Consider the following 144,179-nt stretch of genomic DNA (forward strand, 5'->3'; position numbering starts at 1 on the left):
GCACTTCATTAATGAGGTCTTGGAAGACAGCCGGTGCGTTACAAAGACCAAACGGCATGACCAAATACTCGTAGTGGCCGAGTGACTATTGAATGCCGTCTTCCACTCATCCCCTTCTCTGATGCGGATGAGATTGTATGCCCCGCGGAGATCAATTTTGGTGAAGATGGTAGCACCTTTAAGTTGATCAAACAGAACCAAGATGAGAGGAAGTTGATAGGTGTTGTTTTAGTAATTTGGTTTAGACCTCTGAAATTGATACAAGGACGTAACCCACAAACCTTCTTGGAGACAAAGAAACAGTCAACTCCCACAGGAGATTTTGAAGGCCTAATAAAGCCTTTTTGTGAATTTTCCTCGACATATTCTTGCATGGCCGGAGTTTCATGCATACCCGGCTGTCAGGCGACTTGCCGAAGGCAGCGGCAGGGGAAAAACCGTCTTGTTGCCCTGGCAACGGCAGAGACTCTGGGGCCACATATGACGCCCCAACTGCCAGGACAACATCGGGATGCGGTCAGCAGCCCAAGGAAGCGAGCCATCGCGGCTAGCACAGCCACTCGTTACATAATCATAACAATGATAATAAAATTAATAATGAAAGATTTTCCCCTGGAAATCTTTTTGTAACACTGCATTCCATTACATACAACTTCTACAGTAATTAGGGACTTGTAGTTAAATACCATGAAACAACCTTACGCAATTCAAGTAAAACCTTCAACACCATAGAATTTAAGAGATTATTTGTACTCTTGGTAGACGGGTACAAACAGTTGTCCTATGTAATCCCGCGTAAGTGATATTACCTAGTGAATCGATAGACTGCATTCTGAAAATGGCTGTGTGCACTTTAAAATCATGTCCTAGTTCTAACACCTGTGGTTTTGAAACAAATCATTTTCAATTTAAATCCATTCATTTGTTTGTAAAAACATTACCGTAATATTAAAGCCTCTATTTTCAGATCGCTTTCGGTGCATTAAGTAATATCGCTTTTGATAAATGAAAAAGACAAACCAATATCACATGCTAATAGGTTATTGATCTGGAGAAATTAGTATTCCTGCTGAGAAAACACAGGTGACACATTCTCCAAGGTAAATAAGAATGTCATATTCGAATACATGCTTGGAGGGTGGTAGAAATGACTTGTAACCTGCTGACTTGACAACAGCTTGCAGAAATAGAGATGTAAGTGATGAAGCATTCTGCACAGATTATATACCTTCTTTCCATGTACATGCAATTTTTTGCTAGTTTCTGAGTTATTTTATTTTCAGATATTTTTAGCCTATAGTGCAAAATATTTTGTAGCCAGAACACATTTGTTGGTAGTTATTTTATGATGGCTGATTCATGAAGCCAATTTTCATTTAAGAAGGTTGGTTCTCTATTTTATTATATTCACCTTAATGTTTTTTATTGTCTTTCTTGCAGTCCACAAACCAGCTCCCACTCAGAGGTGTCGCTAAGGGGGGGGTTAATGGGGGAGAACTCTCCCCCTACCCCAATGTTTGGCATAGAGTTCAAGAGTTGGGAAATTTGTGTTCATAGTTGGTAAAATCCAATTGTTCACCTTATGCCAAAACGAGTTTGAAACATGCGATTGGTACGCTACGGCGTAAAAGGGTTAATTATGCACCCGCAAGTGCAAACACAGCAAATACACTTACATTCACACGTACATGTGTAAATAGTTCACTTTGATTGAATTCAATTCCTGACCCTTACTTGTTATACATTGTAAAAATGCTTGGTATAGATACAACATTTTTAACACTGGGAACCCCCTACCGATTTGTTTTTTTTCCCCCCTGGAAACCCACAAATGTTTTGCAGCGGTTCACCACAAACAACACACTGTGCTTTTGCCTGTTCTTGATGCCCAATATATATAAAACCAATTTTTATGTAATTATTGTCATGTTTTATTTTCTTGCATCTTGGTAGATTATCTTTTTGTTGTTCATAAAGATGTCTTGGAGGTAGAGTTGACAATTCAGCACATATTCAGAAGTTGATGGTGCTGAATGTTGTGTGTGTGTTTAAAGGCCATAATTTTTACTTACCTTGTTTAACCAACGATCTATTGCGGATTGCAGCCAGAAAGAGGTGATTAGCTCTCTTTATTTATATTTGTTATTGACCATACTTGCCAACTCTCCCGGAATGCCTGGGAGACTACCGAAATCCGGGTCGGTCTCCCGGGAGAGCAAGCAATTCTCACGATTCCTGGCAGGCTCTGCAAATCAAACGAAGGGGGCGGGGCTTAGAGGCACCGTGTATGCATCATTGTGGCCCATCCCTATTTTATTGGCTAAAAAAAATGATGACTGCTTTGGGGGCGGGGCTAACACAGTGATTCTTCGAGCCCCACCCTCACACTCCCACCTGCCTCCCGGACCTCAAGTTGCCAATGTTGGCAACTATATTATTGACTCGGTAGGAAACATGGTTTTATTTACTCGTTAGTGAAAGCATGCACTTCAGGAGGAGGCAGTGATCTGCCACGCTACAGCCAGAGGCATTTTAAGAACTGACTGGGCCTGTGTGCAACATTAGTCCTTGGACCTCCCACCCCTCAACAAAATGCAAATAAAGGTGCACATAGATTCAAGCTAAGCAAAAAGCTATCTAGCCCACTGAAATTGCTGCAAAGAAGAATAGACTACAATGTTACTACTGCAAAGATTCATATCTCTAGATGCTGGAGAACTACAAATACCTTGCTAGCTGTAGAAAATCTTTGGCAACCAGCAGCTCTTCAGATGGTGGAAGGCCACTCTAATCATTCTAACGCCTCCCTTCCTGGCTTCTTGGCTGGTCTTGAGATGTCACCTGACAGGAGAAACATCACATATAAATCCATCCACTTGACAATAACAAACAATAGTGCAGCCTGTACTGATTGTTTTCTGAGATCCTCCAGGGAACACTTCAAGTACCCCTAGGGGTTCCCGAAACCCTGGTTTGGAATCACTGGCATAAAGCATTTAACTCAGATTTAGTATATCATTTCTTTCTAACTTTCACATATATTTTAATTATGATTATTATGCTTGAAAAATTGGTAGAACCTTAAACAATTAGAACTGTATAAGAACAAACGATAGCTTAATTATATACATGACATATATGGTGCTGAAGCATAATTGTTTAATAAATCGATATAATTGTACCAATTAAAGTTGTATTTTACTATGACACTACATTTCTCCTTAACATAAAGAGTTAAGAAAACCTAACATTTCTATATTTAATAAAACTATAATCAATGTTCAATATCTTAATAATAAGATAAGTATTAGGTAAAAGGTTTTGAGTCTTGGGAAATGTCACTATCATATCTGTTGTTAAATCCTTTATTAATGTAAGACTAAATATGACTTCACTAATTGCAATATTTCTATTTTAGAGTTACCTGTGATTAATTGACCAAAGATCCAGATGTCAACATTGCCTGAGGGCATAAAAAAATTATTTTTGGAATTTCTGTACAACATTTTAATAATTTATGTATATTTGTAAACTAATACCATTGTTGAAATAGTATAAAAACTACTCTGTGAATTAGTAACAGAGATTTCAGTATTGAAATTTCAACACATTGGCTGCGCTGTTATTCAATTGTAAACAGACGTTTTATTAATAAATGTATTTATTTTCCCTTTAAGCAACTGGATCGGACAATCTATTTTTTTCCACTTTATTAGGTCTTCCTCTCGACACTACCTACAGATTCACAGACTTCAGCCTGATAAGAGGATGGATTATATTTTTGGTACAAAGGTAAGAACACATTTGGGAATATATTATTTTTGTAAAAAAAAAATATACAAATATTAGTAGACGGATTTCTTGATATAGTAGGTTGTGGTGTGCTGGAATAGAATCTTGGTAGGTAAGGAAAATCTGATCATATGTATATTTTATTTTTTTCTTGATTTCCAAATCTGATATAGGTTTATAGATTTTACTTTATATTTGATGTTCATAAATGTAAAATGTAAGTTACATTCATATTTGACGTTTAATAGAACAAAGTGATACATTTTGGGATATTAGCAGCGGAAAGTGATAAAATGGGAAATGTGAATGAAAAAGGTTTTTAAAATATTAGTTTAAAATAAGTGTAATATTTCATTTAGAATATTATTGTAAATACAAGGTCAACTTATTGTAATTTTGATTTAGTTACTACTGTGAAAAATACTACATTTTGCCTATATGGTATTACAGAGAAAATAATTTTTGTGCATCCTTTTTATTTATATATCGACAAAGTTTGCGACAGCGCACAAGAACAACTAGTGATAAAAGTAATTCTTAAGAACTTATAAAAATGTAACACTCAAAAGATCCATGGATAAACGATAAGATTACTAATTCAAAAATCACATATAATATACATACAAGAGCTCTTGTATAAAAACCTTCAATATAATACCATAGATTGCAAAATCTAGTTGCAGTTATACATCTACTAAGGACTGTATGCTTATTTTTATATATATTTTTTTATATAACCCTTCAACTAACTAAGAACACAGTACCATCTGAATAATTGTTGGCAACACTCCTTCACAAATCGCCTTTTAGCAGTATATGCCTTATTAATATAGCAATTGGCCATATTGCTTTTAATGGTATTATATTCAAGGTTTTTATACAAGAGTTCTTGTTATATGTATATTATGTGTGATTTGTGAATAAATATAGTAATCTTGGGCCTGATTCAATAAGGATCTTAACTTAAGAAACTTCTTATTTAAGACTCCTGGACAAAACCATGTTACAATGCAAGGGGTGCAAATTAGTTTTCTGTTTTGCACATAAGTTAAATACTGACTGTTTTTTCATGTAGCACACAAATATTTGATAGCTTATTTGTACACTGAAATTTAAAGTTAATATTTGTGTGCTACATGAAAAAACAGTCAGTATTTAACTTATGTTGAAAACAGAATACTAATTTGCACCCCTTGCATTGTAACATGGTTTTGTCCAGGAGACTTAAATAAGACGTTTCTTAAGTTAAGATCCTTAATGAATCAGGCCCCTTATCTTTTATCCATGGATCTTTTGAGTGTTACATTTTTATAAGTTCTTTAGAACCACTTTCATCACTATCTAGTGGTTCTTGTGCGCTGTTGCAAACTTTGTCTACATTTTTCAATTTCTGATTAGGGGATAACCCTAACCCCTAGCAGCCTCGACTCACTAACTACATACCCTGTGCTGAAAGGTTGTGTTATATATTTTTTATTGTACTTTTTATTTATATGCATGCTTTATAATATATCTATGTTTGAATATACAGATGAGCATTTTTAGATTAAGGTAAAATGCATGAGACAGCATGTTGTAAGTTTAACTACTCATCATTTTAAAAATGGTGTCATTAGTTCAACCACTGCATACATAAGTATGTGTATGTAAATATGTGACAAATAAAGAATGAAGGGATAGATACAAATATAAAGCTATATATTTAGTGATAAAATCAGGTGTGAAAGGTACTTTTTATTACTATCTGATTTGTTTAAACCCTGGTGCTTGTGAGTAAACCTGACAAACCGTCATATCCTTATATAACATAAACCTGAAGTGAAGGGAGGATATAGGTTTAACATCTGTGTCATGAAATTCAGAGACTGTGTTTTCAAGCCATTCAATATCTGCATCTGCATCAATATAAATATTTATTTCAGGGACTGAGATATATAAAATGTAATTATATCCTTTGCTTCATTAGTGATAAGGAATTCAGGTGCAAATCTGTAGAAAATAAAATCCACATATAACTAAGTGAGAAGTAGCTACCCACGGTTTTATAAGTGCACCAATGAAAGCCTAACCAAGAAGTGAGGGATATTGCAAGAATCAGTACTGTGAATTGTAAATTGTAAGTGTGCTATAATATTAATTAGTTAATATTTATTCTAAGTGAGGAGTGTTACTTTCAGGATAGTATAATGTAATTTAGTGTGATATGATCTATATATAGGTGTTAGACATAGTGATTTTTTTAGTGATTTAGGATTAGTTTATAAAGAGTATTTTGCAATGTATTAGAAATAGCATAATATCATAATTATCTAGATACTATAACATCCAAATTGACTAATATATCTATATTGAGTCGAATACTCAAACTGATTTAAGTGTTTATGATTTAAATTATTTATTTCATAATTGTACATCTATTTAAAACATATATTTTGAAAGTAATTTTTCTATAAAAGAACAAGCCTATCATGTGTCAACATTTTGCGAAGTGTGTGTAGTTCCAGGGGGTCCCCAAGTCACCCCTGGTGGTAATTACATCCACGTCCATACATACCCAGACTAAGATGACTTGGTGGAGGAACTGCGCATAAAAGACTTAAGTGATACACACACAGATACACCCTTTACCTGGAGTAAGGTGAGTTACAACAGAGTTAATTCAAATTTAGATAAAGTAACAAAAGAAAGACACCCTACAAAAATGTAGAGAAAGGAAATATATTTATGTTCTTTAAAACAGAAATTGTTTAGAGAGAAAAGTTAAAAATTTGAATAACGTAAAACTATCCCATTAAAGTACAAATATGTCTATGAAACATATTTTTATAGTGCTAAAACAAATTCCAATTACAATAGGCAATTTAGCTCTTATTGGGGCATTTTAACAACACAAAGACATCACTTTTCTTAGACTTTTACTTAAAGATGGTCTGAAATTAGGAAAGACATTTCTATTTGTACAGTTTCAATAATATTGAAACATACACACAATACATTGAATCCTGCCACATTGCTATCATATGTGACTCTTGAACGCACATAGGATGGGGAAGAATTCAATGTGTGCACAGAAAAACATGATTACTTAAACTGTATTTATTTTTGTTGCTGTTGTTGATCACTTGCTCTGCTGAAAAGAAGCTACACCCAATATCTCTCACTGAAGAGTCATGTGTTAGAGGATATACACATAATACATTGAATAGTATATTAGGACATATTGTATCTCTTAAAATATTGTTGTATTAATCAGTGATTATTATATTTCAGTCTCAACATATGTTTTAAATCCAATTAACTTTGAAAATGCGCCTGATCATTGACGAAGGTATTTCTAGTAGTTGATAAACTGATGAAATGTAAAATTCAGTGTACTGTATTGGTGTTTTTGTGTGTGCATATTGCTGTTCAGCTGTGAGCTGATTGTCTCATGGGTAAATTGCCATTGTCCAGCCATTTACAGTGTGACATGTGTCTGCACGTTGAAATGCACAGAGACAGGTGTATTTAGTAATTCCAGGGTGAATTACCATCACTCTTAAACATTAAGGAATGCTTGTTAAATTACAGTACCTACTAGACTTATTTACAGACAAGCTTAAATTGCAAAGTATGATCATTATTTAATGTAATTGTTTTTAATCAATATACCACAAGTGATGTTTCCCATAGGAAGTTAACCTTCTAGAATTCAGAATGGGATGACCAAGGCTCCACAAATCTATAGAAAGTTGAATATAATAAAATTAGTAGTAAATAGTGGAAGGCAGCTGGATTCTTGCTCGGGGTCCGTGGGCAGCACGGTGCCTAAGTGGTTAGCACTTCTGCCTTACAGCACTGGGGTCAGGAGTTCAATTCCCGACCATGGCCTTATCTGTGTGGAGTTTGCATGTTCTCCCCATATTTGCGTGGGTTTCCTCCGGGTGCTGTTTCCTCCCAAACTCCAAAAACATACAGGTAGGTTAATTGGTTGCTATTAAATTGACGTGTGTGTGTGTGTGTGTGTGTGTGTGTGTGTGTGTGTGTGTGTATATTAGACTGTAAGCCCCAATGGGGCAGGGACTGATGTGAGTGAGTTCTCTGTACAGCGCTGCGGAATCAGTGGTGCTATATAAATAAATGGTGATGATGATGATGATAATTCCATAAAAATGCTCAGGAACTAGCAAATGACATTAATATGCAAACTGTTCTCATGTATTTTTCCTTAGTGCATGAGTTTGTAGGTATGATAAACCTAACTGAAAGGAGAAAATGATAGAGGCATTTCTTTAGAAATGAAGTTAGAAGAATTATGATATGTGTAGGAGAATTGTTTGTGGTAACCTAGAAGTTCATACGTATTGAGCAAATGAATGTGAAAGACAAGTTTAATATAACCAGAGGTTCTTCTCTTGGCCTCATACGGTATCGGAATCACTCCCAGATTCTCTCTTAAAATTTCTCATTTTATTTGGAAAAACCTTTTGAAAGACAATCACAAGCTGTGATAAGCCCACAGGACAAATGCAAACTATAAATAATAACAACAGAAGAAGAATTTATTACATTCTGGATGGTTTTACCAGATTACTCAGAAGGAGTTTTATCAAGTGTTACCAGAGCCAACCACCACATGTTACTGAAAAAAGAGACTTAGATCCATTTTACACAGTACAAGTAAGGAAACAAAAAGATAAAGAGGTGCTCCCTAAGCTCCAGAATTTGTTCCAGGAGAACAGAGAATCGTGAAATTGATACTGAGAGTTCTATAAACGTTTTTATAAGATAACAAGCTTGGTCAATCCGGTTACTTTGCTCATAGATAAGGATTCGGTAAGCAAAAAATATAATAACGGTGCCAAGACTTAATATCTTGTATGAATGTTGTGGTCAGTCCCCAAAAAAGCATAATTGCTTGGCGGCTTAATGAACATGTAAATGACTATCAAATATGTACAAAATTAAATGCAAGTTTTTATATTGAACTAGCAGAATACCCGGCGTTGCCCGGGATTTAAAGAATGTGTTAACCCCCTCGCCACCCCCACCCTTAGGAGTGCTAGGGGTGTCTTGCCCCCACAATATTTGTTGTCAGACTGTAAGTCATATGTGTACCAGGTTTGGTGTAAATTGTTCCAGACATTCCAGAGTTATGGTCGTTTTGGATGATTTTTAGGTGTTACCCCCCTCGCCACCCCCACCCTTAGGAGTGCTAGGGGTGTCTTGCCCCCACAATATTTGTTGTCAGACTGTAAGTCATATGTGTACCAGGTTTGGTGTAAATTGTTCCAGACATTCCAGAGTTATGCTCGTTTTCGATGATTTTTAGGTGTTACCCCCCTCGCCACCCCCACCCTTAGGGGTGCTAGGGGTGTCTTGCCCCCACAATAATTGTTGTCAGACTGTAAGTCATATGTGTACCAGGTTTGGTGTAAATTGTTCCAGACATTCCAGAGTTACGGTTGTTTTCGATGATTTTTAGGTGTTACCCCCCTCGCCACCCCCACCCTTAGGAGTGCTAGGGCTGTCTTGCACCCACAATATTTGTTGTCAGACTGTAAGTCATATGTGTACCAGGTTTGGTGTAAATTGTTCCAGACATTCCAGAGTTATGGTCGTTTTGGATGATTTTTAGGTGTTACCCCCCTCGCCACCCCCACCCTTAGGAGTGCTAGGGGTGTCTTGCCCCCACAATATTTGTTGTCAGACTGTAAGTCATATGTGTACCAGGTTTGGTGTAAATTGTTTCAGACATTCCAGAGTTATGCTCGTTTTCGATGATTTTTAGGTGTTACCCCCCTCGCCACCCCCACCCTTAGGAGTGCTAGGGGTGTCTTGCCCCCACAATAATTGTTGTCAGACTGTCAGTCATATGTGTACCAGGTTTGGTGTAAATTGTTCCAGACATTCCAGAGTTACGGTCGTTTTCGATGATTTTTAGGTGTTACCCCCCTCGCCACCCCCACCCTTAGGAGTGCTAGGGGTGTCTTGCCCCCACAATATTTGTTGTCAGACTGTAAGTCATATGTGTACCAGGTTTGGTGTAAATTGTTCCAGACATTCCAGAGTTACGGTCGTTTTCGATGATTTTTAGGTGTTACCCCCCTCGCCACCCCCACCCTTAGGAGTGCTAGGGGTGTCTTGCCCCCACAATATTTGTTGTCAGACTGTAAGTCATATGTGTACCAGGTTTGGTGTAAATTGTTCCAGTCATTCCAGAGTTATGGTTGTTTTCGATGATTTTTAGGTGTTACCCCCCTTGCCACCCCCACCCCGTAATGAATTTCAATTTCAATTTTTTTTAGTTGCCTCCGTCATGTTTTAATACACTCGTATGCAAAATTTCATGATCTTCGCTTGAAAAATGTGGATTTGTATAGAAAGACAGACAGAAGGACAGAAGGACAAATTTTCTCTTTTATATATTAGATAAGATACTTTCACTTAACCCCAATGGCTGGTGTATATAGTGTTACATTAGAGTATAATCTTAGAAGGAATTGAAAATATGAACACTCACAACATCATATTACATTTTTGTATGAGCTCATAGTTTCCTAAGCTGATTGTTATTTGTCCATATGTTTTGATTCATATGTAAAGAATTTTGAAATTTCTTTAAAGCTATAGAATGTTGGTTATTTAAAAATATTAGCAGATGTAACATGGAATGGTTAAATTAATCATCTAGAAGTAAGAGGTTGTAGATGTATTCTAAGGGAACAGATAACACAGTAGAGATAACTAATTAAAGAGTGGATGTGAGTAGCCCCACTTAAAAGGATTGTGTGATAAAGTATAATGTAACTTTGAAAAAATAGATAAGTAAATACATAAAAGATTTTAAAGTCTTAAGGACAGGTTCATGGGAAAAAAGTAAATAAGGAATATATATATATATATATATATATATATATATATATATATATATATATATATATCTATCTATCTGCTTTAGACAGACTAAGGGCTAGATCTACTAAACTGTGTGGGTTTGAAAAAGTGGAGATGTTGCCTATAGCCAATCAGATTCTCGCTATAATTTATTTAGTACATTTTACAAAATGACAGCTAGAATCCGATTGGTTGCTGTAGGCAACATCTCCACTTTTTCAAACCCGCAGTTTAGTAAATATACCCACAAGTATAAGTACTGTTCCATTATTGATATGTGCAACAATATATGGTAAAATTATAGAAAGTGTTGTTTGTTTTCAAATATTGCAAGAAAGTGTTTTAAAATAAAATTGGCAAAAATAGTACAAATTAATCGTAAGAAAATATTTCATTTCTAATCGGGTCATAATTGTTTTAATTTCTGAAACTCTGTAGTTTAAAGTATGTAGATTAGCTTTGATGTAAGGGTACCGATAGTTGATAACTGTAGCTTACGAGAGTCTGTATATTTGAAGGCATGATTGTATGTTTGATGGTTTCCACCTTCTGTTACAAATGGACGTTTGTATTTTATTAATAAATGTATTTAATTTTCCTTAAAGCAACTGTATCGGACAATTTTTTTTTCCACTTAATGGGGTGAAACCTTATTAATGACCATTGTAGTATTGAATGCAAAGTTCTGCTTGCAAGATAAAGATGTTTTTATTAAGAAATTATTTTGCAAGCGAAATGCTTTCACAAAGGATGAACAAACCGCACCACGCAAATTGCGCAGTAACATAACGTACAAGGCTACTACGGAACCTTACGGCTAATTGAATCGCACCCTTACTTTGATACCAAACCTCAATGCTGTTGAACAAAGTAGTGCAGTGATTTTTTTCCCCCAATTCATTTAATACAGTTAAAGCTCTTAAGCTGCCCTCATTGCCAAACTACCAAATTGGTATCTAATATGGCAACACATATAGATGGCCAAATTGGGTAGAGCTGACTATTGATCGGTTTGGTTTAACTACCGTGTAAAGACCAATTGGTACAGAAAACTGATAACTGCAAACCTACCTATACATAGACAATTTATTTTTGCCCTGAAGGTAAAAAAATAAAATCTAATTTTTTATTTTTTCAGCTGCTGCTAAGTGGAAACCCACTTTTGTGGCAATATTAGTCTAAATCAAGTGGTGAATTTGCCATGCCTATGGTCATTTAGGTAACTAAATATTAAATATATGGTTTGAATGAGAGAATATTTTGACTCTAAGGGGTAGATTTACTAAACTGCGGGTTTGAAAAAGTGGAGATATAGCAACCAATCAGATTCTAGTTATCATTTATTTAGTACATTCTACAAAATGACAACTAGAATCTGATTGGTTGCTATAGGCAACATCTCCACTTTTTCAAACCCGCAGTTTAGTAAATCTACCCCTAAGACTCTAAAAAGCTCTTAAATTCAGTGTTAAAACCACAATCATTAATAAACAATTATTTTGATGCTTAACTGTGTGCAGTAGTATTTTAATGTATACTCTAAAAACATACTTTCATCTTTTTTTACATTTTTTAATTTTATTGAAATATTTTCAGCATAGAATAGCAGTACATTAATAATTATTACTAGGAATGAATACAGCTCCAACACTTACTGACATAGGAAAATATGAATGTCCTTCATGATGGACCAGCAGGAAGACACTATACCATTCATGTTTAGAATAGATGGCTTAAAAAATGCAGTTTAACCAAGTGTGGGATTTGTTTCTAACCCTCCTGAAAATCCCTTTTAGCATTTGGATATTTTTATTACCAGTTATGTGTGATTGCTGGCAAATCATAGCCTGTGTGGAAAAATACCAGAAATTAAAAACGTAACACCAACACCTATGGTCTAAAAAAAGCTTTTGGAAGACAACAGAATGGTGCACAATTATTCATCGAACAGGACAATAAAATGCATTCCTGTTACCTAGCATATTGACAGTATATACATTATATTCCTATCAAACTGAAAAAGATTGTTTACACAATACCAAAATGAATAGCCCCAGGGAATAAGGTCTATATGGATGTCAAAAATCCAAATAGAGAGTTATTGGACAATTGTAACTATAAAATTATTTGTTACTGAATAATTAATACTTCAATAACTCTGTTCAGCATGCTATGTTTTATTCTAATGTATTTTCAAACAGCTACTAAGGACAGTGGTGCTTCTCTATCTTTCATTCCCTGTTGCCATGTTGGAGCCAGAGACTGAGTGTTTGTTTTGCAGTTTCCCAAGTAACAGTAACAATTCTTACAAGTGACAGATTTGTTGATCCATACACAGGGGGATGACCAGCAGTATCACAGAAAGCTAAATGACATGATCTGCTTTGTTATTTGTCCTTTTTATCCTAGATCAGCACCCTATTAAATACTGTAAAAAGCTACAGGATGTGGTGTTATGTCTTTGTGATTGAGGGGTGAATATTAATTACATACACAGTTTAATTTTAACCAAGCTGCAGTATGAAGTCCAGGTCATATAATAAAATATGTTATTGGGTTTACCAGTCTTTTAACATGGCAAAGTTGAAAGTAAGCTGTGAAAAGGTCACAGATGGAATATGGTGATGTCAACGACAAGGCAACAGACATACATGAATGCATTATTGTAAAAACATATTTTTGGGGACTTGTGTAAGTTGTGTGAATTTCCCCAAATATATTTACTCATTTTTTTTTTTAAATCCTCTGTCAACGTATCTATGAATGATATATGCTTAATTGCAAGTGGAGACGAAAGAGTGGCATTTGTAGAGACACACAGGCCAATGGGAGGAGTTAAGTGCATGAAATAGGTGCAGTGCAAAAACAAGATTTAATTTTGCGGAACAAGATTATTGAAATAGGATCAAGTGGAGAGGTCGCACTTGACAGTATTTTGTCATTTTCACCACCTCGGAGCTTGGTGGAGGTTGGGTTTCATCCTACGGGCACCTGTACTCAGCCACTACATATTTAAAATTTTATGCTAATGGATGCATTTTGCTCAGTTATAAAAGTGCATTTCTAGATGCACACTGCCCGATGCAAAATATAGCTTTAAAACACTCTCATGATTAAGTTAAGACAAAAATTAAACTAAACTGAGCAGCATTTTAGTTTGCAAAAAAAAATATCTCTAAATATTTGGAAAGGAAGCATAAACTTTGAAGTACACTAGTCGGACCAGACAGGACTTTTGCGGTGCACATCCTGTGTACGTTGTTAACGAATGCCATTGTGTGTTATTTAGAAGCTCGTCTAATCTGAGAATTTCTGTGGATTGCTGGACTTTCAGGCCAGTTGGCAATCAAGGATTTTATGCAGTTTTTTTGTAGGCTGAATTTGACAAACCCCAACACGTTGCAGAGATTCTCATTGCTACCAGGAAGTGCAAAGGTGTTCCTTGTAACACATTAATTTGTGATTATTGCTGGGAGAAATCTTGAGGGCTTTCTTGAGCAGGTCCAAGTATGGTAGAAGGCACAATTGGCCTGGGGCTAGGGGCAGCAAAGGTGACCTTTTTTTATGCACGGCCTGTAAGGTAGTGTTTTCATCCTACTCTGCTAAACTCATTTCCAGCAGAGCCAGACCTTTTTGACCTTCAATGATCTGGGCTGTTCTGTGAAAATTGAGACTGCTTGTAGGTAAGGGAGAAGAATACCTGAGAAACATGATATAACTGAGCAGGGGATGACTGCTGTTGGCTGTGTCAATACATTTTGTATTAGAAAAGAAATCTCGCATAGTGTTTATATTAGAGCAGCTGTTCCCAAAGTGTGGAGCCACGGCACTGTCACATGGGTGCTGCGGCCAGGAAGAGAAAACAAAAAACAACTTACCTATCCGGCGGCACCTGGGGCCCAGCATCCTCCCTCCACACTTCTCACTGAGTGTCGGGTGTGACGTTATCACGCCCAACATTCAGTGACAGCGGCAGGAAAGAGGAGGAGGAGGATGGGTCCCGGGCGCTACCGGATTGGTAAGTTTTTGTTGTTGTTTTTTCTCTTCCTGGCCCCCGGGAAGCAGAGGGGGAAGAGTGAAGGGATGCAGAGGGGGCAGTGTGTGTGGATGCAGAGGGGGCAGTGTGTGTGGAGATGAAGGCGGGCACAGAGTGTGTGTGGAGATGAAGGAGGGCACAGAGTGTGTGTGGAGATGAAGGAGGGCACAGAGTGTGTGTGGGGATGAAGGAGGGCACAGAGTGTGTGTGGGGATGAAGGAGGGCACAGAGTGTGTGTGGGGATGAAGGAGGGCACAGAGTGAGAGGTGTGGATGAAGAGGGGACATAGTGTGCAGATGAAGGAGGGCACAGTGTGAGTTAGCTGTAAATTATACTTTGACAGAAATATAATTGAAAAAAATATATAAAAATATTCTTTTCCCTTGGATTTATGTGTATTATTTTTGCATACAACTAAATAAGTATTTCTGTCCTGACCTAAATACTTATTACATTGTTTTGACTCAACTACTTATAAAACAAGACTGCTCTGTAATTATTTTGGAGGGGTGCCTTGAAAAAATTATGGAGACTCTAAGGGTGCCGCGAACTGCAAAGGTTTGGGAACCACTGTATTAGGGCATACTTGTCTACTCTCCCAGAATTTCCAGGAGGCTCTCGAATTTCGGGGACTCCTCCTGGACGAGTGGGCATCCTCCTGGAGGTAATGGAGGCAGGGCTTAATGACGCGTCATTAAGCCCCGCCCTCTGCTATGAAATGTTGTGAATTTTGTAATTTACTAGAAGGGGGGGGGGGGTACGGTGACGCAACGGTGCAACCATGTCCCCTCCTACCCCCTGTCACATGATCTCTCCTCCCAAATCTCCCGGAGGAGAGGTTTGAAAGTGGGCAAGTATGTATTAGGGTTGTGGCTAGTGTATAGGGCATGCCTACAGGTTCCAATGAGGTAAATCTGATGTCAAGAAAACACGCTTGAAAGCAAGAAATATGTTTTTTTTCTTTTCTAGATAAATAATCAATTTATTTATGACATACTAGCTATACAGACAATAGTCTTCTAGTATGCCAGTATAACATAAAATATGTGCTTCTCGTTAGCTGTGAGAGTTACTATTCACAATTTTACTATGACCCCTGACATGGGTGTGAGCTGGAGGACCAATAAGAAGCTGCCATGTCTGTACTTGCAGATTCACTGGGGCGGCAGTGAGGGAAGCAGTGGTTTGGGTGATTTTTTTTTTTCACCCGACCCAGTAAGGTAGTTTTTATATATATTAAAGGCTGTGTATTACTGACCTGAAAAATATACATGAAATAACCAAAACACATCCACCAAGCTCTCTTTCACTCCTGTAGAACATGTTGCTGTGTTAGGAAGAAGGTACTTTGCTAAACTAAAACTAGCGACACTGAATGACAGCTAGGCAGACTTGCTTTGCAGAAATGCAACGTGCGAATTGGTGGATTCACACACAGTGGTAAAGCCAGTTAAGGCTCAGTAACTTAAATGCCATCAGAATCAGCTCTTTGACCTGCACCAACTCCTATTAGAACGCTGTCCTAAAGATGTGGGAGGGGCTTTAGTTGTCCAATGGGAGTAGCGAAGAGATACTTTACTCTTTAATAGAGATATTGTGGAATGTTAGATAAACACTGAATATCCTGTTCTTCATGGTTCATAACTGAAAATATTAATTTTGTGGCTTAGTACATCACTCCGCAGAGACTCTCTCTCCCTCTTAGGAATTACTGATTAATTACTTCCTCTTTTAGCAGTAAATAATGCCTAAAGTGCAAGTGACATAGGGTATAAATAAAAGCATACAGACAAGAAAGAAAACACAAAAGTCCAGTAACATTGCTTGCAGAACATTAATACAGTCTGCTTTCAAAACTGTACTTCAAATAAATATATTTTAACAAAGAAACAAATGACAGTTGCTCAAAACACAACCAGCGACATCAACACCATTTGCCTTGAAAAATAAAACTTTTAGTACAACCAAAATAAAGGTGTCAGATGCTCTAAAAACTAATCTAGTCACATGTATGGAATATACAAATAACTGAAATATACAGAAATATTTTAAAACAATTTGCACATTTTTGTCAATAATAACAATGTTTCTGAGGTAATTTTTTTTTTTACAATGTGCCCAAAAATTTAAACAAGGGAAAAAATATTCTGCCACCAACTTTGTTTAATCGAGAGCAAATCTTTTCTTTAAACTCCAACTTTAATGACAACTTCCATAAGCTCTGTTTTGTTACAGGGTTGTTTTACATACATACTTTTTATAGCACAAAACATAATAGACGATTTGGAATCTATGGAATCAATTTATTGTCAGTAGACGGTCAGAAGATGTCTGATTTGCTCTCTATTGCACATGTTTAATAACCTGGGCTGAAACAGTAGAATAAATGACATTGCATATTATATCAGCATAAAAGTAAGTCAGTAATTCTTTTCCTTTAGGGCTATTCATTCCTAAATGATTGTCAGGCGAAATAAACCTGAATTAAGTAGTTCCAAAGTGCCTTCTTTTAAATGTCATAAAAAAATATAACATAGACCCAAAAGGCTGGGCTCGTATATATGTGAATTAGTAAAGGTGACCATACAGGCTGCAAATTGTGGCTAATAGGTTTAAAAAAATTCTAAAAAATAAAAAAATCTGATACCAACCAACATCTGATTAATCAGCTATTGATTTAGGCATCTGGTAAATACGATTGCTCGATGAATCTATGCATCCCGTATACCTCCCAACCGTCCCGATTTGAGGGTTCCATCCCGCCATCCTTTGTCCTGATCGGTGGGAAAAGTTGGGAGGCATTCTGTTCTCTGCATATGGCAATGAAGGAGTTTGGAGGGGAGGGGAGAACGGGGTAGTCTTGCACTTCAAAAGCGCAAGGCGCGCCCCCCAGGATGTGGAAACACCCCCATCAAACCATGACCACGCCCCCTTCATGCTATGGTCACGCCCCAGTCCTGATGCTGCCTACCCAAATGTTTGGCTAGATCTTTCAGATATGGTAAGATATGTGCATGATCACATCTCCCAGACTGGCACCGTTAGTGCAACTAAAGTAAAGATTAATAATGAACTAAGGGCATTGGTTATCTAAGCCTGATGCCAACCTATCATTGCTATGAGACCTCACAGACATCTATAATTCTCAGGAATGTTTGCATAAACCCCTAGGATAGTGATGTTTAAATGTAGAACTGAACCTATGTGTACTATCCAAGCCAAGTTCAGAGAGGGTTGGATGTCATTTGTAAATTCAAATTAAGTAGATTACAACTACAACTGTGCTTTGCAAAAGGCTTTACCAACACTGACTTTTCAGAGAGAAGTACCACTAAATTACCAATAAACACTCAGAAATATAGAATATTTTTTTATTTTTTGCTGGAGACCTGGAAGAATAAATGAGCAAAAATTATCAAGACGCCTTGGGGGGCATCAGCTGACCAACTTCTCAAACGCGGCCATCCCTGCCTACATACAGATGGGTACACTAGCAGGAGTGAACCAATGTTACATCTCTTGTATACTTAAAACTTAGCTTAGTGGAATCATTTGATGGGTGAAGGTGAAAATAAACCAAACATTTTTCACAAAGTGTATTTTAAAGAGCATAATTATTACATTTCTTACAATACATCTGTGTAATTTCCACTGACATGATAGAAGGCGAAGACTGGGATGAGACTAGCCTGGATGCAAGAGGTCAACACAACATGCAATTACCTCCGAAGACTTAACGTACGAAACAAAATTCCTGAACATTGCATTAAATCAGCTGTCAGAGTCGGCAAACAAATCTATACGCAAGGTGGAAAGGCCGCTAAACTCTATTCTTGACATGACTAGCACATCTTAGCACAAATTATCAGAATAAATCTTAGGAAAATGTATATTTGTTTTATATTTTAGGCAAGACACTAGAAAAATACAGTACTACAAAATTATATTGTGAGGACTATTTCTAAATAAATTTCTAGCTTGATCGCTTTCTCAAGAAAACTAGAAAAATTTGTTTCTCTATTGTATCACAATAGTCCATATTTAATAGACAAGACACTAGCTGGTACCATGAGGCATCTCACTGTAAACTGACTAAGTTTCGTTGTAATAGGTCCCAAATCTGGTCGTCTATGAGATCCCTAGGCTTATTTTTTAAGGGGAAATAAAGTTTGTTTCTTTCATAAAAGGGAAAATAGACCATACTTTACTTCAACTTTTCTGTGAATACTAACAAAAAATATAGAGCATACTGGTTTATATATTTGTACACCGAAAATTATTGATCTTACGGTCAAGTTAAAATTAAAGTGTACTAGTTGCCCACAACAGAGGATGCAGACATTTTGTGGGCGGAACAAATTCATGGCCATGCCGTCTATAATTTCAATGGGAACAACTGAGGTCAGTGGTTCCTAGTGAACTGACATGTAATATTCTCATGAATTTTAGTACAGCTCACAAAATAACTGCCTCCAATTTGTATGACCAACGGAAACACTAAAAATGACACCCCCTGACTGCAATTAAACAACCCTTCCCCCCAGTGGGAGACTTGAAATGATAAATGGGAGTTTGCTTGGCCCTACTAATAACTTTTTAAGTAAACATCTCTTGGACATTGGACCACTCAGATTTTACGACATATATATTGTTTTCAAAATAATATTTTTTTTGTGTGCACTGCCTCTAGGCTATAAGACATGGTCCAGCTCCCCCATAGGCTACCCTTTCTGAATTGTTGTTAGGATAACTTGCAATAAGTATAGCCACTCGTTTTGCTTTAGAAATTTCGGAAAGTTGAGTACTTGTTTTCGAGAGCAGTGGGAAGGTCAGGTGATCACCTCACTGTCATTCAAAGATACTAAAGGCATCTATTTAATGTAAACAAAAAATAAATAAATTATATCCCCTTTAATAAGTTTGAGTGCAAACAAAAATTGTTAAAAAGATAAATAAATTTAGGACTATGTTATTTAGGAATCTAAATAAAATATTGTTAGTTGTTTGTGTCAGATTCTTTTTTTTTTTTTTTAAGAATTTCAGAAATCTGCCATGGACTTCAAGATACAGTAATGCAACATACATCACACTTTTATAAATGGGGAACCCTGGTTTCATTGTTTAGGGAATGCCCTTTAAACCCAAAGACAATTCAAACTGCTAATCCAATAAGATGACTATAAAGAACCAACAGAAACCAACTAAAAACTAAAATAATATTAAAAATAATTTCAGCAAGATTGATCTTCACAATTGCAATCTCTTGGCTGCATTTATATACTTTGTAACAATACAAATATTAAATAAATATCAGAAACAAAACAAAAAAATATGTGCATTTCTTTTCAAGCAAACAATGCAAAAAATGTCTAATGTATGATTATTTTACTAAATAAACAATACCAGGGCCATTCAATTCAATATTTAGCACACTAGTATTTAAGAAAAGTAAAATTTAGGTTTGGGTGTCAAGTGATACGTAGCATCTGTGTGGCATTCCCCGATATGGTGAGTCCTCTGATGCCGCTAACATTCGGTGCTGTTCTCCACTTCACCATTTCAGGTAGTGAGTGGAGTTTCAAAGAACACGAGGGGAAATACCACCGCACAAGATAATGTGATGTATAGACTGATCTCCTCAAAAGTAAATAAATGTTGCGTATCAGACCTGGGGTATACGACCCAGGGGGTGCACCCCACACAGAAATAATAGTACAAATGGAGCAGAAGAAGAAAAAAAAAAAAAGAGTGTAATGGGAGCACTTCTAGAAAATATTTAAAACTAAATAAGCCTTAATGCAATTATAGGGTCATAATAAATCCCAATAAATGAAGCTGGTGTAACTCCTGTACAGTAATAAACTGGATAAAGAAAAAATTCCTATGTTAAACCCTGCCTAAAATATCTGAGATGAGTGTAGGAGCCCTGAAAAGGCGTTTTCAGGGCTCCTACACTCATCTCCTGCACTGGTTCATTACTGGTGTATTATCCCCCTGATCGCTTCCCAGATATTTTAGGCAGGGACTTATCACAAAACCCAGCGATCAGAGGGTGATTACCTATTATTGACTTCCTTTCATCTCCCGCATGTGCCTCGTATTTACGGGGATATTTTTATTCCATATAGTGCCATTACTGCTTTGATTTTCGGCACCTCATGCAGGGTTTAACATAGGAATTTTTTCTTAATCCCGTTTATTACTGTACAGGAGTTATAGCTTTATTTATTGGGATTTATTATGACCCTATAATCGCATTAAGGCTTATTGCAGCCCTCTTGCATAGAGCTGTGTTTTTTCAATTGACCGTTGGAGCCCGTGCAACATAGTTTGCAGTTTTAAATTTGTATTGTATCACTGTATGTTTATATGTTGATTTTATATTTCGCTCATTTCTACCCCTATTTTAATGCATACCATTAAAGCTTAATTAGTTTTAAATCTTTTCTAGGAGTGCCCCCATTACACTCTCTTTTTTTGCTTCTGCTCCAGGGAGTGGAGTTGTTAATATCCTTTGTCTCTGAAATTCCACATGAATGAAAAATTCATAGTTTAGATGCATCAACAACACTACTGGCTGTTTGCAATCGGCCAGACCTTAATAGCAGAGAGAAGAGCAGCACCGGACCTTAGAGACATGAATGGACTCGCCAGACTGGAAGATCGCTGCAGTGATTTTCTGTATTCTAATGCACTGGAATCCACTCCATGTTGGTGTTCTCCTTTAATAAGATGAAAGCTATTGCACACTAATAATAAAGTTATAGGGTCAATGCCAGTTACTGCACCATGACTTCCTTTCAGTTTAGTTTTTGGTGGTATAATATTATAGTATTGTAATATATGAGATGGGTAAAACTGAACAAATGCCCCAATAACAACATTTGACCTTTACTTACTGAAAATAAACTTCAATAAATTAGTTCACTTGGCTAATTTACAGTACTGAAGAAAACATGTTTTTCTCGCTAATAAAAAAAAATTAAAAAAAATAAAACAAACTTAAACAGCCGAACAAACAATATATACAAATTATCCAATATTTAAGTACAAGAAACAAACAATCAAAAAAGTTACTAAGTGCAATTCTCACATTATTACTTCAACTAGATTTTCGACGTGTCATCACAAAGTTCATATAAGTGAAACGACTTAGTACAGCTCACACAAGTATTTCTGTTGAAAAAGGTCCTCTGTGGCTGGTGGAATGTTTATTCTTTGTTTTTTTATGGAGATGGAAGTTTCAGTATTTAGTAAATTGTATATGCTTCAGAGAGCCTATACCGCTTTATGTTACATAAAAAAAAAAATTCTGGAAGCAATATGACAGACTCTGTGGAATACCTCATTGCATAATTTTGGGCTCTGACAAAGCAATGTCCCAAGCATCTTTCAAGGTTATCGCAGAAGTGAAGACGGAAGTGGAAAGAAAAACTCTTTCTTTAGTCTGACCTGAAGATATCAGACTTCATAGATTTTGTCCTGTAAATAGCTGAATAGGGAGTCCAGGCCCTTGGGTGAGCTCCAGAGTTGTTTCAACATCTGGCACTCCCGTTCGTTGACGTCTACCAGAACCGATTTGAGGAAGCTCCTGACTAGACACTTGGATTCCTCTAATACCTGTGGGCAGAGAACACCGTTATTATCAGCGTTTATTTATAGGGCGCCACAAATTTGCGTAACGCCATACATGGTGGGGAGTACAAACAAGGTAGACACAGTTCATATAAATTAACAAAACTACATAACAATTTACAAAGCACAAACAGAACTGAAAAGTAGCAACACAAGCAGGGTAACATAGATAAGTCACATAACAATGGGAAAGTCCCTGGCATTTACAAGGATGGCATGGGTAGCCGAAGTTGACAAGGGAGTGGTAGGAAGCAAGTGGGGAGAGGGGAAAGGAGGAGGACCCTGCTTGTGAGATCTTACAATCTAAAGGAGAGGGTTTGAAGTGGAAGGAGGAGGGGGTGATACATAAAGGGGAAGGAGGAGGGGGGGCGGTATAGAGGGGTTAGTCAGCGGTCTGGTAGGATTTGCTGATTGCATTGGAGGCTGGATGAGTGTCTGATAGAGCAAGTGAGCACATTCCAGAGATGGGGTTTTAGCGCAGGAAAAAAGTTTTGGGAGCCCAGAGTGAGACATGGTAATCAGAGGGGAGGAAAATGGCACTTGTTGGCTGAGCGAAGGGGACTGGTAGGCAATGTGGTTGAAGATGTAGGTAGGAGAGATGCAGACGAAAGCTTTGTAGGTGAGGGTTAGGAGTATGAATTGGATTCTATAGGGGGTGGGGAGCCAGTGGAGAGATTAGCAGAGGGGAGAGGCAGAGAGAATCAATCTTGCCGCAGCATTTAGGAGAGGGGCAGGTAAGTGGGAGGCCAGATAGAATCACAAATCACCCTACGAGTTGAGTTATCAGAACCTGTTGTTGACGAGAGCTTCACCAATAGCAACCCCCTTTCCCATAGAACCAGATATGTTCGCCGGTACTCGGTTGTCCCCAGGACTTATTCTCGAGTAGTGATAACTCAACTCTGGTAGGTAGGCACCACAGAGGACTTGACAGTGGGATGCTGAGCAGAGATACTCCTGGACCAGATAAAGCAGGAACACTGTGTTAGTAACAGGTTGCAGTACCAACCTCCTCCAGTATAACAGATTATAATAGACTGGCAGTGTGGAGTAGAGGATGATGTAGTACCTGCTGTGGCCTGTGTGAGATGGAGCTAGCGAGCAGCACAGTGTCAGGGAAAATGCCGAGCAAGATTGAGCAGTAAATCTGTACTGAGAAACACTGCTGACACAGGTGAGTCTGATGGAGCGAAAAGCTGGCACCACGATCCTGTGGCAGGGAGGAGATCTCTGAGATGAAAAGGCAGAGTCGGAATCCAGGCAGAGGTCAGGGCCACAAGCAAACAAGCAAGGTCAGTATTCAGGCAGAGATCACAATGGGTATCAATCAGGAAAAACAGGCAGACTATTCACAGAACCAGGAGCACGGAGAAGCAAGCGTGTGAACGCTATAACCGGCAAAAGGCAGAGTGAAGCTGACAGGTAGCCAATCAGGGCAGGTGTCAGATAGAGCTGCAGGTGAGAGGAGTTCAGGTGATCACACTCAGGCTGAAAACAACACTGCAGCTGCCAAAAAGAAAACAGCAATTACCTGCTGTTCCTAACAATAGGGTGACAGATGATGAGAGGGATAAATAATCTTTTGTTGGCATCAAGGGGGAAAGGAAGGTTTGAATCCTGGCCATGTTCCAAAAATGGAAGCATCAGGAGTGGGAGAGGGATTGGCTGTGGGGAGTGAATGTGAGAGGGTGGCAGAAAGGGGGAGAGGTTAGGGGAGGACAGTTAGAGCTGTTTATCATTGGCACAGAGGTGGTACTGTAAATTGAATGAGTTGAGTAGCTCGCCAAAAGAGGAGGTGTAGAGTGAAAGCAGCAGGGTCAGGGAATGTGAGAGTGGGGGGTCGAGGTAGAGATAGAGAAGGATCGGTTCAAGAGATAAGAGGTGACCTAATAGAGGACAGTGTTGAGAAGGTCAAAGGAGTGAAAGTTGCATAGTAGAGGTTAGTCCATGGTGTTAAAGAAGGCAGAAAGGTCCCGAAGGACAGGCACAGAGAAATGATCCTTGGATTTTGCGTCAAGAAAGTCACTGGTGACTTTGGTCAGGGTAGTTTCTGTTGATTGGAGAGGGTCAAGGCGGGAGTTGTCAGAGAGGAAGGTGGCAAGGCGGTTGTTGACGTGCCCATTGAGTATTTTTGAAGTGAAGAGGAAGAGTGTGTGATGTGGAGTCAAAAGAGAGTTTTTTTGAGAATGAGGTAGATGCCTTGAGGTAGATGGGGGCATGTTTGAAGCAAAAGGGGGAAGATGCCGGTGGAGAGGGAAAGGTTGAAGAGGTGGGTGAGGTGGAACTTAACTTAATGGGCAAAGAAATTAAATATATACAGCCCCTACTGTAAATATATGATCTGTGGTATGGGCTCATGTGCACCCATGCAGTTGATGCATGGGCACACATAGCCGACACTTGTGCTAGGGCACAACTATTAAACAATCATATGTGCTACTTTTCGTTACACTATGTTTGTCATTTGCATTGTATACTTGAGCAGCCAATCAGAGCTCTGCTTAACTTCTCTGGAGTTCACAGCGCAGGCGCTACCATTAGGTGAAACTAACAAATATACCCCACAATTTTTAATACCCATGATGTGGCTAGTCATCTTTTGTTTGCTCATTACAGTCAGAATGTCTCAATAGCTGTCTCATGTGATAAAAGGAGAGAGGAGGGTTCTCCGGTGGTGCAAAGGGAACAAAGAGTGTTTACCATAGGCTAAGTTGGTGAAGGTAGCTGACTGCCCAATCCTAGGTGCTGCCTGGGTATTGTTCACCGACCATGAGCCAATTACAGTGCTGACATGGTCGGCGCTAGTATGTAGGCGGCAAAAGAGAAAAAAAAAAAATACTACCTGTGGGGACAGTGCCCATAAGCACCAATATTGCCAGTTATAAAATTTTACTGCCAGTGATGTATATGGTTTGTTATATAATAAAAATGTATAATTTACATCAACTATTTGCTCAAGTGGCAATGCCGAAATACGGTACCCACAGCTTACTACCTTAGTCCATTTTAGAGTCCACTTCTTCCCAAAGGCGCAACGGGATAGATTCAATGCCCATTGGTATTGTGAAATCAATACCTCACCATGAACAGAAGTATAGATGAAGTTACATTCTGGGCAAGTCAAAAAAGTTACCACAAAGACAAAAAGTATCTTACCATAGCACTACAGGCAGCCATCTCTTTTACTCGGAGCATAACTTCTTGACTGAACGTTGTTGGCCAAAAGACCTGTGAGACAAGCCCTCTGCTACACGCCTCTTGCGCAGTAAGCTTCCTTCCACAAAACATCATCTCATTAGCCTATAGAAGAAAAACTTTGATGGTTATTTCCAAACAATCGACATAAGCCAGAGACAAGGCCCAAATCAAACAGGCCCGTCAATTATCATGATCACAGTAGAAAGTTTAGTTGAAGAATAATGGAAAACATGAAAACATTTTAAATGATAAACAACTCACCAGAGCAACGCCAAGTATCTGAGGGAAAGTGTACGAGGAACAGCCAGCAGGAGTCAGGCGGATAGTAGCATATGGAGTCTGGAACCAAGCCTTTTCGCTTGCCCAAACAATATCACAAAGAGGTAATATTGACGCCCCTAAGCCAAGGGCTGGGCCATTGATGGCAACCACAATTGGTTTCTTAAACTGGATGAATGCCTTTACAAAATCCCTTTAAAAGAAACAATATTATTATATTTGAAAACAAGTCACACATTGGCTTAACCAATCACTTGTCATGAGCACAATGTGACAGCATCACTGTTCAATATGACAATTAATCAGATTACACTGGGAACGCTATTGGAAATTATGCTCGTTTTGGGGACACAGGCGGGTTACTCAGAGAGGGGTGGTCTGGGTAAGTTGCAGGGATTGTCCCAAACTTGAGAAACCTTTTGACAAAGTGTTAGTTATTGCAATAGTAGCACAAAAAGAACATTATTTTTTTAATGTAACACGCTGTCATCATTAGATTTGGCAGATAAACTATGTGACTTTTTCCTACAGTTTTACTTCCTTCTTCATTATTCTTATTAGTCATAATAATATAGAAACACTGCCAAGACCATAAAACTGTGCTGAAATCTACATTTGCTTTGTTAAATTTACTTATCAGTAGAATAATCAAATCTAATATCTGTTTGGTTGTGATTTATCTTATATACCCCTTATTCTAAAACAAGTTTATCTGGTTTGTTGTACTTTTTTATATCAATCGTTAAACTGAATTTTAATTCCGTCTCAATATTGTAAGGTAGAGAGAGAAAAATACTCAAATACCTTATAGCTTCTGCGATCCTTGAACTCTCCTTCCTCCTGTCTGTAGATAACCTCCCGATGAGGTATGAATAATCTAGACCGCTGCAGAATACACTCCCAACAGCACTAAGGAGCAGGAGCTTACTGTCATCAGAGGAAGCATTGCACAATGCCCGTCGGACCTCTTTCATAATCTGAGTGTAGGATACAAACATAACGTCACTGGACAGACCTCTAAATATGAGATTATTTATTATTTACACTACTACTGCCTTATAAGCTAAATCAATATGTTAGACTGCAAAAAAAGAAAAACGCAACAGTAAAGCATGACGATTTCTGCAACACCAAAACAAAATTGGAATTTTGAACGGCAAGCCATAGGGCAACTTGCTCAAGCAGCCCCAATCTTAATCTGCATCTCCCGAATCTACAGTCAACTGATTTTTGCATGGACAATAGATTCTGCTTCTTTGGCTTTCCAAGTTTCTCTTAGACCCCATAGACATAGTGTTTTGTGCTCCAGAAATTCCCATGCTTCCAGAGTGGGTTAACTCATTTGGGAACCGTAGTTGTTAACCAATCATAGGCTCGACTAGGAAGAGACATGGTGAAAAAATCCCTTACTGGACCCTACTGGCATGGCTCTGACGTGTTAGCAATTTTTGGCTCTAAGTCTTCTGGGAAGGGCTCCCAGGAAGATTTGACTTTTTTTAGGCATGGCAGGGCACCCCTTTCCATTCCAAAGAACATTAGTATTGGTTGTCATCTTAAATTTGGGATTAGATGAATATGACATGAAAATGATATTTTACATTTGAAAGTTGCTTTCCAGTGTTTCGCTCTAACCTTTTTCAAAATTGTTGATTACAGGATCACGTGATCTTTATCTTAACTCTTGACGCCATGGGTGGAATACGCTTTCTTTTTTTAAGTGGGTCCTGACCAAACGGTGTTATCTTTAAGTACATTACTGTGTTTCTTTGAATATTTACATTCAACCTTCCATCAGGCGAGGTAGGACGATGATGGATCCATAGCAGACTAAACAGAGGCACATTTATGTTCACATTATACATGTGGGACTCACCATTTTTGGCCCCAACCAAGAAAATCTGATATTTTAATTGGTTTATTTTTCCTTCTGAGGTTTCTCATCAATACCCTGAACCAGACTGGTAATTTCATTAACTAAAAACACCCCTTATTTTGGGTTAATCCATTTTGCGGATATCAATATGCAGCCTATTTACTAGAAACCAATGACATCACTAAGGAACTGCTAAATATTTACCAGACTCAACTCATAAGTTACTGACTTCCAAGTGAAGCTTCTAGTCACTGATGGTGGGTTGATGGGTCGCGTTCTGTATACAGACACTCCTCTCCTACCAACTAACATGTCAGTGAACACCACAGTTTAGGAGACCACCACCCAAGGCAGCAATGTCAATCGGTACTGTGTCAGAAACGGATACGGACACAGTGTTGCTTCGGTTTAAACCGGCCCTGGTTGCCAAATGAGGGTTCTTGACACAGTTCTGCTAGTTGGCGCGAGAGGGAATGTTAGCTAAAAAATGTATATATAGTTGGAATTATCCTTTAAAGTGCACCAGTATATAAACAAACTGCCTAGATTTCTTACTATTTGTTCATATTTGTATACAACAAAGGAACATTATTTTTATAGAAACACCCATAATGGAAATTGAAGATTTGACTAGTATCTTCTGTGATAATTGAACTTAGATCACTTTCCTTTATGTTTAGCTACTGTGTTTTTGAGGCTACAGTAATTACATTAGCAGAACAACAAAAGAAACCAGGCTTTGACAGATTGCCTAGAAATACTATGTTCCCCCTGTGATCACGACATAGATTGTTAAAGATCGTGTAAATTTCCAAGAGGGTTGGTTGTCATGGAAACTCCACTTCTCTTTCGCAGAGATCTTTCTTATAGTTAAACAATTTCCCCACGTTCTTCATTTGATCCCAGGTGGGCCTGTCCCTTTAAACCCAGTAGTATTACGCTCTATCATTACATTGCTCCTGAGGTTTGTTTCTGTAGACTTGTTACTATTTTGGGTTTGTCTATCTATTTAGAACACATCACCATGTACACCCACCAACCAAAATACATTGAAGACTTTTTTTTTACATTTCTTTGTTACAGTTGAATGTGTTATTTCTAGATTTGTGCAAACAGAACATTTATTTCAAATGGAATAATAATTACATTTAATAGGTGTCCATTTACAATTTACTGATATTAATTTAATTCCCCGGGAGCAAAAATTTTGCTTGAAAATCAAAACAACTGTGCGAGTTTCTACAAAGATCATATGCTTTAAAAACAATATTGTTCTTGTATAGCCCTTGACAAGTGTCAAGGTATGTTGATTGCAATGACACTGCATCAGTACCAATAGTTTTTCAAGCAGGTAAAAGACATAATTCAACATTAACCTGACAGTCTATGGCAGCTCTGTTAGAAAGCTACAATATTACCACAACACTCCATTATGAACAACTGAAGCTCAAGCCACATCTTAAGGACAATGTCCTAATAGCATTTGATGCTGGACAACAAGCTACAGTAATTTGAGCTGCTGTGACATCACTGGCCCTGCGATTGTTTGTGAATTTAGGAACTCACAGTGTGCATTTCTGCAAGATGTCAGTCACTGTTTGTTAAATTAGAGAAGCACATCCATCCTAACATGGCAACTTACTGCTGGAGTAAAAACAAAACAAAACAAAACAGTATGTTGGACTTTTTAAAATTCCTGTACATTATTCAGCCATTCTATATACAGGTAGTGGATAAAAAAAAGGAAAAAAGGGCTTCTATATATAGGAGTGGCTCATGCATTCATTAAGCAACTAACATTACAGCATGGTCATGAATAAAATTGGCTACAATTTATGACTGGCATGGCTGTGAGGACACCTCATTGACTTTAAAGAGGGATGATTGGTGGGGAACGTTTGTAAGGTGCTTCAGTGACCAAGACAAGTCAACTTACTAATGTTTCACAAACAATGAAGTCTAAGGCGATGTTAGTAGAGAACTCCCAAGGTAAAAGCATCATTACAAAAGGCAACACAAGTGCGACTGTGCATACTTCAGGAACGTGATAGCCGTTCATTCATTTGAAGTTAAGGTAAAACAAGGAGAGTAACTGCATCCGTTGACGACAAATTTCGAACCATGGTGAGAGCTATCGGTTTCGTAAAAAATGGTCCAAAGAGAATTCCAAAGAGCTGTCATAGTCGGGTTGCAGTGTGTAAACTGCTCAACGCACTTAGAAATTCACATGGTGTAGTCATTTTCTTAGAAGACATGGCCGATGCTAATTCAACTTAATAATGACCGATTATCTTCGATATTCTTTCCTGAAGGCAGGGACATCTTCCAAGACGATAATATCCCCATCAACAGAATACAAGAGGTTGCCCATTGACACTGATATTATCCATATCTCATGGCTTTCTCAGTCACTAGATCTTAACCCAATAGAACATTTATGGAATATTCTGGAACAACGCCTGCGAGAGTGTTTTCCAACACCATGAACCAAACACGGCAGAATGGTGCTGCATGCCTGAGGCACAATTCCAGACATTGATAGACTCATTGCCAAGGCGTACACAAGATGTACTAGCAGCCCATGTTGGCCGAATTCCCTATTAAGTTTAATTAGTGTTTCCAATTAATGTCCACTACCTGTATATAAATATCAAATACTGTTATACTTGCCATATAAATGAAATACAGTCAGATAGGCTATCATCTGTACATTTCTGCTTACATAAACATAATAAATATTCACAGGAATACATGGATTAGTAGAGTACTGGCACACATGTTTGATCTTCAAATACAGCATGGTGGCTCAGTGGTTAGCACTTCTGCCTTACAGCACTGGGGTCATGAGTTCAATTCCCGACCATATCTTTATCTGTGTGGAGTTTGCATGTTCTCCCCGTGTTTGCGTGGGTTTCCTCCGGGTGCTCCGGTTTCCTCCCACACTCCAAAAACATACTGGTAGGTTAATTGGCTGCTATCAAAATTGACCCTCGTCTGTGTCTGTCTGTGTGTGTATGTCTGTGTGTCTATGTTAGGGAATTTAGAATGTAAGCCCCAATCGGGCAGGGACTGATGTGAGCGAGTTCTCTGTACAGCGCTGCGGAATCAGTGGCGCTATATAAATAAATGGTGATGATGATGATGATGATGAAATACTGGCATTGCAATCAAAATATCTGCTTTATTTGAAGACATGTGATGGGCTATTTACCAGACCAACAGCAATTTGCACTGAAATCCAGTCTATCATCAAGGATGCAAAATATGCACATTAGTTTCAAATTGAAATTTAAACTTTGTCCCAGTTGAGCAATATTTATACTTTGTGTGGAGATTGCATTGCGTATGAGGCATGCAGAGGTTAGGGGAACTTTTTATCTTGATCTATAAATAGAATAGTAATATTCTACACACATAATATGCCAGTGAAGCCAATATATATCTATAAACTCCAGTAAATAGTATCTGTATAAAAGGTGAATTATTGTCACTGTGTATTACAAAGGAATAATGCAAAGCCAACCAGAAATTATTATGGATATCAGTAGCCAACTCTGAAATATGTGACTTGTATAAAAGTATTTGGCCTGTGAACCTTTAGATGGTCCTGGAACTCCTTGGTGACCAATAATATCCTTGTTTACAGTATGGGGTTAATTATCCTGTATAAATAATTACCAGTGTAATGAACAGGGCTGAACGATTTCCATTTAATTATTTTAGCAGGCCTGAGGATGAGGTTTTAAAGCTCCGGGATTTTGTAAAGATTATTTAGGAAAATTGGTCCACTTTACACATTGTCCACTGTTCCCAATAGAATCTCTTCTGAGCATGTACCATTAATTATTGATGTATTATCACAAGAGGCCTCTGCTCTATTGAGAACAGGCGGAGGAGAGCAGGGGCCTTGATTGTGGGGAAGACCTGCAAGCCCCATAGTCTCCGCTCCCACGATAGTTACGCCTCCTGTTAATAGCTACTTGTCGGCGGAAACCTGCAGCTCACATGTACCATAGTGAGTTTGAGCAGACAGCAGTCTAAGCTCTCATTCCACCATTTATTTCCTTATCACCTCAATAGAGAGTGACTGTCCAGGCATTTGGGAGTCATTTATTCTATTAAAGTTTATTTGACAACTGTGCGTGTTATTTTTTCTTTTACTCCTTTGGTATAACAAGCATGCATGTTAGGAACCCCTGTTCATTTTACTGGGACCACTGAGATGGCAAAGTTGCCACTCCAGGTTCTTGTTAATTACCCTGGCCCACACAAAGTCCTACGCTGATCTGTCCGGGGCCAATTGTTCATTATAGAGGGTGGCGCTGTTTGGGATGCACGCAGCCCATTGTTTTATTATTTAATTTTTATACAGTGTACATGTGGAAATGTGAAGCAAAAACAGAACTAGAATATTGTATCACTGGAATTTTGTACCTATGAAATGGACAGTTCTGCCACAAAATTTGATTCAAGCAAAATATCACCTCAAAATCATTCATCACTACTAAGTCAGAGCTACTATCATTTCATTTTCCAAATTACTATGCCAAAATAAAAAAACACTGTTGCAGCTCTCCGCAAAACAGTCAACACAAAAATGAATAACAACGTTTGCAAATCATCTTATTATAGACATGGATATGATTTAAAAAAAAAAGTCTTCTTTAAGTTAAAGCTTTAAGCTGTTTAAGACAATTTTATTTTTTATTTTTTAAAAGACTATGCACCAATAGGATAAGATGTAGAAACTAAAGAAAAATACTGAGCCATTAACAGAGAATTTATTTATACAGATCTCTAAGCTGAGCACTTAGTCCCAGTTGGTACAACAGTTTTCACTTTTTATAGAAAAGCAATTATAACATCATGAAAACTGCCATAGAAAAAAACAACAACGAAATAAATCTCAACAATTAATCTTATAAAGTATTAATTTACTGGAAAAATAGCACAATCTTGGAACAAACTTGGCAAAGTGGAATCAGATACAGCTCTATTTTGGTATTGTAAACAGAAAAATGTCCTAGTCGCTATGGCTTTGAAGCAGACATGTAATAGTAATAAAAAAATGCTGTACACCGCACTGAGTACAGTCACAGACCCTCCATATTTTTTCTAATTAGTCATCAAAGTGATATTCATGTAATTGTTATGGGGGGGAGAGGGGGGGCACATGACTACAATTCACAAGGAAGGAGAAGAGAAGGAAAATGTGTGTACAAGGGCCACTCCATTGGGGAATTCCATTGACCTCAAGGTTTTTATTTTAACACTGCGTTAATTCATTTTAAAAAGTGTTTATTTTTAGCGCAGCAGTTTTTTTTTCATCAAACGGTTCTATCGCGCTCCAGTAGAAGGTCTATTGAAAGCATAGGGTGGGTGAGAACTCGCCGCGTTAACACCTATTCAATTGTTTTTTAACGCGGTGCGTTAAACAGGTCAATATGCTGTTTTATGTAATAATGAAAAAAAAAGAAACTAAGTTTATCAGTAATTCATAACATGAAAAAAAATATTTTATTTTAAAAAAATAAATGGGAAAAAAAAAAACCCCATAAAAAAAATGACTAATTAATTATATTTATGTATGTTTTTTTGTACCAATGTGTATGTACTAATGTATGTACTAATGTGTTTTGACATGGTATAGATGATTCTATAGTAGAAAATAGCGAGAAAAAAAATATGCTAAAAGGAAAGTACTGTATGTAGATATTATCAAATAGAAAGGTTGTGTAATGCAATCTAATGTATGCAAATGTATGTAAATCCTATTTTTTTTTTTTTATACATGACTGCGTTAAACCATCCCCTTCGCGCCCCTAAAAATTCGCTAGCATCAATGATTAACGCACGGGGGCAACGTTACCTCTTTTTCAATTGAATTGCACGAGTTTTAACGCTGTGTTAACTAAAAACGGTCAGTATAGCAGTTAAAAACCCATGCGGGATTTATTTTAATTTTTAACGCTGCGGGGGAAGCAAAAAAAAAACAAAACTTGCGGCCTTGCGGTCAATTGAATTTCCCCCCATGGCTTATGAATTTTCCACATTTAAAACATGCATATCTGCTTTATTGGTATATATTAAAAATAAAATATAAAAGATTGCTATTTTTATATCTGCAATCCTGTTCGCTAGCGAAATATTAAAAAAGAATTGTAATGTATTAGTAATGTAAAGTTATTTTTTCAGTATAACACATATATTCATCTAACCAAATCCTTATGCTTTGCTATGATTTAGGTAAACAAATGTGTCTTTACATGGAGATGACCAGTCATAATGTTTCATTCTGTGTAAGCTGCTTCCTAAAAAAAAAAGCAAAGCTCAATTACAGTAATAAAAATAATTAAATGTAATTTGTTTCTGCTGTCATTTTAGCCGATCCAGAAGTAGCAATACATATCATTTAGAGAGTATCTGCTAAAGCTGCTCATACACTCAGTGATCTGACTGTTCAACGTAACAGGACACATCTGGGCCCACATTATAATTTTAGCAATCTGCAGGTAATAATTAATTGATGCATCTCTCTGCAACGCATGTACACTCATTTTAACATTCCAGCATCCTGCATGATTTCCTTATCAATGTGTGTTCCAATAAAATTAGAAATAAAAATAAAATAAAATAGTAAATAAATCAATATAAAAGTATAAATGCATATGGTTCTTACATCAGGTGTCAAGGCGTTGTTATCGGACGTCTGGCTGGACAGTAGTATATGAGTGAAACCATCTTCTTTCCTCACAACGATGTCTCGGAATCGGCAGTTGCTCTCATTTTGACGGACGCTGTATCTCAATCTCTTATCGAACACATAGTCTTTTTCCAAATCTAGTTTCCGTTTAACAGGGCTGTGTGGGCTCAATCCTCCATTTGTCAAGGACTCTCCTTCAAATATTATATAAAGAGAATTACAAACAAGACCAGAATTGTATCCCTTACAGAGAAAGAAAAATGTATAAAATGAACAAAAGGGCAGCAGCCTTTAATTTGGGGTGTTCTATTATAACTGTTAGCTTACCCACTAACTCAGCCAACGCCGGTCCTCTAGCCTTTTTAACATATCCATGCTTGACTATAGGTGACTCAATTGCCTCTGTCATTTTGATCAACCAGCTGTACTCAAGAATAGAGATCCTTAAAACCTGGACTGGGGGAGGGGGGTTGAGGACTAGAGTGGGAAACACTGCACTAACCCCTAAAACCCAATAAGGATTCAGGGGAGTGTACAGACTATGCTTTGGGGAAGTTAGAGGGGAAAATGGTTAAATATATATAGGATATCTGCAGAAAACAATCCATTACATCAAAATCATTGTAATTGAGGAGGTGGGTGAACAAAATCGATTACAATTATATGTGACAGGGCGATCCCTTACTATACTGAACTACATGTGAAATTCCATGACCCGTCTCTTCAAGTGGAAGTGAAGGCAAGTATAGCATTGACTCAACTCAAAATTGGAGTGTAAGTTACGCACATGTAAGAGAAGTCGCATTCTTACATGGCAATAACGGACTTGCGTCCATCAGGGCCCAAGTGTAAAATCAATACTGGGAACAAAGTTGTATTTAGTCCTTTTCTTGGATGCTCCTACTATACCAGGGTTGGGCAACAAAGATTTCTTCAGGAGCCTCACAAGAGACTCTTGGTCCCACAAGGGGCCCACAAATTACATGAGTTATAAAAGCATCAGATTACATTACCAGATCAGAGCATCAGCATGAACCGGAAGGGTAGATAGACAGATTGATTAGTGAGAAGATCTTTCAATCCAATCATGGGCTAACATTCGATATAGACTATGTGAATACATTGCTCACTCTGTGACATTAGATTTACTAGAAATGGTAAAGATACTTAAGTGACAAATAATGGCCTCTTCTAAGAGTCAAATGTGGCCCAGACCACAAACTGCCTTCTACTCTGCTCCTCCATCCCACTCCCACCATGATTTTTACTATAAGAGGGAGGCTGGCACAGACCATCTAGCAAAATTAATTCAAACCACTTATTTGTCCCCGCCCCAAACAGAACTGCCACAAACCACTGTCCCTAAATACCTGGCAAGAGATAATAAAATATTGTTTTCAAAACATATCCATTGTTCACTCAACCCGTAATAGTAAATTACTGTAATCTCGGTGTATACCCAACTGCAAATTCTGCAGCTGGACAATGTCAGGTACCCATGTCAAAAACAGGTGTCAAAATAAGCTATGCATTGTTTAAATTTGGGAAAGGTTTCTGGATATTAAAGGGGAATACTTCAGCTGTGTTTTGCTAAAGGTAAGATGCACTGATTACCAGTGACATAACAGTAGAGGATACAGCACTAGGAACCGCAATGGGCACAACCCTGGGCCCAATGTACTACAAGGGCATAGATCTGTTTTGTCCTTTACTTGTCTTTGTAGTCGAGGATACATGAGCATAGTCAGGAAGACTTCACAACCACAGTGGTGCTTTTATCCTATCTGAAGGTGTCCGGTTTTACACCAGAACCCAGGGGCTTTTGCTGCACCCCTGCCTTTTACACTTGTCTGATCCACCTGTCTGTACAATTGTACAAAGCAAATAGGCTCCTCCCACTCAAGTGACCCCTCTCAGTTTGAATATAAAAAGAATTGCAAAGTGAATAAGTGAAGGGAAAATACATACTGCTACAAGGGCCATCTCATAAAACATTATTTTCCACAGTTAAGATCTCCCTACCCAGAAAATCTAGAATAAACAGATTTATCAGCAATCTTAGGAGAACCTCAAAATGGGTGTTCATGGGCATGGCCTAGGTGGAAGAAAGACCATGGGCTAATGTATGCCAATTGTGTCAACAGGTATGATACAGAGGTTTGCAGAACGTAACTATCATCCAATTTTTGGGTGTTTTCCTTTTATAATATACAGATAAAAGACATCACAATATCTACAAACAAATCCGATGTAAACTAAAAATTTTAAAATAATAAAATAGTAGGATAAACATTGACAGAATGACATATGAGAATTTCCATAATGCAGTATATGTGTTCTATAAATAAAGTATTGCAAACCTATCATTCACATCACTGATCATGAGTAATGATTGTCAGCTTACTTTATAAACTGAGGTCAGAACAGTTACAGGCATAGAACAACACTGAAGCTCTTTAGACATTCTAAGCCAAATTTAAAACAACTGATATTCTAATGAGCTTACAAAGCATTGTAATTGCTGAGGATTGAGTGAGGTTGATAAACATCCCCTTCCATCCACACATCCTCAAAGCTGTAAGGGGTGATGTGATTACTAACAACAAAACTGCATTTTTTTAATTTATTTTTTATTATTTTTATTTACTATTCTTGCCTATCCTCTACATGATTTTCGATTTTTCTGGTAATACCACATCTGCTTACCCCAAAAATCAGGGTGGATACAGGGGCAAACGCAGGAATTGTAGAGGAGGGGTCTCCACACCACGCCACCAATGGGCGTGACCAGCATGCATGGGGGCGTAGCTATAATTTTAGACAGTGCTTGGCTGCTCTCCAACTCTTCCTATCCCCATAATATACATGGGCAATGCTGCGTGCACTACTGTTAGGTGCACGCAGCTCTCCCTTTTCAAGCAGAGTTGTGTGAAGCGGGAGCAGAGTCCAGCCACCTCAATTATACAGTGCCCCAGGCCTAGAGGGGGGTTTCCAGGCACTAGGTAACCCCCCTCGGTTTGCCTATGGGATATATGGCTTCCTATAAAAGTGTGTTTGACCCTGCCATCTACCCGCACAGTATCAAAGGAGCCGCATACCACTACTCTATTCTACTGGGATACCCATCTCCTTCCCCTATCTCATGGTCTGTAGCTTTCTGTGTAACTCTAATCTCCTCCCACATTATAAGACTGCTTTCACAATCAGCCCTGCTCACACAATCACATGATACTGCCTCCCACATCATTAGCAGACTAATTCCCTGAAATACTCAGTGCTTCTGTGAATGAATGGCTACAGGTTGAGCAGTAACAAATAAGGTGCTCTTGCCTTTGTTAAACACACCAAACAAATTGTCTGTGTTCGCTGTTACCTTGGTAAATATGTAATTTTTGGAAAAACCTGAATAATTAAAAAAAAACAAAAACAAATTAATTTTCAAGTTCTGGTCAAAACAGTAACCCTGTTGTTTCACAGTATGTATTTATGATTTAAAAAAAGCCTAAAATGTAGAAAGGTAGATATGTTGTCAGAAGTTATTGAAAGATGGGTTTTTGTAAGTGCAAACTTTGCTACTATTTTACTCCATAGAGGTGGAAATAGAATACAAACTTTATTTTCCGTTGTGATTTACTAGGGAAATAGTTTGATAAAAAAAAGTTTTAAACTGAAGTAGTACAGCCAAATAGTAACACCCATCAGAGATTAACATGTTTCTTTTCTAACGTCTTCTTGCCAATGTTACTACCCCTCGGGGACTGACATTTGGTTATTTTAAAACAGTTTTGCAAGTGACATTTGGTTATTTTAGAACAGGGTTTTCTCAAATCCATGCAGTTTATGCTTTTTTATGTTTAGACAATTTTGTTACTAATGCACATGTGAATTAATCAGTAATCCCACCTCTTTCCACAGAGGGAAATCCACTAAACATGACCTCTTGTGGGTAACTTGAAGACCAGACTCCAGAAATTCTAATACAGACCCTGGATGGGTATCAAATACGTATAAGGCGATATCTACCTGACGTTTCATGGTCCTACTACCAATAGCTTTCAACCCACCTAACACTCAACAACAGAAGAGAGGAGACATGTAAGGGATGTTAAAGGTCTATTAATCCTCCCCCTTCTATCCACTGGGCAGCTCCCTTGTTGGCTGAAATGTTTTTGTATAAATTTCCAGATGGGAAAGTGTGCAAGTATTGATACATTTTTTTTTTTTATTAATATAGAGGTAAGAAATCATTTTCAGTAGCAGTCCAGATGCATAATGACTAATGGATTACTAATAGCTAATTTTTTACATCTTAAACTCTTGCCCACTTGCATTATAGGACATGTAGTTTATCTTAGTGTTAAAACAGGCCCAGAACTATTATTTTTTATTAATTTTACACACCTTATTCCGTGGATCCATAGGATGGGGTCACAATAGCACACATTGTTATTGTCTGAATACTAGCAAAGAGCATCACCCACAATTTATGGAAAGACCTTTGCACAAATCAAATACTTTAAACCATCAGATTTGCAATTCAATGTATTCTGCAGAAATAATAGGTTGAAATGTTGGTGCTGGAACTTTGATGCCATTTAAAGGTAGAAATATAAGAATTTCTACAGTATTTTACTATAATACTGTGTTTTAAAGGTAATGTGCCAGTTTTATGATAATTTTTTCACATTACTTTTCGTTTCCTAGTCTTTGGGGTTTTACGAGCTGTTTGTCCAAATTAATGGCTTGTGAAGTACAAATAACTAGTGATTATTTTCAGAGTTTCCGACACGGAATCTACAAGAGCCTTTGTTATTGGAATTTCAGGTATCTTATACAAACTGCAGCATATTTTTTTTGTCTGATAACCACTTAGCAAGAATGCCTCCACTACAGAATTAAATCAAAATCACATTGTGACCAGGGAAATCGCTTTATTTTTAGTGTTTAGTCAGTAAACACAAACCCACAGTAATGCAACAGTCTCATTCTGTGGCATTCCCCAGCATTTTAAAGCTTTGTGTCAAATGTAATTGTTTCCTGAAGGCTGGTTATTTTATTTTGCAAACAGTAAAAAGGACATTTTCTAATAATGAATTTGAGACCAGGCTGGAGAACCTGCTTTCAATACCAGCTTGAGCAGCTTAGAACTGTAATACATTTCAGGATATATCTCCACTTGGACTCTTCTTCAGCTTAAAGACCAACTGTGAGGAGGAGAAATACATCAGACGTCAATGACCTAGCATGGGAATGTATGATTAATAAATTGACTTAGGGATACTCTCCAACAGTTCCAATGCTAGGGTATGGTCCAGACTGCCGGAATCTTGAAACGTATATTGGGTGCCATAAGGAGGGGAGGTGACGGCCTTGGCATGCCCAAAACCTAATGCGTTCACAATCTTCGCTTGTGTCCCTATTCCAAAATATTCAGGTGTTATTTAGAGAATCAAATGTTACCTATTTCTCCAGCTGGTTCGTAGCGCATGGGCATTCTAAATATAAAAAGTGCTCCCCCTGATTACACATTAGTTTTAATGGGGAACACTGTTACTTTCAGCGCTCGGATAGCAGAGGGCTCTCCCATGGATGGGAAACCAAGTTCCCCATTCACAGTAATGTGTATTTAGGGGAACTTTTACTGCTAGTTTAGAGTGATTAGACCAGTGGTCAGGGAACAGGGGTAAATTACCCCTGATGGGGTAAAAATGAAATTCCTGGGGGTAATGATGCCGATTCACACGCTGTCAGTTGGATTGTAGACCCCTTTAAATGTGAAATTGCTGTTGGACCACAAGAGCCTCAAGGGTTGGCAGAGGCACTTCTTGAGCTTCGATGCAATAATGAAGCACGTATTGCATTTGAAAACAAAGCAGATCTGTCATATTTTTGGATGTCAACAGCTGCAAAGGCATCAAAATTGCACGTGAGGAGGCAGTCAAAAAGTTGCTGCCTTTTGCAACAACCTACCTTTGCGAACAAGGATTTTCCACTCTAACGAACATAAAAACAAAGCCGAGAAATCGATTGGACGCTGAAGACTGTATCCAAATTGCTCTGACATCAAAATGCCCCAATATTGATGCTCTCGTATCAAAAATGAAGCAACATCATTTCTCCAAAAGCTGAAGTTTTGAAGTTGAAGCTTTCAAAGAAATTTTGAATAGATTCAATAAAATTTTGAATTCCAATAATTAATAATATATGATTTCTTTCCTTTCAAATCAAGGGGTAACGTCGGCGTATCTAAATATATTTAACTTTAAAAAAGTTCCCTGACCCCTGGATTAAATAGTGAAGCATCACCACCTTCCCCCCAAATTTTGCTAGGTGGCCCAGCGATTGAGTATTATGCCCTTCGCCTGTATCTGTGACGTTAAATAAATTATGACATAGAAGTCATGGTGATGCCCGTTGTTTATCTTACAGCTTCTTTACGCCTCTTCACTACTAAAATCACCACAATGTCCCCTCAAGTGTGTGTGTGTGTGGGGGGAGGGGGGTTGCAATGACGCAATTTGCATCCTCACAGCCCTGTCTTTGCTGTATAATGACGCAATGTGTGTCATTGAGCGTCAGAGGACAGGGAATTGATGAAGAAGTTTGATGTGAATAGCGTTATCATCATCATCATCATCACCATTTATTTATATAGCGCCACTAATTCCGCAGCGCTGTACAGAGAACTCATTCACATCAGTCCCTGCCCCATTGGAGCTTACAGTCTAAATTCCCTAACACACACAGACACACACAGACTAGGGTCAATTTTGTTAGCCGCTAATTAACCTACCAGTATGTTTTTGGAATGTGGGAGGAAACCGGAGCACCCGGAGGAAACCCACGCAAACACGGGGAGAACATACAAACTCCTCACAGATAAGGCCATGGTCGGGAATTGAACTCATGACCCCAGTGCTGTAAGGCAGAAGTGCTAACCACTGAGCCACCATGCTGCCCACATATCACACACATTAGCACACATTATCATCATAGCCGGATCCGAAAGGTTGGCCTACTTTACATGGAATCTCGGAGGACTCCGTGAAATTCGGGAGTCTCCTGGATAATCCATGAGAGTAGGTAGGTATGTGTATAACGGACATTTGAAAACCAATAGAATTGTACCACCTGTTACATGGTTATTAGAATAAAAAATAATATAATTTACTAAAAAGGACTTTTGGAACATTTAAAAAGACCTCATCAGTATTGTCACAGGAATATCATAGCACTATATTTATCTCCTCCGCAGTTTAATCATATTGCTTATGATTATAATACATGGGGCCATTTTATTGCCTGAGGCTGCAAATTAACGAGCCTCCTTCTCATTTCTTGCTACAAATTACTACAAATATATTCTAGTCATTCATAAGCATTATTAGATATACTCAACAGGTAAACACCACTAATTTGGACTTTTGCATCAAGAAAAAAAACTATATTTAAATTCATTAATTTCCTTTTGCTCCCCCCACACATTCTGCTTCCTAAGATTTCTACCTCAGCATGCCTGGTGTACCTCGCCATTCTGCGTGCTGCAGCTATACTGTAAATGACACTAATTGACTTTTGTCTCACTATTGTTTTAGACATAGCTGCCTCCGGTTGCCTAGTTACAGACCCGCCCCTGCATCTGGCCCTGCCTCCAATGTATATCTGAGCTGTCACTCAGCTCTTGGCAGATTGTGTAAGCGAAAGTGGAAAATGACATTGAATAAGTGTTTGCTTCCTCTCTCTTGTCTTTCTGACCTAGGGCTCAGCCTTTAATGACAGTTACATATTCACTGGGATTCTACTGAAGGGACCTAGGAGGGAAGATGACCAAACTTATCAATATAATGAAAACTGTATTTTTATATAGAACACAAAACTAATTTATTTTCTAGCTGTATACAACATAAAATCCAGGTTGGTTTTCTAAATAGTAGCTTTGCAGCCAAAGAGTTAAATTTCATGGCAATTTAATCCTGCATTAAAGTTCCCCAATACATAACTTAATTAAAAGCCACATTCATTTAAGGTACTTCATTCTGCATTGTGAATTCATCATATCTTTTCTGTTTATTGAATGCACAACAATTCAGACCATTGTAGGTCTGTTAAAAGCTCATCATTCCTAGAACAATGTACAACACAACGGTAGGGTACATACCTATTCCATTGACTAAAGGCGAGTCACAGACTTCCAGCCCACTTGGTAAACCTTGTCTCACTTTGTCATCCTCCAGGTCATTTTTGCCTTGCTCGGAACCATTTTCAAAGTGCTTGTCTTCTGTGTGGCTAGTGGGTTCCCCGTTCTCCAAGGGTTTGTCCAGCGGCATAATCTGAAGCCCGCTGGGAGTAGTTCTATATGTTAAAGTCTTGGTTGATCTGTCTCCAGGGGAATATTTAGCAGTACACACCTTCTTCTGTTTTTGAAATGAATGTATTTTCCGCCGTTTCTGTGCAGCTCCCCTGGCTCTCCCAGAGTCAGATGACCTGTGCGGCATTCTGTCCACTGCTGCCCCCCGCAGGAGCTTTGAAGCAACTGCCTGCTTACCCGCTTTGGCTCGCCTATCTCTGTTTAGGTGCAGTCCGTTAAATTCATCAATAAACTCCTCGCAGTGTTGCAGGTGGTGCTCAGGCTCCCAGGTGTCTTCGCTACTCCCATAACCTTTCCACCGAATTAGGTATTCCCACTTCCCTTTCTTGTTCTTCCTTTTGTCAACAATCCTTTCAACCTGGTGATAAAAACAGCACTTAATATGTATTTTATATAGTTAAATGCAAGAAAAATGTATGGCACATTTTTTTATCCAAACTCAAATAATACATCCCAATATTTTACCTAGGATCCATTGTTCTCATTTCTGCACTGGTTTATAAAGTTCTCATTTGATGTCCCTACAGTGCATTTTAAGGAAACGAAAAAAAAAAAAAAAGTACCCACATCGATATGTACCACAAATATTTAAGCACAAGGAGTAATTTGCTTAGACACCAGGTTACCTTGCTTCTGTTCTTTATCCAGTCCAATCTTTAGCTATGTAAAGTGAACCTGTCTACATACAATGAAGGCAGACATTTTGTCGACTACCATTCCCAAGACTGCTATCCATCCAATTCTCAAGTAAACAATGACACCGTTCAGGGACTGTAGTGAACGGAGAGGGTGCTGGATTTTTAGTATGTTTATGTAGAAACAAAATACCACCAAGGAAAGTGTTACTATTTTCTAGCACTTAAAGACAATTTAAAATCACTCTTTAGGTGTGTGTAATCACTTACTGGATCTATCGCTGATTGTCATCACCAGTACACACTATGGTCTGGTTTTGTTGTTTTGAGTACTTCCCATTGAAGATAATTATGGACCATTGAAACATCATTAGTTCTTGAAAGTCACAGGTAAGCAATTCTCATTTAATGCACAAAATATCATGAAATGCACTATGGTGTTTTATTTTATTTTTTCTATATCACACTGTGGAGGAACCACATCAGCCATTGGAGGGAGCAATATATTTACTGAAGACTCACCTGAACATCGTTACCAAGTGAGTTCTTATGGAACAAGATGGTGTATGCATAACAGTGGTCAAGGGAAATTTTAAAAGTGGCAGTATGGAAACTATAACTATTGGCAGAGTCAACTAGCCCCCCAAATTTTTGGGTCATTTAATCAGTTTATTTTAATGTTAGTCCTAATTTTATATGCTTTTAACAGTAGTTAGTAAATGGCAGCCATTCTATACAAATAGAAAGAGAAAGATTCATTAAGCATTGTAATAGTTTAAAAATAAACATGGCTTCTGTAAATGAGGACGTGGGGAGATGAAAGAAAATAATAACTAGGTTTAAGTAAAGCACAAAGCAATCTTTATAATTATTCTGTAATTCATAGAAATTAGATTATAAGGGATGACCATTGTATTTTGACAGTTAATATGATGATAATAATAATCTATTATTATAAAACACAATTTTAAAAATCAAAACTATAAACTAAAATATATATATTCCCCTAACAAGGATCTAATTTCCCCGTATTTTTATTTATTAAGTAGGGTCTGCCAAACGGCTCTCAGTTATATAAAACCAAAGTGCACACGTACCCTACATTTGCACTTTGGTTTTAAAGAAGTGCTGATTTGGATATACTACACTATGATATTATTCTCTTCCGAGTTCTAGCTGATTGTACCCCTGGGAATTATCTGTGGGAACTGAGAAGATTTATTCAGCCATCAAGTTTCCTCAAGAGGGACTACATTTATCAGAGAAGGCGATATTGATTTATTTTTTGGTACAAGGCCACACTGGTTATGATTGGGACCTTATTTATGGTACACTATGTGTGGAGCTTCTTTTCTCTGCAACATATATATATATATATATATATATATATATATATATATATATATATATATATATATATATATATATATACATATATACATATATATATATACACACACACACACACACACACACATATATGTATATAGCCTCTCCTAGGGCCTGATTCATTAAGGATCTTAACTTGAGAAACTTCTTATTTCAGTCTCCTGGACAACACCATATTACAATGCAAGGGGTGTAAATTAGTTTTCTGTTTTGCACATAAGTTAAATACTGACTGTTTTTTCATATAGCACACAAATATCAACTTTAAATTTCAGTGTACAAATAAGCTATAAAGTATTTGTGTGCTGCATGAAAATACAAGTCAGTATTTAACTTATGTGCAAAACAGAATACTAATTTGCACCCCTTGCATTGTAACATGGTTTTGTCCAGGAGACTGAAATAAGAAGTTTCTCAAATTAAGATCCTTAATGAATTAGGCCCCTAGTTATTGAAATTGGTAGAAGTGTATATCACACACTGGGAACCTTTTCACAGCCTTGGGCAGAGCAGAGAACAGGTTAGCCTGAAGCAATATGCATCCTACAACGCGTTTCAAAGTAACAAGACTGACACAAAAAAAGGAAGAGATTTTCCTTTTAAAAGGTAAAGATAATTAGTACTAATCAGCACTGCAGCGCACTTAATAATGCCTATTACTAATGATATCTGTATGATTAGTGCCTACAACAATTAAAATAAATAGTACACAGAAAAGTTAATTACAAATTGAGTATAACAATTAAAACAAAAACATTAATTACAAACTGAGATCAGACCTCTACAGAATAACTCCGTAAGATAACCTTTATGTAAGACGCAGAATTCATGCCATGTCAGTGTGGGGGAGCCTAACAAATTATTTATATTATTGGATATCATTATTTGGCCTCAATTAGCATAATTATTTCACACCAATTAACATCAGAAGACCAAATGTGCTACTTGTTATAGTTTACTATATCCTATGTTAATAGAACCATTGCAGCTGGAATCTACCAGTAAGTTATGCCATTATATTTGATATTGTTTAACTACTGATTATTGAACTGATTTGCAAATATAACCCCATACAAAATTATAAATGGTAAAAATTAATATATAAAAAAATAAAATAAAAAAATCCAATATCAGCATCAAAGATTCTCCATATTCAGTTCTTGACTAAATCCACAATTCTCAAATACAGACTGTATGTGTAGACAGAGAAAAATGCATTTTATGCATTAATTACTTCAGAAAAAACTTCAGGTAAAAAAATAATAACATCAGTTTAAAACAGAACAGATATTGTATCTCTAATGACATATCTATAGGACTAGCCGCCTATCAGAACTTGTAGATTAAAGAGTATTCAGCAAGTTATTTAACCAGATACAGCTGTGGAACACGATCAGCAGGAAAGATAGTCCAGTGATAGTGAGATCACAGCCTATACGGAGAATCTGTGATGTTGATATACAATTTAATTATCCGTTCTGAAGTAAGCATATTCACAAAGGGGAATTTCCACGAATGGTGTTGGAATTTGAATTGATTATTTGAAGGTGTTTTGTACATTATTGAAAAACAATCACGTTCACAAAAAGGAATCCTATGAGGAAAAGGCTATTCATATTTTGATTAATCACAAAAATGACATATGTGTCGCATCACAATACATGTTTAAACATATTACGTTATAAATGTTTTCTTTTTATGTACAATATTTGGAATTTCACTGGAGAAATATCATTCATCGAAGTGGAAGAATCACTGTGCACTACAATAAGCTATTGGACCTTTTTTTTGATTTTGTACAAGCTTTTGCAACAAATTGATGTATATGTCACATGATCAATCGTGTAGCACATGTTCATGTTATATGCTTTTTTTGTATATTTTGATGTCTATTGGTGGGGTACGGTGAACACCCCGATATATGTTGTAGGCAGCAACATTTCATATAGGATCTCTCCCAAGTTATATTAAATCCCTTTGTTAAAAATGAAGAATGTGTCCTATGTATATTTTAATAAAATAGCCAAAAAAATAGCTCATGTCCGTATTGTTAAATACATATAATTGTTGGCATTTAGTGAGCAACCATTAAACAATTTACCGGTCATGTTTTTTTATTTCATAGTACTATTGTAAATGTAGGTAACTAAAATCACTGTGCCCAATGAAATGAATAAAAAGTTATTAAAACATTAATTCCATTAGACATTATAGACAGACAAGTAAAAAGAAAAAGTAAATAAATACTTGGAGAACTTTCAGAAACTAAATTGGTAATAAGAGTTAAAACAATTAATCCTATTGTTTATGCAGGTAACTTGCTAACGTACCGAAAACATATGGTTGTCAATACAACTTGAATTTGTTGTATTTTATAAATCTATACAGTATTTTTAATTCATTATATTTTGTTACTTTACAAAGTATTGATCTGTATTAGTAAATTGATGTACCTGTTATTTAAAATCTTAACATGTTTGTATTAATGTTACAGTCAGTTAAATCAACTAGGATTCAGAAGGAAATTTTACTACCAATCACACAAATAAGGAATGAAGTTAAAATTGAAATGCAGTTAAAAATTGCCTCCCTTAGCCTTTGTAAAGTCACATTAAAAGAATAAAGAACTATTTGAAATGAAATTATGGTAAAAAAAATCATGTACAAAACCGCAAACTAATAATGCTATAAACTACTGGGTTGATTCCTGATACTTTAATTCTCTACCATAGGAAATAGGGAGTAAGCAGTTCCACTACTATAACAAATAACATATTTGGGGGTATATTTACTAAACTGCGGGTTTGAAAAAGTGGACATGTTGCCTATAGAAACCAATCAGATTCTAGTTGTCATTTTGTAGAATGCACTACATAAATGAAAGCTAGAATCTGATTGGTTACTATAGGCAACATCTCCACTTTTCCAAACCCGCAGTTTAGTGAATCTAGCCCTTGGTCTTTAATTGTCTTTTAATGCTAATTGTGGCTAAATAATTATGTCTAATATAATAATTATTTTTTTCTTTTGGGTATACACACATTGGCATAGCACAATGTTAGCTTATTACACAAATAGATTAGTTTATTCTTTAGGTGTCATATCCCCAATACATGTTTATGTGTTTTAATTGTTACACTCAATGTGTAATTAACTATTTAGTTTAATTGTTACATGCACAAATCATACAGATATCATTAGCAATAAGCATTTCTCAGTGCTTTGCTGTGCCCATTAGAGTTAATTACTTGCACCCTTCATATAGAAAATCTCGATTGCTTTCTTTATGAGCCAATCTCTGCCCCAGGGTGAAGTTGTGACACTTTAAACCGCATTGCAGGATGCATATTGTCTCAGGTTAATATGTTCTCTGCTGGACCCGGGCTGCCAAAAGGTTCACAAAGTGATAGACGTCTGCCTAACCCAATTACTTACTATCATTTGTAATTTTCTTTATCTGTGACAGTAGAATAAATACAGAGGTCACATTTAACAGAAAACCAGACATAGAACTACAGATAAACATTGTATATCAGAAATCCGATACAATGATTAAGGAAAACATACACACAATTTTGGCCAGACCAATAGGACAATTACAAAATAGAAACATTATTATCTAATATATAAAAGCCTAGTGGCGTGTGTTAGTCTGTGTGTGTGGGCGGAGTTATACACTGACCTACTAAATTCTTAGTGTGTGTGGAAAAAAAAACCTCAGAAAGGGCTGAAATTTGGTATACTTAGGGGCGTATTCAATTGTTAGCGTTAACGCTAAAAAACGAGCGCTCAAAAAATATTACCGTTTACGGTAATATTGCGCGCGAAAAGCGTTAATACGGTAGTTTACTCGCAAAATTTCAGCTCGCCGCTCAGGGGGCTGCGAGCTGAAATTCCGCGAGTAAATACCGTATTAACGGTAAGATTTTTTGAGCGCTCGTTTATCAGCGTTACCGCTAACAATTGAATACGCCCCTAAGATGTTTTTAATTTGTTAATTTAATTTGTTAATTGTTAAAAGTGTTTATAAAGATTTTAAAAAAATATATATATATTTCTTGAAGGAGAAGTGACAGTGGGGAGTGGTTGGTGGTTGCCGGGGGTGACAGTGGGGAGTAGTTGGTGGTTGCCGGGGGTGACAGTGGGGAGTGGTTGGTGGTTAAGGCCTGGGCTATGGCCCAAATGCATGACAAGAACCTTTTTAACACCTTAAGTAGCTTGATTTGACTAGAATGCATGAGTATCATGCACGGGTTAACTTGTTCTATATATGTTAACAAAAAAAAAAAAAAATGAAAAAAATCCAAAGAATAAACAGTCCTTAAAGAGACAAAGGATAAATAAAGAAGGAATTTGCTGGGTTTATTTAGCTTTTGTATAGGGAGGGAAGGAAAGGCAACGGGTGAGGTAAGAAGTTGTAAGTAAAGTACACTTAATTGTTCTAATAAAAAAATATTCTACAGATAACAATTATTTAAAAAACCAGAGCAATTAAAGACAAACCCCAGATATACAATTATTTTTTAAAGTATTTCCTATTAAAGGGGAGTTGTAATATGAATAACAGGGACCACAGTTTTTGTAAAAGAATTTAACTACGTAGACTAGAAATAGACGCTCCATAGAGGCTACCTATCAAATTCTCTTGATAACGGTGTGTCTAGTTGATGTCTTTTCTCCAATCCTGAAGTATTGGTTTGTTGGTATATTCACTAAGGGATATTATAGGTTTACATAACAACACAATAAATGAGTCAAGTGGAATTTGGACATTAGGTAATTGTGTAATTAAACTAAAAATATCATTCCAATAACTAGATATGGAGGGAAAATCCCACTAGATGTGAAATAATGTACTGGCGCTTCCTGTTTCTCCAGCACATATTAGATGACTGGGGATAAATATTGTGTATTTTAGAGGGGACCATATGCCACCTGGTGTATATTTTGTATGTATTTTCTTTTATAGCATTGTTAATTGATGCTTTGCCTATGCGTTTCATTGGCAATTTTTAAAAGGCAATAAAGCAACTTTTATTGCTGCTACACAACAGAAATGGAGGAGCTCTAGAGAAATGGTTTTATAATGCAATTCTTCATCATCATCATCACCATTTATTTATATAGCGCCACTGATTCTGCAGCGCTGTACAGAGAACTCACTCACATCAGTCCCTGCCCCATTGGAGCTTACAGTTTAAATTACCTAACATACACACACAGACTAGGGTAAATTTTTTTATTTTTTTTATAGCAGCCAATTAACCTACTAGTATGTTTTTGGAGTGTGGGAGGAAACCGGAGCACCCGGAGGAAACCCACGCAAACACGGGGAGAACATACAAACTCCTCACAGATAAAGCCATGGTCGGGAATTGAACTCATGACCCCAGTGCTGTGAGGCAGAAGTGCTAACCACTGAGCCATTGCACAGCTGTGGAGTTCTTGGAGCTCTAAAGCAAAACCACCCACAGAATATGCTCCCCCTTCCAAATTATACCCCTGTCACCATATTTAAAGTTTTTTTTGTTACTATGGAATTACGGTAATAGGTAATCAAAATCAAAGCACACCTAGATGCGATAAACGCTTTCACTGTGTGAATTATATTAGCACATAATGGTTATCCTGGAGTATAGCAAAGCTATGCTTTGTGGAAGGGTACTTGACAGGACTTATTTTAGTTTACTGACAAGTGATTGGATAAGCTATTGGAGGGTGTGGCCTTCTGTCACAGGTCATGGCAGTGCTTGCTTTGGGTAAATCCTAAATGGAGGTACATCCAGCCATCTATCTGTAATATAATAGTTATCTGTAATATATAATTACAGCTCAGATAATATTAAAGCAACTAATACACCTCTGTTCAAAAATGCGTCGCGCTCTCTCCCATTTGAGGAAAGCTAGAAGGTTTGTTGTGGTAATAATGTTGATTTTGGCATATAGAGATGGGCATGGTTAGAAGTACCATCGTGATCCAACATTTAATGCAAATAATTTTAGTTCTGATATGTTCCTGAAACGTCTCCATATACGTTTGTAAAATTATTATGAATATTGAATAATTTATGTAATTATAGTGGTAATTTGTGAGCATATGCATTATTATATTAATGTTGTTAAAGTATTGCACATTATTATCTAGTGTTGCATTCACTTTTTCACTGTGATTATAGCCTTTTTCTGATATTTATATATGACAGTATGGTCCATCTTAATAATAAAGCAAATTCTGATAAAATACACCCAAATGTCTTCCTGTGTGATATTTCCAAGACAATACTTTGGTGTTAGAAGTGGGATGTAGATTGACGAATGCAGAGGAACCAGTATATTTGATTGTTTTTAAACAGCTATTTTTCCCTGTGCTATATTGGTCTAAAGAGTGTGCAGGTTTCCTCAAATCTGTAAGACATTATGCAGCATCAGATATTGGAAATCGGGGTTGATCATATCAGTATTTGTTATGCATTCAAACTATAGTCCTTTCATATTGTTTCATCATAGAGGGATTAATTACATTATGTTCTTTGCCTAGGCAGGGCAATATGTAACATTACAGTTATGCTGGTATGATGAATGTATATTGTATAAATTGAGTAGTCCTTGTGTGTTGAGAGAGGGTGACCACAGTGATCAGGTAAGGGACTATATATAGGTTTGTCCCTGTAGAACCCAGTCACCCACAGAGGTGATTGCTACCCTTATTCTTTATCTTTCTTCCTGTGTGAAATGGCCCATAATGGTCCCTGGCCCTATTTCAGGTGCTTAAGTAAATTGAGGTTAACAGGGTTTGTCACAGGATATGGACTGTTTCGGTTTGTACATGTGAATAATAGACCATACTCTACTGCTTGACTTGACTTTTCTCTGTAACTTTCTTTTTCACTTCTCAACTATTAGACCATGAATTCTGGATTGCTAGTGAAATGTTGTTTTTTTTTACATTGAAAAATCCTAAGTTTTATGTCTCAAACGTGAACAGAGAATTGAGTATATCCACTACCCTAACCTAATTGGATACAAGGAGGACTGAATAGTGCAATAGGTAATATAATACTAGATTATGTAGTTAGGTGCATGATCTTTCTTAGTATATGTCTACAGAACCCACTCTGAGTCCCAAAATCTCTCCCCCACCACCTTTGGTTGTTTGATGTCCTGGTTCACTTGGTCATCTCCTTTTCTTAAGGGACCTCTTAATAAGTGTTCCTTGTGCCTGTGTGCCTGGTGTGAATTGAAGTTATAAAGATTTAGATAAAAGACCCAACATCTATTTCACCAGCAGGTTATGTGTACAAACTATGAAAAGGAATTTTGCTAGTATGAACAGAATATGCATGGGATTGCAAAAGGGGAAAATCAGTTTACTCCTTAAAGTATCAATTTAGAACAATTAGAAAGACTATGTGGATCATTAAATAAGGAGAGCTTTGATGAGAATTGTGCACAATGGAAATCATATTCATAATGGGAATAAGAATTGTATATTGTGTTTGAATGATATAATCCTAGCTGAGGGAATATTGATCGGTAACTGTTAAGACTCTGTATATATTGCCCTCTGCAGTACCTTTGTCTTGCCAGAGGTGCTGTTTTTGTGGACTTTTGAGATTTTGCACCTCACCTGCAGGAGATAACATTTCCTGATCATCACCTGCACCCAGGACCGGATTAACCGGAGGTCTAAATGGGCTACAGCCCAGGGGCCTTGAGCCTCCAGGGGGCCCTTCAAAGTCCTAAGAAGCATTATTGATCAGGTCTGGGGCCCCGATCAATGCTACTGAGCACTGTCACTGCAGTCATCCATCCCCGTCACTCAGTAATCTGCTTACTGAGGAGATCTTGCGAGAGTGAGACTATGAGTCTCACGCTCACAAGATCTCCTCAGTAAGGAGCTTACAGCGCACCACGGAAGGAGGACTGCAGTGACAGGAGGTGGTAAGCGCTTGGGGGGGGCCTCAAGGGGGGCCGCGGGTGGCTCACATTGGGGGCTTCACGGGGGGAGTGGAGGTCCCCTTAGCCCAGGGGCCTCCATTCCCTTAATCCAGCCCTGCCTGCACCTTCCCCACTACTTTTCATACTCATTCCAAACATTGCTGGTCATTAATTATTGTTGTTTTGATCCTGTGTGTTAATTGTCTGTTGCCAGTATCTGTTACTGTGCATCCCTGGCTCTGCCACCTATCGCCATTGCTGCAATTTCCCAGCATCAGTGATCTGCTGCCTGGTGTTTAGTCACTCACATTGTGAGTGTCTTTGGTTCCTGGATAATCAATATTAGTTTAGAGACCGTTTTCTTTCACCCAGCCACACCCGGATTGTGTTTTTTTTTTTTTAATACCTGGACTGAGTGTTTATTTCCTGCATTGTTGGATTCTATTTTGTTCGTCCTGCAATAAATTATTACATTATTCATCAGCTACTTTCTTTGCAAACACTGAGGTAATCATAACAGTAGCTGAGCGCTGCTCTTAAGAGTGAAGGTACAGATACCATTTTAATCCCAAAACGTAGATTGGTGTCATATAAATGTTTGTAAACAAAGATAAGGGGAATTATCAGCATTATATTTATTAAATGAATGGATATATTTGTTAGATATTTAGGAATCACAGATCTCAATGGACAAGCTCAGCAGGCTGTAGTTGTTTAGAAAGTCTAATTGACTACTTACACAGTTTTATGAAGGAACTCCTGTTCACTTCCACAAGGCTTTCATGTCCATTTTAAAAATGTGTGATTTTTCGTCTATACCTTTTACTAATTAGACAGTCACCGCTATGGTGTCTCAAAACTAGTCCATAGAGCACCCTTGCACACAGCTTGTCTATGTTATCACAAGCTGTACTTTTCTCCTTAGTCCAGCCATCCCAGTCAGCTTCATGGGAAAGGTTTTGTTTTGTGCAAATTAGGATGCAGTATCCATTGTTTATCAGATGAGGCTTTGGTATTGCCATAGAAAGTAAGCATGAGATTTTAGCTACACTACAAGAGATTGATAGCACCTTAAAATGTCCAGAACAAAAAGATATCTTCCAAAAGAGATCCTATCCAAAGTACCCTCTACCCTATGGTACAGATTTGTAAATGAGGTAGGACAAATCCTCACAGCCACTGCTGTCAAAGAAACTCTTGATCCTGCCAAGCCCCTTTCTAAAGAGCAGTACCACCCAGTAAAGCCAGAAGCTGAGGAGCGCATCTTTTTTGTGGTACCCAATCCTGTGACCATGTTTTCTAACATAATACTGAAAACAAAATTTTCAAAATAGTAGATCTTTGTTATGCATCTTTTTACTATAGCTATACATACTGATAGCTTGTTTCTATTTATATTTCCATATAAGATTCAACAATTTGCCTGGACCAAATTACCGCAGGGTTATGTAGAGAGTCCCGCAAGCTTTTCCCAAATCCTGAAGGAGGACCTAGATAACCATGTATTTCTGTTGTCATAAAATTTGTGGATAATTTCCTTCTGCCTTCACCTGAGGTATGTAAAACTGATTCATAATATTTATGAGCAAATCTTGCTATAAAGGGTTATAAATCAATTATATTTGCCTAAATTCCACTACCTAGTTCATGACAAAACACTTGGACATAGATATTTTTCTTGAAATAGTATTCAGGCAATATTGAGAATTCCTAGGCCAGCTACAAAATCTCATGTTATATTTTGGGCATGACTGGCTATTGCTGCTGGTGCATATTTAAATCTTTACAATTGTTAACACACCTGAATGTGTATGGACCTCTATTTTGGGACTAGTAAACTCCAGAGACCTACTCTACCATCAAAACTTACTTCACCCCAACAATGGGACCACCTGACTATTATATACCTTTTACACCTTTCTGTCATGATTGACACAAGTCACATATATTTACAAAGAAACATTGGGCTAAACACTGGCTTATAGCTTATTACAGCATATTTCTTGCTATGGTAACTCAATCTTTTTCTATATACATAAAAGCAGTAACAACTACTGTCATATTAGTGGAATTCTCTACTAATATTGCTTTAGGATACCAAATTATTGTTGCAGTACCAACATATAGTGTCTGAACTGCTACTTACAACTCAAACACAACATCTCTTAGCTGCAAGGTTCACTAAATGTTAGATGTTATTGCAATCTTCATCACATATTTTTATTAAACAATGTTCTGTACTTCACCCTGATTCTTTGCAGCCATCTCCAGGTGAATATAATTTTATTCAAGTCCCTTCTCATCTCCCTTCACCTAGAATTGAACTAAACAGACGTACCTCTACAAAACCATTGCGTTATTTTCTTGCTGGATGACTCTTGTTTAAAAAAAGAAATCTGGTATTCTTGTTTCTGGTTATGCTGTCTGTCCCCAACACAAAGTAATCAAGAGTGTTCAACTACCCTCTGTCTACTCAGTACAGGTAGCAGAGCTTCTAGTTCCAAAACTTGCATGTGTTTCAGCAAAAGGCAAGTTTATACATTTTATGTTACGGACTCTAGATATGCCTTTGGTGTTGTTCACGATTAGAGATAAATTGATTTCATACAAAAGAAAAAATGCTAAATATTAATTGGTTATTGTTTATTTGTATTCTAGATAGACTGGAATCTATCCATGTGCAAATGCTGGTACTACAATTGTAGCCAAGAAATTATTTTAAGGGTCTATCCCCAGTTAATTATTCCATTATCTTTCAATTCTTTCCAAGACTCAACTCGCAAGTCCGGAAGTTATAGAAGTATGTAGGGCTCTGGGAACACATCAAAAGCATCATTGTCATACTATCCACAGACATCAGGGTACAGTAGAAAGACACAATTAGATTCTAAAGGACACAATAGCACAAATAGGTGTGGAAACAGGATGCAAATGACCAGATACCATACCTGCTGACCTCATGCATACAAGATAATCCTCAGAAAGCAAAATTGGATTAAGGCTACACAAGATACTTATAAGAAGACCTATGAGACTGTTACCTCCTGTTCCTCTGTCTGCTTTTGATTTGCAAATGACTGTCAAATAAAGTTTTAACTATTTGAGGACGTAAATAAAATGTGTAAAGTCTGTGAGTGAGAAACACAGGGAAAGGAACCAGTTCAGCTATGACACTCAACTTAACCAAGTGATTTGGGGGTATATTTACTAAAGTGCGGGTTTGAAAAAGTGAAGATGGTGCCTATAGCAACCAATCAGATTCTAGCTGTCATTTTGTAGAATGTACTAAATAAATTATAACTAGAATCTGATTGGTTGCTATAGGCAACAATCTCCACTTTTTCAAACCCACAGTTTAGTAAATATACCCCTTGGTCTATATAAAAAGTGCACTCGGAAAAATCTTAACTTGAACCGAGGTGCCCTGGACCTTACAAACAGCTGCTAACCACAAACACAGCTGTCAAGTGTCAAGGTTAAAACATCTGAGTCCATGCATCTCAGTGCAAGAAGATTACTCCTCTGCATCCAGACAAGTTTCTTGCTCCGAGGAAGTAAAGCCATCTTGAAGAAACACATTAAATTACATTCACTCATTTAAGTGTTTGTGGTAGATCCTTCTAATGGGCTGTTTCTTTTTGTTTAACTCACTAAATTTCATTGAAAATTTTTGCAAGACATTTTTGAAAAAAAAAAATCAAAAAAATATGTAGGTTGAACAGAAAAAAGAAAGGGAGGTACTCTAAATTGACAAAAGTTTTGGGAGGAGAGGCTGAGTAATATCAAAAGTAACAATAGTCTTATTGAAAAGACAAAATTGAGCAGAATAAATTGACAACAAACAATGCAGTAAATCTCGTTAGACTGGTGTGAGGAGCACGGTGGGGCCATTTGGTTGGTGTAAAAGACATGCCGTGGATTAATCAGCAGGGAAGATGCAGATTTTGAATATTTGCAACCAATGGTTTTCATGACATAACTTCTCTGAATTATGGATATGATTTTAGAAAGAGGAGGGGAAATGGATTCTTGTAATACTGAGCTACTGCAGTTATAGTTGCAATAAATATACAAGAGCGCTGTGCAGTACTTTATAAAACATAATGGTTCAGGCTCTAAGTGTGGCTGTGATTCTAAACAATATACAGAGTTCTTCTTTATTAGGAACATAACAATACCCCTCTTTTTCTCTCCATCTATGGTTCTACAAGCCTAGAAGTGTCTTCTGCACCTATTCTGAACTCCCAACACATGCATGCAATATGGACAATAATATAGGGATGAGGATGACTACACATTACTCAAATACAAGTAGTTTGTCCAATTTCTGGATATCTGCTCATGACATTCAGAGGAAGGATTTCTCGATAGCCAATCCAGGGGCAAACGCAGGATTTGTAGAGGGGGGTTTCCACACCACGGCGCCAGTGGGCGTGACCAGCATGCATGGGGGCGTGACTATAATATTAGACAGTGCTTGGCTGTTCTCCAACTCTTCCTATCCCCATAATATACATGGGCAATGCTGCGTCCACTACTGTTCGGTGCGCACAGCTTTCCCTTTTCAAGCAGAGCCATGTGAAGCAGGGCAGGGTCCAGCCACCTCAATTATGCAGTGCCCCAGGATTGAAGGGGGTTTCTAGGCACTAGTAAACCCCCCACGGTTTGCCTATGCAATCCGTGTATCTCTAAAGAGGTACAGTGAAAAATAAAGAACAATAACTGGGCCCTGTGAATAGGATTGCTTGGGCAAACAATAGCAAGTTACTAATTACGAATACTGATCATGATTCTCTTAGTTTTTCAAATAGGACAGGTTTGCTTGTCTTAAGAGGTCTATAAATGTCGCAAGCAGCAAAAACAATTTGATCGTACAATTGCAAAATGTTCAGTTCATAATAATAGATAAATTCAGGATCTCACTGTTGATGCGCTAGAATTATTTAGCAACTCCCCATACCTCTCTTAGCCATGATGCATGCATCCTACCCTCTTAAAATGCCCATGTGTAGGATACGCTTTGCCCCATACTTTTGTGGAGAAAGTACTCAAAATCGACATGCACAGGACTGGCCAATAGACTACTATCTAAGCTATATCAGCAATGGTACATTACATATCCCTGCCTCAAGTAATGATTAGAAACACTGCAAAAAGGGATATTTTTTGAAGGTTCTTAAAGGGGTATTTCCCCATATAAAATATTCCTATGAAGGGTGTAAATAACGAGTCAAGGACTTTAGATACAAAAAAACAAACCAGTTAATAGTAAGACACTGAAACGGCTGCCCTGCTAAATTACATTACGCTTCTTGTTAGCCAGCAAAGGAATTGGGTGCCCAATAAGTCAAAAATGTTTTAATTTTATACAGATTAATTCTGCAGAAATTGAGCACTATACTAACAAAATTAAAAGGAAAGCTAGCCGAGACATACATAGTTTCCATGTTTCGAGCCCTGGGACCCAAATTCCACAGGGAATCATACTTTGTATTTGTACGATTGTATAGCTTTATGTGCTTGTAATGTTAACAAAATTCTGTATTGCAAGAAAAACAATGTGCAATGCAGATTAATGTTGTCCTTCAAATATATCAAGAAGAAAGACAATTTGAAGTGTATAAAATGATGAATGTAAGGCATAAAAGGAAGGATTGATAATTATCATTATCTTTTATTTATAATGCAACACAAAGTGTCTACTTAATTGTACATAGGGGGATGAACAGAGTGCACATTAAACATAATTAAATATACAATATATAGTTATACGATGAACAAACCGCTATGAATAAACAGAGTACATAACTGTTCTACTTTAAAATTGTAGAAAAAGAGAAAGATGTAGAATCCGTAATATAGGACTATGATTTAATGATGTAGAGTAATTATCATAATACAAGATGTATGTACACAGGTGTATATTACCGTATTATCCCAGTTGTTTTACATTAGTGGGAGAGGTTTGGCACCTTAATATTTGTCTGAACATCAAAGTCTTGCACATCATGTTCTATACAATGTTAGTTTCTTAAAGTGTCAATGGATAGCTGTCAAGGTATACAGTGAAAAAAAGTCTTGGGGCTAGATTTACTAGTTATCTAGTTATCATTTATTTAGTGCATTCTACAAAATGATAGCTAGAATCTGATTGGTTGCTATAGGCAACATCTCCACTTTTTCAAACCCAGTTTAGTAAATAAACCCCTTGGTGTTTGGAGGAGAAGGTGGTAGTCAAGGTGGGGGCCCATTTATAATGTTTGTACTGGAGCCTTATACTGCCCTCCCCAGATGGAGTTTACCCCCACCCTCCCACAATGCATATGCTCCCCTTCTCTGTCATTCAGAGTTATCAGGGCTAGTGTTGGGGGCAAGGCAAACAGTGCAACTGCCAGTGCCCCGAGCAGAACCATGTAGTTTAATTGTTTTTAATTTAAAAAAAAAAAGCTCAGCTGACAACTCAATCTCTAACACCCCAGGTACTTCTCTCTTCTGGACCAGAAAGCTGTAAGCATTGGCTGATAACTGTCTGTATTGCTGTCCTACGCTGAACTCTGATTGGCTGTCAAGAGTTCAGTGCAGGGATGTGCCAGCTGTATCAGCCAAGTTTAAGTGAAGCCCTAAGCTGAGGGCAATTAAAATTTTGTGTTATACTTCATCTGCACTGACATTAGGGGTTAAACAATTTGTGGCAGCCAGCCTATCACTCCTGGGGGAGTGGTTTTCCAAGAGGGCATAAATTACCTTCGAGCTGGGGGCTGGCTCTCTCTTAGTCCTGGATATCAGATACCTCCCTCCCGCCCGGCATAAGCTGGTTATACTAAATTTAAGTCCTTGTCTTATGACAAGGCGCAGTGGGTAGGAGAGCAACGCAGTCAGCGACTCATCGAAGGTACTACCGTTTAATTGGCCGCACGTCACTGCCCCTTTTGCAGTAACCTGACTCTTGGCCTCTGGGGCGGAGGATATCCGGTCGTATGCGACATTGTGAGTCCAGAAGGGGGCAGACACGATGACGCCAAGTTTAGTACCAACCAATCGTAAAGACTTGGGATCCATAAAGTCTTGGGACAGCGATATTGAGTTTCACCTTACGCTGTATTGGTTTAAAGTTTAGTCGTTAGCTGACTGCTTCGCTCTCGTCGCCATTCAGAGTTTTAAAATAAAATTCTTCCACTAAATAAATACGCCCCTTTTCTGCTAAACTTATATCTGGTGTCCGTGTCATTGTTTTAGATAAGAAGGTATTAAGTGTTCAACCATTAAGGTATAAGTGCAATGATAAAAGGTATTAGCACTGAACATTTTATGCCAACACCAGCTGTGGATGTAACCAACCTTTGAATGGGAAGTAAGTATTAGAGGACAGAGCAGTTGGAAATTAAATTTAGCAACAGATATGATGCCCAAGGTTTACACAAGGTGGTGTAACAACCTGTCTACAAGTCAATGTTTTACAAACTTACTGTGCTTAAGACTTAATGCACAATTGCAAGTACCATGTTTATCTCACATAATCTGCAACTGCCATGCTCATCACAGATACCACAACTGCTACCCTAATTATTAAGAAACATTTCATGACTGTACAATACTCCATTGACATCTCACATCATAAACAATATGTAAACCTTTTATAGGACACACAATGTGCTCACTAGATAATTAAACCTGACTGATATGTATGTCATCACACTGTACTATATTATCAACACACAATGACATTATTTCAAACTCTTTATTCCACAATAAACTGAAGAACAATACTCACAGCTCAGGTTACAACCTGTAGTATTTGGTGCCTAGGAATATTATACATGTAAACTGTTCATCAACATGTCAACAACATTGACTGCTGTCATTTATGCTCAACAGGCACTCGTTAACACAACGAGGAGATGTATACTGCATATATAGTTCTGCTTTCATTTGTATCCATTGCTCTTTATAGGCTTAGCTGCAATTACCTGGGAAGTCTTCTTTCACAGTTATCCTGAATACAGAGGATAAAAACTCTGTTTATATCAAAATTTTGGAGAGCTTTCTATCATATTTTGTGAATTAACTTGTCTACATCTTCTTGTCATCCTGAAAGCCATACTTGCCTACCTTTGGCAAGTTGTATCCGGGAGAGGGCGTGTCTAGAGGGCGGGAGGGGGTGGGGCACGGTCAATCACGGCATTTTGGCCCCGCCCCAAATATGCCGGTTTGATGCGGGGGCGGAGCCAAAATGACGCGATTCACCGCGAATCGTGTCATTTTAGCCTCGCAATTGTGGGATGCAGGAGATTTGCCAGCTCTCCCGGGAGTCCGTGAGACCGACCCGAATTTCGGGAGTCTCCCGGACATGGAGAGTTGGTAAGTATGCTCAAAGCACAGTGAAATGAACCAAGCCACCTTTGGAACAGTAATATGTTATGTGTCATTAACTGGACTGCTCTAATTATTTACCCTGAACAGAATTTGAGGGTAACAACTCTCCATACTCCTCCACTGGAACATATATTTTTGTCTGTGTTTTAGCAGCCACCCTATGTCCTTTAGTCTTGTTCCTCTGTTTCCCTGGATGTACGAGCAGCAGAAAATACCATCACCAACAATAAACAGACCTGGGAGGAAATACATGCTTCATCCCAACATGCTACATCCATGCAAAAATGGTTTGCAGATAGCGTCTTCTTAGACCGGTTTTGAACAAGTTGAACAATACTCGGTACATTGGGTTTGAGTAGAAATCTTGTGTTCCAGACAGACGTAAATGCGGAACCACTCAAGTATATCATCCAAACTAGCATCTTTGAAAAACCTAATTTAAAGGGTCATGGGGCCCCTCATCAATGGGAAGGGGGGGTAATTTTAGGGTCTCACCAGTGTGACTGCTTTTTTGGTTCGCAGTTGCCTTTTTTTGCTGTTGTCTGGGCCTCAACAGGTGTTCAGTCTGCTCATGTCCGATACATCCAAAAAGGTACATATTTTGTAATTATCTCTGTTCTCATTTGTATGTATGCATTAGTATTATTAACATTTTACACCCATTTTAATCATTCCCATTGAGCTTACAGTGTATCTACTTCACAGACACACTAGGGTTAGTTTAGTCAGAAGCCAATTTACCTACCAATATATATACTTCAACTTAATTAGTGGCGCTATAGAAATAGCTGATGACAACGAATATGGAAAGAAACTGGAGCACCAGGAAGAAACCAACGCACACTCCGGCAGAAAATACAAACTCTCCACAGTTTGTATGTTCTGCCCCTGAGTCTTGGTTGGAATCAAACCTATGGCCCCAGTGCTGCTAGGCAGCAATACTAAGCACTATGCCGCCATTCTGCCCCAAATGCACATTGTCTATTATCTATACCCGATCAATAATCATCAATAACTCTGTATGCAAATCCTGGGGACATCTGCATCATGTTAAACAGCTCTAAGTGACTGCTATAGTTGAAAATCACGAATATCCTGGGTCGTGTCTTGTCATCACTATTATTCATATGCTTCTTCTATACACACACACACACACACACACACACACACTCTAACACTTATACAAACAATAATGACTACTAGAAAACATTCACAAGAGTCTGATCTCACAACTCGACAGATTATTCTTCTAAACCACAAACTTCAGCTACATAACTAATATATCTACAAACAACACAACATGTAACACTGATCTACACTACAGTAATGATCAAATAATAAAATGACTACAAAATATAGGAACAGGCAATGTTATATAACGCATGTAGACTGTAATCCAATGAAAAAAATATTTTTTTTCCAGTATAAATCACTGTGATGGATTGTGCATGTTTGTATTTATTTTTCTGTACGTTTCTTCTTCAAACTACTACAAATTGCAAAGTGTCATCTTACTACCATGGCAACCACAGTCCCATGATATATGAAGAAGTGAGCAGAGAGGCTGTGGATAGCCCACTTGCCTGCATGCTTGTTTACAGAACAATATCCCTAATTTTCTATGAGAGTATGTATATTGAGGGACGGCTCCGACTTAAATCATGTTCATATATTTTAAATGTGTGCTTAAGATCTTCAATGTACAAGGATGCTTTATGTTTTGCTTTATAAGTAACATTTAATAATAACAGGTAAATTACATATATGCTAATTAAAGTTACCAGATATTACCTAATTTAATTGGATTATAAACATATTAACACTGGATGAACAAAGTGAATATAGAGATTGAGAGACTCCACTATCTTTTAAAATTCCTTGGGATTTTCACCTTTAGCAAAGTATTTTTACATGACCCAGCATAGACTTCTAAACTATGCTAACTGCAATCTCCTTAAAGGCTTTTATTTGGCAAGAGAGTTAAGTCAGGGCTTCCAATAGATTTAATGCTTAAGCTGGAAAAACTTTTGACCAGAATCAACAGTTTTCAATTTAGCCACTATAGACAAATAACTGAGTATTCTTGATTTCAAAATCGTAATAATTTAGGAAATGCCATCAATCTGCCCAAACCATGTCCTATTATGTTAATGCTCATTTTGATATATCACGTCTTTCAAAAGTTGGAAAATGGGACTGTTAATTGTTATATCTAAACCTTGTGTGCCTCTCATATGACTTGCATTAAGTGAGTATGGCCTGATTAGATAAAGAGGTTAAAATCAGTGGTAAAGATTAGCAGGAAGCAGGACACAACAAAGTACAAAAGGTAAAAATGTGTTTAAATAAGGTAGGCATAAAAGGTAAACGTTTCAGGCAGGGTATTGAATGAAAAAGTATTATAAAGTGGCAAGATGACAGTGTAAAATATACAAATAAGGAAAGAGTTGTTGGTCAATAAGTCTTGACCAACAACAGTAACTGGTGCAGGTGAACATACAAATGTAGTCTATATACTTGTTTAAAAAAAGCTAGTATAAGTATTCAAGTTATTAATATTTATGCTAGCATAAAAAAATAAAGAGGCAAAAGATTTTAACATAAAAAAACTGGTAAGAGCCCCAATAACAGGACTAAGATTGATGCTCATCATTTCAGAGGTTACTTAGAAGTGACACAAATGCAAGAAACCACAATATGCATAAAAAGGTAAAATATTGAGCAAAGTAGCTATAAGCATGGAAGCTACAAATACACCCTGACAAGAAATAAAAAAATATTAGAAATTGAAAATTAAAGTTGAGCAGGAGAGATAAAGCAAGAAGAGGTATGAGATGAGCAGCCAGGAGGGTAGAGTATTGAATTTAAAACAATAGGGCGGAGGCTCAAACCTTTCAGAGAGAAAATAGTCCCCTCAATGACCTATTATTGCTAACGTGGAAGTAGACATTAACCAGATATAAACACAGCCAGACCTTCATGCGTTAAAAGGACTTCTGTTAGTGTGAGCTGAAACTATGTGTTTTGATTTAAACAATATGGAAAAATAAAAGTTACATGTGGCTGGCCTCAGAGTATCAACGATAGAAGTTGAGATGGGAAAAGCTCAAAAGATGGAAATGTGGAAGTAGGTCTTAATAGCCAGACCTTTATGAGCAAAAGGGATTTCTATAAGCAAGTTCATAACATTGATATATGTGTCTGCAAGAACATATATATTTGTCTAGGGGATGAATCCATTACATTCAATTATGAGTAAAGAATAAAGACCAGGCCTATTATACAACCAAGAAGAAAGAAATTTGTACTTTTAAACTAATTGTTTACTCAGCTAAATTTCATTGCTTACTGAGCATGCTTTTTATCCTTTCATTGTTTCAGGTTATAAAAGTATGGTAATTCTATAAGAAAAGAAGAGAATATTCTGTAACTTGCATGGAAATTTATTCTGATGAGAATACTTAACATGCTCATTCTATTTTTATAGAACCCTCAGGATCTTTCTACCAGTTTCAAACAGGCTTTAAAAACCCAACTTTTTCTTAAAGCCTTCCAGTCTCCCACTTAACTACCTACCTTATCCTCTGCCTCTCCCCCTTCTTTCCCCTTCCCTACCTCCGTCCCTCTACTCTCCCTCTCTCCCCTGTGTTTCTCCGTCTGTCCACCCCTCCCCTTAGATTGTACGCTCCTCTGAGCAGGGCCATCTCTCCTCCTGTTTCCACCACTTCTAACTCTGCTCTCCAGCTACTTTGCCCTCCTCCTCGAGGGCCCTCCTCCCCCCTCTGGGGGTCTCCCTGTCTTCCGCGCCCTCCTTTTGGGCCCCGTCATTTGCGGATACTCCCCCCGCCCTCACTAGCTGTGCATTGAGCTGAGTTACTGTGCTTTATGTTTACTGTACTGTGCTGTCTCACCTTGTATTGTAATTTGTTTTTGTCCCTGCACGGCGCCACGGACACCTTGTGGCACCCTATAAATAAAAATGAATAATAATAATAATAATAATACCACACTGGATAGTTACAGTTATCAAGTCCTTCATTGTCAAAGTCAGGAATGTTGCAAATTATCCCCTTTTCTTCCATAGAATTGTATTTGAAATAGTACATCTTTCTAAGCTCCATGACAACCCTTAAACGTCCCAAAAGGGGACATATGGTTCTGGAACATTGCATAATTTTACCTGCATTACTTTCAGACGTTTAATCTCTTAATCTCTTCCTATCATCATCTAAAGTAGAATTGAAGTGGATGAACCATGCAAATGTTCCAATAATACTCATGAATAAATAATAATAAATAAGGGTCATGAATTAATAAAGAATATCATCCAATGAGAGAGAAAAAAAAAAAAAAAAAGGATCCGTATATAATCATCAATTCTGGATAAATGTTTTTATTTAGTTCTAATTTACCAATCAGTCACATCCTTATTATCATTACTAGATTTCTTGTAATATAGATACAATAAATTAGGTCTGGCAGATGCCCTGTTTGTTTCTGTCCAGATTGGTCAAGTGGTTTCTTTAGATGCTTATAACCATGTCACGTATCACCAACCAGTGGACTCCCAAGAGTAATGTTCCATACAACATTAGAGGAGGTTGAACATAAGGAGGAATGCAGACAATTTGGATTGTGAGGGTTGAGGTAATGCTAGAGGATACACCTTCTGCCCGTTCCTACATGCCCACTTGTGCCTTTTCTGTATCCTTATTTCTATTTACCTTATGCTGAGGATCCTTAATATAAAATGTTCTTTTTATGAGATTTGAACAGCTAATTTGTTGGCTTTGAAGTCAAGCAGCCAATGCCCTATACTGGATATCAACAAGGTTCCAAAGAGGAGTGTTTTCCCAAATAAATTACATTCCACAACAATGGGTTATTTCTGAACATGTAAAAATATGACCCATAATGTGATTTATTTTTTTTACATCAGGACCTTACTTTTGTGCAAAGACACCCGTCTTTATGAAAAGCACATGGATTTGTACATCAATAGGGTGGCAAGTTGTATAATGTTGCATCTTCTAGTGGCAGGAGCTACGCAGATCATGGTATTCCTAGTTAAATGTGTACCGGGCACATGGACGTGTCTGAAACTGCACCCTCATGCAAAACTAAGATTGCATTTTGGGGGAGGAGACTTTAAGATAGATTTAAGAGGCGGAATTGGTGCACACTCTGGGATGTTTCTTGGTATGCAGAAGACCAGAGAGCACTAAAGTAAAGTTAGAAGTCCATTCAATGTCTAAAATAAATATGTATAAAGGGTAGTATTCTTTTATGCATATACTTAACTTAAATACTATGTGAAAAATTAATTTATACTTTAGTCTTAAGGACCCCTAGTACGCCACTCTCTCAAAATATTTTGAAATGAATATCCCAATGATATTGATTTCCTCCGATAGGAATCATTTTAAACTCAGATTTAGAAAATTAGTCCGGGGGGTATATTTACTAAATGTCGGGTTTGAAAAAGTAGAGATGTTGCCTATAGCGACCCCTCAAATTCTAGTTATTTATTTAGTACATTCTACAAAATGACAGCTAGAATCTGATTGGTTGCTACAGGCAACATCTCCACTTTTTCAAACCCGCAGTTTAGTAAATATACCCCCAGGTATCCTTTTTTACATCATTGGGGACTGAAGCCTACTGTGAGGTATCCTCTAATTTCATTTAAGCCGTGCATTTGCTGTTAATGAAAAAATAAATAAATGTTTTGAGCTTATAAATCTACTATAAATGTCATAAAGAATGTTTGCTCTACTCGCCTGCTTACTCTCACAATGCAAAACACTCACTAATCAAATTGCTATTGGCAAGTAACTACATGTATAAAGGGAAAAGCAATATTCTTAAAATTAATTTCAACCTTCCAAGCATTGTCGATGGAAAAAAAAAACCAGACCACACCCCCGATCAAGCAAGGCCACACCCATAATGCCACCAAAGTCTGTTTGGCCACATCCCTCTTGTCTATTCTAAATAACTTCTGATATTAAAATTTAAAATTGAGGTGTGAAATATTTATTCTAGTTGTATAAATATATTTATGTTCTGTACTCTATACTCGCTTAACTGTATTGAATGTTGATTGCCACAGTAATTTAAATGGGCTAGGATAAAAATGCAGACACAATTGACAACATTTATGGTTTAAGATCCCACGGCTTTTTAAGCATCATTGAATCTGTTTAAAAGATCAATAGGAAAGAAAACAAATATGACTAATGCCATATGAGATATTGAGACATTAATGTCATGCTGTGCAGCTAATACACTTATCAAAAATACAAAAAAACCCTCTTTATTATTACAAGACAATAAGGACCCCAGGACAAGTGTTTGAATCAGCTGCAATTGCAGCCCTAGAACCCCGCATTACAGATCTAGACACAATGCTAGATAATACAGTTAATGCATCAATGCATGAATAAGCACAGTCTCCCGAGGGCTCTTCCATGCAAATGTTCCCCTCTCTCTCTTGTTGTTCTCTTTATTGATGTGGGGGTTCTCCCCTTCACTGGGCTTGAAGACTCCTCCCTTTTGTATATGCAGCCACAGTACTGCACACTGCGACCCCTTATTCTCTTTTGTGGTCCTCTCTTTCTTTACTCTCAGTGACTCTTTCTTAATATGGGGACTCTCCCCCTAATGTGACTCAGTCTTCCTTAGGAGGCAGTAGAGATTGTCTCCATACGGCATCTGCTGTGCACCTGCTCCCAGGCAATGCTGGAGGAGCCCTAGACCTCCTCCCCACTGTTCCTGGTCCCCAGCTGTAACATCACCTCTCCTCTCCGTGTCTTGCTCACGCTCTCCTTTTGTCCCGTTTTTCCTTCCTTAATCCTCTCTGTGACACACGCCCCTCCATCTCCTCTAGCTTTGTAGCAGGTCCGTGCCTCTTGCCAGCACAGCAAACCAGCTTGAGTTGATCTCTTAACAGACACCCCGGCTACACACTTTTTCCGAGGTCCATGCCTCAGCACCTAACTCATCCCCACGATGACTCCCGTCTGCACGCATTGAGGGCGTGGCTTACTATAACGCTGCAGGGAGCGTTACATATAATTGATCCGCACCTGCAACTTTGCTGCCCTAGGGCTGCGTCTATACTGCCTTTCTACAGATCCAGGTCTGGGTCTACTATCAGACACTCTGTGACAGAGACACTGCTGCCCTACAGTCCTGCAGATCTGTGGTATCCAATGAAAGCTGAGCTCGGGTCTGGCCTTAACACACATTTAGGGTAACGCTTAGCCATGCATGTTCCCAGTTTAATCCATCATTTATAGTACCGGACAGGTGGCACCAGGTTAAAAAAAATTGTGGACATGACTGCCAGAGCAACATATTATTTTTAGCTATAGTTTACTAATCTGTACTGTTACTTTTATTTACAGTTTATGACCTGGCTTATTTTCTGACCATCCATGACCTTCAAACTGTGCTATGAACCCTGACCTTTGGCCTGCCTCCCAGCATGTCTGCACATAGTCCCTTGAACCTTGTTTTTTATTGCGTTAGCTGCTGCCTAGTGGGCGACCTGTGAAATGCATTATGACCCTGAATGGTCCCTGGTAAAGACAAGACACTAAGTTAGACCACACTTCAGGTGAGCCATTGCCCACCAACTGTAGCCCAATGGGTCCAGTATGACGTCCCCCAGTCTGTGACAAATAGAATATATTTGGATTGGTCTTTGATAAAGTCACAGAGGTGTGGTGAAACGCGTCTGGTACGGGGTACTACTGATATATGAATGTGCGGAAATGCAGACTGGGTGGTCTATTATATTTAACCCTTGATTGATGTGGACATTTTCATGGAGTGATATACTCACATACAGAGAAGTCATTACATAGCCTTTACCTATTTGATTGATTACTGCACTCGGAAAAGATGCGCTGAATGGGAGATCTGGTGTGAGAGGCATCTATTTTATTCTGCTACCTTTTTGCATGGAGGGACGCTCAGCCCTGAAGTTAGCTGTGCACAGTGTGTGCCGAGGAAATCTTCACAAATCATCAGTGTCTTAATGTGCAACAATACACAGATGACCGTGTGTCACTCACCGGACTGTGAGTGCTACTTCTAAGGTAGCTAGGAACCGTGTCCGTCCATTATTATGAGGTACTGCGCATGTGCAGTCCCTTTTAACCTTCAGTTCTGTTCCTTTAACTTAATTGGCTGATCAGGCAACACTCCCTATATTAAGCACCTGTGGTCAATACCACGTTGCCTGATCTTGGAGTCTCATTCCTCATGAGTCTCTGAAGGTGTTCCAGTGCCTGCTTGTGTGTTCAGCTTATGCTGATTCCTGTTTGCCGTTTGTGGTTTCCAGACCACTTCTATTCCTCGTGTTCCTAGTGTCTTCAGCAGCTGATTCCTATCCGCTGCCTCCGTGTATCTACAGTTACAGATTACTGCAAACTCTCCTGTGTTTCATCGTGACTCCAGCAGCTGATTCCTATCCGCTGCCTCCGTATATCTAGTTACAGATTACTGCTAACTCTCCTGTGTTTCATCGTGACTCCAGCAGCTGATTCCTATCCGCTGCCTCAGTGTATCTACAGTTACAGATTACTACAAACTCTCCTGTGTTTCATCGTGACTCCAGCAGCTGATTCCTATTCGCTGCCTCCGTGTATCTACAGTTACAGGTTACTGCAAACTCTCCTGTGTTTCATCGTGACTCCAGCAGCTGATTCCTATCCGCTGCCTCCGTGTATCTACAGTCACAGATTACTTCAAACTCTCCTGTGTTTCATCGTGACTCCAGCAGCTGATTCCTATCCGCTGCCTCCGTGTATCTACAGTTACAGGTTACTGCAAACTCTCCTGTGTTACATCGCTACTGTTCCAGCTGATTCCTGTTCGCTACTTCAGCGTGTCTACAGAGTCTGCTCGCCTCAGCGCTCCAGTCTGCATTCTACCTGCCGTCAGCTGACCCGCTGCCTTCTGCTTCTACAGTGTGTCCATTTGTGTCAACTTGCCTGTTAGCATTGAGTCTACGCTCCTCGGCTTCCAGCTCTGCTACATCGCTTCAACTCTCCCGTGGTCTCCTGCTGTTCTATTCGATTTACTACTGCTTCCTGAGTATTTGTCGTCCTTGCTGGCCTACCTACAAGTGCGCTGCACCTACCTGCCGCTTCCATTCTGCAAGGACCTCTCATCTCGTCTGTTCCCTGCCGCTCAGGTATCCCTGCAGCTATCTCTAACAGCCTGCTCATCTGAACCACGGTATGCATACTTCTCATTGACTGTGCTGGTGTATTGCATATCCATCTGGACTGAGTTGTTCTCCTCCGGAGTTTCCATCCTCTGAGACTATTGCTATTATTGACTGTGTTTCCTTTTGCTGGACTATTTGAGTGACTTTGTTTATCTGTGCAGTGCTGTTCATTCATTATTATCATTGTGTGCAGTTCAACGTGGGATCAAGTTCTGTGTACCCGTGTAGACTCTGCATAGCATTTATCTCCTCGTGTCCTTCCTCACATATATATTCAGTGGTACAACTTGCTAGAGGCAGACCACTGACTTCCCTGTTACCTTCACCTGGATTCCATTCCTTCACTACAGACAGCGGTACAACTTGCTATACGCAGACCGCTGACTTCCACCTCCTTATTACTCCTGGACATTCTTCTCACTATAGCAGTGGTACAACTTGCCGTGCGCAGACCACTGACTACCCTCACGTGTCCTTGTCCATCCAGATCCTCGTGTTCAGTTACCTATTGTTTACCAGTGCTGCTAGTCATAGACTTTCTGAGCATTCTCTAACCATCTGCTGTTTCCAGTTCCATTATCACCCTGCCATCAGAGTATCATATACCAACTCTACTACTCTGATAAGACCATCAGCGGGTGATACTGGGTAAAGACTCCTAGTGCCCGTGACACCGTGATTGGTCCTGGCAAGTACTGTATGTCATTCAATGTTCAACTATTGGCTTGCTTTAAGGAGTTATAAGTACAGTTTGGACACCTCAGCTGCATATTTGAATTTCCAGACACGTGGATATCATACAGTTCATCACATAACAAGTGACTTAGTTAGAGGGGGGGGCGAGCTGGCCACTCGACCCTTCCAGGTACTATTTGAATTACTAACAACGTCCAGATAGGACTTGATATTAGTATATATAATATATATGTGATTTTTGCATATTTGATAATCTGGTAATTATTGCACTTACTATCTTGGACAACCCCTTCATCATATACATTTGTGTACATTTTTTATGTTATATGAATGTTAAATAAGTTTGTAGATAATAACAATATAGTCAAATACATAACTTATTTTATTAATTTTATGTTAAATGTTTTTTATGATGATCAGTAATCTGAGTGTATTCTGTCATGTCTGTTTAATTTGTATTTGATATAACCAAGGCGATTGGCGCTCCTTATTGTATTTTTTGTTTTAGGTTGAATAATATTGGAAGGAGTTGGCGCCCCCATAGGGAGCAGCCCCTCTATTTTTTTTCTTTCTTTTTAACCTAGTGCCTAGGAGATTTGTTTTTATTTCTTTGTTGGTTATATGTGGATTGGTGCCCTGACTGTGGAGCACATGGGCAGCTACATCCTAGCATGTACACCCTGCTCCACTGATACACAGCACGGTGGCTAAGTGGTTAGCACTTCTGCCTCACAGCGCAGGAGTTCAATTCCCGACCATGGTCTTACGTGTGTGGGGTTTGTATGTTCACACCGTGTTTGCGTGGGTTTCCTCCGGGTGCTCCGGTTTCCTCCCACAATCCAAAAACATACTGGTAGGTTAATTGACTGCTATCAAAATTGACCCTAGTCTCTCTCTCTCTGTCTGTGTATGTGTGTGTTAGGGAATTTAGACTGTAAGCTCCAATGGGGCAGGGACTGATGTGAATGAGTTCTCTGTACAGCTCTGCGGAATCAGTGGCGCTATATAAATAAATGGTGATGATGATGAGACAACTTCTGCTCCTTTTGTGTAAATCCCAGTAAAAATCTTTTACTTGAAACAACTCTTAGTTAACTTCATTATTAGAGAATTATTCATGTTTAAATTGGTTACGTTTAGAGAATTTAGAAACAAAATGTTCTGCTATACTAATAGCAGGTGTATATACTCAGGACTATTCATTTGCGAGGAAGTTGTGCCTCGTTTAGAATTTAAATATTTTATAGGGATGTAAAAGCAAACAAGCTGTAAAAACAGATCCAATCGCATGACGACATCTGGCTATTGGACACAGAGTCAGGTTTTTATATTTATCTCACTTTTAAACATTGCTCAGGCACACAGACCATACCTAATTATCACTAACTATTTAAATCTACATTTGAAAACAAACTGACTATATGTTAACAACACTCACTTCCTCCTGGCCCAGGTTCTTACAGTAAAAGGGAATTTCTGAACTCTTTGTTACACCAGCATTTTAAGACTAGAAGCCGAATACAGGTCTTGCGCTCCTTTAATTTTAAAAAGCTCAAGGGATCGGGCTACTGAGGTCCCTCAATATTTCAATATTTATGTGCAAGGTTAGTGACAAACTAAATAGATTATAATTTATTAGGGATGTAAATGTTTTACATTTATGCAAATGTCCACTGGTCACATTAACACAAAATAACCAGTATTTACATTAGAGATGTTCACGGACCCCCGTGTTTTGGATCTGGATTAACTCGTGTTTTGGTTTTGGCAAAACCACCCTCGTGTTTTTTGGGTTTGGATCCCTATTTTTTTCTAAGATCCCTATTTTTATTTTTTTTTGCTAAAAATCAGATAATTTGGCTCTTTTTTTGCTATTACATTATTATTAACCTCAATAACATTCATTTCCAGTCGATTTTTGTCAAGTGACAAAAACACTGCTACCCCTGTTTCTGTGTGAGCAATGGCGCTGGATCTCCTGGGGATGGAGGTACTTATGGAATCCAAAACCTGCGAGATCCGACAACGAAACAATGACGTTTTGCCTTGATTCAGATCAGAGGACGCTTGAAAGTGCCAAGCCGGCTTGCGAGCCTACTCAGATCCCCTAAGTTCCGGTGGGTTTTCAGAAAACAGAGCCCGAGCATCTCTAAATTTACATTCATTCTTTCAACACCATCAGTCCCTCCCCAATTTCGTTCTCATCACTATTAGAGAAAATAGAGGAACCACAACTACCATAGAGCAGGTGGCTGGGATGGTAGTTGATAAACTGTAGGAATCTTTCTACTACCTGCTACCAAACTCCCAATAGTGTAACAGATTAGATGGTAAAACCGGTTATGTCCTCTTTAGAGCTGAAGCTTTGTTCCATGTTTGTAGGCATCTAACCAGCCTTGTCTGCTTGTGAATTTCATCTTTTTTCCTAACACTGAACCTGTGCTGCCCGGCTGACCTCTGACCTGTCTCTGAGTATGTCTGTCTCTTCCTTTGAACCTGTGATGTCTCTTCCTTTGAACCTGTGATGTACAGGTGCGCCACCACAGGCCCTGATGAAGTGGAGACAGTAACTTAGACACTGCACCTCATATGAGCCAGCCCCAAGCATTAGCGGCACAGTGGGTCCACCCACAGTCCGATATAGCTTGCTCAGGCCATGGACCCTACAGCCTTTCTGTTGCCCACTTCAACTATTGTAAAGACTCCAAGGCGATTTCTTCGACCAGTATGAAATAAAATTGGAGCTGCATGGGCCCCATACCTTTGAGAAAGGAATGATCCTATCCTGCACAATGCTACTGTCTACATTTCAGCATTTTGGAAAGTTATTGATGAGCTTCGGCAAGTTTACTATGTCTGCATTTCATAACTTAGCTTCGGAACCTGGTGAAATAATGACATTCAAGTGGCCTCCTTTCTGGCTGTTACTTTCAAACAAAATTAAGGATGAAATTACGAGCCCCAATGTTCCAGCATTTCCTGATGAGCTGATGTAATAAAATGACAGCTTCAGGTATTCTCAGGAAAGAGAATGAACCCAAATAATGTAACATTTTTATGGGTCCAAAATTAAAACCAACAAACACCAAAAACTGGGTGGTTCCAGAGAGCCATTCTGAGCAATGTTACCAGCTCTCTAAACTACAAAATACATTTTCACAACCTGATCTCACACACGAATGTGTGTGTTCTTAAGCTTTCCTGAATTTGGGTGCTGCTGGTAAATTTTATTGAGCAAGCTCTGGTTTAAAAATAACAAATTCCTGCCATTTGTCTTGAAAACCCCCCTCTAAATTACAGCCATATATGGAGTGAGATTCCAAGGTTTACTATTCATTTCAAGACAAGTTATTTTATATGTTCCTTCTAAATCTTTAAACTCTGTCCTTCTAGTGAGATCATAGCTCTAAAAACATCCCCCAGCCATCAATTGGAAGTTTAATCAAATCCTTGATTGGATAAAAATAAACCTGTTCCATCCATTCCAGTTTTGCATCTACCACCTGCTCTTCCTCTTGAATATTAGGAATTTGCAGAAAGATTCTGTTAACACAAGGCTGAAGCCTTGATATTGACTTAAACTCCCTTCAAAAGGTCCTGTGCATCCTTATTCTGTACCCAAAACATGATAGTATACATTAGGTAGGACTTGGAAATAGGACTTATCCATAAATCCATTTCCTCTGGTCGAGCTGGGAACTTCTTGTATGAGAAAAGAGTGTTCACTAAGGCCCTGCATCAACTACAGAAAAGTAAACAATTAAATTACCATTAATTAAATCAATAACCTCCTTCCTTTCACCTCTGCGTGCTTTGATCACATTTATGGAGTATCAATGTTTTCTAAACTTGTTGTGCTTACAATTTCATCCATATTAAAGGAGACGAGTTGAAAATCAGCCACAGGACACGTGATGTCTAGAATGCAACATAATTCGGGCTGTGCAATGCCCAAGCTGTCTTTAATATTTTGCTAAAGATTTCAGGATTACCTTTATCAGTTTATGACTGTTTACTTGGAATTCTAATTTACTCATCAGACTTAGTCTGACAACACTCACATGATAAACTTGTTCTGCAACACCTGCATGAGAATGGGGTGTAAGCCAAATTAAAGAAATGTGTTTTCAAACAGTAGCAAGTTCCATTCATGGGATATACTGTTTCTGAATCCTGTTAAATTGTCCATAGGACAAGTATCAGTGCTAGATCGTTTGTAGAATTGGATCTTAATTTTGCATATTAAGTGGAACTGGTGATTGACAGCAACACCCTGAACTCTGCATCCTCATTAGAATATACACAGAGAATACACAGGTCTGATATAAAGGATATTCAAAGCACGGTGGCTCAGTGGTTAGCACTTCTGCCTCACAGCACTGGGGTCATGAGTTCAATTCCCGACCATGGCCTTTTCTGTGAGGAGTTTGTATGTTCTCCCCGTATTTGCGTGGGTTTCCTCCAGGTGCTCCGGTTTGCTCCCACATTCCAAAAACATACTGGCAGGTTAATTGGCTGCTATAAAAAATTGACCCTAGTCTCTCTCTGTCTGAGTGTGTGTGTGTATGTTAGGGGAGTTAGACTGTAAGCTCCAATGGGGCAGGGACTGATGTGAGTGAATTCTTTGTACAGCGCTGCGGAATCAGTGGCGCTATATAAATAAATGATGATGATATTGATTCATTTATGAGCGTGTACACAGAGGTAACATCGCTTCCTATGTTCGAGAGGAAATGTGCATGTTATGAATCCCACTGTGCATTCATATCCGTTTCTAGCAATTGGGTTTATTTGTATAGATCTATAATTGTGAGAAGTGTATAATTCAGTTAATAGCTGCCAAAATTAACACATATTATAGACACTTAGAATTATTATTTTGTATTCCTTTTTGTGTGCTTTGTTCCTACCCTTTGCGCCCAATCCCACACTCTCTGTTTTCCAGTTAGTAGAAGTTGGGGAGTACCAGACTCTCCCCTATCTGGGACAGTGGCAGCATCCAGTATCCCTTCCCCAACTTTTCTCTTAATCCCTCAAGGAACGCTTATGGATCATTCAATTGTATATAGTGCTATTAATATGACCACAACCCAGTGGCCTGAAAGCTAGGCAAAGTTATCTGGGGTCTGCAAACTACTATCAAATATTTATCAGTAATATTCCCCCATTAATGCTCTAATCACACTCACTAAAAAGGGGGCAAATTCTCAACTATGGCATCTACTTTTCATTTATAGACAAAAAAAGCTCTCTCTACAGCTCATCATAAGATACCCAAATATCACCCTACCTTTCTAACTAGAAGCTGATACCTCCTCAATTGGAGTGTGAGCAGACCTATTCCAGGTGCAATAAATCTGGCAAAATACCATCCAAGTGAAATCCTTGGCAGCTTTAATGAAGATGACTTATTCTATAGAAGACAGATACGTATAGAGACATCTTCTGGAAGGGGCTCTTCATCCATCTACCGTTTTCATAAAAATCCCCAGTATTTTCTGTCTGCACAGAGCTTCAATCCTTCTCAGGTTAAAATGGGCACATTTCTTTTCTCAGGTTGGACTTCAACGGTCTGGGTTAAAAAGCATTAGCCCTGATCTTCTCTCAATTCTTTGAGCCGTTTGTCCAAGAAGATCCGCAAGAACCATCACATGTCATAGATTCTTCTCGTAACTTGGCTACCTCCAGCTAGATTTCAAAAATCCCTTGAGTGAAAACATGTATTGCTGCTGGTCACCGTCCAAAACTTTTATCTTGTGCACATGACTCCAGGTTTGAAGGACACACCAGCAATAAGAAAGACCTTGCATTGATTGCTAACTCCTACCGGTGTCCCAAATTAAAGAAGCATGGGAGAAATTTTGTCTCAGGTTGCCTTATTTGGGCCCAAAATAAGCACCCACCTGAAGCTTCCACTAGTCATTTTGCCATTTTATAAAGCTCTTGTTAGATCACATCTTGAATATGGAGTACAATTTTGGGCACCTGATCTAGGAAAGATAAGAGGACTTAAGAGGGTTCAGAGATATCTTAAAAGAAATTGAAGGGTTAAATTCTTAGGAAAGACTTGACAAACTTAGGTGCTTTAAAAGGTGATCTAATTAATGTTTGCAAAAATATTAAAAGACAATACAAAGAGTTGTTTGCCAAACCTTTTAAACCCAGGTAGATGAGGAGAAGGCATGTATGGTGACTGTAGGAACAATGCTTTCACTACCAAAATAGAAAGGGACTTTTCACTCAGGGTGTAGTTAGAGACGGTTTAATTCACTGTTGATGGAAGTAGTAATGGCAGGATCAGTGGATGGAATTAAACAGGGAGTGGATAACTTGCAAGAAATTGTATCAATAATTATAATGAGAACATTAAGCAGTTTGTGCGATTGATCCATGGAATTAATCAGACTGCCATACATGGGGTTAGAAAGGAATTATCCCTTTAAATATAAATTAAATGCTGCCTATGGAGTTTTAATTGTATGCTTTTGGATCAACACACCTAAGGCCTCATTAAGTAATTGATGCATTTTGCATCCTGGATCTACAAAAATTGCAAACTTATGTGTGTATGGTATGTTAAGTCACACCCATCTACTGATCTACACAACATCTGACATACAAATGTGTATACTTATTCCAATGATAGCATATAGATGTGGCTTGATAGTGTTCGTAGAAAATGGCAAATTCACATTATCCCATTCGCACACAATATACTTTAAAGAAATCTTATTTTCATTTTCACATTGCTTACTTTTGTCTGACGACCTACTAAACAATGATCATTGCTCATTTCTTTGTGTAGTGAAATAAATCTTTTATTCATAGTTACTTTTTCAGTGTCCCTTAATTTGTCTCAGAAGACAATTTCTAGTTTCTCTTCAACTCCCAAAAGTGTTCAGTACAATATAAGGAGTGGTGATTATAAAATGCTAAAAAAATAAAGTTAGATTTCTCTTAACATTTCCTTTATTCCTTATTGGTCTTATCAAAATCTCACTAGGGGTTATTTAAAAAAAAAAAAAAAGAACGTAGAACAAGAGAGTAAAAAGCACATTTGCAAAAATACAATTGTGTCTACAGCACAGTGCACCACCAGGCGCGTGCCTCCCCCTGAGCACCGCCAGGAGCGTGCCTCCCCCTGAGCACCGCCAGGAGCGTGCCTCCCCTGCCCATGCTCATGGTCCGTTTGAGCAGATGCTGTGTATTATTTAATACACTGTACATTTATTATGCATTATTATATACATTTTACAGATTCTAGGCTGTGAATGAACCATGTATGTCTGCAAAAATAAAACATCACCTTAAAAGGATAACTAAACCTGATATCTGTCACCATCCACAGATGTTCCTCAGACAACAGCACATTGCCAGTAAGAAAAGGAGTCTGCCTTGGCAGGATCTAGGAGTCTCCGGAGGTTTGCCTCAGTCCAGCAAAACTCTACCAGCTCCTGCAGGCTTTAATACAGACTGTGTCTTGTCTATCAGCATATTCTGGATTGATGTTGACTATAGATTTCACCGAAAACTGAATTTTGCAGAATTTATCATCGCATTTAGATTCCCACTGAGTTAACTGGAACTTGTTTCTCCTAAAAAATACTATTTGTTTGACTTTCCATTATTTACTCCTGACATCTATCTATGCTTCTATTTTATTCAAGTATCTGAATTTTACATTTTTAATTACTTTATTGATGTATCAAGTGTGCTTACACTAGAAAACATTCATAGAATGTGCTAAAAGGCATCCTACTGAGAGAAATGCCTGATTACAGATTGTCAATCCCACTCTAGAATTCTTGCAGTTCATTATCCTAACTCCTCCTGCAAAAAGAAAGCTATCTTGTTACATTTGTTAACAATCAAAAAGTATGTTAGTGTGCAAGAAACTAAGTGGTTGATGCAAGGAAAATAGTTAATGTGTTGGGCCTTGTATGAGCTGCATAATGTATGAGGGCTAACCACCTCCTCCAACAATATGATTAAGAAAATTACACTCAGCAGTCCAAGTACGGTCAGGTGTGATTCCAATATAACAAACATACAAACCTTGTCTTGATGATGGATGTTATGTACCCATATGTAATGATTACCCAGGCTCAATGAGTGTGTTAGCCAGGGGCAGGCTGGGCTGGGGGGCAGGGACGAATTTGCCCCCCGCCCCCGGGCTGGTCCCATAGTGGGCTACCTTGGGCCGGGTCATTGAGCCACCTGCTTCTTTTTTTCCTTTAAAATGTTCCTAATAGGCTGCCAAGTCGAGATTTGCCTCCCTCCCCCCAGCTAAAATTTGCCAGTCCTCCCTCGTCACATTCAGTACGAGTTGCAGAACGGCAAGGAAGGTCTTGGTTGACTGCCATTTGTGCAGCAGGTTCGGTGCACCGGGGGCCCATGGAGATAATGGGGCCCGCTGCACTGGGAACTAGCGAACTGTGGGCCCCGATTCGTTCCTCCCCGCTTCCCAGCAACCGGCACCCACTGCTCGCTTGTTCCACCTCTGCATACAATATCTCTAGCACAATATAGTGATGATGTGGGATAAGTTCCAAACACAATTGCAATATGATCGTTGGTTGTGATCTCCAAAGAACCACTGATTATGTGATCAGCAGTGTCTCGCCATAAAGGTTGCTAGTGATGCCATCCGGATGAAGTTCAAAATTGTGTGCTGAGCGGATCCCTGCATGAAGTAGGGTTTTCTAATTACCTTGTTGCTAAGGAAACGCCTGTTGTAACGATGATGTTCTCCTCTGTTATATTCAGCCTCTATCTGATCTACTGCTATTCTTTTCCTGTGCAGGACCCAGCGATCTCCAATGTGCAAGTCAGCGGCTCAGAACATAAGTGTTGATAGACATGTTGAAGTACGTTCAAGCATATAGTTTATTAACCATTCAAGGTTAAACTTACATAACTTGCAGATATAACAAGCTGATGGGCTTTTTATGTCTAGCTCGGTCTGTGAGCAAACCAATGGCAGTCTCTGTTATGCGGCTGCAGTGATAGACCAGACGCGTTTCAGCCTTTCCTGGACTTTTTCAAGGAATGAATGAATGAGTGGAGTTCCCCTGTTGCTCTATAGTCCTCTGCTGATTAAAAGGGGCTTCACCTGTGCTTGATTGTGTAATCATGTGCGGAAGTCCTTGATCTAATACAAATTGGTGACTCATGGGCTCCATGTAGCTCATGAAACATAAACCATAACATAATCTTCGATGATGACTAACTTTAAGGTTTCAGCTAATAGCGGTCCTACAGATTTACTTCTCGTTCTACAGTGCTGGGATAGGAGATCCATCTGTCCAGTGTTTTTTATAGCATCATTATATAATTCAAATATACCCCATATCCTCAATGGTAATTCAAGTGTTCATGGGTATGGTACCGTGATGAAATCAGTGATAGCATGGTATTTGGATGGGTGTCCTGTCCTCTCCTGGTGAGAGGTGTCAGTGACCTACGATGATGTGAACCACAAATCCAAGCGAATTGGCATCGATGTGTCATTAATGGGGGACAATCTGACTATTATGTACAGAAACCACTATAAGCCTGAAGAAGTATAGCCGTTTTATACGTCTATTGACTGAATTTTATGCAGAAGTGTAACTACTAGTAAGCGCCCATAGACCACAAAGCACTTGTAAATTATGTCATCTTGAAACTATACACAGATGCATTTAGAAAGTGGCATACCGACTCATCTCCGTCAGTGTGTGTGTGTATATATATATATATATATATATATATATATATATATATATATATATATACATACACACACATATATATATATATATATTTTCATTCCTGTAAGTAATGTAATCTAACTATGAAACTACAATGAATGGACAAACGGATGCCTTCTCTATAAGTAAATGCACTCTGGGTCCATGGTAAAAGACCTTTGCAGTCTGTCTAACATTATATCACTGTTGCTTTTTGGTCCCTTAGAAAATTGCTACTTGGAATTTTTTTTCCACCCTTTGACCAAAAATAAATGTATATATTTGTAATAGACCAATGGCTATAATTTAGGCAGCAGTGTGCATGATTCACTGACATAAGTCAAAAGACAAACCGATTACACCCTACACCAATACCACGAGCATCTCTGTAGAGGGGAGGGCAACAGGATAGCCCCATTCATTTTTCCCTCTTTAATTCTTTCCCTTATGCCTAAACTCTCAGCTATTACCACCCTAATTCACAGTTTTTCTCCAGCCTTTCCTTGAACATGATGGAGATATTTACAAAGTACCCCTAAAATGTGTTCCTTTATACAAAGTACTTCGTAAAGTACCCATGATCTGTATACTGTTTTATTCTTTAATAATAACTCATATTAGTCTGAACTACATTTACTGAAGTACCCTTTGAAATTGAGGTACACCATGGGGTATAAGCACCATAAATCTCGAGAACCTAGACTCTAGTTTATCTAATAATAGTGTTTTTTGCCAAGTTCCAAAGCCAGTAGCTTTGTGCATCACCGCCAGTACTGTGATGCCCCCTAAAGAATGATAGTCTTATTGTATGTTGTATGCTATTGTTATAGGTTCCCCACTTTCAGGGTTATATAGACTCTTGCACCGTGTGCCTGTTGAAAAAAAAAAATTACATTTGGATTGATCTCCCCTTTTGTCATCAAGATTGAGTTTAACAATCTGCGGAGATTGCCCTCAATGTGCAATACCCAGTCTAAATACAAATACTGTATTTCCCCATGCATAAGACGCACCTTTTTCCCAAAAATTTGGGGTCTAAAAACTGGGTGCGTCTTATACAGGGTCTGCGGTATTTACCTATTTACCTCCGATCACCCAGGGATGCAGCATGACATTGCTGACAGAGACTCAGCCTCCCGCACCCTCCCTCTAGTATCTTCTCCTCTCTCAGAGCTGTCAATCACGTGACCGAGACTTCCGATGAGCGCTGATGACTTTTCCAGTTCCTCCAGTTCATCAGAATCTGGCTCCGAGGTGAGTTTTATGAATGGGTTCTACGCCAATAAATCTCTGCGAGAGTAAGCTCTTGGCACCCATGTTTGGAGTAGTTTTACATAATAGGCGTTACTAGACCTGAGTCATTTTTGGGCAGTATGCCGTTTGCTTTTGACAGACCTCTGGTAAAGTTAAAGCCACCGAAAGTAAAATGAGTTTGGGCCCCAAAATTAAGGTGAGGAGTCTTATACATGGGGAAATACAGTAGATATCTAAGCAGATGTCTTGTTTACTTATCCACATCAACTCTAAACAGAATAATGACAAAATAAATACAAAATTCCACCTGCCTGCAAACTCGAGTATAATCGTATAGTCCAGTGATGGGCAAACTACGGCCCGCGGGCTTGATCCGGCCCACTTATAGGTTCTATCCGGCCCGCCAATATTTTAAAACATTTCATATGCATACAATTATTAGGGCCGAACCTGTGTGTCAGAACCTTCTTCATTTTTATGCCTTCCCAGCTATTTCCTCCATTACACTTCATCCTCCTTCCTAAAAGGACACTTCGTATGTCAATCACTCAAACACCTGCCCGCCCCCTAATGGCTGAAAGTCATGTGAGAAGAGATGGGCTGGGCCATATACTAAGGCGGATTTCGATTGGCTGCTGTGTTGTCAGTTAGTGGTTCACCAGAAAGACGAATCTGCAACAACCTGCTGAAATAAGTGGTGTCTGTACGATCGCTGCACTTATAGAGGTAACACTGCTATATAACACCCTCCCGTCCCATTCAAAAAATTTGTATTATATATTTCCGTATTTGAGTTTTTAATAAATTATATTGGCCCGCCTAAAGTTTTTCTTTTTTATTTGGCCCGCTCCTGAAAACGTTTGCCCATCACTGGTATAGTCTATCTACCGAAAGATATAGTGGCTAGCTGCGTGTCATTAGATAGCAATCTGCCGACTAGCCCCAACATTATTCTATAGACTGCCTAGAAGGCAGCAATTGTGATATCAGGCTGCTTGTCCATACTACTAACTTTAAATCAGCATCCTATACTGTACTTAATCTCATACTATTGCCATGATGTCTAGGATTCCTATTTTGCGTGCCTGAAATTAATTTAACGATAAAGTTAGATTTCCCAGTTAATCAGTTTCCTTCTTTTGTTTTGATATTTTAGTGAGATTTTTCCTAAGAAATTTGGAGTCAAAGAGGTACAGAAAGCAAAAAGGTAGGATGGTGAGAGTAGGGGGGCACAGCTTGATCACCGGAATTCAAAATAACAACGAACAGAACAATTTGGCATGAGAGCTTACAACCAGTTGTGTAAAAGTCAGAGAACATTAAAAACATATGTCTTTCTAAATCAAAAAAAGAAAAGAAAAAGGGGGTGACGTTATGGGATGGAGCCAGCAAGTGCTAGAGAGACCAGGGAGGAAACGTACTAAGAGGTGATTTTTGCAAATCTCCAATATTCGGCGACTTTGACAGCTAGATTTAAAACGGCAATGTGTTTAAAGGCTAAAGTTGCCTTTAAACACATTGCCGTTTTAAATTTTGCCAGCAAAGTCGTCAAATATTGGAGATTTGCTTAAATCGGAGGTTAATACATTTGCCCTCAAGACTCCTGGCCCTGAAACGCATTAAAGACCATAGATTAATGGAGAAGGAGAGCCTGGATATTCCAGTCAAAGGGATCAAAACGATGAGAATTTGATCATTGAGAGAGAGATGATACAAGATTAGATATAGATTTTCCATTCTATATACAAACCAAACTCTCTCTACAATGGTAGCTAAAGACAGGGGAGTCAGGTTATTTGGCAGCATTTAGGATGTGCCATATTAGTCTCTGTGTATGCTTTGTTGTATCTGGAAGAAACTGTAGGAGCAAGGAATATGAACGGCATGCAACCGTTTGTAATATTAAATATAAGGAGGTAAACCATCTTCTAGTTAATCTTGAACACGGCCACAAGATAGGCAGCCTGCCTTCTTGTCAACACCACCTACAGTGGTTCGTTGAATATTGAAAATGTTTCTGTGTATCTGTGCTGAGACTAGGTACCAATGCAAATATACCATAATAGTATGTTACCTAATGCACTCGAAAGTGAAGGATGAAGTAACGTTCGTTCTGATGCATGTCCTTATCTCCGGATCCAGGGTCTTCCCTGTGTCACATTCTGAAGGTCATGAAAATGTGGAGTCTCAATTGAGAGAAGTTTGTCGATAAATGGAGGATAAAAAGCTCTTAGCAGTGACCACATCCAGCAGAGGGACCCGAGCATTGTCCACTAGGCAGAGGAGAACCTGATATTTATCCTTAATGCATGCAAAAAGTGGAACAACAATAGAGGAATTGAATTCCCTGCCGGATGCACAAAAAGAAGTATCTGTGCTCGAGACCAGGAGGAAAGGCCTGATTGTCCCATATTGAGTTAACCGTTAGGTATTGCGGAGACTAGCAAATTTATGGACATTCCGATACAATATTTTAATGCTACCGTTGGGTGCAAGTTAAATTCAGGACCTCTCCCCTGAAGGAAAATCCAGAGAGAAGAGGAAACGTAAATCGCATTAGTGATTGCACATTCAATTATCACAGAAACTCAAACTGAGAGAAGAGTGCAACAGAACACATTGGGCCAAATCCATGGCTGTGAAATAAAGTTTAAAGTTAGGACTCTCCCCCCGGTCCCACTTCCTTTGCCGATTTCTGAAGGGTCCGCATTTTCAGGTGTGGGATCTGCCCAAGAGAAAAATCATGAATTTGCACTGCAGGACTTCAAACTCTTCTCAATTGTAAGTGCCTGGAAAATGTATAACAGTCTTGACAGAGAATCCGTCTTGACTGCAGGTTGATCTGAGTCAATTTGCGAAATTTGAGTTTTCAGAAATACATTTTCCACACTAGATTTGGTAATCTTTTGATGTATTCAAGGTTTGCATATTTGTGATACCTTTGGAGCAGAATCTGGGTAACGCTATATTTAATTATGTATTTAATTTGATGACCCTGTCCAAGGTCATCGTAGTAAAGATCTGGACAGCAAGAGAAAACCCCCAGTTTCCAGAATTGGGTAAGCTTGGTCAATGATACAGTATGTCATGAATGGTTCACCTGCTTTATCTGCAATGGATTATGGGAGATCTTACTTTGTCATCACTTTCACCATACAGGACTTTAGAGTTCTCAGATCTTCATAAAATGAAAGACTTCATGGATTGTACTTCAGAAAAGATTCATAGTTCCAGATACTATAATTCCTAGTTCAGTTACTGAGAAAAGGGACAAAATGACTTTAATAGCTAAAATGGGTGAAGTCAGCGAGTGTGAGCCCGCACACCATGAAATGCCTGGATACATGGACAATAAAATTAACAGAGGGGCTTTCTTATAGAAGTGTGTGGTTGGCCAGCAGGATGAGAAGATGACAGAAGAATATCAGATGACAATACCACAAACAAACCAGAAAACAGACAGACTTCTTGTAGAACAAATCACTTCTATTGTCATTTAGTGACTAAGCTTTATTGGAACTAGTTATGCCATCTACCCACTATCATTTTAATACATATGCTCTATTTATGTTTGAGTTTGCATCTTTACATTTAAAGGGATGTTGTGGCACAAATCAATCTATCTACTTTCCTGGGGGAACAATTGCAATTTTTTACTAACTTATTCTTTAAATTGCAATACTTGCAGCTTCACATTTTGACTACCTTGCTTTTTTTGTGGCAGTTTCTATAAAATGTTTGTTCTTTTTGTCTGCCATAAACATTCAGTTTAGTTCTGCCATGCTTTAACTTCTAAATGTCCTCTTATGTTTTATGCGGCTCATCACACCAAGTATACAACTGAACTATTGTGTCAATGTACATGGGCATGTGAACCTCTGTGGTCATCATATGAGACTCAGTCATTAAGAAGGCTAAATTTTGCCTGGAGTACGGTTGTTCCTATGTGTGAATTAGTTATTAGATATGTAGTGGAATTATAAAATAATCATTGGAATTTATTCTATTTTATACTTTTCGCACATTTCAACCGGAGATGTTAAATTCTCTATTTTTTCTGCCATTATCTTTTACTGTGCTATATACTTATATAAAATAAAATATAATAAACGCTATAATTGTTTAAATGCATAATACAGTTTTTACAGTTCATTGACCTTGGATATATATGACACAAGAGACCAGAAGTGTCTTATCATTGGGCTATAAAAATAAACTCCGCCTCATGATATAAACGCATGGCTACAAATCAGAGGAAGCCAAAATGATAGAACAATGTAATTATCAACTGTTGCCGTAGAACAGAATGGATGAACTATACGTTTCTTCAAAACACACAAAATTAAATCAATAAAGAAGGATGTAACTCCCACTGTCGCATTTGTCATGGTTAACAACCTGGAATAGATTGCTCCTTTCATAGCTAAGAAAACAGAAATCTATCCAGTAAGTACAATCAATCAGGTGCAGGTTCTTTGATCACAAATAAAAGAAATATAACCTGACACGTTTCTCCACGGATATGTGGTTTCCTCAGACATCTGTGAGGAAATCCACATAATATCAGTGGAGAAACGCGTCAGGTTTTAATTATTTTAACTATGATCAAAGGACCTGAACCTGATTGTGCTTACTGGATGGATTGGATTTGAGACCTAATTAAATTTTGGATTCCACAATCATTATTTCCTAGTCCTCGTCACAAAGTCCTAAATGGGGTAAGATCATTGCGGTGAGCATAAAACATTTAACTGCAGAAGAGAGGCTCGATATGCAGCTCTAGCAGGAGGAGCTCCAAGCCGCTGTCAGGACTTCATGAGTCAGACGTTACAATTATATATGGACTGTTGTAGTACATGAATGATCGTGACTGTAAAAGTCATTGTGATCCACATAAGACTGTGATATTGATGTATGGATTATATAGAATATGATCGTGTTTTGGAAAGTGTGGAATGGTCCCTTGATCTTATATAATCAACAATCCAGGATTATAGCACAAAGTACCGAGATTTGTTTCCTATATGTGCAGTATAGGAGAGATTTTTACATATAATATATTATTACAACTGGTCCGGATCATTAGATTTATGAGTTATGTTTTTTTATCTATATTTTTATTTATATATGTGATATTGATTTTTAACTTGTTTTTTGTGATTAAAATAAATTTCATTATATATATCAATATACTTCAGTGGTATTGTTACCTTAGATAGGATCTAATATGCGCCTTTCTGTTTTCTTTGCTTTATCTTCTCTTAATTCCAAGTTGATACACAATAACTTCTTTGAAAAAGCAGCATTGTTGATCCTTTTCTAAGTGTGTCAATGGTATTACAATAGGTTTTGTTAATATATAACATATAAGGATTTGTATTGGTCAGCGCTAACTTTCTATGTCTAACCGTTCATAGATGTGTCACACACTGATCATTTACACATAAACCTTTCTAGCATCTCAAAGAGGAAACATCAAATGCATTAACTAACAATATATAAATATAAAAATTCTGCGGTGCCTATATGTTGTTTAGAAAAATACTCAAAAGGGATTGTAAGTCCCTCTTTCCTGAACAGCAGCTCCACCAAGCTAACAGTCACAACTTACCTATGACTCAGTGTTGTTAGTAAGTGGGCAGGTCTATAGTAGGTATATGAAGCTGTTGGGAGGAGGCAACAGAGGAATAGCAGGAGCAATTAAATGTGTACAACCAGAGGACTGATGCACAGGACAAGATTAGTGAACAATTCTAACTCTGCTCTTTAATATATGGATTATACATTTTTGGTTTTGTTGTTGTTTTGGGAGATTTCCAGTCCTTTTTTTATACCATTTAGTCTATGGACTCATGTGACTTATGCAGCAGCCCAGTTTTCAAAAATATATTTTTGGCACCATACAGAATCAACTGAAGATCTCACACTTCCAACAAATCAGATGGCATGGATTTCTTAACAAGTCACTTTTAGATGTCAACATTTGCCAACAGTTTTAGAGAACCAATGGGAGATGTATTAAATGTGGGTATTTTCCAAATACTAGTGGTAGATGAATGCATACATAAGAATTCAGTAAAAAGAAGGATCTAAAAATATAAAAAAAAAAAGAAGACACTTCTGTAGGCAAGAGGAACAATGACAAGGACTTACTGGAAGAAGAAAATATTTAAAAGAAAGAATAAATATTTGCATAAAATACTTGTACAGATGATTATCAAGCATCAATGGAATGCAATGGAAGCATCATAGTCCTAGCATAAAGCTCACAAAGAGACCTCAAGATTTGATAATAATTTGCAAGGTTACCTAGGTATGTTTAAGTGGAAAACACAAAAGAAAAACCACAAGCATAAGAAAGCCAGGAAGGCACAACAGACGAGCATTTCAGAAGCCTCAAAATCATAGTATCCCATGAGACTCAACTAATACAAGTATATGTAGCCAATGTTAACCTTCCTGAGAACTGATTAGACACATACAGTAATTTCTTAAACAATAGTGTTACCTTTATTTTTCAAAACCAGGGTTTAAATTCTTGGAAACTATACACTTTGGTACTTACCACTTGGACATGTGCCCCAGCACAATTATCAGGAAATTACCAACAGATTATAGCCCATGTTGAGACACACTTTACACTCAACAATGACCAGGGTATTATGCCCACAATAAAACGATAGCTCTCAAAATAAGACCATATCAATAAGAATTGCAGAATATAGGTCATGAGGGAAAAGATCAACAACATGGTCAAATGAGCCATGCATAACAACTGACGCATTTCTTTATAAAAGCACAATAATCACCAGCTCATCAATAGTGTAAGCCACAAGTAGTTTGCATGGGACATAATCTTGCTGGGAAGAATGAGGAGATAAAAGCTAGAGTAAGTAAGAAAGCACCAGATAGGAGTCAGCTGGTGGGTTATGACCGCAGTAGGGAGTCTGGCATGGGACCCACTGTGGCGCTACGGACAGAGGAATTCTCTTTGTGCAAATGAAGGTACGGTAGCCGGAGTAGAAGAAGTTAGTGGCGACTACAGTTAAGAATATGGGGGCTTATTGTTTGTCCTTGGATAAAGGCGGAACTGTCTGTTTATATTTAGGGGATAAGGGGGGAACTCGAGGAAATATCAGGGCCAAGGTCCTGAAAGGATCCCATCTGACGCTTTGTATTCTTATACTCCGAGGTCTTTGAAAAAGTTTGGCTGAGCTGAACAAAACGCGTCGACAGTGAGAAGGGAAGAGAAGCGTTCATTACTGGTCCTCTGAGTCTGATGCCTTATTGACAGATTTGGTCTGTTGCTGTTTATTTTCTATTACGATGGGCACCGGGCGGTGTTTAACACAAGACCTGCCGAATTACTGCGCTTGTGGATACGTGCTGGATTTAACGGATGGTGGACATCTATAAGGACATACACGGTCCACGGACACAGCTCTCTATTACCAGTATTATTCCTATGACATCGGCTTTATTCCAAGATTGTGTCCAAATCCACCAGCTATTATTGGAGGTAGAACTGCCATATATAACCATTCCAAACAGGGGATCTGCCTATTAGTCTAAGGACTGCTTATTATCTGGACTTCAAACATACTGAGACCGGTCTTCTTGGTTTTTATATTTATACCTCTCTATGGATTGTTTTAATACACGGGTTTTTTTATTTGAATTGTATATGTTATTGTTAATTTAGTATTACATTTTCAACAATTCTCAATTTTCACAAATGATTTCTGCCATATTCATTGGAACAGCCGTTTTACAGATTTTCTGACTTATTTTTATATCAAGCGCTGTTAGTCTCTTTTTCTTCTTATACTAGAGCTTTATATTTGTTGCAAGGATGGAGCGTCGGTGGCCGGTTTGGTTTTGCACAGCATACGTGACCCTCGGTGTTTGGGTAACATTCACAGTGGATATGGTCCTTTGGTGGTATGCCGCTCCCCTTAAGGTCACGGTGATTACAATAAATAAAAGGATGTGGCCATTTTATCTCCACTGTTTGGTGTTGCTTCAGTTATTATGGATGCTAAGGACGGGTGGCTGTCCTGTTTAAGGTCATGTTGCTGGAGACAAGCACAGAGATGGTCATACAAAATAAATGTGTAAGAGAATGGTAAAGGTTAGGAAAGAAGTCAAGCAAGTCAAGAGATCTAGAAATAGAATTAGCCCTGTTTATCAACAGTAAGCCAAGTCCTATGGGCATTAGGACACAGAGAAATGCACTAAAGAGAGAGGTAGATTTTGAAGAAAAATGTGAAGAAATGGAGGTTAGTTATTGAAGAGTGTGGAAAAAGTACAATGGTAATGGACAGCTGTAGCAGAGGAACAAGGAGAACACAGGGTAAAGAGTAGTTATGGAGGAGAAACGAGGGAGGTATAGATGTAGAAGAGTGATGAAGAAAATTGCTTGCAGTTGAGAGGATGTTATTGAGAAGACTGTTGTTGCATGAAGAAAGGCCCTCACTACTTCAAATCTTTGCACAAGCAAAGTTGGCATTTCATTTCTCTGCTAATGTGTCCAGAGTCTTGTTTTATTTGCCAGCTTCATCCCTTACAATTCTACATTCTCCACCCTCAAGACTTTGGCTTTGTCAAAATTCTACCTTCTCTGACCCATCAACTTCAGCTTTGTCCATCACAAACCATCCTCTCAGGACTATGTGGCTCAGCTGGTCGTTGTGTGTCTCAGATAGCTACCCCAGCCAAGTAGCTCTCTCTCATGACAGAAACCAGCACCATGACATTCTGCTTGTGTCGGCTGAGCAATTTGAGGAGCCTGTGCAGCTGGGGAGGTTTTGCTTGCTCAAGAACAAGAGAACTCACAGGCAAGAGAAGGACAGATGTCTTTATTGTGGCTGTTGAGGCCACTAGAGGAAAGAGTGTCCAGAACTGGAAACATCTGAGTCACTAGGACATTATTTTACTCACTGGAACACGAGGCAAGATCGGCGAGCATGGGGACAATTCTTCATCCACATTTTTTTTCTGCAATTTAAGATGTCCGTCACCCTCAATTTAATGGTCGAGTTAAATAAATAAGTATGTCTTTCTTCTAAAGATGGATGGAAAAACTAATACATCATGGCATATTATGTTACACCAACAAATGGGCTGTTATAGGTACAGAATATATTTTGGTAATGATTACAATGTGGGTCATACAAGTGACCTAAGAACTGAATTACGTAATTACCTGAATCTGTGAGATTATTGGATTTTTTTATTCTTATTATATGTTTTGAAACAATAGAATTTATAGATAAGTTTACTCTGTTGTTTCTCTTCGGCCACTGAAAAGTTTTAATGCATTTTTTAATTTTGTAAATCTAAGACCGCCTACCAATTTATCTAATTACACAGGTGTGCTGATGCCACCTATTTAAGACTGGAAGCACCGATTAAGTTAGCACTTTACCCTCTGAAGAATTTATACCTGGTTATAACGAAACGCGTCAGTTAATGGATATACAGTTTACTAGAGATTAATATCTACTTTATTCTGATATAGCCTCAATTGCATCTTATCATAATAAACTTTGCTTTTGGAGACACTTGATGATTATTACTAACTATCTAGGTGGATTCCAGCCTCAGTTGACTGGCAATATCCTTTGTAATCTTCTGTAGCTAACCTACTGCTGTCTTTCATATACGTTGTGGAACAAGACAAGATACTAAGAAGACGCTCTACTCCAGCATGAAGCCATTTGTCTTTCCTCTATATCAACTGAATAACCACCCTATCATAAGCCAGGCCCGCACTCGGGTCCTGGCATACTTACCTGCTCCACGCAGGGGTCCCCCTCGGCGCAGAGCACTGGAGTCCTTCTGATAGCAGCAGTCATCTTGGATTCAGTTCTGAATGTGCAGACCCGATCTTTATTTTTAAACCTCTTCTTCTTTTCTATTGGTGCTTTTTCTCATTAGCAAGATATTTAAGGCACCTGGGCTGACAGTCTGGTGCCTGTTCTTTGTATGTCAAGTAATAACTGTGAACAGACGTGGCTCCTTTTGCTCCTGCAGCTTGTGCCCGCTGTTCCAGCGATTCCTCAATTGCTGTTCAGTGCTACTAATCCACAGATATCTCCTTCTCAAGTCTGTTCACCTCTCTGCGGTTTCCTCACTGCAGGGTTTCTTCTACTCCTGTGTTCTCCATACGGGTCTTGTCTAAAGCTCTCCCTGAGGGCCGTGACCTGCAGGTCAGTGGCTGCAAAGCTCATACCTTCTTGCGGGGGTTCCTGGTGAAGACAACCTGTCCCGTTGGTACTACTCTACCCAGAGCAGCGGAGTCTAAGTTAGGCAGACCTGGGGATCCTATATTTCAGTTTCTGACTATGACAGTAAGAACAGACCAAAGTATGGATCCCACTGGGGAACCTGCAGCGAAGGATATGCTTCAACACTTGGTAGGAAGAATGGAACAACAAGAAGCGGTGCGGCGTCAGTTGCTGCAGTGTCTCTAAGCCTAGCAACACACTTAGCCACTTTACAGGCCGCACAGTTCAGCGCCGGTCTTGACTGTTCCTGAACCTAGCCCTTCGCAGGCATCTGTGTCCATTTCATCTTCGCTCCAACTTCCATCTCTTACCAAATTCGGAGAGACAAATGTCTGTCGCGGTTTCTTGAACCAATGTTCAATTCAATTCGAATTTCATCCTCAGAATTTTCCCACAGAAAGGACGAAGGTCGCTTACATAATATCTTTGTTAACTGGACTGCCCTGGCTTGGGCATCTCCTCTGTGGGAGAAGGATGACCTGTGGCACAATACGTCATTGAGTTTCACACTCCCATCAGAACTCTGCTAGAATACCACTGCTCTTGTGGCCTCCTTCTGGCGGGGGCTCTCCGACCGGGCAAAGGATGTCTTAGCCTCCCAGGAATTACCATCCACCTTGGACACCTCGATATCCTTGTACAACAGGGTAGAGCTCAGGTTCCGAGAAAAATCTGCTAAAAAAGAACCCTCTCACCGGCCCACTGTCAAATTGTCTCCCCGGTACCAGAACACCTCTCCCCCTGATAAGCCAATGCAACTTGGTCAGCCACGTTTAACCCCTAAGGAGCAAGAGAGAAGGCGTTGGAATAACCTATGTGTTTATTGCGCTGATTCTGGTCACTTCTTCAGTTCTTGTGTTGCCAATGGGACTATTCACCTACAAACTGAACCCATCAAAATTCAAATCAGAGCCCTGCACTCTTAACAAATCTCTTTTCTTGTGCTGGTCCAAACCACCACGCCACTTATCTTGGGACTACCTTGGCTCCAATTACACTCTCCGCATGTGGATTGGAACGCCTCGCAAATTCTGGCTTGGGGCTGTCTCGTCATTCACATTCTTGCTCTGGATCAAACCTATCCAAGTGTCTACTGTGTCTTCTGACCATTCATCCTCAGCTCTACCTCCTCAATACTGCTCGCTTGCTGATGTATTTGATGAAGGCCGCTCAGTGCTTCTACCACCCCATCACCCTTGGGATTGCCCGATTGACATTCTTCCAGGCAAGACTCCCCCTAGGGTGAATGTTTACTCTTTCGCTGCCAAAGAGCAAGCCATGGCTGCTTACTTCCAAGAGAACCTACAACGTGGCTTCATTCAACCTTCTGTTTCTCCTGCTGGAGCAGGTTTCTTTTTTGTAAAGAAAAAAAGATGGGTCCTTGCGGCCCTGCATTAATTACCGCAGTTTGAACACACTTACAATTAACGAATCATAAATCGCTATCTCATCCTGCTGATTACTAAGCTTTTTGATCGCAATAAAGAAGCCAAGATTTTCACCAAGTTAGACCTGCGAGGGGCTTACAGCCTAATCAGAATTCGAGCTGGTGATGAGTGGAACACCGCCTTTAACACCCGCGATGGTCACTATGAGTACCTCGTTATGCCCTTCGGACTCTGTAATGCCTCTGCTGTCTTTCAGAGTTATGTCAACGAGATCTTCAGGGATCTACTCTACTCTTGTGTAGTAGTATACCTCGATGATGTTATTTTTTCTCAAGATGTTGCCTCTCACCGTCTCCATGTGTCCGAGTTCCTTTCCAGACTCCGTGCGAACCATTTTTTCTGCAAACTGGAGAAATGTTCCTTTGAACTCCATCTATGCAATTCCCTGGTTATATTGCCTTAGCTCTAATCTTCTCAAGGTCCATTTGTAGACCAGAGCATATCTTGGGCTAGCCGCATCTATCTGGTCTGAAACCAGTCCAGTGTTTTTTGGGCTTTGCAAAATACTATAGACAGTTCATTCAGAATTATTCCACCATCGCTCCCATTTCTGCCCTTACTCGATTGGGAGCTAACATCAAGGTTTGGTACCCAGTGGCGCTGGAGGCTTTCACTTTCTATTCTCAGACAACCAGATGCTTCCCTACTTTAGCAGTTGATGCCTTCGCTGTAGGTGTGAGAGCGGAACTCTCCCAAAGATCCATCTCCAAGAAACACCTACCTTGAAATTTCTATTCCCACAAGTTCTTACCCGTAGAGTGTAACTATGCCTTGAGGGGTATGGAGCTATTGGCCATGAGGTTGGCTCTCTGGGAATGGCGTTATCTTTTTGAAAGAGCCCGATATCCAGTCAACGTCTTTACAGATCACAAAAATCTCCTGTACCTGCAGACAGTCCAGTGCCTTAATCCACGCCAGTCTCACTGGTCATTATTCTACTTTCGACCTCCGTGTAACTTACAAACCTAACCACTTGATTAAGAAGACGGATGCTCTCTACCGGGCGTTTGATTCCACCCAAGACGCCGATCAATCTTTTGAACAAACCATTTTGGATCCCAGATGTCTTCTCTCTTCATCACTCTCTTCTCATCCTACCCTATCTCCAGGCAAGACTTTTGTTCCTCCTCGCTTCCGGAAAAGGCTCCTTCACCGGTTCCATGCTTTATGCTTTTCTGGTCATGCAGACATCCTCAAGTCCGTATAAATCATATCCCGGGAATATTGATGGCCTACTCTCTGCTCTGATGTGAAAAAAGTGGTATACTACCTCGCTCAACATAAGTCGGCCCATCAACTCCCTTCTGATCCTCTCATGCCTCTGCCAGTTCCATACAGACCTTGGACACACATCAGCATGGATTTGTGACTGACCTTTCCCCCAGTTAAGGCTTCAACACTATTTGGGTCATTGTGGATTGTTTGTCTAATATGGCCCACTTTGCCCCTTTGGTCGGACTTCTTTCTTCCCCCCCGTTTTAGCACAACATTTTGTAAAGGAGATTTTCTGCCTTCACTGCTGTCCCCTTGAAACTGTATCGGACCGTGGAGTCCAATTTGTTTCCAAATTTTGCCAGGCACTATCAAGTGCTATGTAAAGCCCTCAAGATTCAATTAAATTTCTCCTCAGCCACAATTTAACGGTCAGACGGAGAGAGTTAACCAGGACCTTGAAACTTTCCTCAGAATCTTCTCCTCTGCCAACCAGGATAACTGGACCGATCTTTTATCCTTGGCGGAATTTGCCCACAATAACCTTTTTCATAAGTCCCCATCTGCAACTCCATTCTTTGTGGTTTACGGTCTACATCCTCCTCTTCCTAAATTTTCAGCCCTCCCTCCCACCCAGGTTCCTGCTGTGGACACTCTCCAGTGACTTCTACTCCAACTGGTCTCAGGTTGTAACCTGCCTCAGAAAATCTTCAGAATGTTATAAATGCTTTGCTGACAAGAGGCGCCGGGCAGTTCCGGCACTTAGGGAGGGCATTCCACCCGGAACAGACACCTTAAAGTCCCTTCCATGAAATTTGCCTCACGCTTCATCGGTCCTTATAGGATCCTGTGGGTCATTAATCCGGTTTGCTTCAGCTTCCTCCATCTCTCCGTATCTTCAGTACATTTCATGTTTCCTTAGTGACACCATTAAACATCAACAGATGTTCTTCACCTATACCTTTGCCTCTTCCACCCAATCTTCAACAAGCTTGGGTGCTCCCTTGATTGGATTATATGCTTTTCCATATTAGCAGTTGCTGACAGACCATATCAGCTTATTTTGCAAGAGGCTTGTGCTATTATTATGTAGCACAGATCTTTGCAGTTTTCCACTTAAATGTTTATGTGCAACCTTGGATGTTTTAAATGATTGTGCTTTCTGCATTAGAATAAATAATTTCTGTATTTTTATTGATGAGTGGACAGTTTTCTCTATAGATGGGAGATCCAGGCGCTATTTTCTTACCCATCTGTAACTCAATATACTATCTGGGTGCTAATGTATGTTGATTCCAGTCACTGGGAACTGATCTCATTCAGCGCCATCCACACCCCGAATAGCACTATTATCATTATATCCCTGGTTACAAAATATCAAGCCAGCTCTCAACCGGAGGGCCAAAAATATACAGGAGTGGGATGAGTCATGCCAAACCACTTGCCTACAAACCAGTGAAAGAGGCAATGGTATTTACTACTACCTAAAGACCAGAAGAACTGCCCATGGAGTACCAAGGTTTCAGCAGGGTCTTTGAGAAAACATAGGCAGAGACTTTACTACTCCACGGAGAATGATATTACCAATCAACCTGCTACCTGGCACCATACCACCAAGGGGCAATAAAAACCCGCTGGCTTAGTCAGAGGCAAGGGCTATGACCACCTATATACAGTAGAGCTTGGAGCGAGGGTTTACCATGGAGTGAAGTTCCCAGAACAGTGCAAGGTTTTTCATTGCAAAGAAAGACTGCTCTCTAAGACCCTGTATCAACTATCGCTTGCTCAACGAAACACTTTGAGTTGCTTCATCAGGCCACAGTCTTCTGACAGGAGACCTACAAGGGACCTATAACCTTATCAAAGTCTGGGAGGGGGACAAAAAGAAGAATAAATAGAAACTGATCCAGAGAACCTCTCTGTTGTGCTCAATTCGCCTTGATACCTTTGCGCACCAGCCACTCCTAGTTTACCTAGCTGGTGATGAATCTCTTCGAAAAGAAGGTGCAAGGCTGAAGGATGTCCATGCTGTTAGTCTGGGTAAGCACGGCTCATACTCTACTCTTGGATTTGTCAACTTCGAGTGCAAAAGCCCAATTAGTGTAGTGGATACCGGAGGATGGGTGCTGAAGTGAGGAGACATTTCAAGGTGTCAAACACAAAAGGCTTATGACACCTACTCACCTGACACCCACTATAATACCCATCCGCTGGTATAACTAAAAGTTAACACATCCAGGAGTAAAGCAGGAGTCGTGCTTTTTCAAATTGATAGTACGGATGCCATTCACTCTTGCACCTTTTTTTCAAAAAGGTTCAACTCCACCATGGTTAACTTCAAAGTGGGAAACTAGGAGTTCTTGGCCATCATCATGACCCTTACTGAGCGGAGGCAAATTCTGGAGGAGCCAGATTCCCGCTCCCTATCCTCACCGACCACAAGTACCTGCAGTATATTCACGGTGGGCGCTATTCCTAACCAGGTTTGATGCCCTTCTCCCGAACAATCTGTTATGGAAGGTGAAGGCATTATACCTCCAGGCTTATTTCTGGGAGCAGCCATAAATTCTGGGTTGATGGCACAGGATCCAAGTCGAAATTGTAACATGCACTGAGGTGCCATGGACCCTCACTTCCGGACCCAGGACTACATGGGTCCATAGCCCATTGCCATCCTTCCCAGCTTCCATGGCAACACCACCATCTTGCTGGTAGTAGATTGCTTTACCAAGTCCACAGCCTTTAAAAAACTGCTGTCAATATTCTAACCAATTCCTTTAGATCTTTTCCAAAGATGTCTTCCAGCTGCACAGACTACCTTTAGTAGATCATATTCAACCAAGAGGTCTAGTTCCTGGCTACGTTTCATTGGCCCTTTTGCAACTGGCTGTGAATTTCACTCCACTGCTTGTTCAGTTACCACCCCCAGTCAAACGGGCATAAGGAGTGAGCTAACCAATTCCTCAAGCAATTTCTAATGTGCTTTGTCACGGATGCCTATGAAGAAGCATGGGCAACACTCTCACGAAACAACATGTTGCAGAACTCCTCGTGGTTAACCCCTTTCTACCTTTCCACCAGTTGGTCGTCATATCTTCCCATGCACTCACTGGGGTCTGTACCTAATGCACGGGAAAAGAAATCAGATAGCTAGTTACCACTTTCCTTCTGGTGACAGCCATGTTTCAATTTGCCCTTCTAAAATTGGTGGTAAAAGATCTGTTTCCAAGACAAAATATTTTTCCTCCCATAATAGATGTAGAAGGTCACAAAGCCTAGTAGATCATTGATTCCCACAAACCTGAGAGATCTGTGTAGTACCTGGTGCACTGGTAGGGTTTTGTTCTTGAGGACCACTCTTGGATTAAGTTTACTGGCAATCACATACCTCATCAAATTCCCCAGGCTGCATCCTGCCAAGACTAGAGGGTTGCATCCGCTGTGCACTTCTAAAGTGGAACATTATGAGGATGGATCAACTGCAATTCCAGCTACAGAAGACAGGATGCAGTGCACCATCAACAATGACAACTGCACATTCCTTTTCACTTACTGCAATCAATGTTTTGATACATGTCAAGTCAATTAAGACAAAGAACCCTCATCTGTATGCAGCCTTTATAATGCTCTCACTCCTATCAATCTTTGCATTTTGAATCTCTGCTTGTACTTCCAAAGTCCTATTTTGTTGGCCTGTTTGTCGACTTTGACTTCATCCCTCATGATTCTACCCTCTCAACTCATCGACTTCAGCTTTGTTCCTCACAACTAGTCGTCTCAGGACTAAGTGGCTTGGCTGGTCATGGTGTCCATCTACCACAGCTAGGTGGATCTCTAATAGAAAATATTGTGACAATAATAAGAATGTTATACGAATGAAGACCAGAGAGAGGTGAAGGTTAGTTGTAGAAGAGGAACAAGAAGAATGAATTCAAAGAAGGAAAATTTTATATGAGGAAAAAAGGAATGCACGGGTGTAAGGGAAAGTTTTTGAGAAAGCAGAAGGAGAGTGCATGCAAATAAAAGGCAGCTGTAGCAAAGGCACAAGGAGAAGTGAGGGGAAGCTAAAGAAGAATAAGGAGAATGCATGGAAGTGATGGGTAGTTTTATAAGAGAAAGAAGGACAATACAGGAGTTGAGGGGAAATTGCAGTAGAGAAAGAAGAATGCACAGGGTGTGGAATAGTGTAGAAGAGAAAAAAAGGAAATGCATTGAGGGGAGGGTAAATTTTTGAGAAGACACAAAGAAAGAGAGAGTACATGGAGTTGGAGGGAAGTTGCATAAGTAACAAAGAAACGTTCATGAAGGAGGGGAAGCTGTAAAAATCTTTAAAGGAAGGTTGAGAATAATTCACAAATTTGAAGATGATCATTTAAAAAAAGATGCAATGGATGTAGAACATGAACAGAGGTAGAGGATGACAGCGCTCAGAGTGGTCAGAAAAAAAATGCGCTTGCCTCACTGTGATATATTATTATTGCCAGCCTCCGGCTAATTTAAAACCAAGAAAAGGAGAATTATTGCTTAAGAGAATCTGCAGAAAGAACTCTCATTGTCCCAGATACTGAGAACGTAAGAACATTATAGTCGTACAGAGAACGATGGGTAGACAAAAAATAAAAAAAAGACGCAAGATTTTGTAAGAATGTCAAAGTAGGGAAATTGACAGATCAGATACTTTACAACACTGTTTGCGTTTAAAAATATGACGAAAGACAAGAGATTCTAACACATTACACTGTCAGAGAGATCAAGGAAGTCAACCTCAAAATAGATGAAACGGAGAAGAGGAATTACCAATATGTTTCCAACATTTTCATCCAGGTCTCTTGAAGGACCACCAAATATACTCTGATCTTCTCAGCATTAGCAGGATGCCCAAAGAATAGACAAATAATCAGTTAGGTTCCATGTGCAGTTTCTTAACCCTTCACATTGTCGGCAACGAAAAAGCAACTTTGGAGTCATATTTTTCAGCAATGAATCAAGCAAGACGCCCAGGGTATAGGAACGGATTCAGGATGAGTATACTCCTAGATTTCTTTTCAGCCCTCTCAATGTCACAACCAAATCCTTTTAAATCCATCCTTCTCTCCACAGTCTATCTAGCTTTTCCCAAATGTCCAATCAATCAGAAAACCAGGGTACTTGGGAAAAAATGTTTCCTATTTCTTTCATTTCAAAAATGTTTTCCAATCTTACCACGTAAGAGACACGCGATTGGGACCACGGATATGTTGTAACAAGGTTTTATATATCAGAAGATGGGCTTTCCAAGCAGGAATTTTGCAGCATTTAGTTTTGGACACAAATTCATTAATTGTAGCAAACTGTCATCGCATGCTGTATAAAGTACAATATTTTCAGTTCCTGTTAAAATACTCAGAAATGCATTGTGCCTTGCCAAATGCAAAGTGTTGTGTAGCTCTTGCATTTATGAATATAAAACTATATTTTTTATTAGTTTTATAACCTAGAACAGTTCTCCACCATCACTTAAGACAAGAAGAAAACTGTATTTTATAAGTTTAGGCAGAATCGGAACCTCTTTTTTACAAACTGTTTTACAGTTGTGACTTTTCTGTCCATCCATTAAGGTAACAGCCTATTTTTTCCTGAAGATATGTAAATGGCAATGGAATACCTTGCTTTTCTGTTCCAAGTTTTCTAAAAAAAAATATGTGCAATACTCTGCACATGTCTAAAACTGGGGACAAACCAACCTGCAAATTTTCTTCTTTTTAATTTGGTTTCCAATGTAGCCAAAGAGAACAACAACAACAGGACCCTAGGACTAGTGAGAAATGTAAACAATTTTAATTGCCCAATTTAACCATAAACTACACCTAGCAGCTGCAGACATTTTGTAATTAATATTCATGAGAATACAGCACAAAAAGTCTCTACCAACAATCGGCATCACTATGGTATGAAGCCATTTGTACTGGAGAATCTTCCATTATTAGTCCAAATTAGAAAAAATGGCATCTGATTGGAATAATCTCTAGTGGACTATTCGCTGGGTACATTATATCCCAATACAAGCAGAGAATTAAATATTGACCGATGAGAGATTGTAATGTTATTAATGGCATTCACTGGTATCTAATGGAAAATGCCATGAGACGTACAGATGAAATTTAGTTTTCACTTCCATAACTTATATGGTAAGTAATGCAAATATACTTGGAGCTGTCAATGCAAAGATATGTTAACTATAAAAATGCATTCCTTGCAAAAATGTACTCAAATTAAAAATTGTGAAATCACAGCTAAACATTTAAATCTAAATTTGGATCAAACACTTGTACCTTAAAATGAAAGATCTGTTTGTATACTGACAAAGAAAACAAACAATAAATCAAATCATTAATGTAAAACAAGCAACTGATAAATTAAAAACAACAAATACATTACTCATGCATTAAAAATAAATATCAAAATACATGATGACCATCTACACTTAGATCATATTGTAATCATATTCTTCCGAATAACAGGACGTGTCAACAATCTACCGAAACAGCTCAGGCAGTTAACCAGTTGGAACTGTTAAACATTTGTATGATAAATTTGGTCATAGACAAATTGATTTTTCCCCAGGCTGCTATTGCATTTACTGAACATTTCAAGAATAAAAATCAATCCTGTCCTGTCCCATTGAGTTTCTAAAATATCAACAGACACACATCACCTTGTCAGTGTAATCTCTTTGTCACTGGTTCCCCATATAACATAGGAGGCTTTGGACTCATCAATATAAGAGTGATTTATCACTCCGTCAAAAGAAAAAAAAAAAACTATAACATTTACCATTTCTATACATGTACATGATTTTTGCAAGATTTTTCTTAAACAATTATTCATCAATCACGAAAAATCGACAGGAGTAGGTAGCTACAGGTCACTAGTAATAACTCTTCTGTTAGATGTTGGCTGTAAATAAAGACAATTTAGGAGAACACTAGTTATCTTACAATGTGTCAGTAGAACCGACCACTCTTCTGAGGTGTAGGGTAAGCAAAACATTTCTAGGACCGATAGTTAAATACCAATGCCCTTAAACAGTCCATTCTTAGTCACACAAGGCCAATGTGCTACATTAACTTTTTCACCACCAAACAGTTCATCAGCCAGTGCACATAGATGGTACAACCTATTAACAAGTGTCAATTTTAAATTGTCATTGAGTATTGCAACATTAAACAGCCATGGTGATAGGAATCAAATTTTTCCCAGAAATTTAAACTGAAGTGGCCACAGTATAATAACGTATTCTACTTACTGCTGAGTCACCTAGGAAGTTTTAATGAATTAGATCACCATTGGTGTTCATATGCCAAAACTATAGGATGAGTCAATGATTGCTGTATCAACTTTAATAAATATCATTCAATATCCTGCCCTCTATAGGTATGACAGACAATAATCAAGCTGCTGCAAGACCTCTTGGTTGTATTTTAAATAATGTTCCCCCGGTTTCACCAAAATATTCTGCATTGATGTGCAATTTTCAGTCCAATGGACACAGGTCTGTGGAAATGACAACTGCTGCATCACCACCTGGGAAACAAGATGTGTCAATCATAATCCTGCTTCCAGGGGCAGCAAAATGACTTAACATGTATCTAATTCACAATAAGTGGTAAAGACTTTGCTGCACCAGCAGAGGATCATATAGTGACTTTATAAAGTTGGGAAGTGATTGACAGCAATGAGCTTACAAGAGGATCTGCAGCAGTCAACAAGTCACCTGTATTATTGCCCCGGGCCAGCAGTCTGGCACACCTGCATTCTTACAGCTCTCCCTCTACCTGTACATGGATGGAAGACCACCTAGTACCCCACAGTTTCCCAACCTGTACCTTGTACACTCCAGCATTTGCAGTACCAACCACCCCGCCCCTTATAGGAACAACCTTCAGCCCGTCCTCACTTTACTAGGTTGTCTGCACCCCGTTCCCACCCAAGACCCCCCTATTAATGCAATAGGTGTTGTCCCCTCCCAAGGCCTGCACATGTAAAGTGCACTCAGCCCCCCCACCCCCCTTCCTCTGTTGGAGCCGCAGGCTTGGTGATCCCCCCCCCCACCGTTTTGCGGGCGATCATCTATGTAGAAGCTGGGGAGAGGGGGGTCTATAACATACCTCGTACAGGTCCCCAGAAGCCATGCCGGGACCCGGGGCTGTGCGCTGCGCCGGACTCGCTGTGTGCAGAATGACTGACAGTCTCCGGGTTGTCAGTGTGCGCAGAATCACACAGCGGCGGATGGCAGAACCAGCTCTGGAGCAGAGCGGAGCGGAGCAGCCACAGGGAGTCCCCCAGCTCCTGCCCTTGCTCACTAGACGAGGGGGGACAGCCACCAGAGGGCGCTCTTGGAGCGGGGCTAAACGTGGGAGGATCCGTGACATGAGAAGCTTGGGGCTGGCTGACAGCATCCTGATAGGGGGGGTTGGGGAGGAGTGAGGCATTCTTACTGGCCATGATAATAAGCCATCAGTAGTCTTCACACTTTCACTGTATATAAAAGACAGCACACAAGACCTGCGATGATAATGACAGAGCTGTGCATCCACAGAACCCCCAGGGTGCTGACAGCTGGCAATCATGCTTGTATTAAGTCTGTTCCCTATGTCTATAAAGCTCTGCAGCAGACACAGGTTTTATATAGGACAATTATATTGACAAAAAACTATGGTTGATACATCAATGTCAATATAGTTTCACAAGGGGTAGAAATAATATCACTTTTCACCTTTTGATCTTTATTGGAAATCAAAGACTTCAGACACTTGTCAAAAACCAATAGGTTATATTAAGCGATGAATCTTAACTGAATGCACTTTCCAAGAGGTTCTGCAGCAGCTCTTGAAAATATAGGTACAGAGTTACCTAGATAACATAACTGTTGGTTGAACCATAAGATAAATCCTCCTTCCATAGGAACAGTGAACTGGTAATTTAATCCACAGCACTACTGAATAAATATTATTATTATTATTATTATTATTATTTTATTTTTCATAATAAAAACCAGTATTTAGAAAGCATATACATAGGAGGACAGTACTGCACAATTGGAAGTAAGCACACATACTTTACATAAAAGTGCAAACCAAATCCAACATTAAGGATGGCCATGCTTATAAGAGCTTCCTATCTAAAGCACCCAATAGGAATCAGCGAGCAGGTCATGACCACAGCTTAAAGCCTGTCATAGGTCCAGCTGTCGTTCTGTGAGCAGGGGAAGTCTCTTTGCAGGGGGAAGCAGAAGGAATTGTTGGGAACTTTAGAAGTCTGGCATAGATGGGATAAAGAGAGGGATGGGAAACTTCACGTCAGGGTGCTATGGTAACATTTAAAATCAGATTGTGTGATCAACTGCCCCTTTTTTTCGGCAGAATACATGGAGATAGCTTTAGCCTCCGGTAGTTATGCATTAGCCTCCGGTAGATAGGTGCTGTTATACAACGCACTCTGCAATCACTGGAAAGAGAGAATGGCACAAGTATCTGAAGCAGGCAGTATTAGCTGGATCCAGAAAAAGACTATCAGAGCTGGTGGAGACTCCAGCTCACATGCTCAGGTGAGGTCAGCTGGAGAACAGGAGTGACAGCTGCCACTGCAATGGGGCCAGGTGAGTTGACAGTGGGAGCTTTACCAGTAATAGATTAGGGCATGAGTGAAGGAAGAGAATCCCCCATTCTGTATGAGATTGCACTGAACCAGTTGGTGCTGGAGTCTTGGAGCAACACAATGGAGGAAGCCCCTGGAGAGGGTAGGGATAGTTCAGCTCAAGGGATCACATCTAGGTCAAGTGTGGTTTTGGGGATATCTGATCATGGAAAAGGCAGTGAGCCCTCGAAGGCAACTAAGGGGCTAAGAAAAAGCAGGTCAGGAGCGAGGAAGAAGGCCGCACCAACTGGTTTGGGGTCCACTGTCAGGTTGAGAAGTTGACTGGCAAGAACAGCCAGGGCACCGGCAAGATGGAGTCCTGAGGGTGGGAAGGTTTCCAAGAAGCAGTCCTGATTCAACTCATTAAGGGAACAAAGTTAGCATGTTGGGGGGAGGAGAAATTAGGAGTGGGGCAGTGGAGATCCAGTTAACAGCTGGCCTATGATCCCTTCAGCAAGGTCATCACACGGCCCAAGTGAGAGTCTGCGGCCCATAACACGGTCAGGCATCTGGCACATTGCTGGCTCAGCATGGGGTCGTAGGTGAATGTGGTCAAAAACTAGTTGTACATTCGGCTATAGACACAGGACCATTAACTGGTCCAGGAAAAACAGCAGACATTCATGGGGAACCAACAAAGGTATCTTTAAATATAAACCCGATGCGGTTAATCAAGATTCCTCCTGAAGTATCCCGTTAAATGCGCTGCTTGGAGTAACACAGTTGGCGTAGGTTCACAAGAGAGGAGAAAAAGTGGTCAAACAAGGGTCTTGACAACAGATCAGTGTCTGAAGGGCCACATAGGTACATTTTGGGGCACAAGCCATAGACGAAGCAACTAACAAGGAATTTGTTGGCGGAGCAGCAGGCGTAGGTTTCTGTCTTGACGGCAGGAATTTCAGCCGCAACAAGGTGCAACAAGGGGCATTATCTCCCAAGTATGCTCACAAAACCAAGCAACGGCTGCATGGTCAGAATCTGGCGCAGTAACACCAGTAGCCCTTCCCTTCGTTCCAGAGATTTGATTGAAACAGAAATATATACAAAGAAAGAAACATAACTGACAGATTATGTCTTTTCATTTTAAATTTTTGTTTCACTTTTCACTGGGCACTTTCATTCACGGTTTTGTATTCCGCTAGGCTTAGGTATAGGTGGAAGTGCAAAGATGAACAAAAAAAATCAGATTAAAAATAATGTTAATGCACGTCAATAAAATTGTTTTTGAACATATCTAGCCTTAGATTAGGAATATTCTTTCTTGTGTTGGGTAGTTGCACCAGTAGCAAGGCACGTGCTTGACGGAGGAGTGGGTAGTGACCGGAAAGCACAGTTTCCAGGGGATAATTATAGGGAGGGTTATGTGTGATTACTCACTCGGCTTGTATCTAGCAACAGGAATAAACAAAGGCATTTGGAGAGAAAAATAAATGGAAATTGTCATGTTGTTTCCATCATTTAAAGACTTGGGGTATATTTACTAAACTGTGGGTTTGAAAAAGTGGAGATGTTGCCTATAGCAACCAATCAGATTCTAGCTGACATTTATTTAGTACATTCTGCAAAATGACAGCTAGAATCTGATTGGTTGCTATAGGCAACATCTCCACTTTTTCAAACCCGCAGTTTAGTAAATATACCCCTTGGTTTCAAAATGAGATAAGTGATGATAAAGTAGAAGAATGGGCTAGGAATCAAGTGTCAAAACTCAGCCCAAGGTAGCAATTCAACCTAATTGTCTTGACTTGCAAAAATATGAATGTCTCCAGGTCTTGGTTTACCCTCTCTGTTTTCCTGTTTGACTGTGTGTAATATGCAGTGGAAAATAACTATAACTATAGCTTGGGTATTATTGATAATGTAAGTACTTACCTGGCTTCCAATAAAGATACACGGCTACCAGGAAGGATGCAATCAGCTTATGGAGAGAATAGAGACAGAGGGATTATTAGGGAGTAGAGGTGTTGGGGACCTGGCAAATTTTGTCCCAGGGGCAAGATTCGATTCAGCAGCCTATTTTAAAGTAAAGAAAATGCAGTTGGAACAGTGACCCAACCCAAAGTAGCCCCCTATGGGACCAGTCCGGGGGCAGAGCCCCCCCCCTGCCCAGCCTGCCCCTAGTTGGGGAGTGACCTATACTGGAAACGTGTACTGGGACTCTAACTAAAAATCCTTATTTGCCTAGAATTCAAATTGGTTAGAAGCTTCAATTATCCTGATTCGTTGAAATGGAACTTTTTATAAAACATCTCACGACATTTGGCAGTTTCAAAAGAACCAAAATAAAGTGCTGTTTAGTAAATTTCTATCTTGTTGTTTTTTTATATAAACTAAAAAATGTAGTTTTGAGTTGGAAAAAAAAGCAGTACACTGCATTCCAACAAAAAACCATTACTAAATATGGAGAACGGTGGTGGAAGTATAATGTACTGGAACTAACGATAAAGGACCAATGAATTCTGGAAGATACCAGCAAAATGTATCTGGGTGATACAGGTGAATATCATGACTCATGTGGGTGTCATGGGAAAGAAGGTTTAATTGGTCAATTGAGATATATTAACCTGGAAGACTAAACGAAAACTCGCAGCTTCCCATTTAGGCACCCTTGAGTGATTTGGAAGCATTCATGTTTGGGGATTCCTGAATGAGATTGGGTACATTAAACTCTAATTTCAGGTTACAAAGATGAGAGAATGCTTGGAGGGGAAAACCCCAGGAGGGGTGCAACAAAGTTGCCCTCTCTTCAGTTGTTTTTTTCTTAATTTAAAATTAGAAGGCAAGGAAGTGGTGCACAGTGATTTTAATACAAATCCACATACAAGCTTAGGTAAATAACCTCAAAGTTCCAGAGAGACGCAACATAGAACGGTCTTGGGGGTGCTCCTACTTTGGGTATCAGTAAAAAGGCTAATGGGCAGATAAATGTGAAATCACTCAGAAAACAGTTTTTATCAGAAATCGGATCCCTGAAACCATTGAACCTCTCAGTGGAATTGTTCATGTAAGTCTCAGAAGGGCCATTTCTATACTATAATCAAGAAGTCCCCAAGCCTAAGTGTAATCATGGTATTAGCATCGTTTCCAATTGTCAAGTGATGTTGGGATGTTGGATGTAGCCTCTCGTATATCTGTAGAGTGTAAAAGAATTGTATTATGATGCTGTCCAGTGGTCAAGTTATGTTGGATATGTGTGTCAGGCGATGTCCCCGCACTGCTCATTGGTGTCGGGGATGGACACCTATCCTCTATAACGTTGTTAGGCATGGGGACGCATTTTCGGATCTCGGGTTCCACTCTCTCCTTTTCATTCTGTTGGCGGTCAGGGGCATCTGACCGCCAAAATCATCTGCCACCTATCAGGGGCTGCTCTCCTCTATTTAAGGCTTCTCCTAACCCTATTCTGGTGCCAGAGTGTTGGTTTATCAGTTCCAGCGTTCCTGTTTCCTGTTCCCTCTACCTGTTATTGTTGTTCTGTCCTGACCCCTGGCTTGTTCCTGTCTATTCTTTGTCCTGCATTTGGTACTGCTAAGCTCGCCTGGATCCTGACCTCTGGCTTGTCTATGACCTTTATTCTGGATTCTCCTTGTGCACTGCGCCATCGTTTGGTATCTGATCCAGACTATACGACTATTCCTGTTCTCTTATCCATTGCACTGGTAACTGACTTGGAGAACCGTGACCTGCGCACCTCACGCAGCCAAGTCCATACCTCCTTGCAGGGATCCCTGGAGAATACCAAGGGTGCCTTAGACTCCGTGCCTCCCTGTTTAGTAGTGCCAATACTAGTCAGTGGTATCTACAGTGTCATTAACGTGACAATGTGTAGTGTTCTAAATCTGTAACATGTGATATAGAATTGTATTATGATAATGTCCTGCAGTCAGGTTATACAGACCCTCAAACCTGACCTCTTCCACCCATCACAAATTGCTCTGCTCCTGAACTTTTTAAGCTACCATTGTAGTCACCTGGGCTGGGCTAACTTATTGATGGTTTATTGATGGTTAAAAAACACCCTTCTCATCAATGACTGAACCCAGTCCTGGTGACTGCCACAGTAGCATTGGGAAGTTTGGGAGCAAAGTAATTTGTACCTGGTGGTTGGAGGGTCTAGCTCATGGTGTAGCATACATTATATGATCTAGACCAATGTTTCTTAAACCTGGACCCCTAACAGTGCATGTTTTCCATATCTCGTTGCTTGAGCACAGGTGTATTCATTACTAACTGATACATTGTAACAGATCCACAGGTGGTGCTAATTATTCCTCCTGTGACCTGGAAAACCTGCACTGTTAGAACTCCCTGATGACTGGATTTGGGAAACACTGCTCCAGACATTGAGAGATATGTTTCCCCAATATTTCTATCATGTGAGGATGAGGATTAAGGGTCAGTCAACGTCAGGGTCCGGTTTTTACTCCTGCCGGCTTCTAGTTATAAATTCACCTGCTGGCAGGTATTTAAGGGAGGCATCCAGTTCAGCTGGTTTCTCAGAGGGGGGAGACACATTTAAGAATCCTATCTATGAAAGAGATCTGGGGAGAGGAATTCTGTGAACATTGAGTTGAGGTTTGCAGTAGGTTTTTGTAAGATAAAAGGAAGAAGCTGTCCAATGGTTAGAAAGGCTGTTTTATCAAGTAGAGCCTGACTGCCAAAGATTCATTTTCCAATATATTTTTCCTTTAAATATAAACTATGTGTCAGCTTTAACTTATCTGGTAAAGCCTGATTATTGGATTCTTACAGACAGACTTTGACCTTTCACCCCATGGACAGTTATCATACATAAAAAATATAATCACAGAAGGAAATAATCTGTTCTTTATCCAATATGCAGCAACAACCTTGGCCCACAGTATATTTTCATTATTAAGATAACCACTTTTTACCTGGTGTTCCTCCCTTAATGGTTATACCAACGTAGCTGTGGCTACGCTAAGTTACCAAACTCATCCGTTCACATCCTCTGCCAAGCTGTGTAAATATGCCTTCCGCTATAAAAATAATACCTCACTTTGTAAATAACGAAGAATTTGTGGAGGAAAAGAACCAGCCGTGCCAATTTACTATTTATTTTATTCTTTACAAGGAAGTAGCAAAGATTTGTTCCTTAGCAGTATTGCATGGTGACACAATGTTGATTGATATTTCTGTGGATAAGAGTTTCGTTATAACTATGAGTGAAATAAATGTTGGTGAAGTGGTTAAACACAGGTAGAACCGGCCTCTCACTCCGAGCTACCGCTTCTGTATCCGAAGTGCCCAGAAAAGAGTCCTTACCTTAGCCATCCGGCGGTTTTGGAATCGGATCCTATATGGTGCAGATAGTACGGTAAGGCAATTACTGATCATGTGGTCAGACATCATCCGTGCTCATTGGCAGCTGAAAGATCATGATCAATTGTTGAATATAATGTGAGGTCTTTTAGAGGCAATACATGCTAAAATTATGATTAAATTAGCTAATTGATTGTCAAAATCACAGCATGTATGAGTAGCTTTAGAACAGGGGTAAGGGAACTTTTTTACCTTTTACCCCCAAATATGTTTAGATACGCCGACGTTACCCCCTTGATTTGAAAGGAAGGAAATCATATATTATTAATTATTGGAATTCAAAATTTTATTGAATCTATTCAAAATTTCTTTGAAAGCTTCAACTTCAAAACTTCAGCTTTTGGAGAAATGATGTTGCTTCATTTTTGATACAAGAGCATGAATATTGGGGCATTTTGATGTCAGAGCAATTTGGATACAGTCTTCAGCGTCCAATCGATTTCTCTGCTTTGTTTTTATGTTCGTTAGAGTGGAAAATCCTTGTTCGCAAAGGTAGGTTGTTGCAAAAGGCAGCAACTTTTTGACTGCCTCCTCATGTGCAAGTTTGAATGCCTTTGCAGCTGTTGACATCCAAAAACATGACAGATCTGCTTTGTTTTCAAATGCAATATGTGCTTCATTATTGCATCAAAGCTCAAGAAGTGCCTCTGCCAACCTTTGAGGCTCTTCTGGTACAACAGCAATTTCACATTTAAAGGGGTCTACAATCCAACTGACAGCATGTGAATCGGCAGCATTACCCCCAGGAATTTCATTTTTACCCCATTTGGGGTAATTTGCCCCTGTTCCCTGACCACTGCTTTAGAAGCCTGCACAGTTATAGAGACAGATTAAGAATACATAGGATCTAGACAGACTTTCATTTGTCTATGTAGTTTTATCAACAGATAGTTTCTGTGAATCTTAAATAATGAGGAAAGAAAACAGACTGAAGACCAGATTACTGGTGTTAAAATACCACAGCCTATTTCAAATATAGTTAATGGTGTGGTTAGTTGTTTTGAAAATGTTTTTTCCAGAAATAGAGTATGATACATTTCAAAGCTTCCCATGTTAATTGAAATTGTCTGACATGCTTAGTGAAGAGTGAAAATTTCAGGATTCAGCTTGTCTTTGGAAAGCCAATCAGAATTTTTAGTTTTTATGCAAATTATTGCCAAAAGTAACTTTCCCCATAACAATTTGTGGACTAAAAGTTTGATGTGTGAAGTCTGATGTGATTCTGAATACCCAGCTTGTAGACTCCTTCTGTTCCAAAATCAATCTTATTTAATTTATTATGAATGAAATTGTAGGTCTGCCACTTGGAAAGTCCATTTTCTTCTCTTGAGTGTGCTTGACAGCAGTTTTTGTTTGGTCAAACTCTGAGGGTCAGAAAAAAATATAATTGATCCTTTGCAGATCCTGAAATAAAGGTGTGATACTGGCACCGCTGTGCAACTGTGAATGCACCAGAATAGGAGAAAAACTACATCTCCCAGCAAGCTCCAGAGCTGCTGGTGGGAGGTCAGAGTGGAGTTAAGCCAGCCCAGTGTATATGCCTGCACAAAGGGAGAGAAAAAGGTGCCAAAACAGGGGGGCAGAGTCAAAGTGTGTGATGAGAAATCTAAGGGAAAGGCCTGTGAAGATAGAGAAACTGAGGGAGGAAAACACAGAGTTTGTGAGAAGAGTGAAAACCGAGCTGAAGAAGAGAGAGATAGCAACAAAGCAATGAAAGAAGCCTAATGTTGCCATTTTGGACAGAATGGAGGACAGCAGCAATTGAATGAGAGTTCAATCAAGCTTTCAATCGAGCTTTGGAGTGGAGGAACTCCAGATAAGTATAGCTACTTATATTTCATATTTGCTAGTGGACTGAGAAATTACTTTTAGAGTGAGGAGTTTAGGGATAGTGAGGGGAGTCCTGAAGGTGTAGATTTGCGTTATGCCCATTTGCTAGTACTGGACTGAGACGCCTTTTGTAAGGGTAATAGAGATTAGGGAGAGAGGCTTGTTAGGTTTGAGAGACAAGGGTGCTATGAGTTTGACCTGCATCAAGTGAGGTAAATTGATTCTGAGCTAACAAATTGCTACTGCTGTCAGACCTTGTAGGACTACAGGAAAAATAAAGCTGTTGAACATAGATAAGTTAAACCAATATTTTGTGTGAATACAATTCAGCCCATGAGGAGCAGACATTTTGAGATTGCAGAAAAGTTGTGCTATTTGCTGTGGAAATCTTTAGTTGTATTTATTCAAGAGTCACTTTTACCTGTTACCTGCTGTGTGTAATTAGTCATCATTTTTCAAAGTGACTGTGTTTGAATTCAAGTTGCTCATCTGCATATGGTGAGAGTGTTCAACTGTGCTATTGTTTTTAGGGAAGAGTGATAACTGGATCACCAGGTATGTAAGAGGTTTCTATTCATAGGCACAAATACTGTGTCTAACTCAAGGATTATCTGCCTATTTCAGGCATATGTATAGATGATCTCTGAGGAAACCACATAATATCAGTGGAGAAATGTGTCAGGTTATAATTCTTTTAACTGTGATCAAAGAACCCGAACCTGATTGTGCTTACTGGATGGATTGACTTCACGAGAGATTCCCTGACCATTATTTCCTAGTTCTCTTCACAAAGTCCTGAGTGGGGTAAGATCATTGCGGTGAGCAAAAAAACTATTTACTGCGGAATATAGGCTCAATATGCAGCTCTAGCAGGCGGAGCTCCAAACTGCTGACAGGACTTCATGAGTCAGACGTTCCAATTATGATCTATACTTTCCGAATCATATATTGAATGTTCTAATAAATTATTGAATGTGGCTGTCAAAGTCATTGTGATCCACATAAGACTATGATATTGATGTATGGATTATATCTAATACAATGGTGTTTTGGAAAGTGTGGCATGGTCCCTTGATCTTATATAATCAACAATCCAGGATTATAGCAGCATAAAGTACTGAGAATTGTTTCCCTATATGTGCACTATAGGAGAAATTTGTATATATAATATATTATTACAACTGGTCCGTATCATTAGTTTTATGAGTTATGTTTTTTATATATATTCTTTATTTATATACTGTATGTAATATTGATTTTTAACTTATTGTTTTTTGTAATTAAAATAAGTTTTATTATATATCAATATAATTCTATGGTGGTATTTTTACCTTAGAAACCATTTTGCGCTTTTCTGTTTTCTTTGCCTTTTCTTCTCTTAATTCAAAGTTGATACCCAACGACTTCTTTCAAGAAGCAGCATTGTTGATCCTTTTCTAAGTGTATCATTGGTATTACAATGGGTTTTCGTTAATATATAACATATAAGGTTTTGTATGAGTCAATGCTAACTCTCTACGCCTAACGTGTGATCAGAGGCCACCAGTACACACCAGCAAGAGAGCTAAGCTTACTATTGTGCATTTACATGTTTAAAAGTTTGGAGTTTGTTACAGGGTGATGGGAACTGTGTAAAATACTGTGAAATTATTGCATAACGTGTAAAAATGTAAACTGCTAAGGGAAGTAATGCTGCAGGCTCTTGTGCAATCAAACCAGCTGGAGTAATTAGAGTGTCAGAGGTACCTCATCTATAGGCACTAGGTGAGAGGTAAAGGTAGCAGTGCACAGGAAATTATATGAGCTGCTATGCAAACTGATAGCTTTCTAATATTTAAGTGATTATTGCCTTTATTATTGTATGTTGATTTGGTTTGTGCCCAAATTTATTTCATGTCAAAGATATACAGTATGTTTTCTATAAAATAGAGAAATATAGTTGCTGCCCAATCCTCATATAACATATGTGCCGGGGTGGTTACTACACCATTCTTGTGTTGTGCTAAATTGTTTTTGTGTTTGTAGTCATAGTTCTAGTGGTGGGCAAGGGCTCCACTAAGTCTTCCCTTGGTGTTTGTGGTTCCGGACACTCCCCATGTTTCCAGATCTGGGTGGCACTGTTTTGTGTAAGAAAGGTGAGAGGAGACTACACCCATGCCATTTAAATACACCAATTCCCAGAGGAGCCTGGAAGGGTGTTTCAAAGGTGCCATAGTGATCGTCTCTCCAAGTGATCAGTTTGACCAAATGGTAATTTATTGCTCTGTTATTTCGGCAGTGTGAGTATGTTGCAGGATATTTATGAAGCTCACTCAATACACAGTTTGTTAGATTTACATTGGTGTGCCTAGATTGGGAACGCTCCACTCTAAGGAGATGCTTTTCAGTTTTTCTCTTCAAAGTATATGGGCCCAATTTAGCATAACTAATGGCTTAAATTAATCATAAGAGGGTGACATGGATGCACGTTGAAGGTCTAATTCATCTTCGGACACAAGTCTCTGCGTGAAATTTCTCTGCGCATGCTTAAAAATCGGTGTTATGCCAATGAACACAATTGCATGCAATTCAAGTCCAAAAGCAAATAGCACTTACAACTGCTTAAAACTTGAAGCTCGGAACTGTGGTGGGAAAGGATGGACGAATGTAGAAAATGTACAATAAGGCCGTTTTCATGCAGATGTGGCCAGTTTAAGCTCTGGAAAACCTCGACATACGTTCTTTTGTTCTGGTATAGGACAGGTGTGACTGACGGATGATGGTGATGGCTAAAAACGGCATTCACTCTTACAATTAAATGGGATAATTGACAATTCAGCTGCACACCTAACCTCTTCTCTTCTCAACAAATAACACTATATAAAACCGTTAAAGGGAGACTACTATTGTGCCAATCCTTTCAAAGACTATGTTCCCAGTTAAAGAGGTAGGTGAAACTTTAACATACGCATCTCAGTAGGAACAAAAAAAATAATAATTTAGATTTTATTTAGAAAGCACTGCATACGTTAACACGTGCGGATGTTTGAAATTGTCTTTCTAACCCTTTCAAAGCATTTACAGACATTTGCATTGCAAGGTATTTTTTATCAATCTATTTTTTTTAGTTCATTGACTTGCATTCATTAACATTGCGTTTTTAAAAAAAATAAAAAAAATGTTATTCTGCTTTATACACAGTTGCATACATAAGCATTTTGTTCCATTATTTTTTTTGCATGTTTGTTAATAAAAAAAATAACATGACATGTTTTATTATACAGAATATTTTTTCAATTTTTTTTTTTACACAGAACCTTATCTTAACAAAATATTACCATGGAATAAACTTTGTTAGCTGTAAGTATGTTTGGTCTATAGTGTGTAATTTCAAAGGGTACACAGATATCTACAATGCATTAAGAAATCATATATAGCCAATCATTGCAATGCATCTGGAAGACGACTGGCATCGTGCCTTTGAAACCAGCAACTGGTACACGATTGCAAGCTGTACACATACAGCGCTGGTCCCAGCGGGTGGTAATGCATTTATATTTTCCAATAGAAAGCATTCCCATTTGAACTATGCCCAGGCTATATCTAATACATCTTTCCAGATTTGATGCCTGATTTTGTTTGCTTTTTCCTCTTATTTTGCATAATTGGATATATGACCAGCACATTTGTAAGGAACCCCCCTTTTTATCATTGTAATAGGCTATAACATGAATAGGACATAGAAACCACCAAGGAGCTTCAAGGTGTTGCTACCTAACAAAACCAAGCCATCCCCATCAGCCAATAAGAGGGCCTATGGGGAATTTTTCAGAAACGTGCTCCTATTCTTCCGGGTTTAAAAGGACCTATGACCCGGTATTTGGATAAACCCGAAGAAGCCTTTGTAGGTGAGATGGGTTGGCAAGAACGAGCTTTTGACTATGCAATCTTTTACTCACCTGCCACACAACATTTTACAGTGAACACCTGTATTGGACGGGCTGTGCGCACGTGCATTTGGAGGCCAGAGACATGGCTCTGAAGAAATCACTCACCTACCCACAGCACAGCAGTGAGAGTCAGACACTGCATATATACGAGAGAGACGTACGCGCCGAGGACTGGGCGAGTCCGGGATACTACACCTAGAAGGGGATGAACATCACCCCATCCTGTCCTTCCTCCATCAAGGCGCCCGGCGACAGAAGATCAGGCACTAACAATGTCCGGTCACTTGCAACGGTAAACTTAATTACTTAAGTAATTAATAACTTAATTACTTTGGATACTTAATCTTATTCCACCCATCTGAGACCCATATGCATTTTCACAACAATATATTTTTAATGTGCATCGTTGAGAGGTATATTTAATATTCCTCCTGATCCATTGAAACTTGTTGAAGTGAGGCAATTAGCCAGAACGCAGTTAAAATCATGCAGGTGAGTGACAAGAGTACTCACCATTCAACTGTGATTGCTGGAAACAACAACCAATAAAGACAAGAGGAGGGTCTTGCTGTATCTTTATAACCTGCCAGCTCCTGCAGTTCTCCCTCTGTTCCTGCATCCGGATGCCACCTTCCTCCGTCCCGGCAAATGGTAGTTAGTCGGAGTTATAACTTCCCCGGGTCATTAATTCCTCCAAGTAGTAGGAGAGCATTGCAGTCAGTAGGTTTGCATATGGTGCTGGGTTCATCTAGTCACAGGTCACTACCCCCTTCAGTGGCAACATGTGGTTGGTCCGCCTGTGAGGAGGACCCTTCGTATGTGCAGGTTAATCCCGGCAGTTTCAGAGGGGGTGTAGTCAAGCCGCTTGGACAGATTTTAGCACCGGCCAATAAATCCTGGGTTGGTGGTACTATGGTCTGACCTTTCCTCCAGTCCTCATTTAAGTTCAATAAATTAATATTCTTCTTCCAACTTTAATTTGGTGTCCGTGTTATTTTTTGTTTTAAGTAATATGTTTATGTCTAGTTGTAATGGTTGTTTATGATGAGAACTTCCACGCTATGCATTTTAGACATTTAGACAGTTATTGGAAGTGATTTGGATATTTTTTTATAGCTCCTATACAAATCTTTTATAATTTTTTGTGATATACTGTCCCTTGAGACAAGGAATAAAGTAAGTTATTTCAGAGTCTTGGTATTCAGGTTTATTTATCATCACACAGTTTCACATTCTGGGATATTTTTTAAGGAAGTAGTACCTATTAACTGTACTGACTACCCCAACACAGAACAGAACGAAATGAGGATTTCGAATGAAGACTACACCGACCTGTGAAAAAACCTACTTACCGGAATGCAGATGACTTCACATCATGACTCCCTGTCTTGCCGACTGGTGAAAATTAGGTCATGAGCAAACGCGACTTGGCTTAAAGCGGCGATGGACGGACCCACCTGTCATTTATGTAATGTAAGTACTCTTTTCATTCCGTTCAGTTTTTTCACAGGTCGGTGTAGTCTTCATTCGGAATCCTCATGTTGTTCTGTTCTGTGTCGGGGTAGTCAGTATCGTGAAACTGACTACCGCCCATTCAATTTAACCGTAATTTATTCATTTTGTTTTTAATTTGTTTGTTTTTTAAATTTGTGCTTTTACTATTTTAAGTTATTTTTGTTTTCTGGTTTTGTATTTTCACAACCTATTATTCACTCATCTATATATGTCATATCAGATATATAACACCTTGTACTTACTCTCCAGGTCAATACTGGTGCACTGGCTTTACCCCCCCTATTTTCTGTCTTATTTAGCCTATTGACGGGAAGGTTACCTCACCTGCTCTAGCAGCATCGGAAGTTGTCCTTACCATTCACTGATCATAGACAGTACTTGGATATCCCACTTTGTTATTGTTTAAATAATACTTATATGTAATTATTTTTTTCTTCAAAGTAGACAACGCTTACCCTTTCAGGAATTGGGTCCTCACTCCCATTTTACATCCACACTCAGACACTGCAAGTTGTTGCATACAATTCCATGAATACCTCAACCAGATCAGTTAAAGAATGGATTGTTGGGTTTTTAAACGCCAGATTTCATTGCCTTGACTGGTTTGGTGGAGCCCTTATGTACTGTATGTGCTGGATAATGCTTACGGCATCATTGGTCTCTTTGTGGTATTTATAAAGTCCATGAAGACAACAAATTCTATACCACCTTCCTTTAATAGTTCATCATGTTTTTTTAGTCCTAATTTCTTGTTCTTCAATATGTAGATTGACAGTCTTGTATCTGCTTAGCAAGGTACATGACTAATACCAATAGAATGAGAACTATTACAGGGATAGATGAGAAGACTGAAGAATGATCTTGATTTTGGAATAGAACCAAATATGCTTTCCCACCAGGATACTTTAGCATCTTCCTCTAAATCATGCACAATTCCAGTTATTTTGTTGGCATCATGCTCCAGCTTGATTGTAGTTTGATTCTCTGACTCCTTGAGTTTCTGCAGTATGTCCTTTTCGTTCCCAAGTCAAGCAGCCAATTTCCTTCCCAAGTCAAGCAGCCAATTCTTGAATTCTGTACCGAAACCAAACAGATTTTTCTGAAGCCTCACAGGAGTATCTGGATGGATGTCTAGTCAATTCTCTGGAATCACTGGTGTTCTTTCCCTGTATTATTCAGCTGCGTACATGCATACATGTTACGCATGTATTTTTTAAATGCAAGTTGCGTTCACATTACGTTCAAAGATGAATCAGGCACTGAGTGAGCTCCAATCCAGTGTGTGTGTGTGATATTCCACATCATTCTGTTTAGAACTAACGTGATAGTATAGTACCTCTCAGGTCTTATTGGTGCAGGTGGTGCAGGACAAAGCACTTGAAAGTATTTGGGCCTATACCCCAAAGGCTTCCTGCCAGTTGATCTTTTGGCCCAAGCTGTCTTTCCTAGACAAGTTAGGAGCCAGGATGCTGATGCATGCTGCAGTCCGTGTAGTGATACAGCTGGCTAGAGATGCTGGAGCTCTTGGAATGCTTAGGCCTCACCTTCCTGTGCCATCTTGTTGCTTTTGGTTCCTGCAACTCCCATCTCTGCTACACTATCTCATCAACTCCTATCCATAGCTATGGTAGGACCTCTAGTGGCCCCGGAGCACTTGAACAGTAAAGTTGTAACCTACCAGTTAAGAGGACCTCTGTATCGACACTGTGTTCCCACCACATGACACCTACCTTTGCTCCAGCACCAGACTGGATTGGAGCCCTCCCTCAGCCTCCACTTCCCGTATAATGTGGGATATCCATCGTAGAGCAACAGCATTAATGTTCTCTAAATTCGGCCTGGTGTTTCTAGCATGCATCCACATAACAGTATCAGAGGTGCGGGGATTCCTCCTACTGAACCACGCAATGGGCCTTGTCTCTACTACTTTGCCATGGAGAGCAAGGTACAGTTCTCAATGCTGCAACTGAGTAGTTGCACAGACCCAACTCTACTTCTGACTCTACTCCAGCTACTTCCAGGATATTCTCCCTAGATTGGGAGGCTCCACGGAAGGTATTGTAGTGGAGATCAGGAAGACCAGCACCACAGAGCTCCTGGGGACTTCTGCAATCTGTGATAGCACTTCTCAGGGGGAATGGTCCCCATTTCTTTCAAGACTCCTGTTCCGGTCCAGTCTCAAGCACCACCGCAGATCTCTTTTTACTGAGGAGTGTGCTGAATATGCGGTAAAGCATCCACTCTCAGAGCAGTGAGTATAGAGAGCGTTTGTATGTTTAGTCAGGATTTGTAAGTATACTTTTCCCATAAATGTACATAGTATGTAATAACTAACTGTGTTGGATTCCTGACCCTGTTATAAATGTGTTACTCCTAACAGTACTCTGCACCAAGCATTTTATTATCTGGTCCTATTCCTAATGCCTTTTCCCCTCAGGTCCTCCAGTGCTCTCCCTCCTGAATTCCATTTCCACGTGCCTAACCCTGGCCCAACAAATGCAAATGCAAAGGTGGTGGAAGACTACTCAGCCTCTCATTCAAGCAACCCATTCAACTCATTCAAGGTGTTTCTAACACCTGTAAGCATCACAAAGTATGTCATATTGGGACATTTTGCTTTTCTCCTAATCTTTACATTTTGTGAGTGACACATTAGGCCCCTTATTACCCCAATCTGTACTCACATTAGTGGCTATAACACAGGACACCTTGTAGAAGTACATAGGGTGTTTGGTTGGAGTTGTTAGTCCCACCTCCTTCTCCTTTTATTTAATGTGCGGTTTAGTTTCGTCATCTGTATACATAACTTTGCATCTGCTTCTTATAGGCTGGTAAAACCATTGGGGGATGTAAAAAACCAAACTGAGCTTAAACACGCCAGAGACCTTCCTCCAGTTTGGGTTACCTTCACATCTGTTCTGTTCACGTTCCATTCCCCTCTTAGAGGTATATTTACTGAACTGCATGTTTGAAAAAGTGGAGATGTTGCCTATAGCAACCAATCAGATTCTAGCTGTCATTTTGGAGAATGCACTAAATAAATGATAACTAGAATCTGATTGGTTGCTATAGACAACATCTCCACTTTTTAAAACCCGCAGTTTAGTAAATATACCCCTTAATGTCACCCAGAAACAAGAAATCACAAAAGCTGGACTCTTCACAGTTTCTTCAGTCTCCAGGTAGTATGAAACCCCTCATCCAGAATGTGTTTCAAGGAAATCCTGTTTAAAATCATATATCACTTCCATCGGGTCTCGTAAAATACTCTTAGCTAAACTGGACGATATCTGCCAATTTCAAATGGATATGGATCGGGAGGTTGGTGCAAGAAGATTTACACAAGGAATATTCCAAAATCAGTAGGTGCAGTAACACTCCTTGCTTCTCTAATGGACTTCTTCCAGCATAGACTTCCAAGAATGACCTAATGTTGGACAGGGCTCTCTTGTCATTATGCCCTAATGCTCGGGTAGACCAGCCACCAAGAGATATGGTAATCCGCCTGCACTACTACGCCACCAAGGAGAAAATAATGACTGTGCCAGATGAAAAACAGCCAGTATTTATCTTAATGTGCAAATTAATAAACTAATCTGCACCCATTGCATTATGATATGGTTTGTACCGGAGAACATATACACCTTTTTTTTGCCTTACTTTCCTTACTGACTCAGACCTGATGTGTCTATGTGGACTGTTGTGAGGACACATGGCGTCATCCCACGCCAAATTGAATCTATCCCCAAGTGTTATGATTAGTTGTGTGTTGTATCAATTGATGAAGAGTTGGAAGTCGATAAGATGATAGTTTATTTATGTTCAAATAGACACATAAAGGATAATAGTGGAGCCCTAACCCTGGAGTGAGGAGCACAGCACATACATTGGTGAACAGGGTATAGTCCAGAGTATAATATGAGCAGCCATAACACAGGAGTAGTGGGATTACTTAAATAGTAAGGTATTATCATAGGTTACAGGATAACCAAAAATGCAAAAAAGCACAATAAGGGAATAGCAGGCTAAGCATAAGATTCACAGTCTCTGAAGAGCAGGTAATACTTAATGAACATCGAGCAAGGTCACAGGAGGAGCTGAACACTCAAAATGCTGGAAGTCTGCAGACACATGTTTAAATGATGAGAAAGTTGCTAGAGGAAATAAGACAGACTAGAATAGCTGAAGGCTGGAACTAACAGCTGAACACTTTTCTCAGGTAACAATTAATGGCCAGCCCAGCGCAGAATGAGAGGCAAGGCAAGGAGATTAACTTCTACAGAGAATGTTCACAACAGCAGCGCCATTGGTAGAATAGAGGTACTGCAAGAGCTACACCAAATAACTAATGCAGTGACCTAACACTTATCTAACTTTACATTTAAATGGCAAGTCTCAAAACTCAAGAAAATTGCCATCTTCTACACCAACCATTATAATCGGCTTTTTGCAGCCAACTTCAATCAAACGGTCGAAAATCTCAAGTAGGATCTGATGCCACAGTTGCTTTCTCATGATGCATGGGATTCCGTCACCAAGAAATACTCACTCTTGTCAGCTCCAGATACCAGTGTGTCCATTATTGAATAAAATGCTCTGCTCTCCAGACCTGTCGCCAGGTGCTTTTGCCCCATGGATTCAACGTAATATTAGATTCCTAAATGAGTTAACACTCCTGGGGAGTCTGCCTGATAACGTGGGCCTACAATCTAGGTTTCAGTTACCTCACAATACTTGCAGATTCATCACTTCTATCAATGTATTATCACATTTGGGCCACTAACTTTTTTTTTTTTATCCCATTGAAAGTATAGGTTGTATGGTTTCCATCTATTAATGTTAATTTAAATAATTTGGGCTCAGTTTGATGAACTCCCCTATCTGCCTAGCTTCTCCCCTCACAAGCAGCAAAATGTTGCAATTCCGTAGTGGCCATCATCTTGATCCACTAAGCCAGGGTTTCCCAAACCCAGTCCTCAGGGCTCCCCAACAGTGCAGGTTTTCTGGATCACATCTGACATAATTAGGACCACCTGTGCATCTGTTACAATGTGTCAGTCAGTAATGAATACACCTGTGCTCCAGCAAGGAGATATGGAAAACCTGCACTGTTGGGGAGCCCTGAGGACTGGGTTTGGGAAACCCTGCACTAAGCAATGCACTAACCTGCACAAATAGGCCCAGCAGCACAAACATAGGTGCTTTATGTTACAAAAGAATATTAGCTTTGCAGGGGCACATTTTGCAGTTTTACAAAGGACAGTGTGAGTAATGGGATGATCAGTTGTAGCAGGAGGTCAAGTTGCCGTTGGGCTGATAAGACTCAGCTAGGAGCAAAATTAGAATTTGTTGGAATCCCAATAACATATCAGTGGGGTTTAAGTCAGTCAGCAACTATTATAAGTGTTAATGTTAATACTTAGGGAATTTAAAGTGGTGGTTACAAGATTCCCCGAGACCAAGACATTCATTTCTTCACATTGGCAGTGGGGCCATATGGATGCCTCCCTCTTGGATAGGTAATAGAGTCCTTTCCCGGCAGGAAGCCCAAACCACTGCCCACTAACACTCAGGCAAAGCATTGTAGCCTGAACTTTTGTAGGGAAATAGTACCCCTTCCTCAAGAATGCTTAGTGTTTAGCACTTCTGCCTCACAGCACTGGGGTCATGAGTTTGATTCCCGACCATGGCCTTATCAGTGTGGAGTTTGTGTGTTCTCCCTGTGTTGTTTCCTCCGGTGCTCCGGTTTCCTCCCACACTCTAAAAACATACTAGCAGGTGAATTGGCTGCTATTAAATTGCCCTTAGTCTCTCTCGGACTGTGTGTGTATGTTAGGGGATTTAGATTGTAAATTCCAATGGGGCAGGGACTGATGTGAATGAGTTCTCTGTACAGTGCTGCGGAATTAGTGGCGCTATGTAAATAAATAGATGATGATGATGAAGAACAAGCATGAGATACACTGTATGGAACTGTGATAGAGAGATACACTGTATGGAACTGTGATAGAGAGATACACTGTATGGAACTGTGATAGAGAGATACACTGTATGGAACTGTGATAGAGAGATACACTGTATGGAACTGTGATAGAGAGGCACACTGTATGGAACTGTGATAGAGAGATACACTGTATGGAACTGTTATAGAGAGATACACTGTATAGAACTGTGATAGAGAGATACACTGTATGGAACTGTGATAGAGAGATACACTGTATGGAACTGTGATAGAGAGACACTGTATGGAACTGTGATAGAGAGACACACTGTATGGAACTGTGATAGAGAGACACACTGTATGGAACTGTGATAGAGAGACACACTGTATGGAACTGTGATAGAGAGACACACTGTATAGAACTGTGATAGAGAGATACACTGTATGGAACTGTGATAGAGAGATACACTGTATGGAACTGTGATAGAGAGACACTGTATGGAACTGTGATAGAGAGATACACTGTATAGAACTGTGATAGAGAGATACACTGTATGGAACTGTGATAGAGAGATACACTATATGGAACTGTGATAGAGAGATACACTGTATGGAACTGTGATAGAGAGATACACTGTATAGAACTGTGATAGAGAGATACACTGTATGGAACTGTGATAGAGAGATACACTGTATGGAACTGTGATAGAGAGATACACTGTATGGTACTGTGATAGAGAGATACACTGTATAGAACTGTGATAGAGAGATACACTGTATAGAACTGTGATAGAGAGATACACTGTATAGAACTGTGATAGAGAGATACACTGTATGGAACTGTGATAGAGAGATACACTGTATGGTACTGTGATAGAGAGACACACTGTATGGAACTGTGATAGAGAGATACACTGTATAGAACTTTGATAGAGAGATACACTGTATGGAACTGTGATAGAGAGATACACTGTATGGTACTGTGATAGAGAGATACACTGTATAGAACTGTGATAGAGACACTGTATGGAACTGTGATAGAGAGATACACTATATGGAACTGTGATAGAGAGATACACTGTATGGAACTGTGATAGAGAGATACACTGTATAGAACTGTGATAGAGAGATACACTGTATGGAACTGTGATAGAGAGATACACTGTATGGTACTGTGATAGAGAGATACACTGTATGGTACTGTGATAGAGAGATACACTGTATAGAACTGTGATAGAGAGATACACTGTATAGAACTGTGATAGAGAGATACACTGTATAGAACTTTGATAGAGAGATACACTGTATGGAACTGTGATAGAGAGATACACTGTATGGTACTGTGATAGAGAGATACACTGTATGGAACTGTGATAGAGAGATACACTGTATAGAACTGTGATAGAGAGATACACTGTATAGAACTTTGATAGAGAGATACACTGTATGGAACTTTGATAGAGAGATACACTGTATGGAACTGTGATAGAGAGATACACTGTATGGAACTGTGATAGAGAGATACACTGTATAGAACTGTGATAGAGAGATACACTGTATGGAACTGCGATAGAGAGATACACTGTATGGAACTGCAATAGAGAGAGACACTGTATGGTACTGTGATAGAGACACTGTATGGTACTGTGATAGAGACACTGTATGGTACTGTGATAGAGAGGGACACTGTATAGAATTGTGATATAGATGTATGTTTTATTAGATTGTCAGAGAGAGATGCTGCATAGGACTGTGAGAGAGGTTCTGCACAGGACTGTAATAGAGATAGACACTGTATGGGACTATGTTAGAGAGATGCTTTACAGCATGTGAGAGAGAGTAAGATGCTGTATAGGACTGTATGCTAGGTATGTAAAGTGTCAGGAAAAGCAACATTGCAGGAGGTTTATTGAGAACAGAACAACTCCCAAATAGTATCCACTGAACAGTGGTCCTTTGGTATTAAGCAGACTGTTAAATAAAGTGCTCTACTTAAGCAGAGAAACAGCTGGACTACAATTAGTCAACTAACAGCTGAGCACAACAGTAGCACTGACAAAGGCATATCAGATTACACAGCTCGTGATAGCTTGTCATGGATAAGGTGTGGCTGCTGATGACCTCACTGAGTTGTACTCCAGTTAGTGGAAAAAGTGGTGTAGTTGCAGTTGGTGATAGAATACAGACACTGGACATTGGTGCATTCCACATTATCCTAACTACTTATACAAATAAAGGAAAGATGATTATTTTTTAGTGAATCATTAGTCACAGCAACCCCACTAAATATTTGAATTGTTAAATAACATATATCTGTGTATGGCATTTGATAAATTAATGGAGTTTTAGATCATTTAGAGGTGGATGTATGTTGTTTTTTGCATTAGATACACATTTCTGTACTGCCAATTGGCACCAAAATTGCATATGCAAACATCTATATATACATTTTTGCATATTACTAACTTGCGTCTCCGTACATCTGGAGAGACAGAACATGGGCAGGCAGGGATAGGTTGAGTATAATAAGGATATGTTCGAATAATTGCAATATAATTAGATGTGGACCCATCCACAGATACATCTTTCTGGGGGGATCTCTTGCAGGTGCTGGAGAGCTGGTGCATGGTGCACAATGAAGAATATCAGCAGCACTATCTAGCAATCTCTGATTGGCTGATTATTTATTGATCACTCCAGCTGACAGCACTTTAGTCATTAGCGTTGCAGCTACATTATAACTAGAGATGCTCGGGCTCGGTTTTCTGAAAACCGAGCCCACCCGAACATCGCAGATCTGAGTACCGAGCTGGCTCGGCTCTGTACTTTTTCGCACCCTTGGAACTGGAAAGGAAAAAAAACTTCATTGTTGCATCGTTGGATCTCGCAAGTTTTGGATTCTATAAGTATCGCCCTTTACGGAGATCTGGCACCATTTCACAGACAGACACAGAAGGGGTAGCAGTGTTCTTGGCAGCCTCCAGTGCAGTTGGGCAGCGTCATTGCTTAAACAGAAAGAGGAGGGGTGGCAGTGTTCTTAGCAGTCTCCAGTGACATTGTACTGTGCCATAGCTCACAATGAAACAGGAGGGGTGGCAGTCTACAGTCTCAGCGCCATTGCTCACACAGAAACAATAGGGGTGGCAGTGTTCTTAAAAGTCTCCAGTGACATTGCTCTGTGCCATAGCTCACACAGAAATAGGAGCGTGGCAGTGTTCTTGGCATTCTACAGTGTCAGTGACATTTCTCAGCGTCATTGCTGAAACAGAAACAATAGGGCAGTGTTCTTGTCACTCTCCAGTCTCCAGTCACACTGTAATTATCACTCTCCAGTCTCCAGTCACACTGTAATTATCACTCTCCAGTCTCAGCACCATTTGTCACGCAGAAACAGGGGTAACAGTGTTCTTGTCACTCTCCAATCTCAGTGCCATTGGTCACACAGAAACAGGGATAGCAGTGATCTTGTCACTCTCCAGTCTCTAGTGACATTGTTCTTGTCACTCTCCAGTCTCAGTGCCATTGGTCACACAGAAACATGGGTAGCAGCATTCATGTCACTCTCCAGTCTCCAGTCACGTTGTTCTTGTCACTCTCCAAACTCAATGCCATTGGTCACATAGAAACGGGTAGCAGTGTTCTTGTCACTCTCCAGTCTCCAGTCACATTGTTCTTGTTACTCTCCAGTCTCCAGTCACATTGCTCTGTGCCATTGATATGGATTCATATCAGTCCACAGAAGACCAGGAGCACCAAGCATCTGCTGGCACTAGTCATGATGATACTAATCCCTCTAAGTCATCTGCTAAAGCCTCTGTTTAAGTGCATGATGTTTTTAAGTCAGGGAAACAAAAATATAAACATATAAACATAAAATTGCCAGCATGCCATTCTACACACCCAGTGGCAAGGAAAGAATCAGCTCTTCACCTTTCTGTATGAGTGCTAGTTCTGCAATTGTCAGTGAGGCATCTTCTTGTAAGGTCAGTCATGACGATGCAAAACCAAGTCATTCTGACTCAAAAAAGAGGTGCCCAAACACTTTGAAGTCTAGAAGTCAAGCTGGAAAAAAAACAGTAAGCCATTAGAAGAAACTGTATGTTCAGATTCAGAAATGCCACAAATCCTTGAGGAGACTGTATCCACGAGTGCAATGTGTAAGCCTGACCTTTCTGATACTGTACTCATAAAGAAGCTTCCTTTCAGCATTTCTGCAGATGTCTGGATGAGCAGCCCAAGTGTAGCCAGTAACACACAAATTGAGGATGCCACTTTGGATTTGCAACAGGATGGGGATATTTGTGTAGCTGACAATGGCACTAGTGAGGATGTTGATGACGATGATCTTGTTTGTGTAAGTCCTGCTCCAGTGGAAGCAGTTCTTGGCAGTAATAAGAATAAGGCTATTGTCATGCCTGGGCATAAGACCAAAAAATCCACCTTTTATGTGTGGAATTATTTTTACCCAAATCCCAACAACAGTTGTCTATCCATTTGTAGCCTTTGTAAAGCCACAGTAAGTAGAGGTAGGGACCTTAACCATCTAGGAACCTCATTCATGTTACACCTTTCAAAGAGAGTTAATGGGAAGCTTTTGGGAAAATCAGGAACTTATGCTAAAAAAATAACAACAAACAGTCCAGCATCAGCTAGGTCCCTTCTCTCAGCTAGATCCCGACACCTGCAATCTACACCCACAACACCTTCCTCATCAATATCCTCACAAGTGATCGGAGTTAGTCCTGCATCCAAGTTGCTAAGGCTAGAAGACTCCGCCACTATCCAGGATTCCTCTGAAGAATTCTTGAGTGTTAGTCCCGCTGCTCCTGCTGCTGCTGGATCTTCATCCCAGAAGTAGACCAAGAAGAAGACTACTAGTAGTTTATAACAATTGACTGTTAAACAACCCTTTGCAAGAGGAAGCAAGTATGAAAGCTGTCACCCAATCAGAAAGCGGATCACAGACGCCATCACGACTATGCTAGTATTAGATCTGCATCCAATATCCACCATTAATGCACCTGGTTTTAGACAGTTAATTGAGGTATAATGTCGAAATTACCAAATTCCATCACAACACCATTTTACTAGAAAATCTATTCCTCAACTCTACCAGAAGGCTCATAAAATGTAATTATTGGGCTACAAAATGCCATTCTACCCATTGTACACTTAATCACAGATATGTGGACAAGCAGAAATGGGCAAACTAAAGATTGTATGACTGTGACAGCCTACTGGGTTGGTGATTCGCCCTCATCAGCAGGGACAGCAGCAGTATGCACCCAACTATGTCACATTTGTCAGAGGCAGGCCACTCTGTATGTCATCGGCTTCACTAAGAGGCATACAGTTGAGAATCTGTTAGAAAAACTAATGGATGTTATTGCTACACGGCTTATATCACTTGAACTCGCCTCAGGATATGTCATTTCTGATAACGCCACCAATATTTTGAGGGCATTACAGCTGGGTGAATTCCATCACATTCCTTGTTTTGCTCACACAATCAACTTGGTGGTGCAGAGCTTTTTGAAAAATGACAGGAACGTTCAGGAGATGCTGTCTGTGGCCCATAAAATTTTGGGACTTTTCTGATATATTGCAACAGCATGTTGAAGATTGCAGCAGCTACAAGAACAATTTATTTTGCCCTGCCACTAACTAAAGCAATTGGTGGTAACAAAGTGGAATGCCACCCTGTATATGCTTCTGAGGATGGAGGAACAGCGAAAAGCCATCCATGCATACTCCACAAGCCATGACATTGGGAAAGGAGGGGGAATGTATTTTACTCAAGCTCAGTGGAGAATACTTTCTGCGTTGCACAAGGTGCTGAAACCATTCGAAGAAGTCACCTGTGAAGTGAGTTCAGACACTGCTAGCTTGAGCACAGTGATTCCCTTAATTAGACTCTAAGAAAAGCAGCTTGAGAAACTGAAGGAGGACAGGAAACAAAGCAATTACGCTTAGTATGTCGGACTTGTAGACCAAGTACTTTATTCCCTTCGCCAGGATCCAAGAGTTATCAAAATCTTGAAATCGGATCACTACATTTTGTGCCTGATCCTAGGTTTAAGAGCTATGCCTTCTCTTTGTTTCCAAGTGACCCAGATCTCAAAAGATGCAAGGAGCTCCTGGTGAGTTGACAGTTCAAGTGGTACGTGACACAACGGAGTCTCCTCCTTTAGTTTCTCAGGCAATTGCTGCTAGAAAAAACTTAGCTTTCACAAGAGACCCAGGGATAATGCAGAACATTCTTGACATCTGGTCTAAAAGAATTGATCAAAAACGTGACACCTCTGCCGCAACTCCACCTCATCCTACTATTAAAATCGAAAGGGTGGTGGAGGATTATTTTAACGACAGCATACAAATAGATACATCAGGTAGTCCCTTTACATACTGGAAGGAAAAGAATGCAATTTGCAGACCCATGTACAAACTCACTTTGCAATACCGAAGCTGCCCACCCTCCAGTGCATACTCAGAAAGAGTTTTCAGCACAGCCGGGAACTTTATCATCGATCAGTGTAGGAGGTTACTTCCTAAAATGTGGAAAAGATGATGTTCATCCAAATGAACTACAATTTCTACAAGGAAGGACTTTACCTCCAATTGCAACAAAGTACAGACACTTCTGTAATAGTGAATTCCAGCGGTGATGAATTAATATTGTGTGAGGATGATGTACACACTGATGAGGGTGAGGATGATGACAACAACATCTTGCCACTGTAGAGTTCATTGACAGCACTGTTTGGCTTAAGGTGGCTAAGCTATTGGTAGCTTGTTTTGTTTGGGCCCAAACAAACCAAGCACTTCAGCCACAAAAGTGGCACTCCTTGTTGCTGGAGTGCTTGATTGTACATGTCCTTTTTAATATCTAACATAAGGGTGGTGGGAGGGCCCAAGGACAATTCCATCATGCACCACTTTTCTTTTCTGCCACTGCTGTGTGACAATGTTTCCTACATGTGTGTTTATGCCGTTGCTCTGGCGATTAGTAACCAGCCAGCTGGCAGCAGTCTTACAGTTCATTGACAGTACTGTTAGCTTAGCTGCCTGAAGCCCATTGGTAGCTTGTTTGGTGGGGGCTCAAACAAAACAAGCAGTTCAGCCACAAAAGTGACGCTCCTTGACGCTGAAGTGCTTGGTTTGTTAACTGTACCTGCTGTTTCTGTGTGAGTTTGTTAAACCTTTTTTAACATATGTGTGGGTGGGATGGCCCAAGGACAATTTCATTTTGCACCACTTTTCTTTTCTGCCACTGCTGTGTGGCAATGTTTCCTGGATGTGCTAGGAACTGCCGGGTGTTTGTGTCATTGCTCTGTCGCTTAGTATCCAGCCAGCTCGCTGCAGTCTTTGGCCAAAAGTGGATGGAGATAATATTGTGACCTGTGAGGTGGTCAAAATTGACTGGAAATGACTGAAAATTGGTGTTATTGAGGTTAATAATAATGTAGGGACAAAAAAAAGAGCAAAATTATGCGCTTTTAGCATATTTTAGAATTTTTTTTAAAAAAAATACAGATCCAAAACCAAAACATGTGAGAGCAGTTATGCCAAGACCAAAACCAAAACACAAAGTTAATACAGATCCAAAACCAAGAAACGGGGGTCAGTGGTCGTCTCTAATTATAAGGCCACCTATTTGCAACACTTAATTGATATATCCATTGAGACCGCTGCAGGAAAGATATTTTCCAATTGTTTTTTAAAGGATGGCAAAAATAGATGTTTGTATTTCATCCGGTTTCATTTGTATTTTGTATTTCTGTAGGTATTTAATTAACTTTTATGTTGAAAATGCGCCTTTAGCATTTATTAATCACTATCCAAACGCTATTCTCTTTTGTTTGTATGACTCTTTGTTTCAATCTTATATTGTGTACAAATAGGATAATGCGATTTTAGCATTACTACTAATACTGTCACATTTCTATGCTATCGTGGGGAGTATTAATACACACTTTTACACCTGATGTAGGTTTTGTGCAAATGCTAATGTTTTAGAGCTGATCGCATCTTGACATGTGTCCAAACGTCAAGATATGTCCGACATGTGTCAGATTGTAGCTAAGCATGCTCTTTCTTCTATGCAACTTTTCCTACAAACGTTTGGAGTGCAAATGCGCAAAACTCTGAATGAGCCCCCCGTGTTTCTGCACAATAAATTCTAAGGAAGCACCAATAACTGCTGCTTTACCCTAGTTAGAGGACTAGCACCAAATGGGACCATGGATCCATTCTGGGTTGTCAAGAACTCAGCATGATGGTATAATATAGAGTGTGTTATCTTGGCATTGACAGGTCACGTGTGTCCCTCCATGACAGTGGTGTACTTATCTGCAAACAAACCTTTACTGCAAGATAATGCTTCACGCTACAAGACTTGGAAAGCCCTGGAACGATTCCAGGAACATGACCATTAATTCTGCTTAATGCAGTGCCCTCCCCAGTCACCAAATCTTATTCCACTTAAGCATCTGTTGGATGAGATGAAATGACATGTACGGAATAAGGAGCCACTTCCAACTAATTTGCCAAAATGATGGGACACATTGAAATAAACAAAGGATAACATCCCTATGCTGCACTTTCAACACGTTCCTGTTCACAATTCATGCTGTTCTAATGACAAATTAGAACAGCCCACTGTGTATGTCAACCCCTCTTTTTTGAGGGATATTTGTACTTTGTAGAGTCCTTTTGTCCATTGTTTATTGTATCTGCGTGCCAGCTGATGGCATGGCCTGGCAGATGTTTTCTTGTTCTATCTGTTCAGCATTTTACACACATATCTGGCTCCTTGGCTTGTCCCTTTGGAGTTCCAGGAACTTTCTGCAATAAGATCTGTTGCCTGGTTTCAGAAGGTTGCTCCAGCAGACAAAAAAGACCTCTGCCTATATACTACCTGTATCTGTAAATAGCTTTAGGAAATAAATGTTGAAATTTGCTGCATATATATCTTGGATCCAATATTATTTGCACTTTCATAAATAACATTTCCTCTGCTAGAGAATATAGTAAACAATTAACTATAGGACATGAGTTACCTTTGAAAAATAGATAATCTGGATGTAATATACAAAGGAGCAAAATTGCTCAATTTGCTGCACATGTACAATTGACATCTAGCTTTCTGCTGGGGTGCAAATGTTTGCTGAGCAATATGTTTCCCAAATCCAGTCCTCAGGTACCCCTAACAGTGCAGGTTTTCCAGGGCACAAGGGAAATAATCAGGACCACCTGTGGATCTTTCAAAATGTGTCAATCAGTAATGACTTCACCTGCGCTCCAGCAAGGAGCATCCAATCTACGTCAGGTTCTATAGAGCCTTTCCAGAATTCCGAGCCCTGTTGCAATTGTAGCCTGGCTTTCAGTTAGACCTAGGACCTAGAATGATTTTGCCTTCATAATTCCCAATGTGATAAACAGGTGGATTCTGCTGGCATAACTAGCAATTATCATAGAACTAATTCTCAGAAAAGCGATGTAGCCATATGTTCTCTTATTGATGTGTGACATCCTCATTCTAACGGATTAGAGACAATCTAAATACATTGATATTTAGGAAGTTGTCAAATGCTAGTCATATCTAAATGAAATATATAAATAATTAAATCTTAGTGCAGATTTTATTTTAATATGAAGCTACTGGGCTGCATTGCATTTTCAATTCTCCAGTCCTTCCACCTGGGACAAATGTTTTGTTCCCAAACTTCCCACTTAACTTAATATTGTAGTTACTTGTGCTGAATAAATTAGATGGAAACTGCAGCAATAAACTAGTTAGGAAGATGTAAGACGAATTAATCTTTTTTTAATGCTTCTTAGGAAGCAGTATTTTCAGCCAAATTTAACACCCAATGCACAGGTTTTTTGGAAAATGTGTATTGCGTGTGTTAAAAATAAAAGAATATAAACTGTAGTGAATAGGCTAGTGAGCTAAACATATATTTCTTTTTAAGCACTCATCAGAGGGACGATCATTATCACCATTTATTTATATAGCGCCACTAATTCCGCAGCTCTGTACAGAGAACTCACTCATATCAGTCCCTGCACCATTGGGGCTTACAGTCTAAATTCCATAACACACACACAGACACACACACACAGACTAGGGTCAATTTTGTTAGCAGCCAATTAACCTACCAGTATGTTTTTGGAGTGTGGGAGGAAACTGGAGCACCCAGAGGAAACGCATGGAAAACATACAAACTCCTCACAGATAAGGCCATGGTTGGGAATTGAACTCATGACCCCAGTGCTGTAAGACAGAAGTGCTAACCACTTAGCCACCGTGCTGCCCATGGTGGCTAAGTGGTTAGAATTGGGGATGATCACAGGGATTGAGAGTAATAAGAACAAGGTCACTTGTACACACCTACTGACCACACTCAGTAAACAGATCAGACTTAATTTACTACATATGGACATTTCGTGATTTCCAAACTCCTTTTTATATCAGTGAAAGATCACCTGGAAAGATCCCCTTTATTGCATTAAAATATTCTCGCTCTGCAACGTGAAATCTCATGTTTTTTGCACTGCTCCACAAAATTAGGCTTGGTACACTTACTCTGCACTTAGCCAGGAAAGCCAGCTCTCCACCTGACTACTCACATTGGCCAGTACCATCTTCTGCTCCTCTGCAAATGGAGCCATTTAGTTCTGCAAAACAATGCTCTTTGGCATAAATCTGTGCAGCCTGTGAAGTGAAGATGCACAGCGTCACCAAAGAGGATGTTACTCTGCGACTTGGTCATTTTGGGCTTTGTAAATAACCTACAGAGAGAGGACTTTGCCATACCTCCCAACATTTTTAAATCCTCCATTGGGACAAGACATGACACGATGGAGAATTGGTCATATCAAAATGGTTGTCCCATACACTCCTCCCCTCCAAACACCTCAGGGCCGTAACTAGGGCTGTGCGATAGGGGCGACCGCCCAGGGCGCAACGCTGAAGGGGGGGGTGCAGTTTAGGAATATTTTAGGTTCATTTGGTTAAAATTGAGGGCTAGGGGGGCAGCATTTGTTGTTCTCGCCCCAGGAGCTAGGATTCTAAGTTACGGCTCTGAAACACCTTCATTGCCATGCAGAGCACCAGTGGGCGTGGCACCTGTTCACAGCTGCCCTCCCAAATTTACCACCAGTGGACAAAACTGTCTGGATCGGGGTGACGGGACAGGACCCTTAAATCAGGACAGCACTGCCTAAATCGGGATGGTTGGGAGGTATGATTTTGCTAATAAATTCAGTGTACAGTAAGATACATTTAAGTGCACTTTACAAGATATAACTTAGTCTATATCATTAGTATCATTAGCCTACCTAGTGGTGTGGCCCCACACGTTATTTGTATTTTGTCTTTGTCCTGGTTAAAAGGATTCCTGTTCTCCGCTGGTAATTCTCTGACCTGGGGCACACATACAGACAGTTTATACCGAATGTGGGCAACTTGTGGCTCTCCAGTTGCTGTGAAACTACACGTCCTTGCATGGGGTACTGTTGCCATAATTCCACAGCCAATGGAGATCCACAAGTTGTTTAAGCCTGGAACTAGGATAACACCTTGCACATAACAGACTATTTAAAGAGGACCTATCACCTCTGAGACAAATCCTATTTTGCGAACTACAAAAATCTCAGCTCCCATTAGGCAACCAGCGGGGCTAGAACCTAGGCTTAGGGACAAAATCCTGAGAGTTTATTACTATAATGCTACAGGGAATACATTACAGGCAGCAAAAATGAGTGTGTTGGGACCCTACCCAAAAAACTGACAATCTAACTAGGTGTGAGGGAAGACTAGTTTGGACACAGTGGGGTAGATTAATCAAACATTCTAAAAAGGAAAAATGGAGGTGTCGCCCATAGCAACAAATCAGATTCTAGCTAGAGTGTACCCCTAGGTGACAAGCAATACATCAATTGACAATAAAACAGTTCTCAGAATTATTATTAGTAGTAGTATTATTATTATCGTAGATTTATAAGGCGCCACAGTGCTCTGCAGCGCCATACAGTAGGGAATAAACAGGACATACATAAAACAGGGAGATACAAGGTAGACAAAATTAAACGTAGACATAAAAACAAAGACCCTGCTCATTACAGATCTTACATTCTAAGTGGAAGAGGGCACAGCTGAAACAAGAGGAGCGAGTGTGGCTTAGAGTGGAGATTGGGATAGTTGTGAGGGTGCATTAGTGTGAATAGTGTTATCGGGGATAAGGTCACCTCTAAAAAAAGAGATGGGTTTTCAAAAAGCATCTAAAGATTTGAAGGTTGTGGGAAAGTCTGATTGAGCGTAGTAGGGAATTCCATAAGTGGGGAGCAGCACGGGAGGAATCTTGTAGGCGGGAGTAAGAGGTGATTAACAGAGACGAGACAAGGGGCAGGTCAGAGGTAAATCTAAGTGGGCGGGAGGAAGAGTATTTTGATATGAGATTTGAAACCTATTAAGGGGTGGATTTGTGGAGGGCTATGTAGGTAAGGGTGAGTAATTTGAATTTGATTCTGGAGGACACAGGGAGCCAGTGTATGGATCTGCAAAGTGGTTCAGCAGATGTAGAACGGTGAAGGAGGAAGATCAGTTCTGCAACAGCATCATTCTGGATGGATCGAAGTGTCGATATACGTGTGCCGGGAATGCCAGATAGCAGGAGGCTGCAATAGTCAAGATGGGAGATAATGAGTGCATGGGAGGGACACATTTTGGGTGAGTAAAGAAAAGGGTGTATTCTGGCTGGTGAATAGTTTTCAAAACTGCAAAATGTTATTCTTTTTGTAAGTGGAATTTGGCCCCAAGTGTTGATAGTTCTACCTCCACCACACCCCACCAATTGACCATCCACACCATGGCTCTGTTCAGAGACAATAAGTTCTGCAAAATGCAAGCTTACAAATACAAATACTGTGTAATGGAAAAGAAAAAGAGGAACTCGAACATTTTATCGAAAGAACTTCACACCTTCACACCTGTACGAAATGACCTGTTCGATTGACAATTACTTTTGCAATGATTTTGTTCATCTCTAGCTTTTAGTATGACGTGTTCAAGTTATGAGCACTTTTGATTCTGTAAAGCGTACTTGACCGGGTGACCTCAAATATACTGTGTGATCGCCTGGACTAATGAGTGAGTCCGTCAGTCTCCCTGATGCCAAAGCAGAGTTAAAGGTGGTGAGTGGAACACACTTGAAGAATACTCGTCTACTCTCCTGGAATGTCTGGGAGGTTCCCTAATTTTGGGGAATCTTTCTGGACTCCCGGAAAAACACAACACCCTCCCAGATCCTGGAGGATACGGCGCTTATTGATACGTTTCTCCTCATTAAGCCCAGCCAAAAAATGGTACAAATCGCAACATTACGGTGACAGATCTCACCGGAAGCAAGGCAGAAAATGTAGCCAAGTAAAGTGATATGCGCCGCACTGGTGATGACATGAATTGTGTTATTAAGTCCTCGACTTCATGGAGTTCCTTTCCATATTTCCAGAACGCAGAGCTCTAAAAGTCTGCAAGTATGTCGTAAAGTGATGTGGAATGTGCTGGCACTTTTGGAATTTTATAACTATAATCTAGCTGCAATATCATAGGCTAGAACACTGATTACTTTCATAGACTTAGTCATAAAAATGCAGTTAAATTGCACAGTCAATGCTTCAGGAATTTCCTTTCTGTCAAGAATGACAGTAACAGGGCGGGCCGTCAACAACTTGCAGTGTCACAGGAAGTGTACACAACCACTATCAGTTTTTATGCATGCAGTCAAACTGAAAGTTATAATGCGACTATGTAGCAGAGCCAGCCTCTTTATCTGTGCTCTGTTCTTCAGCAGATGCTGTATAATGATTGCAGCTATTTAGAACACTGTGATCCCGTGCTGGATAGTAGGGAATTCACAAGAATGTCATGTGCTAAAAGCAAACGTGACAGGCTGAACTGTATGAACGGTTCACACCATATTTTTTAACAATATTACACATACTGTGCATGCATTATTTAGTGCTTCTTTGCATATATACTTATTATCTATCCCTATCGCCTCTTATTAATATGATTTATATTTTATAGCAATTTAGAATTATTGAGTCTGAAAAATATTGAATAATATGTGTAAAGAAAAGTTACTAATCTGTTTCTTAGGCTAAAAGTTGTGTTTTATCACGTGGTAACTAAACCCATACTTGCCTACTTTCGGCAAGTTCTGTCCGGGAGAGGGGCGTGACTGGAGGGCGGGAGGGGGTGGGGCCAAACACGGCATTTTGCCCCCGCCCCCCGCGACGGAAATGGGGGCCAAAATTACGCGATTCACCGCAAATCACGTCATTTTGGGAAGGCAGTTGCGGGATGCGGGAGACTTGCCTGCTCTCCCGGGAGTCCGTGAGACCGACCCAAATTTCGGGAGTCTCCCGGACATTCCGGGAGAGTTGGCAAGTATGACTAAACCCAAACATTCTACTCCCTCCTTAATCAAACACACCCTCAGCTTATAGCAGAGCTGGTGCAGGAGGACTCATCATCATCAGCTACACAAACTGTTGTACATCCCACTGTGCATCAGCCCCAACAGGTAAAATTATGTAGCAATGATTTCCGCTTGGATTGTAAGCTCACTTGGGCAGGGTCACCTTTACCTTCTGTTTCTTATTTGTATAATGATCCCATCAATGTCCAGTAATGAGTACCATGATGGTCCTTTATAATAATCATAATAATATTAATAATAATAATAATGTAATGAAGCGTCATATACACAAGTGAGAATAGTGTCTTGGCAGTGTTACTAATTAATGCAAATATCACATTTCCAATATAAAATGTCATTAAATACAAATACAAATCCAAAATACACTTACAAATTAAATTAAACTAAATATATGTGGTTTTCCCCTTTAAAAATCAACTGGAATATTCTTTGCTGTAAAGCAAAAAAAGGAAACGTCAGTTAAGTAATCCAAAGAGACAGCCGCAACTTCATATAATAGAGCGGGTTGTACTCATCAGATGGAGGGTTAAATACTCAATCAGCCAATCAGAAGCGGATAGATAGAGCAGCTGACAGTCATCATCATCATCAGGGCCTGATCAGCCAACAGGCTGACCAGGCTGCAGCCTGGGGCGCCGGGCCGGGAGGGGCGCAGCAGCGCTGGGTAATAAAAAAAATTTCTTTCTTTTTTTTTTCCCCGATTCAAGCCCGCCCGCCGCCCGAGAAAATGTTACCAAACGGGGTCTGCCGCGGGTGTATGGAGTCCGCCTATGACTCCATACACAGGCTAAGGTAAGCTGAAGACGCTGTCATCTGCCGTCAGTGCGGCCGCGGTGCGCTGTTCAGTGTGGTCACGTGAGACCACACTAATCAGACACACCGCGCCCGCAGTGAAAGGACAAACACCGGCGGACGACGGAGAACAACAGAGGAGCAGCTGCATTTCACAGGCAGGTAAGGTACTTTGAGTCAGTGGCTGCCCAGGGAGCATTTTTATCCATAATATGGGGGGGGGGGAGCAGGAGAACATTTTTATCCATAATATGGGGGGGAAGCAGGAGAGCATTTTTATCCATAATATAGGTATTGGTTCGGGCAGGGGGCGGGAGATGCGCGCGCGGGGGGGGGGGGGTGGGGGGGGCGGCAACCAGTGTGTTAGCCTGGGGCGGCTGGAACCCTTAATCAGGCCCTGATCATCATTACGTATTGTTGCATCAGCTCATGCAAGGATATCTGAGGATGAGTCCATGTCTAATTGTGTCACAATTACGCGAACATTCCCTTGCTGTAGACTGGAGTGACTCTGCACATTATGGAGTTATACTGTGCATAATGGAATTATACTGTGCATATTGGAGTTATACTGTGTATATTGGAGTTAAACTCTGCTTAATGGAGTTATACTGGGCATATTTGTGGAGTAATATATAAGTAAATTGTAATTGTGGTAGGGCTGCGTGTAAAGGAGTGTGATCTAAGCTGTAGTACGTGATAATAGGAGTTGTGTGCAGCCAGTGGTCATGTATTGGGACAGCAGTGGTGGCGAGAGATCTGGGATATGCACACATGCGTTTACACACAAATATACACAATTAAGATATTTAAACGCATATATGAAACAGGCAAATATTATAATGGTGTGTATTAATATCTATGCTACCATCTATGCTGATAGAGTAAAATAAACTTGGTGATGTTTTATCCCATCTGTGCTAAACGGATTTATATTATGTGTAAGCTTGTTATAATTAAAATATTTTATTGAGAATACAAATGATCTTAAATGATGGTTTACATCTTGCGATATGAATATGAGTATCAATGTTCCTGCAAGTTTAGAGCAGGAAAGGGAATTGTATTTCTTGGGGTTAAGCTGGACAATCCCTTGGCAAGGAGTTTATTAATTATATTAGTTATAAATGGGTATTAAATGGTCATTAGCATATTTCCCTCATTGTTACACCCTGAATGCTAGAGAGGAAATAGCACGGCCTTTAACACCACCCAGATCACCCCTCCTCTATTCAGTTCATGCCTTTTTACCTCTTTGTCTGCTTATTAATACCTGGTCTTATTTCATTGTAAAGTGTTTCGGAGTATGCTGGTTATATGTAAATAAATGTTAATAATTCAATCTATATTTATTTTACTCACAAGGTCGAAGAACTTATGTGCGTTTAGTGAAAATAGTGAGGCTTGACTTATATATCAATTATTTTGCAAACTTTGGGCCTGATTCATTAGTGATCTGGGGCCTGATTCATTAAGGATCTTAACTTGAGAAACTTCTCATTTCAGTCTCCTGGACAAAACCATGTTACAATGCAAGGGGTGCAAATGAGTTTTCTGTTTTGCACATAAGTTAAATACTGACTGTTTTTTCATGCAGCACACAAATACTTGATAGCTTATTTGTTATAAATAATAATAACAATAATAATAATATTAATAATAATAATAATAATAATAACCTGTACGGTTGAACGACACTGGAGAAAATCCTGCTCCCTGGCTGATTTTCTCCACTTCAAGTTCATCCTCTCTTCCTATAGCTCCGCTCTCTCTCTCGCCAAACACTCTTTCTTTAAATCCCTTATCTCCTCCCAGTCCTCCAACCCCCGCCGCCTCTTCGCCACCTTCAACACCCTCCCGTCCCCCCCCGCCCCTCCTCTCCCCTCCTCCCTGACCGCCACTGACTTTGCCTCCTTCTTCTCCTCTAAAATCGAGGCCATCCGACTCGAAATCTCCTCCTCCCCTCACTCCGATCTCTCTCTCTCCCTCCTCTCCAGGGTGTCCGCCTGCCTCTCCGCCATCTCCTCCTGGATGTCCTCTAGATTCCTCAAACTTAATCTTGCTAAAACGAGCTTTTGTATCACCGTTCTCAACTCCTCTATTTCCCCTGTTCCTCAACTTTACTGCCTCGGTGTCACCCTTGACTCCTCTCTCTCCTTTGCCCCTCATATTCTCTTTCTCTCTAAATCCTGCCGCTTCCAGCTGCGCAACATCGCACACATTCGGCCCTTCCTCTCCCAAGATACCACTAAAGCTCTTGTCCACTCTCCTATAATCTCCCGCTTGGACTACTGTAACCTCCTCCTTACTGGCCTCCTCCGCTCTCATCTCGCTTCCCTTCGCTCCGTACTCAATGCTGCCGCTCGGCTCATTTTCCTTTCTCGCCGCTCCTCTTCTGTCTCCCCCCTCTACCAATCCCTCCACTGGCTCCCCATCCCCTACAGAATCGTGTTCAAGCTCCTCACTCTTACTTTCAAGGCCCTCTCCAACTCCACTGCTCCCTACATCTCTAACCTAATCTCCATTCACGCTCCATCCCGCCCTTTGCGCTCGGCTAACGACCGCCACCTCTCTTCCCCCCTGGTTACCTCCTCCCATGCTCGCATCCAAGACTTCTCCCGCGCTGCCCCCCTCCACTGGAACCAGCTCCCCCGCTCCATCAGAACTTCCCCCAACCTGTCCAGCTTCAAATGGGCGTTAAAAACCCACCTCTTCCTTAAAGCCCTCCAGTCCCCCACCTAATTGACCTCCTCCCAGTCTCCCCCTACCCCCATCCCACTCCTGTCCTCCCTCCTGTCCCCCTCTTACCTCCCTCCTTTTCATTCTCCTCTTCCCCCCTCTCCATCTCTGCCTTTGTTCTCCCCATTCCCTCCTCCTACCATTGCGTCTCCGTCCTACCCTCCCCTTAGATTGTACGCTCCTTCGAGCAGGGCCTCCTCTCCTTCTATTCTCCACCACCTTAACTCTGCTCTTCAGCTCCTTGTCTCTTCCACAAGGTCCTCCTGCCCTTCTACCCCTCTCTCTACCCTGTTTGGGGCTCTCACCTCTCCTCTAGCTGTACATTGAGCTTCGGAGTTACTGTGCTTTTTGTTAACTGTACCGTGCTGTCTCACCCTGTATCGTGTTTCTAGCTGTCCCTGCACGGCGCTACGGATAGCTAGTGGCGCCCTGTAAATAAAAAATAATAATAATAATAATAATATTTGTACACTGAAATGTAAAGTTGATATTTGTGTGCTACATGGAAAAACAGTCAGTATTTAACTTATGTGCAAAACAGAAAACTCATTTGCACCCCTTGCATTGTAACATGGTTTTGTCCAGGAGACTGAAATAAGAAGTTTCTCAAGTTAAGATCCTTAATGAATCAGGCCCCTTATCTGCCGTTTTTTTGCTTATCTTAAGCAAATCCACCCTTTCATGCCCAGAAAAGGGAGATAAGAAGCAAAATCCACTGCCTAAGTGATGAATATCTTAAGTTAAGATGAAAATTCATCTTAACTTCACTCTTATCTCCCTGTTTCTTCTTAAAATAAGCATCTTAACTTTTGCACAAGATAAGGGGCCTGATTCATTAAGGATCTTAACTTGAGAAACTTTTTTATTTCAGTCTCCTGGACAAAACTATGTTACAATGCAAGGTGTGCAAATTAATATTCTGTTTTGCACATAAGTTAAATACTGACTGTTTTTTCATGTAGCACACAAATATCAACTTCAAATGTCAGTGTAAAAATAAAAGCTATCAAGTATTTTTGTGCTACATGAAAAAACAGTCAGTATTTAACTTATGTGCAAAACAGAATACTAATTTGCACCCCTTGCATTGTAACATGGTTTTGTCCAGGAGACTGAAATAAGAAGTTTCTTAAGTTAAGATCCTTAATGAATCAGGCCCAAGATCACTAATGAATCAGACCCTTTATGAGCAGCTTGTCTGTCTTTGGTAAACCCTACTTGGTCACTACTAATAATAGTGGGTAACATTTCACATAGTGGCAAAAATTTTATATAGGATTCAAAAAGCACATTAAGGACACTGATCGGTCTGTAGTTTTTGCATTTATTCAGGTCAAGAATGCAAAAGATTGTGAAACTGTGGTGGAAGATCAGTAAATACAGCAGAACCAAATAAAGTAAATACAGGAATCACACAAACTTCTTTACTTTAGGGCTTAATGGATTGTTCATAAATTTTAAATGTGCTTGTGAGAACGATGGCAGGTATATGGATTGTAAGGATTGTTGTAAGGAGGCTGATGTAACAGATGAAACACCTCGTCTACAAAGGTCTACATGGAATTTGGTAAACTCCTTAATTAATTTGTCAAAATTAGAGATGTTCATTGACCCCCCGTGATTTGGTTTTCTTTTTGAATCTGGATTAACTTTGTGTTTTGGTTTGGTTTTGGCAAAACCGCCCTCATGTGTTTTGGTTTTGAATCCCTATTTTTTTCTAAAATCCCTATTTTTTTTTCTAAAATCACATAATTTGCCTCTTTTTTTTTTGCTCTTACAGTATTATTAACCTCAATAACATTAATTTTCCAGTCATTTCCAGTCAAATTTGTCAAGTGACAAGAACACTGCTACCCCTCCTTTTTCTGTGTGAGCAATGGCACTGAGCAATGGCGCTGTAGAATGGAGAGTGACAAGAACACTGCTACCCCTGTTTCTGTGTGAGCAATGGCACTGAGCCATGTCACTGGAGATTGGAGAGCGACATGAACACTGCTACTCTTTTTTCTGTGTGAGCAATGGCACTGAGCAATGTCACTAGAGAATGGAGAGTGTCAAGAACACTGCTACCCCTGTTTCTGTGTAAGCAATGGCACTGAGCAATGTCACTGGAGAATGGAGAGTGACAAGAACACTACTACCCCTGTTTCCGTGTGAGCAATGGCACTGAGCAATGTCACTGGAGAATAGAGAGTGACAAAAACACTGCTACCCTTGTTTCTGTGTAAGCAATGGCACTGAGCAATGGCACTGGAGACTGGAGAGTGACAAGAACACTTCTACCCCTGTTTCCGTGTGAGCAATGGCACTGAGCAATGTCACTGGAGAATGGAGAGTGACAAAAACACTGCTACCCTTGTTTCTGTGTGAGCAATGGCACTGAGCAATGTCACTGGAAACTGGAGAGTGACAAAAACACTGCTACCCCTCCTGTTTCTGTGTGAGCAATGGCACTGAACAATGTCACTGGAGACTGGAGAGTGACAAGAACACTGCTACCCCTGTTTCTGTGTGAGCAATGGCACTGAGCAATGTCACTGAAGAATGGAGAGTGACAAAAACACTGCTACCCCTTTTTCTGTGTGAGCAATGGCACTGGATCTCCTGCGGAGGGAGGTTCTTATGGAATCCAAAATCCACGAGATCTGACAATGCAACGATGATGTTTTGCCTCGATTCAGATCCGAGGATGCGCAAAAGTACCGAGCCGACTCGTAAGCCTATTCGGCCTAAGTTCGGGTGGGCTTGGTTTTCAAAAAAACGAGTCCGAGCATCTCTAGTCAAAATAAGGTAATTCATTCTATACCATAACGGGTTTCTTTGAAATGATAAGAGCAACCTAAGTCATGGAATTTATTATGCTCTGCTAAACCCAGTGGTACGCTCTGCCTGCTGGGGTTTCCATTAAGATTTGTGACCTTAGATACATGGAGGGAAAGTGT

At 39.5% G+C, this 144,179-nt stretch overlaps 1 protein-coding gene across 1 annotated transcript; it reads right to left on the reverse strand.

Annotated features, from left to right (window-relative positions):
- Nucleotides 1-17,089: 17,089 nt before the first annotated feature.
- CDYL2 (chromodomain Y like 2) lies at nt 17,090-103,324 on the reverse strand. The gene is made up of 7 exons (XM_075188987.1): nt 103,114-103,324; nt 42,551-43,118; nt 34,369-34,586; nt 26,621-26,793; nt 25,799-26,009; nt 25,496-25,639; nt 17,090-22,324 (listed from the first exon to the last, which is right to left on the reverse strand). The coding sequence occupies exons 1-7, from the start codon at nt 103,135-103,137 to the stop codon at nt 22,166-22,168; spliced, it is 1,497 nt and encodes a 498-aa protein (XP_075045088.1). The 5' UTR covers nt 103,138-103,324; the 3' UTR covers nt 17,090-22,165.
- Nucleotides 103,325-144,179: the final 40,855 nt, after the last annotated feature.

Source organism: Mixophyes fleayi, chromosome 10 (genome assembly GCF_038048845.1).
Source record: "Mixophyes fleayi isolate aMixFle1 chromosome 10, aMixFle1.hap1, whole genome shotgun sequence".
Classification (NCBI taxonomy): domain Eukaryota; kingdom Metazoa; phylum Chordata; class Amphibia; order Anura; family Limnodynastidae; genus Mixophyes; species Mixophyes fleayi.

Excerpts from the sequence above, each read along its gene's own strand:
- CDYL2 (XM_075188987.1), bottom strand. The coding sequence starts at position 103,137 with ATGGCTTCTGGGGACCTGTACGAG. Across the intron at positions 26,010-26,620 it reads AGGATCGCAGAAGCTATAAG|GGATTTTGTAAAGGCATTCA; the intron begins GTATTTGAGTAT and ends TTTCTTTTAAAG. Across the intron at positions 25,640-25,798 it reads AGATACTTGGCGTTGCTCTG|GCTAATGAGATGATGTTTTG; the intron begins GTGAGTTGTTTA and ends TTTCTTCTATAG.